Here is a 114,730-nt window from a genome sequence, read left to right as displayed (position 1 = left end):
TGTGTTTCCTTATTAATTTTCTGTCTAGAGGATCTGTCCATTGAAAGTTGGGTGTTAAATTCCCCCACTATTATTGTGTTACTGTTGACTTCTCCATTTACATCTGCTAGTACTTGCCTTACATATTGAGGTGCTCCTATGTTGGGTGCCTGGCATGCTACAGTCCTTGGGGTCACAAAGAGTTGGATATAACCTACCGACTGAACAACAACAAATGTTGGGTGCATATATATTTATAATTGTTATATCTTCTTCTTGGAGATCCCTTGATCATTATGTAGTGTCTTTCGTTGTCTCTTATAACAGTCTTTGTTTTAAAGTCTATTTTGTCTGATTTGAGTATTGCTACTCCAGTTTTCTTTTGATTTCCATTTACACTTTCAGTCTTTATGTTTTCCTGGGTCTGAGGTGGGTCTCTTGTAAACAGCATATATACAAGTCTTGTTTTCAATCCCCCCAGCCAGTCTACGTCTTTTGGTTGGCACATTTAATCCATTTACATTTAAGGTAATTATCGATATGCGTATTTCTATTGCCATTTTCTTAATCGTTTTGGGTTTGTCTTTTTCTTCCCCTCCTCTTTTGTTCCCTCTATTGTGGTTTGATTACCGTCTATAGTGTTGTGTTTGGGTTGCTTTTCCTTTTGTGTGTGTGTCTGTCTATTGTAGTTTTGGCGTTTCCTGTTCTCATGAGGTTGTGATATAACAGTACATATATGTACAAGATTTTTTTGTTTGTTTTTTGGTTTTTAAGTTGCTAGTCTTTTTCCCACCTAGAGTTCCTTTAGCATTTGTTGCAAAGCTAGTCTGGTAGTATTGAATTCTCTTAGCTTTTGCTTATCTAAAACTTTTGATTTCTCTGTCAAATCTGAACTGGAGCCTCACCAGGTAGAGTATTCTTTGTTGTAGAGTCTTCCCTTTCATCACTTTAAATATATCATGCCACTCCCTTCTGGCTTGCAGAGTTTCTGCTGAGGAATCAGCTAATGACCTTATGGGCTTTCCCTTGTATGTTATTTGTCATTTTTTTCCCTTGTTGCCTTTAATATTTTATCTTTGTCTTTAATTTTTGTCAGCTTAATTACAATGTGTCTTGGCATGTTCCTCCTTGGGTTTATCCTACCTGGGACTCTCTGCACTTCCTGGACTTGGTGGACTGTTTCCTTTCCCATGCTAGGAAAGTTTTCAGTTATTATCTCTTCACTTATTTTCTCATATCCTTTCTCTTCTCTCTTCTCCTTCTGAGACCCCTATAATGTGAATGTTGGTGCATTTAAAGTTGTCCAAGAGATCCCTTAGGCTGTCTTCATTCCCTTTTATTCTTTTTTCTTTATTCTGTTCTGCAGCAATAATTATCACCATTCTGTCTTTTAGGTCACTTATTCATTCTTCTGCCTCAATTATTCTGCTATTGATTCTTATAGTATATTTTTCATTTCTGTATTGTATTCTTCTCTGTTTGTTCTTTAATTCTTCTAGGTCTTTGCTAAACATATCTTGCATCTTCTCAGTCTTTGCCTCCATTCTTTTTCTAAGATCCTGGATCATCTTCACTATAATTACTTTGAATTCTTTTTCTGGAAGGTTGCCTATTTCTTCTTCATTTGGTTGTTTTTCTGGAATTTTATCTTGTTCCTTCATCTATGACATAATCCTCTGCATTTTCATTTTAACTTTCTGTGATTGAGGTTTTTGTTCTGGAGGCTGCAGTTGTAATTCTTCTTGCTTCCGCTCTAAATAATTCTTCTCCTTGCCAACAGCCTGGTGGAAAGAACATGGGGGTCTTGCAGAGGGTTCCTGGGCAGGACCCAGCAAACAGCAGCAGACAGCACACATGCTACCTGGGTAAGAGTTTTAAAGTACCTATGTTGTTCTCTTTTTCTCACTCCTTGAGCAAGTGGCTCTAACCTGGGTCCCTTTGCCTCGCAAGATGTCATCAGCCTTCTGCATCCCTGTTGCAGCCTAGGAACCCTGTGGGTGGGCCCCATGGAGACAAAAATGTCTTCCTCCCTTCCTCAGGAACCTTCTCACTCTCCCCTGGATGTGTTTTCCTCTAGAAATATTGAAATTGATGTAAGTGCCATGCAACAAATAAAGCAAAATACTCATATTATTTATTTGACTCCCAAACTTGACTTTGGAATTCCATAGAAATAATTGTGGAAAGTAGACACTATTGTGAGAGGGAAGAAATACCTAAATCTCAGATCACTTGTTGAGACACCACAGGCTGAAACTAACCACCTTACACATCAGGAACACACCAGTTCCCAAGGCCAAAGTTATTATTCACTGTCTTATTCACAGTCACTTATTATTCACAGTCTTATTCACTGATGAATCCCCAAATGCCTAGAATTGGGTCTGGCCCTAGTGAGTGCTTGAAATTTTCTGAGGGAAGCAGAGAAGGGGAGTATTTCATGGTGTAAACAGGGCAAGTGCTGAAACACAAGGGATTTCTCCTCCAGAGAGGAAGGTGAGGCAGAAATCATCCCTCCTCCAATGGTAGAGAATAGGGAAGGGCAGGGTAGGTCTGCTGGGAGGGTCTTCCTCATCAGCAGATGGGGAGAGGCAGCAGAGGCCAGAGAATGCAACTAAGAGTCCCCTCACTTCCCCTGAACCCCAGAGGGGGGCAAGGACATGCTGCAAAAACCAGCGACATGATCTGAGAAGAGCGTCAGTGACAAAGAGAAAAAGTTTAAAGCTTGAGTTGAACTTTTGCGTCCATTTCAGATGTTTTACCACACTTGGTGGTTCTTTTGCCCTTGCCATTTGCCAAGGTCCCCATGTGGCACACAGTCCTACTCTTGACCCTGTTAGGGGCGTAAAAGTCCCAGATTGGGTCTGTTCCAACACCCTTGTAAGACTTGCCCTGGAGTAGGTTCATAATCCTATTGTGAGAATCCTGGTGAGATATATAGACTACCCTCCTCAGAACATTGATTTTAATTCCATGTGATAAAGTACTAGGATTACAAAGGAGACTAATGATCCTGAAATTGGTGTTGAAATAATTTTTAAAACCTGTCAACAGTGACATATGTGCTTCCTCAAAATTAAGCAGCAAGATCTAGTGGAAAATATAAAACTATCATAATTTCAAAGTGGTGATAAACATAAATGATATTTTGAGAGCTCTCCAACAGCTTTATAGTTGTTAGAGGAAACACTGACTGAAACTGTCCGTGCTGGCTGGGCACCATAGTAACCATCTGTCTGAGTTATTTTACAACAGGAGGCCTGGTAAGGAACATAGAACTAATACGCCACCACCAACTGGAAGAATTCAAGAAAGGTCAGAAGGAGATGCCATGTGTCCTACCACCTCCCAGAATCATCCTCGCTGAAATGCATGCACCACCAGGAAGGACCCTATGTCAGAATGATAGGCCGAAGACAACCCAGAAACTAGTCCTGTCACCATAAAAACTGAGACTGTGAGCCACATGGCAGAGCAGCCTTCCTGGGTTCCCTGACACCCCTGCTCTCTGCCAAGGCTGCCCTTCCCAGTAAGGGACGCCTCGTCTGTCTTGTTTTGTCAGCACATGTGTCTCCTCAGACAGTTCATTTCTAAGTGATAGACAAAAGCCTACTCTTGGGCCCTGGAAGGTATGATGTGAAAATAGCTGTGACTCCATCCAGAAATAAGTCCACACACTTATGGTCAACAAAGGAGGCAAAAATATACAACAAAGGAGGCAAGAATGTACAATAAAGAAAAGACAGTCTTATCAATAAGTTGTTGACTAAAAAAGTATGCACGACCTAAAAGTTGAGAGTTCTGTTTTATTCAGCAGACATACTGGGGAGTTCAATCCCAGGAGCACCATTTCAAGGAACTGCTCCAAGGAGCAAAGGAGGGGAGCCAAAATATATAGAAGTTTTGCAACCAAGGGCAGGTAGTCTGAACATCAAATTATTATCATTAATTAAAGAAAACCAGATATCTCAAGTTAAGGAATTTAGTGCTTTTCTGTATACGAGAAGATACAAGAGTCTGGGCTCACTGAAATCATTCCTTTGCTGTGCTCCTAAGCTATCTGGGGCCAGGATCCTGTGTTTTCTTATTTTGAGTTTCCCCAGGGCTCACCATTGGGAATGGCTGCAGGCCGATGGCAGCTAGATGGCAGGAATTCTTTGTTTCTTTCCTGAGTTCCCACAGTACTCAATGGCTCACAATGGAGGGCTGCAATCACTTCTGACTGTGACATCGTTTGTTTATTGACATGACAAGAAACATTTTATTTCTCAAAGTGGTGCTGGGAAAACTGAACAGCTACATGTAAAAGAATGCAATTAGAATATACTCTCACACCACACATAAAAATAAACTCAAAATGGATTAAAGATCTAAATGTAAGATCAGAAACCGTGAAATTCCTAGCAGAAAACATAGGCAGAACACTCTGACATAAATCACAGCAATATTTTTTTAGATCTATCTCTTAAAGTGGAGGAAATAAAAGAAAAACTAAACTAATGGGACCTAATTAAACTTAAAACTTTTACACAACGATGGAAATCATCAACAAATGAAAAGACAATCTACAGAAATGGAAAAAGTATTTCCAAATGATATGACTGACAAGAGGTTAACATCCAAAATATACGAATAGCTCATGCAACTCAACAACAATAAAAAGACAAATAATTTTAAAATGGGCAGAAGACTTGAATAGACATTTTTCCGAAGAGGACATGGAAATGGTTAACAGGCACAGGAAAAGATGCTCATCCTCAGGGAAATGCAAATCAAAACAATCAGGAAATATCACCACACCTGTCAGAATGGGTATCATCAAAAAGAACACAAAGGATGGCAAGGATGTGGAGGAAAGGGAACCTTCATAAACTGTAGTAAGAATGTCAATTTGTGCAGCCTTTGTGGAAAACAGTATGGAGGTTTTTCCAAAAACTACCATATAATTCTTGGGTCTTATCTTAAATTTAAAAAACCCACTAATTCAAAAAGATACATGCACTCCAATGTCCATCACAGCATTATTTACAATTGCCAAGATGTAGAAGCATCCTAAGTGTCCATCAACAGATGAATGGATAAAGAAGATGCGGTCTATATACACAATGGAATCCTTCTCAATCATAAAAAAGAATAAAATCTTGCCATTTGTAGCAACACAGATGGACTTGGAGGGTATTATGCTAAGTGAAGGGCATCCCTGGTGGCTCAGACAGTAAAGAATCTGCCTGCAGTGTGGAAGAACTGGGTTTGATCCTTGGGTCAGAAAGATCCCCTGGAGAAGGGAATGGCTACCTATTCCAGTACTCTTGCCTGGAGAATTCCATAGACAGAGGTGACTGGTGGACTACAGTCCGTGGGATCGCAAAGAGTCAGATACAACTTTCATCTTTCTTTCATGCTAAGCGAATTAAGACAAACAGATATCATATATAAGTCAGATATATGATATCACTTACATGTGGAATCTGCAAAACATAACAAATGTGAATATAACAAAAGAAATAGACTCACAGATGTAGAGATCAAATTAGCGGTTACCTGTGAAGAGACGGATGGGGGGAGGGGCAACATAGGGGAAGAGGATTAAGCTGCACAAACTATTATGTATGAAATGAGCTACAAGGATATATTCCACAATATAGGAAATATCACCAATATTTTACAATAACCATAAGTGGAGCATAACCTTTACAATTGTGGATCACTGTACTGCACACCTATAACTCATATAATAGTGTACACCAACTATACTTCAATTTAAAAAGAAAAGAAAATATTTGTGACTCCTATTGGGGACAAAATCACACTTTTTTTTTTAGGGAAATGCTAAATTTTGGTTTAAGGCAAGGAAAATAAAAATACAATGTTTTCCCCCATTCCTGTTCTCAGACCCACAAAATTCCATTCATGACTCTTGGAGTGCCAGGGACCTCAGGTTAAGAACAGAGCACACTGAGGACTGTGATCACCTTTCAGAGGCACCCTGAAAGGTGGTTTCCAACCCAGCCAAATCTGCCCTTTTTGAAGCCAGGCAGCAGTGGGAAGAGCTGGCGAGCAAGTGAGCAGATGGTGCGAACAGGAACAGTTCATCAGAGTGGGCTCATGACTTCCTTATCAGGATTCAGATCCAGACTAATCTGAATGCCCATTGGTACCCTGGGAGTTTGTGTTTTAAGTATAAGTCCTGGTGATAACTTTCACATATATCCTATCATTTCCCCAGTGCCTGTCCCAACCAAGGACCCAAGATAGAGGGAAAGAGCCCTGGGAAGCTCCTCACACCTCCCCTGGCTGGAGTGAAAGTGGCATCCCTGCCAGGAAATGAGCCAGCAGCTTCTGGCCCTTTCAGGGCCCCTTCGTGTGTAAGTGATGCCTGACATGTGAGACCACAGCGCCTCTATGCAGAGAAACCTGAGCAGAGGACTGTGCAGCCGGATTGAAGGGCTGGGAACTCACCGCCTCCTGCTTCACCTCTCTCCCAAACTTCACCAGCCTCCACGTTCAATCTCAAACAAGCCAAGGAGCCTCGGCTACCAGGAAAGGAAGCCAACCACCATGAGAGCCCCAAAACACCCCAGGCCGAAGGTGTCCGTGGATGAGCGAGACTTGTGAGCCCGCCTGGGGGCTGACAGAGCCCTGCGGACCATGAGCCATCAGCTGAAGGGCCGAGGGGAGGAAGGTGAGCTTATCCTCATCTCTGCAGAGCCCCTTCCCAGGTTTCCTGGGCCGCAGGGGGCAGGGAAGCAGACGGGATGTTTTGCGGGACCCAGGTTTGAGTTGCAGGGCCTGCCACTTGCTTGCTGAGCAACTTCAGTCTGGTTATCCAAACTCTCCCTGCCTCATCCATGAGCAAAGGCAGCGATAGCCTCCTTGAAGGGCTGTTGGAGGGATTAAAAACAGCCTGTGCCTGCTTTAAGGTTGACTGACAGAGGCCATCTGTGCCCACCGGGCTCATTCAGCCTCACCTGCCTTGGTAACAGTCACCTTTCCTTAGCAATCCTCTCCACAGATTTCCCTTTCTCTCTGTGGTTGTGGAGATGTTCTGACCTTGCGAGTTTCCAGGGTGCCAGAGAAATGTCAGAACGAGGGCCCCTGGAGCTTGTGGAGCTAAACAATTGGAGCCCAGATCCCTCTGATAGGGATCAATCTGCTAAGGGTCCTTGTGGTGAGATGGGCAGTGTAGGGAAGGGCACTCTCCAGAGGTCAGCCATTCACACCTGTTCCATCTCTTACAGGAGGAGGTGGCATGAGGGGGCAGGCAAGGAGCGGCTCTCTGGGCACAGGTGAGAAGGGGTGAGGTATCCTGGGTAGCTGAAAGTCTAGCCATCCACTCAACCTTCTCTTCCACCCTCCTGCTTCCTGCCTTCCCGCCACTCACTGTAAGGAGCCCTCCCAAGGCAGGTATAATAGTTTAATTGGGGAGGAGGTCTAGGGCTGCTCAGAGAGGGCCTGCCCTCAGCCCCGAGAGTCAAGGGACAGGCCCAGAGTGAGTGACACTGAGTTGAGCCTCAAAGATCAGTGAACATTCACCAGCTTGTGGGGTCGGGATGCCATTCCAGGCAGCCGGTAGGGAGTGAAGCCAGAGCTCACACCCAGGCACCCTGACTCCAGAGGACAAGCTCTCACCCTCACAAAGTGCCAGCAGCAGTGGGTCACCTTCCCATCTGAAATGTGGACACAGCTCCTCTGGGAGACAGTGAGGGGTTTACCCAGAGGGGACAGCCTGCTCTAGGAGGAGCTGAAGTTACAGGTGGAAAGCCCTCCAATGCCATCAGGGGAGCTTGAGCCATACCCAGGGGTCAGGCATCCTGCACTTCAGGTCAGGAGACATGTGGTTATGGTACGTTTTCTCCTCCTTGCATCCCAGGCAGGGCCTTGCTTGTAGGTGAGGAAGCAGAGTCTCAGGAAGTAATGGACTGGGGGGAGGCTGTTGGGAGAGATCCCCCTCCTCATTCCCAGGAGAAGAACATGTCCTGACCCCATGCTGGCGCACAGAGCATAGGGGAGCTGGCCCCAGGATCTACCCCACTGCATCTGCCAACCCCTTCCCTCCTGCACCTACTACTCACCACTACTTGGGGCCTGAGCCCTTGGTGAGGCAGTCCAAAATGGGGTGGGGGGTACACCCAAGAGCAGGGTATATAGCAGAGCTATGACTCTGGGCAGAGAGAGGCTATGGAGGCACCACGCGTCTCAACACTCCTTCCTGCCCCCGGAGCTGCCACATGGCCACTGTCCCTCCTCCCCACCCCACCTCCTCCCTGTCTAGTCTTCCCATCCCTCCAGAGTGTCAGGAGCGAGTGTGAGAAAGAGCACAGTATCCCGGTGGGGCTGGATGAGGCCCTCTCCTCATGGAGGGTCCAAGCCTTGGTAACACTGTGTTGATGCCGGTCTGGTCCACATTCCATTTCCCTGCTCTCTTCTGATTTCTGTCCATCCTCCTCCCATCCCAACTCCCCCTCTGCCCCCTGAAGAGGTGGGCCTTATGGGGGCCACCTGTGGGCAAATGGTCCTGCAATGCAAAGTCATTTTGCCTAAAACAAACCTTTTTCTACTGAAATATGCCACATACACATCTCTCCCCGCCTTGCCATTTTCCCTTGTGCAGAGAAAAAAGGAATTGAGTCAAAATTTTCACTTCAGGGATGCCAGTGGTCAAGACATGCAGTGAAGTTAAATAATGGGAATTCATTCAATGAACTGGAACCCAATTACATAAAGATTTCCATTTTAAATCTCCTCTGGAGTGACCTCTGAGGGACCCAAATCCTACTCCTTCAGCTTCCATTCTACAAGAAGGAAAAAATATCTGAGAATACAAAGTGTGTTCCTCAAAATAATTACAATTTTTTATTCCATCCATCAAAAAAGAGGGTCAGAATTCTCCCTTCTCTTGTATCCTTTGTTGAACATACTTAACTGTGAGGAACTGGAGGGTGAGCCAGACCCACTAGGTCTCCCAGCTTCTCTATTTTCCTTTCAGCCTATTTTTCGTTCTGAATTTTTCACTTGAGGCAGGTGCATAAACGTGAGGAGGCCTGTTAAGTATAAGTGAGTGCATTCAGGGCTTGGAGGTCTTCCTAATGTGACAGCTGCTCTCCTAGCTCCTAAATTATGCATTATGTGAAGTCTATTGAAAACTGACTATGAAAGAAAAACTAAAGCAGTTTGCTTTCTGTGAAAAAAAGGTTAGAGAAGACTGAAAGGCAAATTCTGGCTTGCTTTCCACATGCATTTCATTCAGTTGGGAAATGAGATTACATTAGGAATTACAGTTTGGAAAAAATTTATGAACCCTCTAGTTATGTCTACAATGCTTGGAAGAATGCCTGGGACAGTTCATTACTGAAGAGAAAACCACTTCTTAGCTAGCTGAGGATACACAGTTCAGAAGAGAACACAAACATATATTGACTTTCTTACCCAGTCTTTTCAACCAAGACTGGAAGCAGTCTTGGATGAATCATTAATCCCTTGCCCCCCTGTCTCTGTTCCTCTGCCCTCTCTGAGAGCAGAGCTCAGGTCTAGAACTCTTCCCTGAGATCACAGCTGTGGTGACACACACTTTTTCACACTCCTTCCCACATCTTTGGAAAGAGTAGATTTGTTTCTGTCCAAAGCGTTGCCAAGCACAGCAAAGAGCATCTGTAGGACAAACCCATCTTTCACTGGCCAATGCTGACCAGCTTCCTAACTTGATGAGTTATTATTACACCTAAGCAATTTGTTGTCACATTGTCTAACCCAAAACCCTCTTCCCCTAAGAGGTGAGAAGGAGAAGAGGTTAGGGCAGGAGTGGGTGAAGAAAACCTTCCTGCCACGCATGTGATTGTCTATCTTTGAGTCTGTAACACGCACTCAGTACTTTTCAGTGTGTTTACATCAGGTGTCTCCACCCTCAGCAACTTCTTCAGTGCTGCTGTCATGATCCTTTGATGTGATCATATCTGGTAGATGCTCCAGAGTTATATTCTCTCCCTGTAGATTTCCCCCTGCTCCCACAGGTATGCATTGCTCTCTGGGCAACCTCCTCTCCCCATGCTCCCTGCCGCAGCATCAGTCATAACCAAGACTCAGCTCTGCCCTGGGCACCTACACCTCCAGACTGCTTGGCCTTTTCACTGGGGCCCTTTAAACCCCCATTTCCTCTGTCCGGAATCTGCCCACTTCACCACCAGCTCTCTATTTCCACCCCTTTCGTCTCTTGACAAACCCTTGTTCATCCTTCAAGATTCAGGGAAAACATCAGTTCTTTGTGAAACATTTTCAACCATCCTAGCCATAATGCATCACTCTTCCTCTATATTTCCAAGATCTTTTTTCCTTTATTTCATCTTTTATTCCTTCTTTTTAAAAGATATTTACCTAAATTTTTGTCAAGAACTGGCTCCCTAAATATCATCAACACAGTCTGTTGATAAGACAAAACTGATTTAATGCTTACAGCAAGCAAAGTCTTGACAATATCTCACAGAAGGAAAATAAGGTCAGAATTTATTAAGAAATTAAAGTTTGGTTTAGGATAGGACTTTCAAAATGAGGGCTTAATTAGGATTGGGTAAGAATCACAGTATAACAGTCCACAACAAACAGCAAGGCCAGGATTTTGAATCAAAGCATCAGAAGGATCTTAGGGGGCAAATTAGAGTCTGTGAGGCTTTCTGCTGAAGAGCTGATGGGTGTCTGAGAAAATTCTATAATGAGCAATCAAGTCATTTTCCAGGCAGTATATTCCTGGAAAAAGAGTCATGCTAATGAAGACAGAAGCATAGAACAACGTCATCTTCATACAGACACTAAGGTGTAGTTTGATTTCTCTGTGTCCAGGCTGAGTGTGAGGAAATGGTTTCAGTTCTTCAGCCTGAACTGAAGGACTAGCCACTAATAGCGGAGAGTATCAGCCCAGATCTTCACTACTGTTTAAGGCGTCATAATTGTGTGTCAAGTATTGCTGATGGTCCTTTCAATCTTGTGTCTGTCGGGTTTTCCAGTTCTTTCTGATGGAGGATGCTTTGCTGGATCATTTGACACACAGCAGCTGTGCAACAGCTTCAAAGCTCTGGATTAAGAGGATTGTGGCCAGAGTTTGTATAGCTCACTTGTCAGGCAGGAGCCAAGTGCTCAGACTGAACAAGAGAACAGATCTCATGCCCAACATGAGGAGGAGTCCACAGAACTATACATGGGGCCGTTAGGCGTGTTACCCAGCTTTATGATATTTTCATTTACTTTCTGGATCTTTTCAGTAATGTTCAAGATCTCTGAGTGGTCTGTAGGAATGCAGGTACAACATTCTTTCACATAACCTCTCATTCTGAACCTCTCCGGAGGTTCCAGTCTTGGTAGCACTCTGTGAGTCCTATAGCTTTTCCTCTCTGTGTTAGCATGTAAGGTTCATCGTACTATCTGGGCTTCTTGTAAAGTATGAAATGAAGAGTTCTGAAGAGAGAAGAGAGGAATTCAGAATTCCTATAGAGTAGTTAGGGTTTCAGTTCTGGAATCAGGGCCACTGTTTGTTCTTTTTCAGTGAAACTACCAACTGATCTCTTTTTCCTAGCAGACAAACCAAAGGGCCAAAATGGACCTTGGGTAATGTCAGAGGTGATCTTGAGAGTAGGGATTAGTGTACCAATGTAACAAGTTCCTGTCCAATTTGTGGGTAGCAGCTAGTAGACTTCTGTGCCAGATTCAATACCAGTCATTGGGAGTCGCCCAGTAATCTGGTTTTGGCCAAATATTCCTAAGAGATTATCAAATAATGCTGTAAAATTTTGACACCATTCATGAAGAGTAGTCTGGTGTCAGGCAGTGAATTTTGTAGTATCAAAGATCATTGGCTGGGGGCAGGGGGAGGTGTCAAAAGAAAAATGATATATCTTAACTTAATCTATGAATGTGAGATACTCCCCTGCCACTACCTGTTCCCTGATCCCCTTCCAAGTTCTATTTCAGTGAAAGTTCAGTTGCAAAGACTAGTTATCACAAAAAGACCCCAAGTATTGTTTCCACAGAGGCAGGATTTCTGGCCACTTTGCTTGCTGTGGAGTTTGCCAACTAAAAAGTGAGTCCAACTACCTAGGAAATAAACTGATTTTTTACAAGGAACTGGGTCCAAGCAAAGCTGGTTGGTTCCCAAGAGAAGCTGGCATTTTCACCAGTTCATGGGTAAATTGTAGCTGATATGAAAGTCATGGGCTTCCCAGGTAGCTCAGTGGTAAAGAAGCCGCCTGAAAAATACAGGAGACGCAGGTTTGATCCCTAGGTCGGGAATATCCCCGGAGGAGGAAACGGCAACCCAATCTCATGGGGACAGAGGAGCCTGGAGGAATATAGTTCATGGGGTCACAAAAGAGTTGGACATGACCAAGCGTCTAAACAACAGCAACATGGGAGTCATACTAAGGAAGGATAAGGATGCTAACAGCAATATTAGAAATAGGGATTATAAAGAACACAGTGAAATGTAGACTTAAGTCTACATAAGAGGAGTGGAACATAGGTAAAGGAACAGAAAGCCGAGGAGCACAGATTATAAAGTAACAGTCTGGGATCTTGTGCCATGGATCTTGGGCACAGCTGTCTACGTCCAAAGGCTGTCTGTTTTAGGATGTTTCCTGAGAACCCTCAGGCTGAGGTCACCAGTAAGGGCAGTCTTCCAATAATTTGAGGATGGTTTATGTCTCTTGAGTTGAAGGACATGAATCTAAGAATCAAACTGCTTAAGCATTTCATTACTGTGCTAGTTGTTAACAGTACCTGACAGAGTCCTTCCAGACAGGGTTCTGAGAAAGTAGAAACCTCTACAAAGTTTTCTTTGTAGAAAATAGAAATTCTGGCCCACAGCTGAGGTTTCAAGGAGGCTTTGGGGATACAAATAGTATCTGGAGATAACAGAGACGTAAAATGGCTAGGTTAACTTTTAACCATCAAAAGTGAAATAGTTCATAGCAATAATGAAATTGACAAGGGTTTGGTTGCTTCCATAGCACACAGAACAAACACAGTTAAGGCAATCTTTGAACAAAATATCTATAATGATTAAGTATGTTTTTATAGACAATGAACATTATGTCCGATTTATAGATGGTTGAACAGATAAAGATATGTCTTTATAGATAAAAATATCTTGAAGTATAATACACAATTTAAAACATATACACACATACCAAGACATACCAAGCATATAAGAAAAATATTTCAAGATTATATCAAGTAAAGAGATTTTGTAAATTTGAAGTAGGTCCTAAGCATCTGTATTTTAATGAAACTCCATAGGTAAGGCTGATGTTCATCTCCAGTTGAACACCGGAGGCAGATGAAACACTGACCTTAAAAAGTTAGATTCAAAATTTTAAATTGTTATCAAATAAACATCTTAGATGATAACTGAATTGTGACTGATAATTATAATACTGCCTAACAGGAGAAAATCATCACCAGGACTCTGATTAATAGGAACAAATCATGGCAGAAAAGTCACTGACAAATCTCTAGGAGCAGCCGGTAGAGCATACAATTGCTGAAATATTTATTAACATTTGACTTTACCAGTTTAACCTAGAAAAGTCTCAGCATCTGTTCTGATTGACGCCTCTTCCCATGAAACTCCAAATAACTCCAGTAACATATCAAATAACCTTAATCGTTTCTGGTACATCTCTTTTTTAGGAAATGGAAGAGCAAATCTTTGTGACGTCCCAGGGCCGTCTGGGACGTCACGAAGATAGTTTTAGATACAAAAGATATGTTGAAAGTGATTTTACTTCATTTTACACTTCCAAATCAGTCTTAGGAAGAAAAATGAAATAAAAAGTTTTCAGATTTGATGGGAAGTCCCTGGTGATCCAGTGGTTAGAACTCATCACTTTCACTGCCATGGGCCCAGGTTCAATCCTTGGTCAGGGAACTGAGATCCAGCAAGCCATGCAGTACAGCCACACACACACACACAAATAGGATTTGAATGCAAGATAGGATCACGGGTGCCTTGGAAACAGTATTTGGCTATTTAGTTGAAAGTGACAAAAAGACTTCAAAAATATATATATACTTAGAAGGTAACGTGATCACCTACAAGAACCTTAGCACTTTCAAAAATAACAAAGATTTTTTTCCCCTAAATAACCAAAGCCATAATGAAATCAAGACAAAACACAGATAATTATTGTGGGAAGACTCAGAATCTTTGCTATATAGGCAGATAAGTGATGGGAGGATCCTTTATATTGTAGACGAAGGCAACAAACAGTAAACAATAAAAATAAACAGAAACAAGCCCATCAAAATTGAGCAGATTTTGTTAGAATTTTAACACGCTTAATAGCTTCTCAGACTCATTATTTACTCATCTATAATCCAAGGCCAATAAAATTCACTTTCCATGAACCTTCTCTTATTTTCTGTATCCATTCAGGTTTTGCCCTTCACCATGCTCCTTTCTCTCTGCAACAACCTGTCATTTCATTTTAGGACAAACATATTCCTTTTCCCTTAACAAAAGTACATTTCTTTACTTTACATACAGAGTTGTACCTTTCTGTCAGAACGTATCATAGTAGAGTCTCACTGAGTTATAACCCTTAACTGAAGAAGCTTTTGTTTCACAAAACAAGCTGGGAAGATGGAGACTTGTCAGGTGTCACACATCAGCACTTTAGATGAGCAGAACTCATGAGCACACAAACACAACTTTCTACACACTTAAGCCACACATAATCTTCAAAGGGAAAGGAATGTACATGTTCATTTATAGACACGGAGCTATCTCTTCTGTGTAGCATATTTTTTAAAAAGAAGCAGAAGTATATATACTTAAAATGATGGTGATGTTTTTTTTTTTTTTTGCACCCCCGTGGACTGTAGCCTGCCAGGCTTCTCTGTTCATAGGATTCTCCAGGCAAGAATACTGGAGTGGGTTGCCATTTCCTTCTCCAGGGGATCTTTCCGACCCAGGGATTGAACCTGGGTCTTCTGCGCTGCAGGCAGATTCTTTACAGACTGAGCTATAAAGGAAGCCCATACTTAAAATAATGCTTAGCAATCATGGACAGAGGAGCCTGGTGGGCTATGGTCCATAGGGTCGTGAAGAGTTGAACACAACTGAAGCAATTTAGCATGTAGCACAATCAATGTTTTGGAATTCCATCTTATTTAGAATGAGCTAAGCATTCAATGAATATTCATTAATTCCCCTTAATATCAGTCCAAAGTTTCAAGAGACCTATAGATCTTGGAATTTTTAAATTAATTAATTAATTATATTTTTGGTGCTGGGTCTTTGTTGCTGCCTTCAGGCTCTCTCTAGTTGCAGGGAGCAGGGGCTACTCTCTACTTGCAGTGCACAGACTTCTCATTGTGGTGGCTTCTTCTCGTTGTGGAGCACTGGCTGTACAACACACAGGCCTCAGTAGTTATGGATCATGGGCTTAGTTGCCCTGCAATATGGGGAATCTTTCCAGACCAGGGGCCAAACCCATATCTCTGCATTGGCAACCCCTATACCACCAGGTAAGTCCTAGATCTTGGAAATTAATCTTGCAGCTGGGATACTATAAAATATAAATACTATTGAAATCAAATGTTCATAATAATGAATCAATTTAATTAAGCACAAATTTAGGTACTTCATAATTTTAAACATGATGCAGAAATAATGCTGAAAAAACGAGGTCCATTGGAGGAGTGAATGACAAACCACTCCAGTGGTTGTCTCAAGAACCCCACGAACAGCATAAAAAGGCAAAAAGATATGACACTGAAAGATGAGCTTCCCAGGTTGGAAGGTGCTCAATATGCTACTGGGGAAGAGTGGAGCGCAAATCAGTGAACTAAAATGGACAGGAATGGACAAATTTAATTCAGATGATCATTATGTCTACTACTGTGGGCAAGAATCCCATAGAGGAAGTGAAGTAACGCTTATAGTCAACAAAAGAGTCTGAAATACAATACTTGGGTGCAATCTCAACAATGACAGAATGATCTCAGTTCATTTCCATGCAAACCATTCAACATCACGGTAATCCAAGTCTATGCTCCAACTACTCTAATACCTAAGAAGCTGAAGCTGACTGGTTCTATGAAGACCTATCAAGACCTTCTAGAACTAATGCAAAAAAAAAAGATGTCCTTTTCATCATAGGGAATTGGAATGCAAAAGTAGGAAGTCAAGAGATACCTAGAGTAACAGGCAACTCTGGCCTTGGACTACAAAATGAAGCAGGACAAAGGCTAACAGAGTTTTGTCAAGAGAGCATGCTGGTTATAGCAAACACCCTTTTCCAACAACACAAGAGATGACTCTACATGTGGGCATCACTCAATACCAAAATCAGATTGATTATATTATTTGCAGCTGAAGATGGAGAAGTTCTAAACAGTCAGCAAAAACAAGACTTGGAGTTGACTATGGTTCAGATAATCAGCTCCATATAGCAAAATTCTGGCTTAAATTGAAGAAAGTAGGGAAAACCATAAGCTCACTTACATATGACCCAAATCAAATCTCATATGATTCAGTGAAGGTGACAGATAGATTCAAGGGATTAGATCTGATAGACAGGGTGCCTGAAGAACTATGAATGGAGGTTTGTAACACTGTACAGGAGGCAGTGGCCAAAATCATCCCAAAGAAAAAGAAATGCAAGAAGGCAAAGTAGTGGTCTGAGGAGGCTTTACAAGTAGCCGAGGAAAGAACAGAAGTGAAAAGCAAGGGAGAAAGGGAAGGATATACCCAACTGAATGCAGAGTTTAACATAAAAGCAAAAATAGATAAGAAGGCCTTCTTCAATGAACAATGCAAAGAAATAGAGGAAAACAATAGGATGGAGAAGACTAGAGATCTCTTCAAGAAAACTGGAGATATCAAACAAACATTTCATGCAAGGATGGGCATGATAAAGGACAGAAACAGTAAGGATCTAACAGAGGCAGAAGAGATTGAGAAGAGATGGCAAGAATACACAGAAGAATTATACAAAAAGGTCTTAATGACCTGAATAACCATGATGGTGTGGTTATTCACCTAGAGTCAGACATCCTGGAGTGTGAAGTCAAGTGGGCCTTAGGAAGCATTGCTGTGAACAAAGCTAGTGGAGGTGATGGAATTCCAGCTGAGCTATTTCAAATCCTAAAAGATGATGCTGTTAAGGTGTTGCACTCAATATGTCAGTAAATTCGGAAAACCCAGCAGTGGCCACTGAACAGGAAAAAGTTAGTTTTCATCCCAACCCTAAATAAGGGCAGTGCTAAAGAATGCTCTAATTACCAGACAGTTTTGCTCATTTCCCATGCTAATAAGGTTATGCTCAAAATCCTTCAAGCTAGGCTTTAGCAGTACTTGAATCAAGAACTTCCAGATGTACAAGCAGAGTTTAGAAAAGGCAGAGGAATACGAGATCAAATTGCCAAGATTTGTTGGATCATAGAGAAAGCAAGGGAATTCCAGAGAAACAGCTACTTCTGTCTCATTGATTATGGTAAAACCTTTCACTGTGTGGATCACAACAAACTGTGGAAAATTCTTTAAGAGATGGGAATACCAGAACATCTTACCTATCTCCTGAGAAACCTGTATGAGGATCAAGAAGCAACAGTAAGAAACTTACGTGGAATGGACTGGTTCAAAATCAGGAAAAGAGTACAACAAGTCTGTATATTGTCACTCTGTTTAACTTCTATGCAGAGTATATCATGTGAAATGCTGGGCTGGATGAATCACAAGCTGGAATCAGGACTGCTGGAAGAAATATGAACAACCTCAGATATGCAGATGATACCACTCTAATGGCAGAAAGTGAAGAGGCACTAAAGAGCCTCTTGATGAGGGTGAAAGAGGAGAGTGAAAAAGCTGGCTTGAAATTCACTATTCAAAAAACAAAGATCATGGCATCCAGTCCTATGGCTTCATGGCAGATAGAAGGGATAAAAGTAGAAGCTGTGACAGATTTTCTCTTCTTGGGCTCCAAAATCACTGAAGATGGTGACTGCAGCTATGAAATTAAAAGACACTTGCTTCTTAGAAGGAAAGCTATGACAAACCTGGACAGTGTATTAAAAAACAAAGATAGCACTTTGCCAACAAAGGTCCATATAATCAAAGCTACATTTTTTCCAGTAGTCATGTAGGAGTGAGAGTAGGACCATAAAGAAGGCTGAGTGCCAAAGAATTGATGCTTTCAAATTGTGGTGCTGGAGAAGACTTTTTAGAGTCCCGTGGATATCAAGATCAAACTAGTCAGTCTTAGAGGAAATCAACCCCTAATACTCATTGGAAGGACTGATGCTGAAGCTGAAGCTCCATTACTTCGGCCACCTGATGTGAAGAGCTGACTCAATGGAAAAGACCCTGATGCTGGGAAAGATTGAAGGCAAAAGGAGAAGAGGGCATCGAGATGTTGGATAGCATGGATAGCATCACCAACTCCATGGGCATGAACTTGGGCAAACTCCAGGAGATAGTGAGGGACAGGGAAGCCTAGCATGCTGCAGTCCATGGGATCGCAAAGAGTTGGACACAACTTAGTGATTGAACAACAACAGAAATAATGCTAGCATATTTAATCAATGAACCAATTTTAGTTTAGGAAGAACCTAAGTAGAATAAAGCTGCAATATTGTATTATATTTAATGCTGAAAAATCAAAGAAGACATATTTGTTCTTATTAAGCCAGAAGTATTAAACTAATTCCCCTGGAGTAGGAAATGGCAACCCACTCCAGTAATCTTGCCTGGAAAATTCTATGGATAGAAGAATCTGGCAGGCCACAGTCCATGGAATCACAACGAGTTGGACACAACTCAGTGGCTGAGCATGCACACACACGTGCATTAAATTAATTCATTTGCCAAATGCTTATTACTTCCTAGGATTTTTTGGAATATTTAATTTATATAAATACATTGATACCTTACGAACCAATCGAATGAGCTCCTTTATTTTACTATTACTCATTCGCTCATTTATGACTGCAATGCATCTTCAGTGCCGCTTGTGCACTTTCTAAGTGCACTTTCTGATGCCTGAACTCTAAGGCTTGCAGACTTCAGAAGTTGTGGCTTACAGGCTCTAGAGAGCAGGCTGAGTAGTGATGCATAGGCTTAGTTGCCCAGTGGCAAGTGGAATATTCCCAGACCAGGGATCAAACTCATATCACCTGCATTGGCAGGTGGATTCTTAACCACCGGACCACCAGGAAAGTCCCTCCTACAAATTTTAATAAGTTTTATTTTCATTTAAATTTAGTTCAAAGTATTTTAAAATTTCTCTTCAGACTTCTTTATCCCATATGTTACTTAAAACTGTTTTGTTCTATCTTCAATCATTTTGGTATTTTTTAAGTTATCTTTCTCTTAGGGATTTTTAATTTAGTTCCATTGTGATCTGACAGCATATTTTGAATAATTTCTATTCTTTTAAATTTGTTACCTTATGTTTATGGGCCAGAATGTTGTCTATCTTGGTAAGTTCTTCGAGAAGAGTGTATGTTCTGCTGTTGTTGGTTGAAATGTTTCATAAATGTCAACTCGCTTCACTTGATTGGTGGTGCTGTTCAGTTCAATTATGTCCTACTGATCTTCTGCCTGCTGTATCTTTCAGTTACTGGTAGATGTGTGTTGCAGTCTCCAGCTGTAATGGTGGACTTGTCCCTTTCTCCTTGCAGTGTTATCAGATTTTGCCTCACATATTTGGGTGCTCTGTTGTCAGGTGCATAGATATGAGAGATGGTTATGTCGTCTTGGAGAACCAACCTGTTTATTAGTTTTTTACACTTTTTATTTTGTATTGGGGTATAGTCAGTTAACGAACAGTGTTGTCACAGCTTCAGATGAACAGCAAAGGGACTCAGCCATACATATACATATATCCATTCTCCCCCAAATCCCCCTAATGCCCTACTTTATCCTTAGGAACTTTCCCTGCTCTGAAATCTGTTTTGTCTGAAATTAGCACAGTTATTCTAGCTTTCTTTTGGTTACTGTTAGCATGATATTTTTTCTCCATTCCTTTACTTTTAGTCTATATGTGTCTTTATAGTAAGTGGATTTCTTCTAGACACATATAGTTGTCTTTTTTAATTCACTCTGACAATCTGTGTCTTTAACTGCTATATTTAGACCATTAACAACATTTACCATATTTGTTGCTGTTTTCTATTCATTGCCCTTGTTTTTTATTCCTATTCTTGTCTTCCACTCTTTTTTCTGCATTTTGTGGTTTTGATTGAGCATTTTATATGACTCCAGTTTCTTTCCTCTGTAGCATATCAATTATACTCCTTTTTCACTTTTTTTTTTTTGGTGGTCATAGAGTTTGCAATATACAGTTAGGACAAAGTCAAGTCCACTTTCAAACAAAACTATACCTCTTCTTGGGTAGTGCAGGTACTTTATGACAGTGTTCCCAATTCCTTCTCTCATCTCTTTAACACTGTTTTCATTCATTTCGCTTACCTATTAGCTATGATCATCTAATATACTGTTGCTATTATTATTTTAAACAAACTCATCTGTTAGATTAAGAATAAGAAAAATAAAATATTTTACATGTCCTTTGTTCCTTCTTAAGTGCTCTTTCTTTATGACCTATATCATTTTCTTTCTCTCTGAAGAACTTAACATTTTTTGCAAAGTTGAGTTCTATCAGTACTCAACTTTTATTTGTCTGAGAAAGTCTATTTCTCCTTTATGTATGAAAAATAATTTTGTTTAATACAAGATTAGGCTATGGGACTTTTTATTCCTTTTATTGCTTTAAAATATTTCACCTCACTCTCTTCTTCCTTGTGTGGTTTCTGAAGAGAAATCTAATGTAATTCTTATTTTTCCTCCTCTATAGGTAAAATGAGTTTTTTTCTTCCTCTCTCTGGCTTCTTTCAAGATTTTCTCTTTGTCTTTGTTTCTCTGTAGTTTTAATACAATATGCTTTTATATTGAAGCATATTGGCACTTGTTCTTCCTGTTATTTTCTGAGCTTCCTGCATCTGTGGTTTGGTGGTTGTCATTGATTTTGGACATTTTTCAGCCATTATTGCTTCAAATAGTTCTATTTTTGTCTCTCTTTCTTCTCCTTCTGGTATTCCCATTACTCTATGTTACACATTTTGTAATTGTCTCACAATTCTTGTGATAGTCTGTTCTATCTTTTTTATCCTTTTTTCCTCTTTGCTTTTCAGTTTGGAAAGTTTCTATTGATGTATCTTTTACTCAACTGATTTTTTCCCTTGACTATGAAAATTCTACTACTGAACCCATCAAAGTTATCCTTCATCTCTGTTACGGTGTTTTTTGTTCTTATCATTTCCTTTTGATTCTTTTCAAAAGTTTGAATCACTCTGCTTACATTCAGTTCAGTTCAGTTCAGTTGCTCAGTCATCTCCGACTCTTTGCGACCCCATGAATCGCAGCACGCCAGGCCTCCCTGTCCATCACCAACTCCCGGAGTTCACTCAGACTCATGTCCATCGAGTCCGTGATGCCATTCAGCCATCTCATCCTCTGTCATCCCCTTCTTCTCCTGCCCCCAATTCCTCCCAGCATCAGAGTCTTTTCCAATGAGTCAACTCTTTGCATGAGGTAGCCAAAGTACTGGAGTTTCAGCTTTAGCATCCGTCCTTCCAAAGAACACCCAGGACTAATCTCTTTTAGAATGGACTGGTTGGATCTCCTTGCAGTCCGAGGGACTCTCAAGAGTCTTCTCCAACACCACAGTTCAAACGCATCAATTCTTCGGTGCTCAGCTTTCTTCACAGTCCAACTCTCACATCCATAACATGACTACTGGAAAAACCATAGCCTTGACTAGACGGGCCTTAGTCAGCAAAGAAATGTCTCTGCTTTTGAATATGCTATCTAGGTTGGTAATAACTTTCCTTCCAAGGAGTAAGCGTCTTTTAATTTCATGGCTGCAATCAGCATCTGCAGTGATTTTGGAGCCCAAAAAAATAAAGTCTGACACTGTTTCCACTGTTTCCCACCTATTTCCCATGAAGTGATGCGACCAGATGCCATGATCTTTGTTTTCTCAATGTTGAGCTTTAAGCCAACTTTTTCACTCTCCTCTTTCACTTTCATCAAGAGGCTTTTTAGTTCCACTTCACTTTCTGCCATAAGGGTGGTGTCATCTGCATATCTGAGGTTATTGATATTTCTCCCGACAATCTTGATTCCAGCTTCTGTTTCTTTCAGTCCAGCGTTTCTCATGATGTACTCTGCATATAAGTTAAATAAGCAGGGTGACAATATACAGCCTTGACGTACTCCTTTTCCTATTTGAAACCAGTCTGTTGTTCCATGTCCAGTTCTAACTCTTGCTTCCTGACCTGCATACAGATTTCTCAAGAGGCAGGTCAGGTGGTTGGTATGCCCATCTCTCTCAGAATTTTCCAGTTTATTGTGATCCACACAGTCAAAGGCTTTGGCATAGTCAATAAAGCAGAAATAGATGTTTTTCTGGAACTCTCTTGCTTTTTCCATGATCCAGCAGATGTTGGCAATTTGATCTCTGGTTCCTCTGCCTTTTCTAACACCAGCTTGAACATCTGGAAGTTCACAGTTCACATATTGCTGAAGCCTGGCTTGGAGAATTTTGAGCATTACTTTACTAGCATGTGAGATGAATGCAATTGTGTGGTAGTTTGAGCATTCTTTGGCATTGCCTTTCTTTGGGATTGGAATGAAAACTGACCTTTTCCAGTCCTGTGGCCACTGCTGACTTTTCCAAATTTGCTGGCATATTGAGTGCAGCACTTTCACAGCATCATCTTTCAGGATTTGAAATAGCTCAACTGGAATTTCATCACCTCCACTAGCTTTGTTCGTAGTGATGCTTTCTAAGGCCCACTTGACCTCACATTCCAGGATGTCTGGCTCTAGGTGAGTGATCACACCATCGTGATCATCCGGGTCTTGAAGATCTTTTTGTACAGTTCTTCTGTGTATTCTTGCCACCTCTTCTTAATATCTTCTGCTTCTGTTAGGTCCATACCATTTCTGTCCTTTATCAAGCCCATCTTTGCATGAAATGTTCCCTTGGTATCTCTAATTTTCTTGAAGAGATCTCTAGTCTTTCCCATTCTGTTCTTTTCCTCTATTTCTTTGCATTGATCGCTGAAGAAGGCTTTCTTATCTCTCCTTGCTATTCTCTGGAACTCTGCATTCAGATGCTTATATCTTTCCTTTTCTCCTTTGCTTTTCGCTTCTCTTCTTTTCACAGCTATTTGTAAGGCCTCCCCAGACAGCCATTTTGCTTTTTGCATTTCTTTTCCATGGGGATGGTCTTGATCCCTGTCTCCTGTACAATGTCACGAACCTCAGTCCATAGTTAATCAGGCACTCTATCTATCAGATCTAGGCCCTTAAATCTATTTCTCACTTCCACTGTATAATCATAAGAGATTTGATTTAGGTCATACCTGAATGGTCTAGCAGTTTTCCCTACTTTCTTCAATTTCAGTCTGAATTTGATAACAAGGAGTTCATGATCTGAGCCACAGTCAGCTCCTGGTCTTGTTTTTGCTGACTGTATAGAGCTTCTCCATCTTTGGCTGCAAAGAATATAATCAGTCTGGTTTCAGTGTTGACCATCTGGTGATGTCCATGTGTAGAGTCTTCTCTTGTGTTGTTGGCAGAGGGTGCTTGCTATGACCAGTGCATTTTCTTGGGAAAATTCTATTAATCTTTGCCCTGCTTCATTCCTCATTCCAAGGCCAAATTTGCATATTAATCATAGTTATTCTTAAATTCTTGGTCGATAATTCTAAAACCTCTGCCATATCTGAGTCTAATTCTGATATTTTCTCTGTCTCTATAATTTTTTTTTTTTTTTTTTTTTGCCTCTTAGTGTGCCTTGTAATGTTTGTTGAGAGTCAGCATGACGTACTGGTTAAAAGGAATTGAGGTAAATAGGCCTTTAGCATGAGGTTTTACTTTTGTCTGGCTAGGTGTTAGACCGTGTTCATTGTTCATTGTAGCTGTAGGTGTAAGAGAACTCAGTTTCCTTTAGTGTTCTTGTTCTTGTCTCTCCAGATGTTTTGAGTTTACTTGGGAACTCCTTTTTATTTTGGTCTGAGCCTTGCAGTTCTTTCCATTGTCATCTCCTCTCATTATATCAGAGTCCTGTTGATGTAGTGGTGAGATAAGGGGCAGGGGAAGTTCTATAATCTTGAGACTAGATTTCAGTCTTTCCTGAGCCTGTGCCTCTAGGCTGTGACCTTCACAAATGTTTCTTAGCCTTCTCGTGCTAGCCTTCAGTGAGACTAATTATCTAGAGGTCTGGAGTGGGGTACTTCCCTTCCTCCAGGTCAGTTAAACTGGTAAACTCTGGTCAGTTAGGCTCACTCTGGGAAAATAGCTTCCCTGGAGCCTAAGTGTAAAGGAAAAACTCAATTTTTTCTTTCCCATGTAGGGAAATACCCAATTCTTCCCTACTGTGAGTTTCTTCCCTGTCTGTCTCCTTGATCACTTACACAGAATATTTCACTTCCGACATTTCACCAAATGTGTGGATATTTTTCCTTATAACAAACAATTCTCTATGACATTAGCTGGGTGTCCCACAATATAAGTCAATTCTGACACTACCTACCCAAAGATAGCATCAGACCCCACACTCATTTCCTCAAGGCTACAACCCACTTCAGACACCAATCACAAGCCCAGGTGCTTCTGACCAACCAGCTATAGATCAAATGTTCCAAAGACCCCCTCCTTGTGTTCAGTTAATTTGCTAGTGTAGCTCACAGTTCAGTTCAGTTCAATTCCTCAGTCGTGTCCGACTCTTTGCGACCCCATGAATTGCAGCATGCCAGGCCTCCCTGTCCATCACCAACTCCCAGAGTTTACTCAGACTCATGTCCATCGAGTCCATGATGCCATCCAGCCATCTCATCCTCGGTCGTCCCCTTCTCCTCATGCCCCCAATCCCTCCCAGCATCAGAGTCTTTTCCAATGAGTCAACTCTTCACATGAGGTGGCCAAAGTACTGGAGCTTCAGCTTTAGCATCATTCCTTCCAAAGAACACCCAGGGTTGATTTCCTTCAGAATGGACTGGTTGGATCTCCTTGCTCACAGAACTCAGAGAAATATTTAGTTACGTTTACTAATTTACTAAGGGACGTAATAAAGAATGGGCTTCCCTGGTGGCTCAGATGGTAAATCTGACTGCCAATGCAGGAGATGTGGGTTTGGTCCCTGGGTCAGGAAGATCCCCTGGAGAAGGGAATAGCTACCCACTCCATTATTCTTGCTTGTAGAAGTCCATGGACAGAAGAGCTTAGTGAGCTACAGTCTATGAGGTTGCAAAGACTCAGACCCGACAGAGCAACTAACACAACTACAACATGGTAGAGAATGGGCTCTCCAGGGTACTAGTGGTAAAGAAAAAGTTAGTCACTCAGTCGTGTCGGACTCTTTGTGACCCCACGGACTGTAGCCCGCCAGGCTCCTCTACCCATGGAATTCTCCAGGCAAGAAGACTGGAATGGGTTGCCATTCCCTTCTCCAGAGATATTCCCAACCCTGTGATCGAACCCAGGTCTCCCACACTGAAAGTGAAGTCGCTCAGTCATGTGCGACTCTTTGTGACCCCATGGACTGTAGCCTACCAGGATCCTCCATCCATTGATTTTTCCAGGCAAGAGTACTGGAGTGGGTGGCCATTTCCTTCTCCAACACTACAGGCAGATTTTTTGCCATCTGAGCCACCAGGAAAGCCTGCTAAAGAATCTGCCTGCTAATTCAGGAGACATAAGAGACGCAGTTTTGATCCCTATGTCAAGAACATCCCCTGGAGGAGGGCATGGCAACCCACTCCAGTGTTCTTGCCTGGAGAATCCCATGGACAGAGGAGCCTGGCAGGCTACAGTCTATAAGGTCACAAAAAGTTGGGACACAACTGAAACAACTTAACATGCATGCACATGATAAAGAATACAGATGAAGAGACACAGACAGCAAGTCTGGGAGTTGGGGTATGTCACCCTCCTGGTCTGTGGATGTGTTTACTCATCTGGAAGCTCTCCAAATCCACTGTTACTGGAATTTTACGGAGACTTCCTCACATAGACATTAGCAATTTTTACCTTCCTTTCTAGCCCCTCTCCCAGCTCTTGAGGATGGGAGTGGGGTGGGGATGACAATTCCAAGCTTCTAATCATGGAGTGGATTCTCTGGTGATCAGCCCCCATGTAGCCATTCAGGAGCCCTCCAGAGTCACGTCTTTAGAACAATAGATGCTCCTAGTGCTTTTAGGGTTTTACAGAGATTTTAGGACCTCTGTGTGGGAAAGTGGGGACAGAGACCAATGCACATTTTGCATTATCTCACAATAGGCCTTTGTTAAAGACAACACTCTTTCTTAAAGAGAACACTTTGTTAAAGAGAGACACTCTGAGTTACTTTTCATATTTTAAAGTAATAACATTCTCCTCCCCCTGCTGGAAGCACCAGGGATTTTTCTCCAGTCTCCACAGTGAGAACCTGTTAGGGCTCCCAGGAGGTAAAACTCATTTAAGTGTGCCCCCTAGGGAAAGGAGAAAAGGAAAGATATACCCATTTGAATGCAGAGTTCCAAAGAATAGGAAGGAGAGATAAGAAAGTCTTCCTCAGTGATCAATGCAAAGCAATAGAGGAAAACAATAGAATGGGAAAGACTAGAGATCTCTTCAAGAAAATTAGAGATACCAAGGGAACATTTCATGCAAAGATGGGCTTGATAAAGGACAGAAATAGTATGGACCTAACAGAAGCAGAAGATATTAAGAAGAGGTGGCAAGAATACACAGAGGAACTATACAAAACAGATCTTCATGACCCAGGTAATCACGATGGTGTGATCACTCACCTAGAGCCAGACATCCTGGAGTGTGAGGTCAAGCAGGCCTTAGGAAGCATCACTATAAACAAAGCTAGTGGAGGTGATGGAATTCCAATTGAGCTATTTCAAATCCTAAAAGATGATGCTGTGAAAGTGCTGCACTCAATATGCTAGCAAATTTGGAAAACTCAGCAGTGGCCACAGGACTGGAAAAGGTCAGTTTTCATTCCAATCCCAAAGAAAGGCAATGCCAAAGAATGCTCAAACTACCACACAATTACAGTCATCTCACACGCTAGGAAAGTAAATGCTCAAAATTCTCCAAGCCAGGCTTCAACAGTACATGAACCATGAACTTCCAGATGCTCAAGCTGGATTTAGAAAAGGCAGAGGAACCAAAGATCAAATTGCCAACATCCGTTGGATCATAGAAAAAGCGAGAGAATTCCAGAAAAACATCTATTTCTGCTTTATTGACTACACCAAAGCCTTTGACTGTGTAGATCACAACAAACTGTGGAAAATTCTTAAAGAGATGGAAATACTAGACCACCTGACCTGCCTCCTGAGAAATCTGTATGCAGGTCAAGAAGCAACAATTAGAACTGGACATGGAACAACAGACTGGCTCCAAACAGGGAAAGGAGTACGTCAAGTATTGTCACCCTCCTTATTTAACTTATATGCAGAGTACATCATGAGAAATGCTGTACTGGATGAAGTACAAACTGGAATCAAGATTGCCAGGAGAAATATCAGTAACCTCAGATATGCAGATGACACCACCCTTATGGCAGAAAGCGAAAACGAACTAAAGAACCTCTTGATGAAAGTGAAAGAGGAGAGTGAAAAAGTTGGCTTAAAGCTCAACATTCAGAAAACGAAGATCATGGCGTCCGGTCCCATCACTTCATGGGAAATGGATGGGGAAACAGCGGAAAGAGTGACAGACTTTTTTGGGGGGCTCCAAGATCACTGCAGATGGTGATTGCAGCCATGAAATTAAAAGACTCTTACTCCTTAGAAGAAAAGTTATGACCAATCTAGACAGCATATTAGAAAGCAGAGACATTACTTTGCCAACAAAGATCTGTCTAGTCAAAGCTATGGTTTTTCCAGTGGTCATGTATGGATGTGAGAGTTGAACTATAAAGAAACCTAAGCGCCGGAGAATTGATGCTTTTGAACTATGGTGTTGGAGAAGACTCTTGAGAGTCCCTTGGACTGCAAGGAGATCCAGCCAGTCAATCCTAAAGAAAATCAGTCCTGAGTGTTCATTGGAAGGACTGATGTTGAAGCTGAAACTCCAATACTTTGGCCACCTGATGTGAAGAACTGACCTATTTGAAAAGACCGTGATGCTGGGAAAGACTGAAGGTAGGAAAAGGGGATGACAGAGGATGAGATGGTTGGATGTCATCACCAACTCAATGGGCATTAGTTTGAATAAGCTCCGGGAGCTGGTGATGGACAAGGAAGCCTGATGTGCTGCAGTCCATGGGGTCACAAAGAGTCAGACACAACTGAGCGACTGAACTGAACTGAACCTCCTCCAAAGACTGGACCCTGCAGTTTTTAACTCTCAAGTTAGTCCACACTGAACCTCCAGCATTTCATCCATTACAGTTTGTATTCCTACCAGTAATAGCCATGCTTTTTATCTTCTAAAGTCTGATCCTACAGCACCTTGAGGCTTTGCTGGCCCTGGAAAGACAGCCCTCCCAGTTTTAGCTAATTCTTACAGACAGCAGACAAGTCATCTACAAGCTTTCCTTTCATATGCAAACCCACCAACCCAGAGCTTATAAGCTCAACCACCTCCTTATTAAGTTCATATGCTGGACTTCTATCCATCCACCTTATTCAACCCAGGACCTGTTACCAGAAAACTAGGGAAAGTCCCTATGCTTCAGGGCCCACTGAAATTACTCAAAATAGCCAATCCTAACTCTGCATATGCTGGCTGATCCCTTCCTTTCCCTCGAAACCATAACATTTCTTCCCCACATCTTTCCTCTCTGCCTTGCCATTGACTGAAGCTGCTGCTGCCTCATATGGCCCTATGTGGCGTGGTGTCTCTTGGGATCTGTAAGTACATGGCGATCATTTCCATGTCTGAGTATCTTACCATACCTAATTAAAATAAGCCCTGAATGCTCTTCTGTTGGGCTTCCCTGGTGGCTCAGCAGTAAAGGATCCGCCTGCAGTGCAGGAGACAAGGGTTCGATACCCGGGTTGAAAAGATCCCCTGGTGAAGGAAATGGCAACCCACTCCAGTTTTCTTGCCTAAGAAATCGCAAGGACAGAGAAGCCTAGCAGGCTACAGTCCATGGGGTCACAAAAGAGCCGAATACAACTTAGCAGTGGAAAAACAACAACTCTTCCTTTAAGCACTACAAGTACTGGCTTCCATGGAGGGCTTCTGCTCAAGATAAGCTATGATTCTCTGCCTCTCTCTCCAGTTTCTGGACAGTACCTTGCCCTACAAACCCAATTCTCTGATGGATCTATTTATAATTGTTTTTTAGTTTGTTCAGATTTTTTTTCTTATTGTTAGGATGGAGCTCTTTACATATTGGAGTGAAACTCAGAAGCCCAATCATTTAATTTTCTTACCTATTTTCTCTATCTTCTTAGCCAAGGCAGAACAATTCTTTTTCCAGTATGCTTTGTGGTTATAGTTTCTCCAAGTATCTTTATCAATAAACTCCCTCCATTGGGGTTTGAATACTGAAGGGGACCTTTATAAAAGCATGAACTGACCATATCTTCTCTGATGAAAATATTTCTGGGTCTTTCCCACCCACTCACTACCTAATCTCCCCTATACCCACCCACTGCACACACACACACACACACACACACACCAACACACACACACTCTGTTTTCAGGTCCTAGTTTAGAAGTTTCTTCCTCCAGTTCTGGGTAAAACTCACCACAGTAGTTCTTGAATCCTGCAATATCCTACCTTGAGATCCAAGAAGAGAATTTTGGGTAGTTTTTATTTGAAACTCTGAGTAAATTCTGCTTGCTAAATCCAGCATGTTGCAGCTTATATCACACTTGTAGACATATTTTTTCAGTTGAATTTACCTACCACACTTTGAGATAGGTGTCTATAGATAGATCAGGTCCCCTGGAAGAGATGGGGATTCCTGATGCCTGTGATTTACTGAGGGCAGTTTTCAGGAGATAAGCAGTAAGGGAAGCAGGACAGATCAAGGGAAGAAGCTGAGCAAAGATGTGTGTTCAGCTGGAGTCTAGCCTCTGCCTGATTCCATGGGGAGCCCTGGAACATGAATGAACCACCAGCCTTACTCTGCCTGGAGGCCAGAGGACTGGACATTTGTATTCCATATCAGTTAGCAATTGTCTGTCAACTGACTTGAAGAGAGGGGACAAATGTAAACTCCCAGGCATTTACCAGCAAGACGGTTTCCATCAACCTTGGGCTCCCTTGGGAAGGGAGAAGCTATGAACTGTCAGGGCCAAGATGCAGAGCAGCTAAGGAACAATGCAGATAATGGAGGTCTGGTTAGACCACCAACAGCATACCCACGAGGAAACTGACTTAGGAGAATAGGCAACCTGCCCAGAGTTACCCAGGTAATAACCAGCAGAACAAGGCTTCAGACTCAGATATCCAGACTCAATCCCCCAGCTCAGTCTGCTCAAATCCACCAGTGACCAGTTTTTGTTGCTGTTTCACAGGGTGGCTTGCCTCTCATTCGTAAAGCTCAGGGATCAGGGAAGCAGTGAGGAAAACTCTCTGTGGCTGCTACATTACATGCACAACCTTGAGAAGCTGGAAAGGGAGTGGGACAGAGGCAAGAATTTGAGAACTTGGGATTCCTTGTCCTGGACTCTATCGCTGATGCGACTGCCACTGGGGATGCTGGGTGACAAAACTCCACTCTGTTCTGTTTTGCCCAAAGTTGGGGCTCTCACAACTCTGTTGGGAAAATCAGCCTGGTCATAATCAGGCAGAAAAGCCTGGGTGGGGAGCCACTGTGAACAGTGAGAAACTGTGCTCTGCAGCCAATCGGGTTCCAGCTGCCCACCTAGAGCACAAACGTGGCAAGGCAGGCTGAAGGGGCACTGAGGGAGAGGCCTTTGTTGTGTACTTCCCATGAATCAGATCCTTTATTCCTATTTAAATTAACCCAACCACGTAGGGAAATAGCAGCTACTAGAGCCATTTTACAGATGAGAAAACTGAGGTGCTGTAAAGCTAAGTAGTGTATCTGTGGTCACAGAGATAAGTAAAAGATAGAACTGATATGTTCATGCGGACTGGCCTAGCTCCAAACCTGTGTTCTTTTTACAAGTAAGATCTTATTTCTGGATAAGAGTATCAGAGTAATGATGTCTGTTCTCAGATGTCAGTCACTGCGTCATGTTCATTAACAAGCTGTTGGAGTGGTAACATCCCCATGTTAGAGATGAGCTGAGAACCAGAGAGGTTAAGTGACTGGCTCAAAGACATCCTGCTAGTAAGTGATGGAGAGGCTGCTTAATAATACTAGAACCGCATTACAATTTTTCCTGTGTTTAATGTTGTAAATGCCACATAGGATAGCTGTGCTTAAACAAGGGGTTGGGCAAACTATTGCACAAAGATCACACTGTAGAGCAGATTCTGTTTAGCCAGGCCTTTTGCCAGTGTTATAAAGTAGTGGTTTAAAATAGCAGCATCAAAAAATTAAATAACAGCATCAAGGTTGGGGCAGTGCTGAGGAACAGGATAGGCTCTGACAGGTGTCCTGTCTCTCATGTCAGGCAGGACACATGAGGGGACAGCCCCTGGAGAGTGGAGCCAGCGGGCCAGTGGTCCAGCCTTACCAAACAGAGGCCCACGCTTGGCCTTGGCCCTGGGCAGAAGGAGAGGACTCAGCTGTGACCCCACGGGACTGCACCCCAAGCAGAGGAAGGCCTGGGTCTCTAGCTGAGGTTTAGATGAGAGTGTGGGAGTGCCTGCTGCTCAGGGGAGAGAGACCTTAGTTCTCACCCCAGACCAGAGGCTCTATCTGAAACAGCCTTTGGAACCAGTAAGCTCCAGGAAGCATCTTTTTTAAAAAAACCTATTTATTCATTTATTTTGGCTGCACCAGGTCTTGGTCGTGGGCGTGAAAGATCTTTTAGTTGCCATGCTAGCTCTTAGTTGTGACGGGTGAGATCTAGTTCCCTGATCAAGGATGCAACCCGGCTCTCTGGTTGGGAGCAGGAGTCTTAGCCACTGGACCACCAGAGGAGTTCAAAGGGAGCCTCTTGAATGTCTGACTTCTCACAGCTGGGGGCACTTTCCTGGGGAGGAGGCCTGTGAGGCCAGAACTACTTATTCTCTGCCCTTGCAGGTGACAGGTCCAGGAGGAGCCCCTCGATGAAGCGGCCTCATCGAGCCGAGGAGGCGCCAGGCAGGCGCAGAGCCCAGCCAGGACAGAAGGAGCGGGCCGGGGGCAGCCCGGGGTCCGGGTCTCCTCCGAGGAAGCAGGCCGAGCGCAGGGGACGCCGGGAGCTGCTGGGGGACCGGGAGCGGGGGTCAGCAGAGAAGATCTGCCGAGGGAGGAGGAAGAAGGATGGGAGGGCTTCCCTCAGGGAGCAGAGAGCTCCTTCAAAGAGAGAAAAGGAGGTTCGGAGGAAGGAAGAGGTGTGGAAGCAGCTGAAGAAACACAGGTGTGTTGTGACCCGACTTCAGACGCGTTTCAAAGCGCCCTCTCCCTCCTGCCAGCCCTGCTCCCTCCCTTGATAAGGGTCAGGTGCCTTCATCCTCCCTACCCCTCCCACGAATGGAAGGCCCTTGCTCTCTCCAGCCTCCCTCTGCCTCTAGCTTCGTCCCTGCCCAGCTCACCGCTGGGGCCAACCGGGATGAGGATCACACTCATCCCAGGTGGCATGGCCCTGCCCACTGTTGTCCCAACCCCCTCCAGTAGGGCAGGTGCAAACAGAGGCTGTGAATAGGGAGGTGACAAGATCCCAGATCTCCTGAATTTCAGTCGTAGTGGTGACTCACTACGGCTCTTGAAGAGGAGCTGAGAGAACTTTAAAATTAATTATTAAAAATTAAAAATTCTAAATTTCTAGTTAAAACTGGAAATTAAAAATTAAAACTGAATTTAGGAGTCATAAGAGGGCTTAAGCATGCCATTTCCCAACCTGACCTGCATCCTCTTCTGTGAAATATGGTTTCGATCTAGAAGAACTTCAAGAGTCCCATAAGCTCTGAAATTCCAGGATTAGGGGGTTTATTTGCTATATTTCCTTTGTTACATCAGCATTGGCATACGGGGGGTTAATTGACAGAGTCAGTGTATGGAATCAACAAGTTGGGGTTTTAGTTTCATTTTTTTTGCTACCAATTTTGATGAGCCATCTCCCTCTCTTTGCCTCCCTCTTCCACTTTACTTTGCGGCACTTCTCAGGATGTTTTAAGAATCCCCATTGATAATGGGTGAAGAGGCTTTGGAAATAGAGATACTAGGATTATGGCAAAGAGTTGATACTCCTTCCACCCATTTCTAATAAACCTTATTTGCCCACACCCTCACTCAGATATTCCACTGTACATCTCCAACTTTACAGAGGGGAAATTAAGGCCCTCAAAAGGGGCCACTGATTTCTTCCATCACCCCTGCCAGCCATCCCTGGCTCCCTTAGGGCTTTTGTCTATTGTCTGGTTGTCCCTAGCCCTGGACTAATGGGATACAGGATGCATGGTGCCCCTAGCAACTTAGAACTTGAATACATCATTGCCAGAGTGTCCTGAATTTTAGAAGGAGGCTGTCCCATCCTGTCTGGAAGGCAGATGCAGAGTAAAGGATAAGGACTCAATTGTGCCATTTTCAGCTTCATGCCGTAGCAGGGCATAGAGATGAAAAATATCCAGCCTTCTTCCCCAGAGGCTGACAGTCTGACATGTGAAAAAAGACAGGGTTATCAGCTATCATTGGAGAAGGCAATGGCAACCCACTCCAGTACCCTTGCTGGGAAAATCCCATGGACGGAGAAGCCTGGTAGGCTGCAGTCCATGGGGTCGCAAAGAGTCAGACACGAATGAGCAACTTCACTTTCACTTATTAGCTATCATAGCACAAGTGTTAGTTGCTCAGTTGTGTCCAACTCTTTGAGACCCCAGGGACTGTAACCCACCAGGCTCCTCTGTCCATGAACTTCTCCAGGCAAGAATACTGGAGTGGGCAGTCATTCCCTTCTCCAGGAGATATTCCCAATCCAGCATTCAAACCTGGGTCTCCTGCATATTTCAGGCAGATTCTTTACCATCTGAGCCATCATCATAGCACAAAACAGAAAGCAATATGTATACCAGAAAGGATTTGATGAAGAGTGTACTGCTGGGAGGCTGGGGTTCCTCTATGGAGGAGTTAAACATTTCAGTAAGACTTTGAAGACCAGGTGGAATTTGAACAGTGACTGAATGTCACATCTCCACCACCACCCAAACTAAGGGAACCACTTATACAGAGACTCAAGGACAGATGTCCTGGGGTGTGCGTGAGGCATGGCAGAAAGCCCCTGTGCTCTAGGCTTCCCAGCATTCAAGAGCTAGGGTCTCTCCTCTCCACCTCATTCCTATGACCTCTCCTTGCTCTTCAGGAGTTGATCAGAAGCTAAATTCACAGAGTCTGCTGCAAACTGGTCTCTAAAGCCCATGGTAACCCAAGTCCACATCCTGATATTTCCAATTATGAAACTTGCTAAGCAGGCTGCCCAGGAGAACCCTTCTCCAGCCCTTCCCTCACCCCCTGTCAGTTGCTGCCAACTCAGCTAAGAGTCACAGTTTTTATGAGTGAAGGAGGCTGTGAGCCAACAGACAAGAACTTGGATTTTGTGGCAGCTGAGCGCACAGTCTGTGAGATGGTGAGGGTCATCACACCCTCCCCAGCTGGAAGGGTTCTGCAGCTGTGCTGTCCTATACAGTAGTCACTAGCCACATGTTGGGCATTTGAAATGTGCCTGCTGTGACTGAGGAACTGAACTTTTAATTCAATTTAACTTTAATCTGATGTTAATACTACTGAGTTAAAACAAGAATTAGCCTTGCCCAATGGCTCAGCAGGTAAAAAATCCTCCTGAAATGCAGGCGATGCAGGTTCAATTCTGGGTCAGGAAGATCCCCTGGAGGAGGAAATGGCAACCCACTCCTGTATTCTTGCCTGAAAAATCCCATGGATATAGGAGCCTGGTATAGTCCAAAGGGTTGCAAACAGTCAGACACACTGAGCGTGTACGCGCGTGCACACACACACACACACACACAACAGGAATTAGTAAATTTACTTGGACAGACAAAGGTAGTTTTGAGGTTGATTTAATTTTGAAACTAAAGCATTTCTTCTCCCCCAAAAAAAACAGTTTTGTCAGTACAGATGTGAACATCAAAGGAAAATGATATTCTATTACTTGATTCATTTATGAGAAAATTTTTAAGTATGCCTAAAACAATTTAGATATGTGAATCTACTCTTTCAACTAAATGTTATGAAATCCAAATACAGATTAAATATGTTCAATGAAAATTTCATGTCTGAATTGACAGTACAAGATGAACACTGGATTTTGAAGACAGTACAAAAAGGGTGTAAATTGTCTCATTAATAATTTTTTCACTGATTATATGTTGAAATTATAAAATTTTAATATATTGGGTTAAATGAAGTATTATTAAAATTATTAATAATATATTCATGTTATTTTATAATATAGCTACTAGAAAATTTTAAATTATGATATATTTCCATTGGGCAACCCTATGCAAGTGAGGATGTCTGGGTAGGATTCAGAGGCATGGAGTTTAGGGAGGCAGCCCTCAAGACACTCTGGGTTGCAGGAAGAATAGTGGCCTCCTCTACCAGGTGGGTGAAGTCACAGAGGGTTCTGAGCAGGGCAGGCCTGTGTAAGGTGGCAGCTGGGAGCATCTCCAGTGGGGCTCCTTGCATCCCACAGAATCCCCGAGGACCCTGCCCTCCTCCCCACTCTCCTCCACTCCACCCCACCTCTGCTCCAGGTCATCCTCCATGGCCTCCAGCACCTCCAGTGGGGAGTCTCTGTCTGAGGAGGAACTGGCCCGTATCTTGGAGCAGGTGGAAGATAAGAAGAAGCTGATCGCCAGCATGCGGAGCAAGCCCTGGCCCATGTCGAGGAAGCTGGCAGAGCTCAGGTGAGTGGTGGCAGTTGGCCAGGGCTCTCCCAGTTGAGAAGGCTCAGCTCCTCTAATGGTCTTGGGAATCCCTTCTCTTCTCCTCTTCACCCAAAAGAGCTCGACAAGAATAGGGGTTCACCCTTCCACCCTGCTTCGGTCCCCCTGTCCCCAGCACACGACTGGCTACCGGCCCTGCTGTTGGTTAGCACCAAGCCAGGCCTAGTAGGAGACAAGGAGGATCATGGCCCTTGGGCTATACATCCTGCCTCCGCTGCCTCATCACCCCTTTGTCTCACACCCTGCCCCATCTGGTGGCTTCTGCACTTCCCTCACAACCAAACAGACATGTCTTCTTTGTATGTGTGTGTGTGTTAATTGCTCAGTCGTGTCCAACTCTTTGAGACTTGATGGACTGTAGCCCGCCAGGCTCCTCTGTCCATGGAATTCTCTAGGCAAGAATACTGGAGTGGGTTGCCATTTCCTCCTCCAGGGGATCTTCCTGACCCAGGGATCGAACCTGGGTCTCCCTCATTGCAGGCAGATTCTTTACCATCTGAGCCACCAGGGAAGCCCATGCCTTCCTTGGTGGTGGTGGTGGGGTCGGGGGCAGTTATGATCCCCTACCTCAGCAAGTTCCTCCCTCTCTTGTGTTCTCTAAGCACCAGAATCTCTCCCCTTGTCACACACTCACCCTTGCAGTGTGGAGAGCAGGAGGATGGGCTGTCTTACCTACACTTGTGTCCCGGAGGCCTAACACGGGGCCAAGCTTGCAGTTCAGTTCAGTTCAGTTCAGTCGCTCAGTCATGTCCGACTCTTTGCGACCCCATGAATCACAGCATTCCAGGCCTCCCTGTCGATCACCAACTCCCGGAGTTCACTCAGACTCACGTCCATCAAGTCAGTGATGCCATCCAGCCATCTCATCCTGGGTCGTCCCCTTCTCCTCCTGCCCCCAATTCCTCCCAGCATCAGAGTCTTTTCCAATGAGTCAACTCTTCGCATGAGGTGGCCAAAGTACTGGAGTTTCAGCTTTAGCATCATTCCTTCCAAAGAAATCCCAGGGCTGATCTCTTTCAGAATGGACTGGTTGGATCTCCTTGCAGTCCGAGGGACTCTCAAGAGTCTTCTCCAACACCACAATTCAAAAGCATCAATTCTTCAGTGCTCAGCCTTTTTCACAGTCCAACTCTCACACCCATACATGACCACAGGAAAAACCATAGCCTTGACTATACGGACCTTAGTCGGCAAAGTAATGTCTCTGCTTTTGAATATGCTATCTAGGTTGGTCATAATTTTCCTTCCAAGGAGTAAAGCATCTTTTAATTTCATGGCTGCAGTCACCATCTGCAGTGATTTTGGAGCCCCAAAAAATAAAGTCTGACACTGTTTCCACTGTTTCCCATCTATTTCCCATGAAGTGATGGGACCGGATGCCATGATCTTCGTTTTCTGAATGTTGAACTTTAAGCCAACTTTTTCACTCTCCACTGTCACTTTCATCAAGAGGCTTTTTAGTTCCTCTTCACTTTCTTCCATAAGGGTGGTATTATCTACATATCTGAGGTTATTGAGATTTCTGCTGGCAATCTTGATTCCTGCTTGTGTTTCTTCCAGTCCAGCGTTTCTCATGGTATACTCTGCATATAAGTTAAATAAGCAGGGTGACAATATACAGCCTTGACGTACTCCTTTTCCTATTTGGAACCAGTCTGTTGTTCCATGTCCAGTTCTAACTGTTGCTTCCTGACAGGCATACAGGTTTCTCAAGAGGCAGGTCAGGTGGTCTGGTATTCCCATCTGTCTCAGAATTTTCCACAGTTGATTATGATCCACACAGTCAAAGGCTTTGTCATAGTCAATAAAGCAGAAATAGATGTTTTTCTGGAACTCTCTTGCTTTTTCCATGATCTAACGGATGTTAGCAATTTGATCTCTGGTTCCTCTGCCTTTTCTAAAACCAGCTTGAACATCTGGAAGTTCACGGTTCACGTATTGCTGAAGCCTGGCTTGGAGAAATTTGAGCATTACTTTGCTAGTGTGTGAGATGAGTGCAGTTGTGAAGTAGTTTGCAGTGACACTCCATAAATATTGCCTGGCCTTGTGCCCATGGCCCTGAATTCTATTTTAAGCTCAGCTGCTTCCCTGGTTTCCATGTGACCGGCCAGCTTATCACTCATGTTATGGCTCTTCAGTCTCTGCTGCAGTTTTGAAAGAAGAGCAGGATGTTTCTAATAGAAAACTATAATCTGATTTTACCATCTTCCCCCAAGTCCTGCCTCGATCTTTCTGCCATAAGATTGGGTGACTCCCTTCCTCGTTCCCTCTATATAAAGCTATTATTTCCCTCAGCTCTTCTCACACCTGAGTTTCCTCATTGCTCGAATGCCCCTCCCTTTATCACAGAACAATCTGGCAGCCACATTTTGACCTTCAGCCTCTCTGTGTGTGTCTCCAAGACACAGTGAAGGTGTTGGCTCTGCAAATGGGGTCCGGCCCTGACAAGCAATCTGGTAAATAGAGCTTACTCCACCATGTGGAGGGCTTCCCAGGTGATGCTGTGATAAAGAATCTGCCTGCCAGTGCAGGAGGTGTGGGTTCTATCCCTGGGTCAGGAGATCCCCTACAAGGGGATATGGCAACCCACTCCAGTATTCTTGCCTGGAAAATGCCCCGGACAGAGGAGCCTGGCCGTCCATGGGGCTGCAAAGAGTCGAACATGACTGAGTGAGCACACCCGCCACTGCCCTGAGAACATTACCTTCTCTCAAAGTCAGCTGCTGGGAGAAATGCCTCCCCACAGTGCCTCCAGGCCAGTGCTGACCAACAGAGCTTGCTGAGATAGTGGAAAAGTTCTAACACTATGCTAATAGAGTAGCCACCAGTCACACCTAACTAGTAAGCACTTAGAAAGTAGCACAACTGAAAAACTGAATTTCTGTTTTATTTTAACTTATCTAAACTTAGGCAGTCACACAGAGAAGGCAATGGCAACCCACTTTGGTACCCTTGCCTGGGAAATCCCATGGACAGAGGGGCCTGGTAGGCTGCAGTCCATGGGGCCGCTAAGAGTCAGACACAACTGAGTGACTTCACTTTCACTTTTCACTTTCATGCATTGGAGAAGGAAATGGCAACCCACTCCAGTATTCTGAATCCCAGGGACGGGGGAGGTCGCACAGAGTCGGACACGACTGAAGTGACTTGGCAGCAGCAGCAGGTAGTCACAGGTAGTGACAGTTTGAGTGGTAGGTACAGCTTCAGACAGTGGGCTGTCTGCCTTTCCAGCTCCCTTTTTCTGACTTTCTTCTTCCTGCTCCCCCAGGGCCAAGTTTTTCCTCCTTCCATCTGTCACTCTAACAGAACCTCATCCCCACTCAAGTGTCACTGGGACACATCTTTTATTAACAGTGGAAAAAGAGCAACCTTGCTGTTTATGGAAATAAGATATCCAGCTGACTGGAACTCTCAGGAACCATGAAAATCCCTGAGCTGCCCAGAGGAGAAGTCTGCATCTCCTCCAGGTTAGGGGCAGAGTTCCTGCTCATGGTCAGGGTGGGAAGTGGCTAAGGCCCGAGAAGCTGAAAGGACTCTCATCTCTCCCACTGGAGCAAGTCCTCCTGACAATAGTGATCTCTTCCCTCCAGCCTGCCTGCCTTCCTCTTCCCTCTTTCAAGGCTCCCTATCCCAGACTCAAGTCTCAGGCTCTCCAGCCTCTGGGTCTCAGCTCCAGTGATGCCTCTGCCTTGCCCACCTGGCTAGGTCCTACCTTTTGAGACTCAGGCCAAGTGTTGCCTCTGCAGGGAAGTCCCTACTGCCCTCCCTGCATTCAGGCTGAGTTAGTTACCACCTCTCTGAGCCTTAAGGCCCTATCCCTCACTGGACTGGCTACTCTAGTTTGCAAAGCTGTGTCTTATTCATCTTTTAATTTATTTCTTTTTTATATTTTGCCAACATTTGCTGCATGCTCCCTATGTGCCAGATATTGTTCTGAGCCTGGATGTGTAAAAATTCATTTAATCTTCCTAATCACCCTGTGATGTAGGTGCTATTGCTATTGTCCCCATTTTACTGATGGAAAACTGAGATACAGAGCAATCTAGTAATTTTTACAGGCCACACAGTGAGTTTAGAGGCCTGGCCAGAATTTGAACTAAGGAATTCTGGCTCCAGAACTTGCACTCTTGAATTATAATTGCCTCTCTAGAATTCCTAGACATTCTAGAATACACTCTTTGCCTCCTGTGTGATTTCCTCTTCTGACAATAAAGTCTTCAACTGCAGATCTGCAGACAGCATCCCCAGACTACATCTTTTTTTAGAAGCAATGGTGTGGGGACCCCAGTCTTTGGCCAACTCAGGCAGTTGGCTGACTTTGGCATACTTGTTGTAGACAATTGAACAAGGGTGGTAAGGGATAAAGGGAACAGCAGTGAACTGGGGCAAGCCTACATTCACACTGCTACCATATCTGGTTGATTTGACTAGCTATTCAATCCCCCTCAGTCTGGCTTCCTTCCCTTAACCTCTCTGAGCCTCACAGTCCTTTTTTGTAAATTAGGAATAATATTATCTACCTTCAGAGTTGTTTTGACAAATTCAAAATGTTTATTTAAGGGCCCAGCATGTAATGTACAATTAATAGATAGTAGTTATTGCTATTATTAATGGTTGAACATCTTGTGCCAGACACTGTGATAAACCCTGAGAAATGAGGATGGGGAACAAAGATGAATCAGAGGAGACTTCACTAGTGATGCACATTAATAACGGCACAAGGCAGGCTGTTGATGTTGGTAAAAGAGTTTCTAGTGCCCTTGAGTCAGGGATGTTTGCTTTAATCATAGAATTAATTAGGTGTGTCACTCAGCTTTGTCAGAAACCCAGTGTTCTAGAAAATTAGCCAAGTGCTTGCTCTCTTCAAAGAGATCTGAAGAATTCCACTTCCAAAAAGATGCAATAGACATACTTCTCCATAGTCTTCCCATGAAGCACAACTGAAACCCCAGATATTATGTGTAAAGCAAACATAAGAGACTCAGAAAGGTGGAGAAAAGACAGCAGACTGGCTAAGGACCTCAGGGCCAAATGATGACAGGGCATCAAGTTCTAGGTTTCCTTTTTGTCTATGTATCCAAACTGGATACCGGAGACACTGGAGAAGCTGGCGGCCCCAAAACATGGACAGATACTCACAAAAGCACCTCAAGAAAAGTCTGCCATTTCTAGCCAAAGGACCAGAAAAGACAGAATACTTGTGAATGAAAACAATCCTTCTCCAACCAAACACCATAAACCAAAAACATCTTTAGCCCCGCTCCTGACAGCAAAAGTCAAGTTGGGAAGCCTATATTTCCTCTGTTGCCAGGATTTAACATGGTATCCCAACACCCTCATCAATAAATTAGCAGAGAAAGCCAAATGAGGAGCAGGGGCATTCATACCCACTGTAGCAACAAGCCCTCCCTCTCCCTGTGGTGTCAGTGGAGACCACACAGGGAGCATGGACTTTCACCGCAACCAGGCAGTAACAAATTATACCTTCAAGCCAGGATGATATGAGTAGAAGGTTTATGGAAGCCCGAACTCCCACCCTGACTCACCAGTAACAAGGAGCTCCAGCCCAGTCCCAGGTGTCAAAGGAGGCCAAGTGAGCAATCTGGACTTCTATCTAGAAGTAACCGGGCAGCATCCCCCTTCACCTACTGAAGCAGTGTCAGAGGAGGGCTGCTAAAACACAAGATTTAAGTAAGATCCAGAGTCGCATAACATAAAATCCCAAATGTCTAGGCTTCAATTGAAAATTCACTCATCATACCAAGAACCAGAAAGATCTCAAACTGAATGATAAAAGATAATCATCAGATGCTAACATCAGGATTATATAGATGTTAGGGTTATCTGACAAAGATTTTAAAGAAATCATCATAAGAATGTTTCAGTGGCAATTATGAACACACAAAACAAATTAAAAACATAGTCTCAGAAAATGAATAGAAGATATAAAAGAGAGCAACTGGAAATTTTAGAAGTAAAAAATATAGTAACTAAAAATTTTTGAATGGGCTCAACAGCAGAATGGAGAAAACTGAGTAGATTATCAGTGAAGGTAGAACAAAACAGATCACTCAGTCTGAACAACAGCAAGAGAATAATCTAGGGGGAAAGTGAATAGAGCCTCCGGGACATGTAGCATTATTTTAAAAAATCTAACCTTGGTGTCCCCTCCAAATCCCTAAATATGAAAGAAAAACAGGAGGTGTCAAAAGAAGATAGAGTGGGGCTGGAAAAAAGTCTTCAAATATATAAGGCCTGAAAAATTTTCAAATTTGACAAAACTTAAGTATTCAAGAAGTTAAACAAAACCCCAGTAAGATAAATCCAAAGTAATCCACGCTAACACACATCATGGTCAAACTTCTGAATACTTTTAAGAGTCTGAGAGAAGCAATGCATTACTAAAGAAAAAAAAATAGAAAGACAGCATATTTCTCATCAGAAACCATGGAGAATAGAAGTACTAAGTGAAAAGAATTGTCAGTCCAGAATTCTATATCCAGCAGTAACATCCTTCAAGAATAAATGAAAAATCAAGACATTCTCAGAGGAAGGAAAACTAGAAGACTCTGTTACCAGGTCTACCCTAAAGTATAACTAAAGAAAGTTTTCTAAAAATAAAGGATATGATAAAAGAAGGCATCTTGGAACATCAGGAAGGAAGAACATGGTAAGAGAAAAAAATCTTGGGAAATACCATGCGTTTTCCTTCTCCTCTTGATTTTTAAAATTATATTTGACAGTTGAAGCAAAAATGAAAACACTACCTAATGTGATTCTCAAAAATGCAGAGGAAATGGTTAAAACCATTATAAATGAGTAGGATAAAGTGACATAAAGAGAAATAAGGCTCTACACTTCACTCTAGCTAGTAAAATGAATCCGTAGGTTTTGATAATACATATAGATAGGTAGATAACAGATAGATGGATGATAGATATAGGTCGACACATAGTAACGCCTAAAGCAACTATTGAAAAGGCTATACAAATTGATATACTGAAAAACACTGCAGGTTAAACAAAATTGAATTCTAAAAAAAATGTTCAGGAAGACAGGGAAGAAGGCAAGTAGAAATGAAAAATAAAAAAAAAAAAAACAAGAAATAAAATGATGTATTTAAACTGTAACATGTAAATAATATGTTAGTGATCTAAATATATCAATTAAAAGACAGAGATTGGCAGACTGGGTTTAAAAGATGATCCAAGTACATGCAGTCTATAAGAAATTCACTTTAAATATGATATACATAAGTTGCAAGTAAAGAATGGCAGAAAATACACCATGAAGAAATAACCAAAAGAAAGTAGGAGAAGCTATGTAAATGTCAAAGTCAATTTCAGCGCAAAGAAAATCACCAAAGTTATAGAGGGACACTGTATAATGAGATGGCAAGAGTGAACATCAACATTTTAGGAATCAGTGAACTAAAATGGACAGGAATGGGCAAATTTAATTCAGATGACCATATGTACAACTGTGGGCAAGAATCCCTTAGAAGAAATGGACTAGTCCTCCTAATCAACAAAAGAGTCCAAAATGCAGCACTCGGGTGCAATCTCAAAAATGACAGAATGGTTTCGATTCATTTCAAAGCAAACCATTCAATAACAGTAATCCGAGTCTATGCCCCAACCACTAATGCCAAAGAAGCTGAAGTTGAATGATTCTATGAAGACCTACAAGACCTTCTAGAACTAACACCAAAAAAAAAAAAAAAAGATGTCCTTTTCATCATAGGGGACTGGAATGCAAAAGTAAGAAGTCAAGAGATACCTAGAGCAACGGCAAGTTTGACCTTGGAGTACAAAATAAAGCAGGACAAAAACTAACGAGACTTTCACCAAGAGAATACACTGGTCATAGCAAACACCCTCTTCCAAAACACAAGAGACAACTCTACACAGGGATGTCACCAGATGGTCAATACCAAAATCAGATTGATTATATTCTTTGCAGCTGAAGATGGATAAGCTGTATACAGTCAACAAAAGCAAAACCAGGAGCTGACTGAACTCCTTGTTGCAAAATTCAGACTTAAATTGAAGAAAGTAGGGAAAACCACTAGGCCAGGAAAACCACATGAACCTAAATAAAATCCCTTATGATTATACAGTAGAAATGACAAATAAAATCAAGAAATTAAATCTGATAGATAGAGTGCCAGAAGAATTATGGACGGAGTGCTGGAGTCAGTGATCAAAACCATCCCCAAGAAAAAGAAATGCAACAAGGAAAAATGGTTGTCTGAGGAGGACTTACAAACAACTGAGAAAAGAAGTAAAAGGCAAAGGGGGAAAAGGAGAGATATACCCATCTAAATGCAGAGTTCTAAAGAATAGCAAGGAGAGATAAGAAAGTCATAAGTGAACAATGTAAAGAAATAGAGGAAAACAATAGAATGGGAAAGACTAGAGAGATCTCTTCAAGAAAATTAGAGATACCAAGGAAACATTTCATGCAAAGATGGGCACAATAAAGGACAGAAATGGTATGGACCTAACAGAAGCAGAAGATATTAAGAAGAGGGGGCAAGAAAACACAGAAGAACTGTACAAAGAAGACCTTGATGACCCAGATAACTGCGATGGTGTGATCACTCACCTAGAGCCAGACATCCTGGACTGTGAGGTCAAGTGGGCCTTAGGAAGCACCACTATAAACAAAGCTAGTGGAGGTGATGGAATTCCAGCTGAGCTACTTAAAATCCTAAAAGGTGATGCTGTAAAAGTGCTGCTTTCAATATGCCTTAGCACTGGCCACAGGACTGGAAAGTCAATTTTCATTCCAATCCCAAAGAAGGGAAATGACACAGAATGTTCAAAGTACCACACAACTGCACTCATTTCACATGCTAGCAAGGTAATGCTCAAAATCCTTCAAGCTAGGCTTCAATAGTATGTGAACTGAGAACTTCCACATATACAATCTGAGTTTAGAAAAGGCAGAAGAACAAGATATCACATTGCCAACATCTGTTGGATCATAGAAAAAGCAGGGGGAATTCCAGAAAAACATCTGCTTCTGCCTTATTGACTACACTAAAGCCTTTGACTTTGTGGATCACAAGAAACTATAAAAGATTCGTAAAGAGATAGGAATACCACCTTACCTGGGCTTCCCAGGTGGCTCAGACGGTAAAGTATCTGCCTGCAATGCAGGAGACCTTGGTTCGATCCCTGGGTTAGGAAGCTCCCAAGGAGAAGGGAACAGCAACCCACTCCAGTATTCTTGCCTGGAGAATCCCATGGACAGAGGAGCCTCATGGGCTATAGCCTATAGGATCACAAAGAGTTGGACACGACTGAGTGACTGACACTTACCGCCTCCTGAGAAACCTGTAGGCATCTCAAGAAGTAACAGTTAGAATCAGACATGGAACAACAGACTGGTTCCAAATTGGGAAAGAACATCTAGGCTGTATATTGTCATACTGCTTATTTAATTTATATACAGAGTACATCATGGGCAATGCCAGGCTGGATGAAGCACAAGCTGGAATCAAGACTGCTGGGAGAAATATCAATAACCTTAGATATGCAGATGACACCACCCTTATGAAAGTGAAGAGGAACTGAACAGCCTGTTGATGAAAGTGAAAAAGGAGAGTGAAAAAGGTGGCTTAAAACTCAACATTCAAAAAACATTCAAAATCATGGCTTTCAGTCCCATCACTTCATGGCAAATAGATGGGGAAACAATGGAAACAGTGACAGACTTTATTTTCTTGGGATCCAAAATCACTGCAGATGGTGACTGCAGCCGTGAAATTAAAAGACACTTGCTCCTTAGAAGAAAAGTTATGACCAACCTAGACAGTATATTAAAAAGCAGAGATATTATTTTGTCAACAAAGGTCTATATAGTCAAAGCTATGGTTTTTTCCAGTAATCGTGTAAAGATGTTAGAGTTGGACCATAAAGAAGGCTGAGCACCAAAGAACTGATGCTTTAGAACTGTGGTGTTGGAGAAGACTCTTGAGAGTCCCTGACAGATCAAACCAGTCTATCCTAAAGGAAATCAACCCTGAATATTCATTGGAAGGACTCTTGCTAAGCTGAAGCTCCAATACTTTGGCCACCTGATGTAAAGAGCCGACTCATTGGAAAAGACCCTGATGCTGAGAAAGATTAAAGGCAGGAGAAGGGGACAACAGAGGATGAGATAGTTGGATGGCATCACTGATTCAGTGAATATGAGTTTGAGCAAACTCCAGGAGATAGTGAAGGACAGGGAAACCTGGCATGCTGCAGTCCCTGGGGTTGCAAAGAGTTGGTCACAGCTGAGCAAGAAAAGAAACCCTTTTAATGATAAAAGGGTCAATATACCAAGCAAACAGAACAATCCTAAATGTATATGCACCAAAGAGATCACTGGTTTGAATTCTATAGGTTATTAATTGCCCAGTGCTATGTAATAAATTACCCTAAAACTTAATAATTGAAAACAGTAATAAACATGTGTTATCTTCTGTTAGTCAGAAATTCAGGATCAGCTTAGCTGGTAGCTCTAACTTGAAGTCTCTCTCATAAGGTTGCAGAGAAGGCAATGACACCCCACTGCAGTACTCTTGCCTGGAAAATCCCATGGATGGAGGAGCCTGGAAGGCTGCAGTCTATGGGGTTGCTGAGGGTCGGACACGACTGAGCGACTTCACTTTCACTTTTCACTTTCATGCATTGGAGAAGGAAATGGCAACCCACTCCAGTGTTCTTGCCTGGAGAATCCCAGGGAGGGGGGAGCCTGGTGGGCTGCCGTCTTATGGGGTTGCACGGAGTCGGACACGACTGAAGTGACTTGGCAGCAGGAGCAGCATAAGGTTGAGTCAAGATGTTGGTCAGGGCTTCAGCCTTCAGATGACTGGGGCTGGTGAAGCCACTTCCAAGGTTGCTCATATACATGGATGACAAGGTGGTTCTGATTATCAGTAGGGGCCCAGTTTCTCTCCATATGGGCCTCTCCATAGGCTGCTTAAGTATCCTCATAACATGACAGCTAGCTTCCTCCAAAAGAGGGCGATTTCAAGGGGGAAGTCACAACACCTAGTTTCAGAAGTCCTAGTCTCAGAAGTCATAAGTTGTCACTTTTACCACTTTCTATTCATTGGAGGCACATTGCTAAGTTTGGCTCACGTTCAAGGGGAGAAAAATTCATTTCTCCATTTTAAAGGGAGGAATGTCAAGAAATCTGTTGACGTAGTTGAAAACCAACACACATGGGAAGTCAGGTATATTTGGTTAGCCTCAGGTACCTTTAGATTGATTCAGTGATATCTCTAGGCCTGGCTTATCTGAGTTTCCACTCAGAGTGAGTTCAGCATCTGTTTGATCTTTGCCTCCACAACTGAAAAATAAAAACTGGTTGGAGGCAAAGGGAGACACCAAACCAGCATAGCCCAAGTTACTGTCAACATCTGGCCATCTCCAACCTCCGGCCACCTCTCTTTGGCCATCTGTGTCCCCTGCATTAATCTAGATGTCTTCTGGATTTCTGGCTGACTCATACACTTTCCCGGTGTCCTGCATGGGACAGCAAAGCTCTGTAAGGATGCTGTCAAACTCAGGCTGCCCTGTGTCTATTTGTACCTCTGCATTGCAAAATTAAGTGTGATTTTGAATCTGATCTGCTTCACCAGCAGTGGGTTTTTGGATGTATGTGGTCTCTCTAAGAGATACTTTGGGTCAACTTCAGAGTATCCCTGTTGTGGAAGGCTGCATTGCTGAGTCCCTTGTCCAGACCCCTGTGGAGAAGGCCCTTCACAGTAGCCCCCTGTGCTAGCAAAGACTCTTTATCAGCTGTCCACTTTAGGAGCTGCTATTTCCCCAGAAGGAGAAGAGTGACTGCTTGCTAAATGAAACCACTGTGCTCACGTGGTCTGCATCCACACATTTAAATCTCATAACATCATGCCCATTTCTAGATGAAAACTGCCACCCCAGGAGGCACAGAACCTTGCATGGCTCTCTCTGGCACTAAAGCCACACAATAAACCCTTTTCTCCCAGCAGTAATCACGGGCCACCCTGACTGTGTCTTTCACTGTTATTTGGGCCACTTTATCAACAAGGAGGGTCTTTCTAGGGCAATGTGAGGGGCTCCTGAAGTGCTGTCTGTGGGTGGCTACCCAGGAAAGCCATGCCTCAATGGCTTCCTCCTCTCCTGAGTGTTGGAGGGGCCTGAGGGGTTGATAACCGCCTGTCAAAAATGACCTTGAGATTCAGGCCCCTAGAAGTTTCCACAAAGCAAAGGATCCCCCCTCTTTTGCCTTTTCACTTCATTTATCACACACCATCTTGTTTGAGGAAGAAGAGAGATGAGCTTGCATGAAGTTCCCCATTTGAAAGGAGGGGAAAAGGAGGGGACAGGAGCACCCTACGGAGGGAAGATTTGCAGGGACTTCCCCCGGTGGTCCAGTGGTTAGACCTCCACAATTTCACTGCCAAAGTCATGGGTTCAATCCCTAGTTTTGGAACTAAGATCCTGCAAGCCACACAGTGTGAAAAAAGAAAAAGAGGATTTGCAACAGTTGGGAAGTGCAGGGCAAGAGCCAGTGTTTCCATGAACTAACTACTATTTCTAGTAAGGAAGCACATGGATCACAGATAACGGATGTAAAAGGATTTGCTATTAAAATGTTAGTTGTGATTATTTATACACTTTTACTGATCCAAAAAAGCTTGTTGCATCCATCAAAATTGTTAGACCGCTTGGTCTGTTTGCAGTGAACGATCCTTACAGTTTGTAACCAGTTCTGAGCGGGGCCCTCTGTTCTTCTGAGGGCTCTCTGGGTTTCCAGACACAGTCGGAATGTCAAGAAAAGAAGCATTTGTTGTCAGGTTCAATGGCTCAGGCATAAGATCTGACTCTTACTTTTGAGATATTTTTATCCAAAGTTACCAAATCTTAAACGTTGTCGCATTCAAACTCACAAACCCTGAATGCTTAGGAGTCCCTACCCACTCGGGAAATATAGGAAGAGGACAAAGATATGAGTTTGGTGAAAACAATCTTTGTTGTCCTGGAGTCATTGGTAGTCACAGATAACTCACTGCCAGAATGACTGCAGCCTGAGGGGAGCAGGGGCTGACCCCATAAAGGAGCCTTAATCTCATACAGCCCTGCTTTTGACCCTGGACCCAGAAGCTGCACAGATGGCCTCATTAACATTGGAACATCATTGAGACATCCTAATAAAACCAGTCTTGGAATTAACCTCAGGTTAGAATGTCACTTTGACAGGTAGCAACTACCTGCATTAGCACTTTGGAGCTGGGGTAGGTTATGATGCCAGCAGGAGAGCCTGAGCAACAGCACCCAGACACCCAATGTCTTCTTCCACCCATGCTGAGATGGATTTAATTCTTCATCCTCTTGTATGGTCTTATCCAGTGATTGCTGATAAGCTGATTCTTTGGGGGTTGGCGTGGGAGAGCCCTGATATGGAACACTTGCTGATTCCCATAGTCTAAATACTCCCCCCATGGCCAGTTTCAGCTTATCAATAGTTTAATAATTGGTGTACCAAGTTTCTGAATATCTAACAATCAGTTCTCAGAAGCCAGCCCTCACTAGCTCCAGCATTTGACCCAAAGTATTTAAGAGAGATCTACCCATGTGTTTCTCATGTGGTCTTCCTTAGATGTTCACTCACTCATCCAGTGCTCATGCCCTCTGCAAATATCTAATGAATGCTGTATTGTTTTTTTTTTTAATTGCTGCTCTAACAAAATACTACAAGATAAATAGCTTAAGACAGTTTATTAGCTCACAATCCTGTTGGTCACAAGTTCAGCATAGTGTGGCTGAATTCTCTGCTCAGGGTCTCACCAGGCTAAAATCAAGGTATCAGCAGGGCTGTGGTTCCCTCCTACCTGGGACTCAAGGTCCTCTTCCTGGTTCACTGACTTTTGATAGAAATTTATTTTCTTCTCTTGCTCTCCAATGTGGCATCCTCCAGAAGGGCCCCAGCAACAGAGAATAGATGATTCTCTTGATTCTAATTTCTCTGACTTCCTTTTTTGCCACATCTCTCTCTGACTCTTCTGCCTTCCTCTTCTTTTTCTAAGGGCTCATGTGATATATGGGCCCTTCCAGATATCCAGGGTAATCTCGCTAGGTTAAAGTCAGTAATCTTAATTATATCTGCAAAATTCCTTTTGCTATTCACAAGGGGGTAAAGGTCATGGAAGCCAAAATTCTGCCTACAGATGCCAACCATGTACCAATCACTGTCCTTGGCATTTGGGAAATCTCAGTGGACAAAACAGACAAAATGTCCTGCCTTCATGGAACTTACATTCTAAACTAGGGGTATAAAACACTCAAGGCCCTCGGCCATATATATACCTTCATAGTTCAGATTTCTTTTGCTTGAGTGTTAATTAAATTTCTGCCTTATTCCCTCCTCTAACCAGGGAGGCCCAAGAATTTCTGGAGAAGTATGAAGGAGCCTTGGGAAAGGGCAAAGGCAAGCGACTCTACGCCTATAGGATGCTGATGGCTAAGGTGTGTGGTTCGGAGGCTGCAAACCTATGCGAGGAGTTGCTCAGTTCCTGACCATCGCAGGCACCTGCCCGGCTTCACAGCTTGTGTCCACCTCCCCCAGAATCCTGAGTCTGAGGTCCAGTCAGTCATTCTAATTGATCCAGGAATGAAACCAACTGTTCATTTCTCTCTGATTAACTGTGAGGGCTTCAATATACTGGAGACTTGTTTCCCCTCCAGTGAAGAACTAAACTCACAGAATTAATGGTGTTGAATCTACTGGGATCTTATTTTCCAAGCCCCCAAATCAAGACTTTGGTTTGGTGGAGACCCAGAAGGGCCATGGTTTAATCAGAGTCATACAGAAGACAGTGATGTCAACAGGGCGTCAAGGACAGTTCTGGTGTGTTATGTCATAACCTGGGCTTCTGATTCAAGCTAAAGTAACGACCTCTAATTGGATATTTAACTATGAAACTATGGAAGTATCTTTCCTTTACCTACTGATCTGAAAAACTATCATTTTCATTCATTTAATTCTTATATAGGGCCTTTTTTGGAACTTTTATTTGAATTCATCATTTCAACTATTGATTCAGTCTAATGGCTCATAAGACTTCCTCTTTTTACCTTTCTTTCTCAAAAATGTCTTGGCCAGTCTTTCCAATGTTTCCATTTGCATTTTGTTATGTTTTATTAGCATTGTTTTTTTCCATATGCAATTTTAAAATCACTTTGCCAATTTCCAGAATAGTCCATTGAGATTTTGATTGGAAATTTTTTTTAATGTAGTCAATTTTATTCTCCTTAAACCACAAAATAGAGTGGAAATTTTTTTAATCTTTGATTTAATTTGGGAAAACTTATCTGTAGAATATCCAGTCTTCACATCTAAGAATATCATAATTTCTCAAGCTTTAGTTTTATATCCTTCAGCAAAGTTTGTCATTTTCTTCATATAGATCTTTTCTATGTTATATGTTATTTCTACAAAATTTATATTTTGGTTGCTTTTGTGAATGAGATCATTTTTCCTTTTATTTAATAACTAGATATTGCTGGTATGCAGGAAAACTGTATATTTGAATATTCATTTTTAATCTGCTTCCTCTATTGTACTTCCTTATTAGCTTTAATCATTTTCATCTAATTGTGTATGTAAAGATATTTTTCTTGAGTTCTAAGTCACTCCTGTCCTGAACTGCAGATTAGCAATAATAGAACAGTTTCAGTCGATGATGGTGATCATAAGTCTCTTTGCTTTTCCATTACTTTAATGAAAAGACTCCAATGTTTCACATTAGATTGATGAGAGTTGTTACCTTGACAACTTTGAAATAGATTCTTTCTCACAATAAGAAATTATCCTTTTATTTCTAGTTTAATAAGACTTCCATTTTATTGGAATTTCCAAATAGATGTTCAATTCAGTTTAGTTTAGTTGCTCAGTTGTGTCCAACTTTTTGCGACCCCATGGACTGCAAAACGCCAGGCTTCCCTGTCCATCACCAACTCCCGGAGCTTGCTCAAACTCGTGCCCATTCAGTCAGTGATGCCATCCAACCATCTCATTCTCTGTCATCCCCTTCTCCTCCTGCCTTCAATCTTTCCTAGCATCAGGGTCTTTTCCAGTGTCAGTTCTTTGCATCAGGTGGCCAGAGTATTGGAGCTTCAGCTTCAGCAACAGTCCTTACAATGAATATTCAGGACTGATTTCCTTTAGGACTCACTGGTTTGATTTCCTTGCAGTCCAAGGGACTCTCAAGCATCTTCTCAAACACCACAGTTCAAAAGCATCAGTTCTCCCATGCTCAGCTTTCTTTATGGTCTAACTCTTACATCCATACATACATCCATCCATACATAACCATAGCTATGGTTTTTCCAGTATAGTCAAAACCATAGCTTTGACTAAACATACCTCCTTTGTCAGTAAAGTAATGTCTCTGCTTTTTAATATGCTGTCTAGGTTTGTAATAGCTTTTCTTCCAAGGAGCAGACATCTTTTAATTTCATGGCTGCTGTCACTATCTGCAGTGATTTTGGATCCCAAGAAAATAAAGTCTGTCACTGTTTCCACTGTTTCCCCATCTATTTGCCATGAAGTGGTGGGACCAGAAGCCATGGTCTTAGTTTTTTGAACGTTGAGTTTTAAACCAGCTTTTTCACTCTACTCTTTCACTTTCATCAAGAGGTTCTTTAGTGTTTCTTCACTTTCTGCCATAAGGGTGGTGTCATCTGCATATCTGAGGTTATTGATATTTCTCCCAGCAATCTTGATTCCAGCTTGTGCTTCTTCCAGCCCAGCATTTCTCATGATGTACTCTGCATGTAAGTTAAATAAGCAAGGTGGCAATATACAGCCTTGATGTACTCCTTTCCCAATGTGGAACCAGTCCGTTGTTCCATGCCTGGTTCTAACTGTTGCTTCTTGACCTGCATACAGATTTCTCAAGAGGCTGGTCAGGTCATCTGGTATTCCCATCTCTTTAAGAATGTTCCACAGTTCATTGTGATCCACACAGTCAAAGGCTTTGGCAGGGTCAATAAAGCAATAGATGTTTTCCTGGAACTCTCTTTCTTTTTCAATGATCCAACAGATGTTGGCAATTTGATCTCTGGTTCCTCTGCCTTTTCTAAATCCAGCTTGAACATCTGGAAGTTCTCTGTTCACATACTATTGAAATCTGGCTTGGAGAATTTTGAGCATTGCTTTGCTAGCATGTGAGATGAGTGCAATTGTGTGGTAGTTTGAACATTCTTCAGCATTGCCTTTCTTTGGTATTGGAATGAAAACTGAGCTTTTCCAGTCCTGTGGCCACTGCTGAGTTTTGCAAATTTGCTGGCATATTGAATGAGGTACTTTAATAGCATCATCTTTTAGGATTTGAAATAGCTCAGCTGGAATTCCAACACCTCTTACTAGCTTTGTTCATAGTGATACTTCCTAAGATAAATAGATGTTAGATTTTGTTAAATACCTTTCCCATCTGTTCACAAACTTAGTTTTATCAGGCACATCTGATTTTCAAGTATTTTATTTATAATTTTTACATAAAATTTCACAAGATTGATTGAGTTTATGTGTGCACACACACACATGCATGCTATCTTGGCATATTTTAATATTAGGGTTGTACTTGCTTTGTAGCATTAAAGGAATAGCATTACCTCCCTTTTATGCTGTAAATAAGCTTGAGGAGCATGATTTTTTTTTTTTTTTTTTGAAAATTGAGAGATGGCCTCCTCAAAAGTATACAGGTCAGGGAGCATTTTATAGAGTATCTTGATAATTTTTTAATGTTTTTCCGATTGGGGTAGTCAAGTTTTAACTTCTTCTTGGGGTCATTTTGATATTTTTTATCTTCCCAGACTTGATCCTTTCATTAAGAGTTTCATATGTATTAACAGAAAATTGCATATAGATAGTCTCATAATTTTTGTAATTACATTTTATATATGTTGAGTTTAAATCTTTTTTATCCCTAATATTAATTTTTCTTCCTTTTCTGTTATAGTTGCCTGACAACTACCTATGGGTCACATTAATTTTTATCTAAAAACCATCTATCGCTTAACAACTGCACACTCAGAATTTTCTTCTCAACTGAGGAACGTGTTCTTCAAATATGTCTGATAAATGATCTAATTTGTGTCTGTTCAAACAGTTCCAGCTTTTTCACTGGGAGAAGGATGGCTGCCAATTCCTCACTCTTTGTATTTACTTTCCCTCATGATTTTTAATTCTCTGCTTACTCTCTCTTTGCATCTCAGAAATTTCTCAGGTTTATTTTCAATATCATTGGATCAATTTTCTTTTGTTTCAATTAAAGTATAATGTTTATTTTCATTCTATTACTGAACTTTTAGCAATCTTGCAATCAATTCTTCCATACTTCACCTGTATTCTTTTATTTTCCAGCCACAAGGCTTGTGGGATCTTAGTTCCCTGGACCAAGGATTGAACCCACTCCTTCAGCAGTGAAAATGCAGAGTCCTAAGCCACTGGGCTGCCAGGGAATTCTGCCCCGCGCCACACACACCCCATATTCTTTTTTAAAACTCTAATTGCCATCCTGTACTTTAGAAGCCATGTTTTTTGTATCCTGCTAAGAATATTGATGGTGTAGAAAATGGTAACCCACTCTAGTATTCTTGCCTGGGAAATCTCATGGACAGAGAAGCATGGAGGGCTATAGTCTATGGGGTCACAAAGAGTTGGACATGGCTGAGTGGCTAAGCACATATACAAGCAAGAATACTGAACCATCTCTCAAAATTTAATCATACATCCTGGAGGAGATACTTTCTAAAAACCTCAGAGAAAGGGATCTCTTTTTCCTTGTTTTGCACACTATTTCTCAGGCTTCACTGGTTGTTTTTGGTTATTCAGATTCGGACATCATCCACAGGCAGAATGTACCTGTGTCTCATTTGACTGCTGTTTGAAATCTTTTCTCCTATATACAGCCGAAGAGCAAGATGACACACACTAGCCAGGAACCCCGTCCGAGGGGGCAACTACCATCTCACACAGTTCTGAGTTTGTGGTCTTCTCCCGCCCACACCTAGGCTCAGTTTTCTGATGTTCTAAATCAATGAAGGATAAGAGTTTCAATGCTGAGCTTCTCCCAGGCCTCTCTCTGCCTATGCCCCCCACCTCCAGGCATCACTTTTAGGCTGAGATGCCCTCAGCCTTGAGGGGCTGCAAGTGGTTGCCAAGTGACCAGACTGGCAGACTGTGTCTCCAAGGGCCTCACTTGGCAACATTCATTACTCCATTGATCCTCAGCCTTGCAAAGCTATATTTTATACTGATTTTATCAGCACCCTGACAGAGGATCTGTCTCTCAGGGGAGGACTGACATTAATAAAGCTTATGAGACAAATATATAAAATCAAATACCAGCTTACTAATTTACAAGGAGGAATAACCAATGCAAGAACTGAAAAATTTGAAGTCCATATCAACAGTGTCCTTTATTTTTGATAGTACAGTTATGTGCTGTGCTTAGTTGCGCAGTCGTGTCTGACTCTTTGCAACCCCATGGACTGTAGCCCGCCAGGTTCCTCTGTCCATGAGATTCTCCAGGCAAGAATACTGGAGTGGATTACTATGCCCTCCTCCAGGGGATCTTCCCAACCCAGGTCTCCCACACTGCAGGCAGATTCTTTACCATCTGAGCCACCAGGGAATCCCAGTACAGTTTTATGGGAAGCTAAACAATAATCCCAGGCTTCCCAAGTGGCTCGGTGGTAAAGAATCCACTGGAGGAGACTCAGGTTCAACCCCTCGGTCTGGAAGATCCCCTGAAGTAGGAAATGGCAACCCACTCCAGTATTCTTGCTTGGGAAATTCCATGGACAGAGCCTGGTGGGCTGCCGTACATGGGGTTGTCAGACATGACTTAACATGCACACATGAATTATTATTCCAATTCTAATCTACTAATTTGCAGTGAAAAAAAATTACTGCCATAGAAATAAAAATATTCACAGCCCAGGTGATGGGCAAATGCTTGCCTTATAGACAGACCTGCATAAGAAGCCAAATAAACCAAAGATGGTTTTCAAGCACAGAATCAGAACTAGGAAAGGTAGAAGAAGCAATGGGATTGGGGTAGCCAGTGTCCCCACATCCCTGCTCATCTTAGGAAGATCTTTGCCATTATTATGAATCTGTCCTTTGCTGATGGTGGGTCCCTCTTCTCCTTGGCATCTGTGACCATCTCCCTTCTGACAGGTGGTTTCCTTCCTTATACAGTAATTATCCAATAACTATATAGCCAAAGCCTTTACATCTGGAAGTCCATCTGGTTCCTTCAGATAAATTTTCCCTTTTATGCTTTAGTGAATTTACAAAGGAAAATCTCATTTCCTTCATGAACAAGTTCTTCTGAGACCTTTGTAACAATAGAAACTGATCTTAGAATTTTCTCTGTACTTCATCTTTGCCTGCTATTTTCTAGAAGTTTTTTTAAAAATTCCAAATGGATTTATTTTCAGGGGGAGGACTGTTGAAGAGCATCCCCTGAAAGAGTTGACAGATTTTCATGCAGCCAGCAGACAGCTGCTCAGGTTTCTGACTGGTAAAAAGTGAGTGTTGGATCTGGAGTAGACCCTGGAAAGGGACATAATGCCTTCCTAACTAATGTTAGCAGGGATAAAAAAAATAAAAACAAAAAACAGGCTGCCATTTCAGTGGAAGAAGAGTGGGAAACCTGGGGCTGAGATCTCTTTACCACTGCCTTCAGTCTTATAGTTTAACAACAGTTCCTATCAGATTTAGGCATGCGACTGTCTGCCAGTTGTAGGTGTGAGATTTTTTTTTCCCTTGAATTTTTGGTTTTAGATGAAGGAAGTTATATAAGAGTTTGCTAAACCAATTTGATTCCCCAAATCAGAAATTAAAAATAGACTTTCTAAGTTTATATGTAAACTGTCCAAACCTGAAATTTTATCAGCATTATAGAAAATTGCAAGATATTGTGTTGCCCTGGCTTCTCTCTCACTCACACCTAACTTTGAAAGTGATGATGTGAGCATCCACCTCAGACAGCCTGGTCTCAATAGCTCCAACGTGACAGCCTCCCTCACCTGTTGACCTCGTGTTAACATGTCAGCATCCACATGCACCTCCAAGCCCCAAAGGAGCATGTTAATAAACTGAAGGTGTTGTCTGTTTAATTTCAGAAATGGGTCAAGTTTAAAAGAGACTTTGATAATTTCAAGACTCAATGTATCCCCTGGGAAATGAAGATCAAGGACATTGAAAGTGAGTATTTTGGTGTCACTGTTTTTAGTTGGTTTGCTGAAGGGTTTTCCAAGGGTTTGGACTGTGTTCTGGACCAACTGGTTAGTTTATCATAGGTTCTATTGTATTAGAAAAAGGAATGGGCTTTTGACAAGTTAGACCAGAATTTAAATTGTGCTTCTTCACTTTCTGATTGTAGGAACTCAGGCAGATCGGTCCTTTTTATTAAAAAAAAAAAAAAAAAGAGAGAGAGAGAGAGATGTGTGTTCCACAGACTGACATGAAGATTGTATCCATCACACACACACACACACACAGTGCTTGGCAGTGTTACCACCCTCCTCCTGCAGCACTTACACCCACTGTGGTCTTCTCTGCAGGTCACTTTGGCTCTTCGGTGGCATCATATTTCATCTTCCTCCGATGGATGTATGGAGTTAACCTTGTCCTTTTTGGCTTAATATTTGGTCTAGTCATAATCCCAGAGGTAAGAAAAGAACTGCCTATAACTCTGGATAGTGTTATGAGGCTTATCATGACTTCCATCTTCATTTATATGAAACAAATACTCTGTTTTACAAAGACTCCATCATTTGTTTTTAATTTGAGGCTCACATCAATTGCCCAGAGAACCCAGTACGAAGAATGCAACCAGAATACTTGCATGTCTGAATGAATGTGTGGACCCTACATTTTTCTACCTTTTATTTTACTTTGAGATTAGTCAAGAATTAATACTTCAGTGAGGTGTTTTCTTTTACCCTGAAAAAAAAAGAGACAGAGAATGCATTACATTATAATTTATTACCCCAAAGAAACCCTACCTTTGAACAGCACTTCTCACTGCTCTCCCAGATACAATCTTATTATGGATGTAGGTAGATCCTTACCTATAAATGAGTAATAGAGAGACAAAAAATGAGCAAATGACCTGTGCAAATCTACATGATAAACTTGTGGTGACTGAGATCCCAGGTTTCCAGAGTGCTGTCCTGGGACCCTTTCCAGGGGTGACTGTGGTCCACTAGCACTCAGCACAGTAATTGCTATTGTCCCGTCTGAACCTCCTGGCACTAGTGCTGGGTACACTAGTGGATTACCTCTACAGCTTAGAGGGTAATGATATTTATGAATTTAGCAGTTTTTCTTCCAGATTTATTAATCAGCTCTATGATAGGTTACTGATTCCTACTTTATTACAAATAATTCCATGAGAATATTAGAGTCAATTCTATCTGTAGTCACATCCTTGGGAAACTTTCCTGAATATCTATTTCTCATGAAATTAAAAGACTTCCGCAGAATGTTAATTAAATCAAATTAGTTAGAAAACATTGAGGATCTATTATAATAGTATTAATACTTGGTAGGAAAGGAGTGTTATATTACTTGCAAAACCATTGAATTCTTTTCTACATTACCTAGAGTGCACACCTGAAAATCAAGGATTATGAGTCAGTCCACTTTGTCCTATAGCCTTAAGCCAGTGTCACTCTCCCATACAAAGAAAAGGATTATAACCTTCTGGAAAGTGTATGCAAATGCTCTTGAAACAAATCTGGTTCTCTTCAAGTGGAAAATATTGTCAGAAGTTAAGTTTCACTTCTCCTCTCCATAACCTAGGAAGTTAGAGTTTTCTGCAGTAGTCAGTGAGGAATTTTATCTTCACAGACTCTTTGCTTTTTTCTTGGGAGTTTTTGATTCCAAACGGATTTACTTCCATGAGAAGAGAGTACATTTAAATGCTGTAAACCTATGAGACATCTCTAGAGTTTTGCTGTACAATGGTCCAAGAAGGCTGTGTGTTAGGGAAGTTGAATAATTTTTAAAATACTGAGGATTTTTTCTTCTCAAAGAAGACCTTACATCTTGTATAATTTATGTAAATTAATATAATTTATAAGTATTTCATATCCAGTGGACATTTGTTTGAAAACAATGAAAATTTAGTGATTGGTGCTTTCCAGTGAAGACGGCAAGACCTTAACTGTCCAGGCAAGAGTACCTTGATTTGATTGGCGGGTGTTTAGGAAGCTGTATTGGAATAGGATGGAAGAAAGAAGAGAGAGAGAGAGACAGGGAAAGAATAGAACAGAGGACTTGATGACAGGTTGGACAACCACAGATGAGAATGTAGAGTATCTCAAAATGCCCTCAATTAGGGTAGTGGGTCCGTCTAGTCAAGGCTATGTTTTTTCCAGTGGTCATGTATGGATGTGAGAGCTGGACTATAAAGAAAGCTGAGTGCCGAAGAATTGATGCTTTTGAACTGTGGTGTTGAAGATTCTTGAGAGTCCCTTGGACTGCAAGGAGATCCAACCAGTCCATCCTAAAAGAGATCAGTCTTAGGTGTTCATTGGAAAGTCTGATGTTGAAGCTGAAACTCCAATACTTTGGCCACCTGATATGAAGAGCTGACTCACTTGAGAAGACTCTGATGCTGGGAAAGATTGAGGGCAGGAGAAGAGGAAGACAGAGGATGAGATGGTTGGATGGCATCACCGACTCAATGGACATTGGTTTGGGTGGACTCTGGGAGTTGGTGATGGACAGGGAGGCCTGGCGTACTGCGGCTCATGGGGTCGCAAAGAGTTGGACACAACTGAGCAACTGAACTGAACTAAACTGAATGGTGTTTCTCAAAGAGCAGAAAGTTGTAATTTTGATGAAGTTCAAATTATCACTTGAAAAGATATCTATTTACTTATCCTGGCTGTGCTGGGCTTCATTGCTACACATGGGCTTTCTCTCACTGCGAGCTGGGGCTACTCTGGTTGCCATGCAAGGGCTTCTCATTGTGATGGCTTCTGTTGCTGCAGGGCTTAGGCTCTAGGCATGCGGGCTTTAGTAGCTGTGGTGCTTGGCTTCAGTAGTTGCCGCTTGTGGACCCCAGAGTGCATGCTCATTAGTTGTGGCACATGGGCTCAGTTGCCCTGAAGCATGTAGGATCTTCCCAGACCAGGGATCGAACCAGTGTCCTTGTATTTCAAGCTGAATTCTTAACCACTGAACCACCAGGGAAGCCACAGATTAATTACTTTTTTTTAATGATTCATGTTTTTTGTGTCCAGTCTAAGAAGTCTTCGTCTATCTTTGGTTGACAGAACCCTAAAATGACCCCCAGTGACCCACACTTGTGTAGAATTTCCTTCTCTTGAATATGGACTGGACCTGTGAATTTGGTGAAACTTTATGGTGATGAAATTTTACCCCTATGTTAAATGCTCCTATGGAAGGCAGGCATCTCAGATTGCCCCCAATGATCCCCCTTTCCTGATATCATGCCTTTGTATAATCCCCTCACTTGAGTAAAGGCTAGACTTTGTGGCTTGCTTTTAACAAATAGAATATAACCCAAATAACAAACTGTCACTTACAGGACTAGCTTATAAAAAACCATGACTTCCATCTGGCATTCTCTCTTGATTCCCTTCTTGGCTCACATGATTTGATGAAGCAATCTGCCAGACTGGAGAAGCCCACTGGCAAGGAACTGATGTGACCTTTGGACAAGAGCCAGTAAGGAACTGTGACCCTCAGTCCAACAACCCACGAGGAACTAAATCTTGCCAGTAACCATGTTAGGTAATCTGGAATCAGATCCTCCCCACCAGGCCTACAGATGAGACTAAAGGACCCAGATAAACCAAACCCAGGTTCCTGACCTGCAGAAACCAAGAGACAGTTGTATGGTAATTTGATGCACAGCAGCAGACGTCGGATCCAGTTCCCCAGGGGATCCTAGTGTGCAGCCAGGGTGTACATTGCTGGTGTACATTAATTAATTAAACTAAATAATTCTTTAAAATACCTTGTAAGTTCTGCTCTAGGATTCACATAGGCAGCACTCAAGGATTATGAGTTAGTCCACTTCGTCCTATATTCTCAAGCCATTGTCACTCTCCAGTACAGAGAAGCCTCATATTGATACTTCTTCTAAACATAACTATTAAAAATTTCAGATATTTAGAAAGGTATAAAGAATGAGCCCATTCACCTTCTATTAAGTTTAAGAATAAAAAGTTATATGCACATTAAAGTCCTCCATCTGCTTCTCCCCAATTGTATTACCCACAAAATTCTTACATGTAATCAGTCTCCTGAACTTTCCATTTCAATTTACATGTTAACATATATTGGCTTAAAGTTAAATAACATGGTTTCTTGTCTTTTTTAATCACTCATGTATCTGAAGTTATATTCCCTTTTACATGATAGTGTAATTTTTTTCCTCTTTCATTTACACTGAAGGTTTGTCTCTTTTAGTTATTTTATTAAATAAACAACTCGCTTTGTTGATTCTCTGGCATGTCTTTTTTTTAATTCATGTTGAGGAGGACATAATTTACATATTGTAAACTTCACTCTTTTAAAGTATACAGTTTGATAAGTTTTGACAAATATATAGAGTCAAGTAACTATCACCACAACTCTATCACCCAGAAAGTTCCGCATTGTCCCCTTTGCAAGAAATCTCTCCTTACCTCCAGCCCTTGACGAGCAGTGATCTAATTTTTGACCCTAAATTTTTGCCTTTTCCAGAATATCATATGAATAGAATCATGCACTCTGTAGCTTTTTTGTGCCTGGCCTCTTTCATTTAGCACAGTGTCAATGAGATTCATCCGTGTTGTTGCATGTATCAAATAGTTTGTCCCTTTATTGCTGAGTAATATCCTGTTGTTGGAGAAGGCAATGGCACCCCACTCCAGTACTCTTGCCTGGAAAATCCCATGGATGGAGGAGCCTGGTAGGGTGCAGTCCATGGGGTCGCTAAGAGTCAGACACGACTGAGCGACTTCACTTTCACTTTTCACTTTCATGTACTGGAGAAGGAAATGGCAACCCACTCCAGTGTTCTTGCCTGGAGAATCCCAGGGACGGGGGAGCCTGGTGGGCTGCCATCTATGGAGCTGCACAGAGTAGGACACGACTGACGCGACTTAGTAGTCATATCCTATTGTATGGATGTTCCATAGTTTGTTATCTGTTCACCAGTCCATGAATATTTGGGTTGTTTCCAGCTGAGGACTATGATGAGGACTACTGTAAACATTCACCTTTCAGGCCTGTGTCTTATGTATCTCTATTTTCTACATCCCTAATTTCTACTCATAAACTAATAGTTTCTTTCCTGCTCATGTCTTTCTTTGAGTTTGTATTAGTTATCTATTGCTGAGTAAGAAAGGTATCCCGAAATTTTTACCAAAAAAACAAACATTTATTTCACAATTTCTGTGGATTAGAAGGGGCTTATCCAAGGTGTTATGAAAACCAGGTGGTATTCTGTTTCTTAAACTAGGTAGTCTATATACACTAGTTAATTTTCTTTTCATTATGATCAGATATATATACATATACATATATATATACTATTTTATATACAATATATTTCCCAATAAGAATATAAATTTTAAAGCAAGCAAAAAGAACTAGGAGTGAATTACCTAAAAACTATGAACCTATAAATTAAAAAACAAATGTTACATTAAATACTAAACAATAAAGCCTGTGTTAGTAAAAATCATGAGCAATATGGAAAGCCCATCCCAGCACTTTTCAACTTTATTTTCAAACTTCTACCTAATGCAATAAGTAAAGAAAAATAAACTTATACATTTTATGCAAAAAATACAAAATTCTTTAAATTTGCAGATGATATTATCATATACCCCCAAAGTACCAATGAGTGCATCAAAAGTTTCTTGAATTAATAAAAAAATATATGCGGATGACTAGAGTCATTTTTTCTTTTTCATACTGTTCATGGGGTTCTCAAGGCAAGAATACTGAACTGGCTTGTCATTTCCTTCTCCAGTGGACCATGTCAGAGCTCTCCCCCATGACCAGTCCATCTTGAGTAGCCCTACATGGCATAGCTCATAGTTTCATTGAGTCAGACAAGGCTGTGGTTCACGTGATCAGTTTGATTCATTTTCTGTGATTGTGGTTTTCATTCTGTCTGTCCTCTGATGGATAAGGATAAGAGGCTTATGGAAGCTTCCTGATGGGAGAGACTGACTGTGGGGGAAACTGGGTCTTGTTCTGATGGGCAGGGCCATGCTCAGTAAAACTTTAATCCAACTTCCTGTTGATGGGAGGAGCTGTGTTCCCTCCCTGTTGTTTGACCTGAGGCCAAACTATGGTGATGGAGGTAATGAAGGTATGGAGGTAATGAAGATAATCGTGACCTCCTTCAAAAGATCCTGTGCAGGGGCTGCCGCATTCAGTGCCCCGACCCTGTAGCAGGCCACTGCCGACCCACACCTCTGCTGGAGGCTCCTAGACACTCACTGGCAAGTCTGGTTCATTCTCTTGCGGAGTCACTGCTCCTTTCTCCTGGGTCCTGGTGCATACAAGGTTTTGTTTGTGCCCTCCAAGAGTTTGTTTCCCCAGTCTTTTGTATGTTCTGGCACCTCTATGGTGGGGTTAATGGCAACCTCCTCCAAGAGGGCTTATGCCATACCCAAGTCTGCTGTACCCAGAGCCCCTGCTTCTGAGGCAGGCCACTTCTGACCTATACCTCCACAGGAGACACTCAAACACTCAAAGGAAGGTCTGGCTCAGTCTCTGTAGGGTCTCCTGGTGTACACATGGTTTTGTTTGAGCCCTCCAGGCATCTCTGATGGCTATGGGGTTTGATTCTAAACATGATTTCGCCCCTCCTACCATCTTGCTGGGGCTTCTCCTTTGCCCTTGGACGTGGGGTATCTTTTTTGGGTGGGATCCAATGCTGTCCAAGCCAGGCTTAAGCAATATGTGAACCATGAACTTCTAGATGTTCAAGCTGGTTTTACAAAAGGCAGAGGAATCAGAGATCAAATTTCCAACATCCTCTGGATCATCAAAAAAGCAAGAGAGTTCAAGAAAACATCTATTTCTGTTTTATTGACTATGCCAAAGACTTTGACTATGTGGATCACAATACACTGTGGAAAATTCTGAAAGAGATGGGAATACCAGACCACCTGACCTGCCTCTTGAGTAACCTGTATACAGGTCAGGAAGCAACAGTTAGAACTGGACATGGAACAACAGATTGGCTCCAAGTAGGAAAAGGAGTACGTCAAAGCTGTATATTGTCACCCTGCTTATGTAACTTATATGCTGAGTACATCTTGAGAAATGCTGGGCTGGAAGAAGCACAAGCTGGAATCAAGATTGTCAGGAGAAATATCAATAACTTCAGATATGCAAATGACACCAACCTTATGGCAGAAGGTGAAGAACTAAAGAGCCTCTTGATAAAAGTGAAAGAGGAGAGTGAAAAAGTTGGCTTAAAGCTCAACATTCAGAAAACTAAGATCATGGTATCCGGTCCTATCACTTCATGGCAAATATATTGGGAAACAGTGGAAACAGTGGCTGACTTTATTTTTCTGGGCTCCATAATCACTGCAGATGGTGACTGCAGCCATGAAATTAAAAGATGCTTGATCCTTGAAAGGAAAGTTATGACCAACCTAGACAACATATTAAAAAGCAGAGACATTACTTTGCCAACAAAGGTCCATCTAGTTAAGGCTATGGTTTTCCAGTGGTCATGCATGGATGTGAGAGTTGGACTATAAAGAAAGCTGAGTGCCAAAGAATTGATGCTTTTGAATTATGGTGTTGGAGAAGACTTTTGAGAGTCCCTTGGACTGCTAGGAGATCCAACCAGTCCATCCTAAAGGAGATCAGTCCTGGATGTTCACTGAAGGGCCTGATGTTGAAGCTGAAACTCCAATACTTTGGCCACCTGATGAGGAGAGCTTACTCATTTGAAAAGACCCTGATGCTGGGAAAGACTGAGGGCAGGAGGAGAAGGGGATGACAGAGGATGAGATGGTTGGATGGCATCACCAACACAATGGACATGGGTTTTGGTGGACTCCAGGAGTTGGTGATGGGCAGGGAGGCCTGACTTACTGCGGTTCATGGGGTCGCAAAGAGTCAGACACAACAGAGCGACTGAACTGAACTGAACATTCTCCTATCAACAGTTATTCAGCAGCGAGTTGTAATTTTGGAGTTCTCCCAGAAGATTTGGACTGTAAAGAAAGCTGAGCACCAAAGAATCGACACTTTTGAGCTGTGGGGTTGGAGAAGACTCTTGAGAGTCCCTTGGATGGCAAGGAGATCAAACCAGTCAATCTCAAAGGAAATCACTCCTGAATATTCATTGTAAGAACTGATGCTGAAGCTGAACCTACAATACTTTGGCCACCTGATGCGAAGAGCTGACTCACTGAAAAAGACCCTGATGCTGGGAAAGATTGAGAGCAGGAGGAGAAGGCGACAACAGAGGATGAGATGATTGGATGGCATCACCGTATGATGGGCATGGGTTTGAGCAAGCTTCAGGAGTTGGTGGTGGACAAGGAAGCCTGCATGCTGCAGTCCATGGGGTCACAAAGAGTTGGACATGACTGAGGGACTGAACTGAACTGAGAGTCATTTTAAATAAACATCAGTGATATTTTCTACATTCTCAGTATCAAGTTTGAAATTAAATTTAAAATGTTCATACTCAAAATAGTAATAAATCTATAAAATAACTAGCAATAAATTTAACAAAGTAGATTTCTATGAGGAATACTATAAAGCAAGGCAGGACAAAAATATCACCAAATAAACAGGAGGCACATTCGTGGAAGGTAAGGCTTAATATCATTAAAAAAAGATCAATTCTTTCTAAATCAATACATAAATTTAATATAATTCTGATTTTTTAATAAATAGCAATGTGAATCAAGGCATGTATATAGATAGATAGATAGATAACAGAATTATGTACACCCAGAGAGCAAATTAAAAAGCAGAGATATCATTTTGCTGACAAAATGATACCACCAGGTCCATATAGTGAAAGCTACGGTTTTTCCAGTAGTCACATACAGATGTGAGAGTTGGACCATAAGGAAAGCTGAGCGCTGAAGAATTGATGCTTTTGAATTGTGGTGCTGGAGAAGACTCTTGAGAGTCCCTCAGACTGCCACGAGATCAAACCAGTCAATCTCAAAGGAAATCACTCCTGAATACTCACTGGAAGGACTGTTGCTGAAGCTGAAACTCCAATACTTTGGCCCCCTGATGCAAAGAGCTGACTCATTGGAAAAGACCTTGATGCTGGGAAAGATTGAGGGCAGGAGGAGAAGAGGGTGACAGAGGATGAGATGGTTGGATAGCATCACTGACCCAGTGGACATGAGTTTGAGCAAACTCCAGGAGATAGTGAAGGACAGTTTCCTGGCATGTCCATAGGGTCTCAAAGAGTGGGACACGACTTAGTGACTAAACAACAACAACAAAGAACTTGAAATACTCAAAGAACTTGAAATACTCTAATTAATCCAACAATACGGGATTTTTAAAATAGGTTTAGGGTACATACATGTGATTAGGTATTTTGAAGTCATTTTATTTTGAAAAATACTATATGCCATAAGGAGTTGGTCATAAAATAATAGTAAGCTAAATAACCAAGCTAAAGCATGCATAAAACTCAGAAACTTTCAAAGAAAATATATGAATAGCTATCAATCATCTTTAAGATGTGAAAGTGATAGGTAATTTTTTAAACACTCTTCTATACTTTTTCACATTTTCTGCAATGAGTATATACTATTTTAACTCAGGAAAGTGATTAATTTTATTTTTTTAAAAATGAGTGTTCCTGCTCTGAGAAGGGATTTAACCCACTGTGTACACATTTCTGTGTGTGCGTATCTCCTGCACATGTAATTGTGTCATTCTGTCTCAACACAAGGTGCTAATGGGCATGCCCTATGGAAGTATTCCCAGAAAGACGGTGCCTCGGGCTGAGGAAGAGAAAGCCATGGATTTTTCTGTTCTTTGGGATTTTGAGGTACCATTGCCAATGTGCACAATGTTATGATTGTGGATAAGTGTGAAATGTTTAATTATTAGAAACCAGTGCTTCAACCAGTGGGATCCTGGCACTGTGCAGAATAAGCTAGCCAACCATGTCCGCCTAGGTCCCCTTCATGGGTCTTTCCGTCACACATTCTGATGGGCACAAGTTCCCCACGAGATCACTGCTCCCCCCATTCTGCCAGATCTATGTAAGGCAATCTTGCAGGATGGTTTTATCTCACTGTAACCCAGTAAGACCCTAGGGCTATGTTGCCAGTCCAACCTTGCCCCAAGCTTCACTTGACATCTTCAACTAAGTATCAAATTTGCTTCTCAAATTCAACAGCTATCCAACCAAACTCACATCATCTTTTCTCATCTCTTTTATGGGAACCACCAGTCATCCAGTCATTCAAGTCTGAAACCTGAAAGTCATCCCACATTTTTCTGTCATCACTACCACCCCTCACATCCAATGAATCACTAAATCTGAGCCTGTCTACTAAATATTTCTTAGTCTCCTTTTCTCTTTCCCTTGGACCTCTGCTCCGAATAACACTGTACCAAGATCACTGTCAGGATCTTCTGCCTGTGCTCCCAGCCTTTTCTTGGCTCCTCACATCTCCATTCCCTCTGCTGCCAGGGACCTTTCTAAAATACAAACGTGACCCTGTGACTCCCCATCGTTGATATTCATTGATTCCCATTCCCAGTTGGAATAAAACCAAGTGTTCTGAATTGGGCTTACAAAAGAATTGTTCATGACCCAGTTGCCCTCTACCTTGCCAGTCCCATGTCTAAGACCTCATATTTTGTGTCGCAATATTACCAACCTGGGGGGAAGTCCAGTGCCCCATGCCTTTGCTCAGGGTCCTGTGCCCATCCCTCCCTCAGAAAAGTGTGAAAGTGAGTTGGAGTATTTTTTTCAAGTTATTTGGAAAGGAGTGTTTCAAATAAGTACTATACCACTAACAATTGCATACTATTGCTACTATATGCGGATTTCCCTGGTGGCTCAGCAGTAAAGAATCCACCTGCAATGCAGGAGACCCAGGTTCGATCCCTGGGTCAGGAAGATCCTCTGGAGAAAGAAATAGCAACCCACTCCAGTATTCTTGCCTGGGAAATCCCATGAACAAAGGAGCCTGGCAGACTACAGTCCATGGGGTCACAAGAGTCAGACACAACTTTAGCAACTGAGCACACACACACGCCGTCACCACTACTATGTGCTGCTATGAGAATTTCCTTTACTCTTTTTTAAAAAATATTTATTTATTTATTCATTTATTTATTTTTAGCTACTCTGGGTCTTCCTTGTTGTATGCAGGCTTTCTCTAGTTGTAGCAAATGGGGACTACTTTCTAGTTCTGGTGCACAAGCTTCTTATTTGTGGTGGCTTCTCTTGTTAGCTCAGTTGGTAAAGAACCCCCCTGCAATGCAGGAGACCCCCGCTTGATTCCTGTGTTATAAAGATCCGCTGGAGAAGGGATAGGCTACCCATTCCAGGATTCTTGGGCTTTTCTGGTGGCTCAGCTGGTAAAGAATCTATCTGCAATGAGGGAGACCCGGGTTCAGTCCCTGGGTTGGGAAGATACCCTGGAGAAGAGAAAGTGTTCTGGCCTGGAGAATTCCATGGACTGTATTAGTCCATGGAGTTGCAAAGAGCTGGACATGACTGAGCAAATTTCACTCTCTTGTTGCAGAGCACAAGCTCCAAGCACAGAGGCTCAGTAGTTGGGGTGCACAGACTTAGTTGCCCCATAGCATGTGGAATCTTCCCAGACCAGAGATCTAACCCACACCCCCTGCATTGACAGGAGGATTCTTAAGAACTGGACCATCAGGAAAACGTTTCTTTATTCTTTATTTCACCCAAGAACCCTTATAGAAATGTCCTATCCACCCCAAACCAACAATTTATTCAGCAATAATCCTACATTGTTGTTGTTGTTGCCAGGGATAAATTTTTATTTTTCAAGTAAAAATAGAAATTTTGGAAAACTTATATCCATCACCATGACAATGGCAGTTTCTCAGTAGTTAAATACTTTTCTGATGAGATCAATGGAGATGTTACCAATGTGATTTTTGGGAGTCCAATGGTTACGACTCTGCTTCCACTGCAGGGGGCACAGGTTCAATCCCTGGTCAGGAAACTAAAGATCCCACATGCCATGAGGTGCAGCCAAAGCTAAAACAAAAGAGAAAACTGCTTGTATAAGAAATGTGTTGACATTTGGTGGATGTTTATAACTCAGTGAACTTTCCAGATAACCAATACAAAATGATGTGTGAGTGAAAGATCCCACATCTTGATAGTAAAAGATAGAGCGATTGATTTTTTAAACTTTATATTTTGAGATAACTTTAAACTTATAGAAGTGTTGCATAAATAGTACAGAGAGTTCCCATATACCGCTCACCCATTCACCTTATGATATCCATAGAACAATCATCAAAACTAAGAAATTAATCTTCATCCAGTATTATTAACTGAAATACTGTATTTATTTGGATTTCACCTGTTTTTCCACTAATGTTCTTTTTCTGTCCCAGGACCCAATTCAAAATCTCACATTGATTTGTCAAGTCTCTTTACTCTCCTCCAACCAGTGACTGTTCTCTTTCAGTGACCTTGACACATTTGAATAGCTGATTAGTTGTTTTTGGAAAATGCCCCTGAATTTGGGTTTGTCTGATGTTCTCTCATGATTGTATTAAGGTTATGCATCATTGGGAAGGATACCACAGAGGCAACATGACTTTCTCAGGGTGTCAAATCAGGGTTACATTATGTTGAGCTCTTGGTTAAAGTGGTGTCTGCCAGAGTTCTCTGCTGTAAAGTGAGTATTTTTCCCTTTCCAATTATTTAGTACTTGGGGGAGAGCAATGGATCTTAAGGTATAAAAAGTTCTTTATATGATTCATATTCCACATGATAGCTAACTTTTAAGAACTAGTTATGGGGTTGAGATAAAATAACAAAGAAGAAATAGTCACAAATATATGAAAAATACTATGAAAATTTGGCTCCTCTCTCCAGCTACACATCTGTGTGAAGCCAGAATAATCCCATATTCAGCAAAGATATAAAAGAAGTACTAAACTTCTAATATTATACCTAAACAACTACACACTTAAAAAGTGTGCTGCTGCTGCTGCTGCTGCTAAGTCACTTCAGTTGTGTCCGACTCTGTGCGACCCCAGAGACGGCAGCCCACCAGGCTCCCCCATCCCTGGGATTCTCCAGGCAAGAACACTGGAGTCGGTTGCCATTTCCTTCTCCAGTGCATGAAAGTGAAAGGTGAAAGTGAAGTCGCTCAGTCATGTCTGACTCTTAGCAACCCCATGGACTGCAGCCTACCAGGCTCCTCCGTCCATAGGATTTTCCAGGCAAGAGTACTGGAGTGGGGTGCCATCGCCTTCTCCAAAAGTGTGCTAATTACACTTAAAGTCAATTATGTGCTTGTGCTTTTGTGCTTAGTTGCTCAGTCATGCCCGACTCTTTGCGACCCCATGGACTATAGCCCACCAGGCTCCTTTGTCCATGGGGATTCTCCAGGCAAGAATACTGGAGTGGGTTGCTATGTTCTCCCCCAAGAAAGTAAATTATACCCAGAACCAAACTGAAATTAAAACTCAGGTTAGATTGTGAGCTTTATCACACAATTTTCTTTAAAAGTTTTGAGACACTGAGAAAGTTCATGGATTTCCATCTAGTTCCAGAGTGTTCAGTTAAGACCCTGGGCACAGAAGGCAGAGCGGAGGGGAACTTGGAGTGGTGTGTGCAGTTGCACACAGACACACACACACAAACATCCCTCATCCCTAATTTATCCCAAATGTTAACCATAATCTCCTCCCTCTTCTGTATCTCGGTGTCCTCTGTACTCAGTGTAATGGAGAAATAGAAGGGGAAAGGAAAGAGGGGAGAGTGGGGACCTGCACAGACTCAGGAGCAAACCAGGGGAGTGAAAGGAAGAACAAGAATGTCCAGAGCCCTTCCTCCTCCCCTCCAGCTCCCATCGTACCTCTGAAAAAGAAACCCCAGGTTGGACAGGAGGGTCTGATGACTGTCACTCTAAGCTCACTAACCCAGGACATTTGCTTTGCTGACGCCCAGGGCTACATGAAGTATTCTGCTCTCTTCTATGGCTACTACAACAACCAGAGGACCATCGGGTGGCTGAGGTACAGGTTGCCCATGGCTTACTTCATGGTGGGGGTCAGCGTGTTCGGCTACAGTCTGATGATCGTCATTAGATCGTAAGTATGATTATCCCATTTACAGGCATTTAACCTTCCCACAAACAGCCCACTCCTATGTCACACTGGGCCTACTTACCTTCTTCTCAGGGATTTGGAGAGAAAACAAGGAAACAAATAAAGCAAATGCAGGTTGTCATGTGAGGCATGAAAGATATATACAGGTTAATGTGGGAAGTTCTGGAAAATGGGATAGACACTCCTTTAGAAGAAGCTGGCACAGCACTTTAGACAAAGCAAGAGCATGTGCAACGGCCCTGAGGCAGTGAATATCCTACTGCGCCCCCAAAACGGTCAAAAAACCAATGCAGGGCTTCCCTAGTGCCTAAATGGTAAAAAATCCGCCTGCCAATGCAGGAAGCACAGATTCAATCTCTGATCCAGGAAGACCCTACAGGACATGGAGCAGCTAAGCCATGTGCCACAACTATTGAACCTGCGCTCTAGACCCTGGAAGCCAGAGCTACTGAAGCCCGCATGCCCTAGACCCCATGCTCCGCAACAAGAGAAACCACTGCAATCACAGCAAAGAGTAGTCCCTGCTGTCTACAACCAGAGAAAGCTCACATAGCGATGAAGACTCAGGGCAGCCATAAATAAATAAATAAAAATGATTCAAATCTTAAAAAGAAAACAAAACAGAACAGTATGGCTTGAAGAGGAGCATGGTACCTGGTAATGAAATGCTGGAGAAGTTTTTGAGGCCTGTTTCTGTTTTCCTCAGAGCCTGGCTTCCTCAGAAAAACCCTCTGCTGTAAGCTCATGTGAAAGCTGAGGCGGCACTTACAAAGATACAACAAGGCTAAACCAGCGTCTGTGGCAGTGACTAACCTTGGTGTCCTCTCTAATACCAACTCTGCTTTTCTCTGTGGTCAGAAATGGCGCTTTAATACGTTTGTGCCTCCTAATTCATATTCTCTGAAGAAAAAAACTTGGGTTACCTCCCAGATTGCCTTCTTCTAAGTCAGGGGATCCTAGTCAGCACAGGCTGTGCAGGATGGGGGCAGTCTGTGCACAGACATGACCACCACGCCCCCGCTTCAGCAGGGCCACCGGAGGTCACATATCCTGGAAGAGCAGAGCAGCTGTGTACGCAGCAGAAGCAGAGAGCCCTTGAAGCCCGACCAGAACCCCCGCAAAGCGATGGACAGGCCCAGCTGGGTTTTCTCTCTCATCCACTGAGAGGAAAATGCTGCTGTTCATGAAAGCCTGTCTGGCATGAGACAGTGACCACTATGTGACATGTGGCTACCCAGCTCTATCAAGCAAAAGGAAGAAAAACAAGGGGGCAGGCGAGATAGGGTTGGTTTTATTCTTAGCCCTGGCATTGTTACATTTTTCCCAGCAAAGTGTAAGGATATGGAATGTTTACCTGTTGAACCAAAAAGCTAAGGCAACCAGGCCCCTGAAACAGCAAATCCCAAAAGCTAATATGTCAGACAGAGTCAGAGAGAAGCAAACCCCCCTGTTGCATGTGATGGAACCCCTGTCTGGGATTCCGTGGTTCTCCCAGAGTGGATCTCCAGGAAGCACAAACAGAAGATAAGGACAGGGAGGTTGAAATAGGGGGCTATTGAAGCAGGTCCGAGGTACTTTCCTGCAAGCTTGCTTAAGAAAAGGATGTGTGTCTGATCTGGCTGCAATACCAACTGCCTCAGGGCTTGTTGAATTTTATATCAGAAAAATACAATTTTTATCCAAAAAAATAGATGAATTAGAAGGGGATGTTCTTGAATTTATGGTTGCTAGGGGGAAGGATGAGGGGAAGGGATAGTTAGGGAGATAGACATCTACACACTGCTATATTTAAAATGGATAACCAACAAGGAACAACTGTATAGCACAAAGAACTCTGCTCACTGTTATATGGCAGCCTGGATGGGAGGAGAGGTCAAGGGAGAAGGGATACATGTATATGTATATATATGGCTGAGTCCCTTTGCTGTTCACCTGAAACTATCACAATATTTTTAATTGGCTATACCCCAATGAAAGTGAAAGTGAAAGTTGCCCAGTTGTGTCCAGCTCTTTGTGATTCCATGTCACAAAGACTCTATACAGTCCATGGAATTCTCCAGGCCAGACTACTGGAGTGGGTCGCCTTTCCCTTCTCCAGGGGATCTTCCCAACCCAATAGAATACCCCAACAAAAAAGTTTAAAAATAAAAAAATACATGTGCAAAGAAGTAATGGCAATAAATTTTTTAAAAGGAGGGGATGTTCTCTGTGAGATGAGTTCTAAAATATTGGCACAAGAATTCAGACGTCAGGGTAGAACGCATGGTTATGTGTCCTGTACCCATGCCGGCTTCTTGTTATCCAACTGACACCATGTACGCTCACAGGGCACTCTGACTTTGAGGGGAAGGTGCTCTGGCTGGCAGTAGCCTGACTCAAATCCGTCTTAGCTCTTTTCCTTCACTGGATATCTGCCACCTGTGCCCAAGACTGGGCTGACACAGCAGACACAACAGCCCTAACGACAGCGGTCTGTGCCCTGCAGGATGGCCAGCAACAACCAGGGCAGCACGAGCGAGGGGGACAGTGATAACTTCACATTCAGCTTCAAGATGTTCACCAGCTGGGACTACCTAATTGGGAATTCAGAGACCGCTGACAACAAATATGCCTCCATCACCACCAGCTTCAAGGTAGTCACCTCGGGGCCGTTTCCACTTCCTGGGGAACTCTGAGTCCCTCCGGTCACTGGGAGAGTTCTCCCAGCTGGGGCATGGGAAATAAGATCCCCAATTAGCCTTCAAGATCCTCAAGCCTTCAAGAAAGAATGCCTATGGGTGGTACTCACCATCTGTTTCTTAATGTGGTTGAGAATCATGGATTCTGGGCCCTGCCTCTTTCCTCTCAGAACTGCTTTCTGCTGGAGGAAGTGAAAAGGACTCACTTGGGGCAGCTGTTCTCAACTTTTACACATATTTGCATGATCTGAGGTGCTTTAAAAAATCTTCTGGGCCCCACCCCCAGAGACTCTCATATAATTGGTCTAGGGTGGGGTCCTGGCATTGGTTTTTTTTAAAAAAACTTCCCCAGGCAATTAGAACACCCACAGAGAGTTCAGAACCCTGGTTTGGGGATATGGGAATAAATGAATCAGTTAAATGTATAATTCCACACTCAATTATCTTATTAATTTGCTCAAAAGAGAGATGTGAGGTGGCCTACAGAATAAAGGACAAAAACAAGCCTGAGGGTAAGCAGTCGGAATGAAGGGGGAAGCCCTGCACGTCTTAGTTTTTCCCTCCATGACTGTATATACCACTCAGGGGTCTTTACTTTTAATTGAAGTATATTTGATTTACAATGTTGTGTTAGTTTCTGTTATACAGCAAAGTGATTCAATTATACATATATATTCATTTTCATATGCTTTACCATTATAGGTTATTACAAGATATTGAATATGATTCCCTATGCTATACAGTAGGACCTATGTTTTATATATAATGGTAGTTTGCTTCTACTAGTCCCAAACTCCTAATTTATCGCCCTGCTATCTCCTTTAGTAAACATAAGTTTGTTTTCTAAGTCTGTGTGTCTGTTTCTGTTTTGAGAAAAAAAAAGTTTATTTTTATCATTTTTTAGACTCCACTTATATATAAACAATATCATGACATTTGTCTGTCTCTGACTTACTTCACTTTCTATGATAATCTCTGGATCCATCCATGTTGCTGCAAATGGCACTATTTCATTCTTTTTTATGGCTTTTAAAATTTTCATCCTTTTCAGTATATAATTTTCCATATGTACCACATCTTCTTTATTCATTCATCCATGAATGGACTCTTGGGTTGCTTCCTTATCTTTGCTATTGTAAATAGTGCTGCTTTGAACATCGGGATGCTTATATCATTTTGAATTAACGTTTTCATGTTTTCCAAATATATGCCCAAGAGCGGGATTGCTGGATCATGTGGTAGTTCTACTTTTAGTTTTACTGTTCTCCATAGTGACAGCTCCCAGGTAGCCAATGCAGGAGACATAAGAGATGTGGGTTTGATCCCCTGGTCAGGAAGAGCCCCTGGAGGAGGACATGGCAACCCACTCCAGTATTCTTGCCTGGAGAATCCCTTGGACAGAGGAGCCTGGAGGGCTACAGTCCATAAAGTCACAAAGAGTCGGGCATGACTGAAGTAACTTAGCATGCATGCATATAGTGGCTGCAACCACTTACATTCCCACCAACAGTGTAGGAGGATTCCCTTTTCTCCATACCCTCTCCAAAATTTGTTATTTTCTCCCATTCTGTAGGTTGCCTTTTTTTTTTTATGGTTTCCTTTGCTGTGCAAAAGCTTATAATTTGATTAGGACCCATTTATTTATTTTTGTTTTGTTATTTTTATTGCCTTAAGAGAAGGAAGGAGATTTTTTAATCAACTAACAGTTATTGTGTTCAGGTTCAGCTTCAACTAACTCATCAGGCAGTTAAAATACATTAATGCACACAGTTCTCACAACATGTGTCCTGTTATATAAGTAGATTATTTTGGTTTTTAACATATTCAGAGAAGCCTTCTCCTTCCTAGATGTTCAAAGTGCTTCATAGACATTGACCTGCTTTGCCTCTCTCTAGTAGTCCTGGAGGAAGGGTCAAAACCCCTGTTGACCCCTACCCTGCCCTTAGATGCTCCATCACAGGCTCCCCATTGCTGTGGACAGGAAAACTGAGCCAGCTCCCTGCTCCAACAACCGCCAAACCTAGAGGACTCTGGGGCTCATGACTCAAGCCCTGTCCCTGGTGGGTGTACCTGCCTTCTGCAAGCAACAACTGGTATCACTGGGCAGCAGTCCATTCTCCTCCCAGAAGAGCCAAGAGAGAGGAGAGGGAAGAAGACAAGGCAATCAAGTCTACACCACTGCTGCGCTGTAGATCTGACCCCTGTAAGGTCCTGGAGTAACAAAGTCTGACTGACCAGACAGGGGAAGCATTGGACTATCAAGAACTCTGAACGGTTTCAAAGAAGACATACAGATGGCCAGCAGGCACATGAAAAGATGTTCAACATTGCTAATTAACAGAGAAATGCAAATCAAAACTACAATGAGGTGTCACCTCACACCAGTTAGAGTGGCCATCATGAAAAAATCTACAAATAACAAATGCTGGTGAGGGTATGGAGAAAAGGGAACCCTCCTTCAATGTTGGTGAGGAGGTAAGTTGGTATAGCCACTATTGAAAACAGTATAGATGTTCCTCAGAAAACTAAAAGTAGAATTATGATATGATCCAGCATCCCACTCCTGGCCATATAGCCAGACAAAACTATAATTCAAAAAGATACATGCACTACTGTGTTCCTAGAAGCACTATTCACGTTAGCCAATATATGGAAACATCTAAATGTCCAACTATAGGTGAATGGATAAAGAAGATGTAATATAATGTGTATGTGTATATATATATATATATATATATATATACACACACATACTACTTGGTCATAAAAAAGAATGAAATATTGCCATTAGCAGCAACATGGATGCAACTAGTGATTATCATACTAAGTCAAGTCAGAAAGAGAAAGACAGATACCCTATGAGATCTCTTCTATGTGGAGTCCCAAGTATGGCACAAATGCACCTACCTCTGGAACAGAAACAGACTCACAGACGTGGAGAGCAGACTTGTGGTTCCAAGGGGGAGGGGGCTGAGGGAGGGGGTAGAGTAGGAGTTCAGGTTCAGCAGATGTAAGCTTTTATATATGGAATAGATAAACAACAAGGTCCTACTGTATAGCCTAGGGAACTAAATTCAATATCCTGTGATAAACAAGAATGGAAAGAATTTTTTTTAATGTATACATATATAACTGAATCACTTTGCTGTGCAGTAGCAATTAACACAACATTGTAGATTATATTCAACTTTAAAAAAGTAAAGATCTCCTTCCAGGACTTTTGTGTCCAGGGGACCTCATTTTCCACCCTTATTCTGCCACATACTAATTGTGCCACATTCTAATTTCACATACTATAAAAAGCGTACTAATGCAGGGCATGTTTAATAATAAAAAATCTATTGTATTTGTATACACTAGCAGCAAACAATTAGAAGGCAATTTCATTCCATTTATAATAAAATGACATAAAGTACAATAAAATGACACAAAGTATAAAAAATTCCAAGGAATGAATTTCACACACACATAAAACGTGCAAAGCTGCCTACACCAAAAAAGTATAAAACATTGCTGAGAGGAATTAATAAACTCTAAATAAATGGAGAAATATACCATGCCCATGGATTAGAACAGTGATCAACAAACTATAGCCCAGTGTCCAAATCCAGCCTGCTGTCTATTTTTATAAATATCATTTCATTGAAATAAAGTCATACCCATTTATTATATATTGTCTATAGTTGCTTTCATGCTATAGCAACACAGTTAAGTAGTTATGAAAGACACAATGTGGCCTGCAAAGCCAAAACTATTTACTTTCTGATTTTTTATAGAAAAAAGTTTGACCAGAACTTTTTCATAGAAAAAGCTAGCCCTTGGCTTAGAAGACTCGATATTTTTAAGATTCAATTTTAATCTATTTGATCTGTAGATTTAAAACAATCCCAATGGGTTAGAAAAATCTCTCTGGGCATTAGTATCTATAATGTGGGTAATAAAGGTAACTACTATTGGTTTGTTGTTGGGATTAAGAAGAATAATGCATGGAAAGCATTTAGCACTGCAGCTGACATATAGTAAGTTTCCAATAAATCTAAGCTTTTGTCATTACATGTACCGAAATGGCAGTAACAACAAAAAATGTAAGTTTTTAAGATTCCTTTTTTTTCCTTCCAGTTCTATTGAAATACAGTTGAAAGACAGCACTGTATAAGTTTAAGGTGTACAGCACTTATACACTGTATAAGTTTAAGGTGTATGCTTTAACTTACATCATGAAATGACTAGCACAATAAGTTTAGTGAACATCCATCATCTCGTATAGATACAAAATTAAAAGAAAAAAATTTTCCCTGTAATGAGAACTTAGGGTTTACTCTCTTAAAAACTTTCGTATATAATATACAGTAGTGTCAATTAGTTTCATCACGTTGTACTTTGGGACTTCTTTATCTTATAACTAGAAGTTGGTATCTTTTGACTCCTTCTTCCAGTTCTGCCTCTGCCTCCAACCCCTACCTCTGGTAACCACAAATCTGATCTCTTTTTCTATACGTTTGTTCGTTTGTTTAAATATCACTGACCTACAGTTCAGTGTTACTTCTTGTTGTACAGCATAGTGATTCTATATTTCTATACAATTCAAAATGGTCACCATGGCAAGTCTAGTTATAATATGCCGCCAAAGATATTTGCACACTTTGCACGTGTGTACATTTCGTACTCATGACTCACTTATTTTGCAAGTGGAAGGTTGTGCCTCTTAATCTCCCTCACCTACTGAAAATATATTTTCTCGAAGAAAAGTACTAACTCCCACAAGACCGCAATGCTACCACCCCAATTACTTAATTTCTGAAAATATAAAAAGTAGTCATCTCAGCAACCGAACGATTCCTTGTTATTATTCACATTTCATTTTCACACATCCAGGAGTCAATAGTGGATGAACAAGAGAGTAGCAAAGAAGAAAACGTCCATCTGACAAGATTTCTCCGTGTCCTGGCCAACTTCCTCATCATCTGCTGCTTGTGTGGAAGTGGGTACCTCATTTACTTTGTGGTGAAGCGATCCCAGGAATTTTCCAAAATGCAGAATGTCAGCTGGTATGAAAGAAATGAGGTAAGATGTTACACCTGCTGAAGTGAATATCCTGAAATTGCCCTGTTCCTATGCCATTCGGCTGAATTATTGAATTCTGGACTGTGGGACTTATTTTAAAAAGTGAAATTACATTGCTTTTAAGTCAAGTAACATGAACATCTTGAACAGTCACCTGTTATTAGGCTTTCATAGCTGGATAAAGCTGGATTCAATTAACATGTCAGTCAGCTAAGTAGCCAGTTGTAACATGAATTTTTAAAAAAGATGGTCCTTTCCCCAGGTCTCTACAGTGCCGTAAATCATAAGTCAGTTGTCTAGTACTGCATGGGTGTGATTCTGGGCTGCCCTTCTGTTCCACTGGTCTATTTGTTTATTCTTGCACTAATAACATATTGATGAACTGTGACTCTATAGTATGTCTTGATACCTGATAGAGTGAGTTCTCTCATCAAGATTCACAATAAAACATATTAAGGTTTTATTGTGATTGTGTTGAACCTATAAATCTCAGGAATTTGACATCTGTGGTAGTTGGCAAAAAATGGCTACAAGTTCTTCCCATTCTTATATGCAAATTTTTCTGAAATGTGATTTTATAGCCCCTCCCATGAAGAGGTGAAATCTGTTTCCCAATCCCTTGCCTTAGTCAGTGAAACAATAACAACCATGATAGAGTTCAGTTCAGTTCAGTTCAGCTGCTCAGTCATGACCGACTCTTTGCAACCCCATGGACTGCAGCATGCCAGGGCTCCCTGTCCATCACCAACTCCCGCAGTTTTCTCAAACTCATATCCATCGACTTGGTGATGCCATCCAACCATCTAATCCTCTGTCGTCCTCTTCTCCCCCACCTTCAATATTTCCCAGCATCAGGGTCTTTTCCAATGAGTCAGTTCTTCTCATCAAGTGGCCAAAGTATTGGAGTTTCAGCTTCAGCCTCACTCCTTCCAATGAATATTCAGGACTGATTTCCTTTAGGATGGACTGGTTGGATCTCCTTGCAGATGAGATGACTCTTAATGATTTACAACTTTCACCAAACACAAAGCACTGTCCCATGTGTTCATTCATTTCCTTCTCAAAGATTGCTATTTCTATCAATGTTACTGGTAACAATCATTGTGACAAGCAGTCCCAGAGCATATTGGTTCCTATGTCAGGGTCACACAGCACGTTGTGGAGACCCCAGGTGGGGCATTTCTAGAGGCAGAGGAGGGGGCAGGCAACTGGGAGATGGAGATGCATGACCCTGAGGGTACAGAGACGGTGGACAAGCAAGTGACATTGATGACAAACTAGCCCAGCTCTCCTGACTTCCCAGGTAGAAATTGTGATGTCTCTGCTTGGGATGTTCTGTCCCCCTCTGTTTGAAACTATTGCCACCCTGGAGAATTACCACCCACGCATTGGACTGAAGTGGCAGCTGGGGCGCATCTTTGCACTCTTCCTGGGAAACCTCTACACCTTTCTCTTGGCTCTGATGGATGACGTCCAGCTGAAGGTAGAGACCACAAACTTCTTCCCAATTCTTAGTGTCCACCATGTTGCTTGTTTAAATACAATAATTTCCTTGTGTATGATTTATATTAAGTAAATTTTAGAAAGGTCAGAAAAATAAAATGAAAAAATGTCACCAGATTCTTATGACCCAACTGTTAGCGTTTTGCTTCAGTTCTTTACTGTCTTTTTCTTAGGCTATCTTTTTTCACATCCTCCTCCAGTCATTTGATAACCTTAATATTTTGTCTGCAGCCTTTCCAGTACTGTTTCTTAGCTACCATATGTTTACTAGCTGACAAGTGTCCATTGAAATGAAAAGTGATGGTTGAGTTACCCTTTCATCCCTGCTCACCAGTTATGGCACACCCACCAAGTCAGGCCCTGGGGATACAGCAGAGAGCAAGACACAGTCCTGTTCCAGGGGAGACAGGCTCATTCATCACAGCACTCTGGGCCAGATGCTTCAGTCGGGGTGAGCCCAGAGAAGCAGGACAGTGTACAGGAGGCGCTGCAGACCCCACCATGAGGGGTCTTAGCAGACACTGGAAAAAATCAGAGGGAGAGCTTATGCAAATAGAGAACGTTGAGTTAGCTAAACAATGGCATGAAGGGCAGGAAGTGAAAGATGAAACTGGGCAAGGATCAGATGGTGATGCTCCTCTTTCCCATGCCTCCCTCCTCATGAATTTTCCTGAGATTAACAAGAAGCTGCTGGAAGATTCTAAGCATAGTAGTGACTGGATCTGGCCCTTGCCTGCCCTCCCTCTGCGTCTCTCACTTCCCTCCCACCCTAATAAACTGCTTCACCCCTCTGAGCTCACATTTCCTCCCCTCTTGCCTCACTCTCCACTCTCCTCCGCGTGTTTGACTAGTTGAGTTATCCTTCTGCAGTTTGGCTCAGACGTCCTCACCTCCAGGAAAGGGCCCCATGGTCTGAAGTGGATTTCCTCAGTCCCCAGAGGAAATTCCCCACAGCTTTTATCACTCTGTTCTGCACGTGTCTGTTCCTCTCTCTCACTTACTACTAGACTGAGGAAATGTAAGTGTCACTCACTAGGCTGGCAATTTTCTGAGCTAAACTCCGTTCACTCCTCCGTCACTCTTGTGTCTCCCTTGCCTTATATGCCCAGAATAAATTAATCTCAAAATAAGAATGAATACTTGGATGGATGAGTAATAACTTAAAGAAGAAAAATTCCTGGAAAAAAACCCAGGAACTTCAGCCAGTTGCCCCTCCCCCTTCTCTATAGATTGAAAGGCTGGGGAGGGCAGTTCTGGAGAGACCCTGTTAAGGGATAAGGCAGAGGCTAGATGGTAGGGTTGTGGCATATGCTTAAATTGTTCTTTCTGTAGAAACTGTTGAACCTTCCCTGGCTCTTTCCAACCCCACATCTCCATCTTCCCTTCTAGCTTTCTAATGAAGAGACGATAAAGAATATCACTCACTGGACTCTGTTTCACTACTACAACTCCTCAGGTTGGAATGAGAGTGTCCCCCGGCCCCCCTTGCACCCTGCAGATGTGCCCCGGGGTTCTTGCTGGGAGACGGCTGTGGGCATTGTGAGTAATTATGCTCTCCTGAAAAGGTGGTCCCTATTCTCAGCTCTTTGTTATCCCTTTCTTGATGTTTCCATGCCTCCAAAATGTCAAGCCAGCATTTCTTAGGAAAGTTCCACCTTTTCCCATTGCCCTTTTTTCAGCGTCCCACACATTTCTCTATGTCCTCCATCTGCCAATCTTTACCACTTGAATTTATTTAGAGTTTTACTGCAGATTTCACTGAAAGCCTGAGGTTCTCCACCTGGAAATCATAAATACATAATCGTAAAAACTGGGCACAGGATTTTGTGTGTATATGCATCTGTGCATTTTTCTGTAAAGAGAATTAAAGGTTTTCATTAGAAAGTCAAAAATTAACAACAACCATTTCCGCTTAGCCACTTTCACACTGTCCTTGTACTTTCACAGTGCAGATTTCTAAGGCTAGTGTTCTTTGCTTTCGCAGGCGGAAATCTGAAGTATTCACGGGTAACATAGGGATCAGCTGCCATCTCCTCCTCAGCTGCATCTCTTTGCATGGGGTTTCTATTCACCTGTCACTGATGAATAATCCACTCCCCTAGAGCATTAGACGGAGAAGGCAATGGCACCCCACTCCAGTACTCTTGCCTGGAAAATCCCATGGATGGAGGAGCCTGGTAGGCTGCAGTCCATGGGGTCGCTGAGAGCTGGACATGACTGAGCAACTTCACTTTCACTTTTCACTTTCATGCATTGGAGAAGGAAATGGCAACCCACTCCAGTGAGCTTGCCTGGAGAATCCCAGCGACGGGGGAGCCTGGTGGGCTGCCGTCTATGCGGTCGCACAGAGTCGGCCACGACTGAAGCGACTTAGCAGCAGCAGAGCATTAGAAAATAATGTTTTTAATTGAGGGTAATGAAGTCCAGTGGAAGAGGGGATTACATCACACACCCTGACAAACACTGCCTGCAGGTCCACCAGCAGATATTTTCCTGCTGCAGAGTCTCTTTCCCATGGGGTTCTGGAGGATTTTCTCTCTACTTGCTTCATGGAATGCTAAGACTCACTGCTTCTCATCTCCTCTGGTCCAGATTCCCCCATTGTCATTAAATCCTCTTCATTTTTAATGTGAAGAGCAACTCACATTTCTAAACCCATCACAGTTGTGTAACAGAGAAAGTCTTCACATGAGTAAAACCCACCCTCTTTGGAAGACAGAAGAGTTCATTACCTACGTGATTTCTTTGGAATATTCTGCTGTAGAATTTCTCTTTTCCTACCTCACATCCTTGGAGAGCATCTCTCTTGACTTCCTCCCTGAATGCCCATCACTGATTAAACCTTGCTTCTTTCTGAGCTTGCTGGTGATTATAGGTTTGAAGTGTTATGTCCTGCTTACCCATGTTCATCTCCACCCCAAACCCCAGAGCATCACCTTGCCCAGGTGTGGAGACCAAATACAAGTTGGTTTGTCTTTTACTTAAGAGCATTAGGATTGAGGAAAAACCATTAAAACTCCTCAGCTGTTCATCCAGCAAACATTTATTAATCATCTTGGAAGATACAAAAATGAATGAAGCAGGCCCTATGCCCCTGGGAACTCCAAGTCTATTGGATGTCTTGAAGGTTTTAATGATGTCTGGTAGATCTTTTCAACTTTTTAAAAAATTAATAAATTATATGTACTCTGCAAAGCAGAGAAAACTTTGTTTCTTTTCTTTGAGCTCTTATTCCATGTGCCTCTGTAAAAAACCTAGGTTATTTTCTCTACATACCAAAAAAAAAAAAAAAAAATTCAATCAGCAGGGGGTGAAGAATGTCAGCAGCTGTCCCCAAGGAGACTGGTCAGATTCAGTCTTAGTTGGTACAGATGGTACTTCAGAGCAGGTGAGGGAAGCAAGGAGTAAGCCTTCAGATCTTTCATTTGTGCAATAGTGCTGATAACTGCCAAATACTGGGTGTTGCCAACTGCCAGGAAATTTGTATGCATAATCACTAAGCTTCCCAATAAACCTGCAAGGTTAACGTCAACATCAAAATGTTCAGAGACTATTCAAAGCAATAAATTAGTAACTTGTAACTAACTTAACTGGAACCTGTAGTAAGCATTTTTCAAGCATGGAGTCCTATCTCCATCACCATTCTGCTACCATCAGTCAGAGAGTCACAGAAAAGGATATGTAGTTGGGGGGCATGGCATGGCTGCAGTCAGTTGGGAGAAGTGGGCATGGTCAAACCCTAACCACTCCCTTTCGCTTTGTTCCTTTTTGCAGGAGTTCATGAGGCTGACAGTGTCCGACATGCTGGTAACGTATATCACCATCCTGCTGGGCGACTTCCTGCGGGCTTGTTTTGTCCGGTTCATGAACTACTGCTGGTGCTGGGACCTGGAGGCTGGATTTGTAGGTCACCATTTCCTGAACATTCTGCAGAAAGGCATTCCAACCATCCTCTCTGATATAGTTAGATGCATTCTATTATTTTCTTTAGATGTTTAATGTCAATCTCCACTCTGTGAAGTAGTAAAGTATTTCATTTTTTTCTAGGCAAGATGCAAAATTCAATAGATATAGAAGTTTTTAAAAAATATTTTCAAATTTTAAATTCCCAAGATTTAACTTTCCTGTATTTGGATTTGGGCTTCCCTGGTGGCTCAGAGGTTAAAGCGTCTGCCTGGAATGTGGAAGACCTGGGTTTGATCCCTGGGTCAGGAAGATCCCCTGGAGAAGAAAATGGCAACCCACTCCAGTATTCTTGCCTGGAAAATCCCATGGAGGGATTTGGCATATTTCCTCCTTTGATCCACGCTCATGTGACTTTCCTTTTCTCTCTCCTCACTTTGTTTTCCTCTTCTCTCATTCCTGTCACTTTTAATCTCCATATCTGGAAGACAAATCAGGAAGCAGATTTAAGCTGGCCTCACAAAGACCCCAGCTCCCCACTGCAGCTCCCCAGTGCTCACATACTTTGTGTCCTTTCAAACAGTTGACTAATCTCCAAAACTCTGAAAATCAGAGTCAGGTTGAAAATATGGATCTGTCTGAGCTCACTCCTTTCCAAGAGGAAGATGAGAAGGAGAAAAGAGAATTGGAGGAGTGATTGATCTATTTTGTTTGCTTTTAAAGCTTTCTTTACATTTGACTCCTCGTTTAATTATTTGCATTTTGTTATTTATTTTATTTACACTTTAGATTTCTTGATTATAATTTCAAGATACATTTCTGATTAAAGCATTAATAAAACATTCTCTTAGGGGGTCTCCCAAGAACACACTGTCAACCTGCAGGCCCTAAAAGGTAAAATTCTCTCTCATTTTTTTTTAAGTTTGACTACACCTTGTGGCTTGTGGAATCTTAGTTCTCTTACCAGGGATTGAACCTGGACCCCCAGCAGTAAAGGGTGGAGCCCTAATCCCTGGACTGCCATGGAATTTCCAAAAAAAAAATTCTCATTTTTTAAATTGAAGAAGACATTGAAGAATGCTTCAAGTCTGAGAAATTTAAAACTCTTTTTAGTGGCTTCCCTGTTGGGTCAATGGTAAGGAATCTGCCTGCCAGTTCAGGACCACAGTTTCAGTGCCTAGTCCGGCCAGATCCCACGTGCCTCGGGACAACTAAGCCCGTGGTTCAACCACAAGTATTGAACCTGTGCTCTACTGAGCCCATGAGCCGCAACTACCAAAGCCCAGGCACGTTGCAAAGCCATGTGCTCTGCAACAAGAGAAACCACTGCAACGGGAAGCCCGCGCACTGCAGCTAGAAAGTAGCCCCTGCTTGCCGCAACCGAAGAGCAGCAACAAGCTCTCCGCGAGCAGCAATGAAGACCCAGCACAGTCAAAAATAAATAAGTAACAACTAAATCTTCAGGGGAAAAAAACCTCTTTTTAAAAAGCTGAAAACATGTTAAAGAAATAGAACCTGAATCTGAGGTTCCTCTCTGGTCGCCAGAGCAGGCTCTTTGGGGTGGAGTGGCTTGGTCAGTTGGCTGGTAGTGGGATCTGGCTGACACTGCCTAACAGACTTTCTCTCTCTCTCCTCTTTCTCTCTTTCCCTCCAGCCCTCATATGCTGAGTTTGATATTAGTGGAAATGTGCTTGGTTTGATCTTCAACCAAGGAATGATCTGGTGAGTTATCCATTTCCTCTGGGCATCACCTCATCTGGGAAATAAAAAAGCTGGAATCACAGGCTTAGCCTCTCAGTCAGCAGGAGAGAGGCTGGACAAGTCATCTGGCCTCTCTGAGCTCCTTTCCTTCACTTGAGCAGGACTAGATTTGAACCAGGATGGTGTCTGGACCACTCTGCTGCTACTATGTACATAGCAAGGGGAGAGAAGAGTGAAGGGGAGAGAAGGAAAAAAAAGAAGAGGGAGGAAAGAGAGAGGAGAGAAGCAAGAAAGAAAAAAGGAAAAAGTAGGATGGGTAGGAAGGAAGAGAAAGAAAGGGAGGCAGGAGGAAGCAGTGGGGAGGAAAGATAGGAAAGAGGGAGACACCTGAACCAAGGAAGCTGCCTGGCTTCAGCAAGAGGCTTTCAAGTGTGTTAGTCGCTCAGTCATGTCCGACTCTGTGACCCCATGAACTGTAGCCCACCAGACTCCTCTGTCCATGGGATTCTCCCGGCAAGAATACTAGAGTCGGTTGCCATTTCCTTCTCCAGGGGATCTTCCTGACCCAAGGATTGAACCTGGGTCTCCTGCATCTGAGCCACCAGGGAACCTGGCAAAGGCTTTCAAGGGCTCATTGCCAGCCAATATCCAATTCTTTTAATTTAGGGATTTCAGATACTTTTCTGAGCAGCAGTGTAGTTTAATGGAGACCACAGAGTAAGAAGAGGCCATGTAATTTGAGGCCTCCACCGTGGCTGGAGGTGGGGCAGTGGTAAAATCCTGGCCAGAACCCAAGCCAGTAATGCTTGGAGCATCCCTGTCCTGAGGAATGGATGGCTATGGCTTGGTGATAAAGGTCCTGGTTAAGAGGGAGATCCCTTCCCTTGGGACCTACAGGGAAAACAGCAAGGCCTCCTGCCCCTAGCCCACCAGCCCCATTTCCTTCTGCCATCTTTCCCTGGCCTCTCCTGCTGTCTAGTCAACCAGGTGTACCATCTCTGCCCTTCCAGGATGGGTTCCTTCTACGCCCCGGGACTGGTGGGCATTAATGTGCTGCGCCTGCTGACCTCCATGTACTTCCAGTGCTGGGCGGTGATGAGCAGCAACGTCCCCCACGAACGCGTGTTCAAGGCCTCCCGCTCCAACAACTTCTACATGGGCCTCCTGCTGCTGGTGCTCTTCCTCAGCCTCCTGCCCGTGGCCTACACCATCATGTCCCTTCCGCCCTCCTTCGACTGCGGGCCATTCAGGTGCACGGTCTCGGTTGGAGGGGAGCAGTCTGCTCAGAGGTCTCAGGCCCAGAATTCCAGTTCTGATATCACATCAGCCTGCAAAAGGCCATGGAGTGGAGCTTTGGGCAAGTTATTAACACTGTCAACAGAGCTTTCGGCAGGAGGGAGATGTTTTATGTTTGTGCTATCCAGTGTGGTAGCCACCAGCCACATCAGGCTGTGGAGCACTCGAAATGAGGACCAAGAAGTTCAAGTTCTAATTTTATTTCATTTTAATTAATTTTAATGTAAATAACCAGCAGTGGCTAATGGCTACCATATTTGTTATGGTATGGTTATAGTTCTCCAACTCATATTGGAAAGTGCAATTCTAACTTTTTAACATATGGATAATCTACTGCCCTGGATTGCCTTAGGATGAGTTAACAGGGAGTATTCTGAAAATGAAATGACCATCCGTTTACAAGTGCCACTCAAATGTGAAGCAGCTGCCAAGATTCTTGACTGGGTCCCCCTGCTCTACAGAGCACTATGGGCCAGACTAGGTTTAGAGACACTGTTTGAAGAGATAATTATGTAAAGAGGTGGATGGAGAGGTAATGTGTATCCACTGCTCTGCTTCCAAATGCAACACCCTCTGAAAACAAAGCCCTTTCTTTCCTGTGTAAAAAAAGACTCTGTGGTTCAAGAGTTTGGGATGCTGCCCCTCTTATCAGCCACCTCCTTACTTAGAAATACGCAGTGCACACTCCTTTATTCAAGGCTCTGTAGTAACGTGCAGGGAGATATGGTGTGCAAGCTGGTGCCTCTATCCCCGCTAACCACAGACCCTTGCTTCACAGAACACCATCCAGAGCCAGGAGGAGGGTGAGGCAAGTAAGGTGTCCACCCTGCACTTGTTCAACCCCAAGGGCAGTACCTCCTTAAGCTGTGCACCCCAAGGCCTCACCCACCTCACTCCAGTCCTGGCCCTGCCTGCTAATGTGGGTCCACACGCTTTGGGAAATGCTGAGCTGGAACTTAGTTTATAATGGACTGACCTTGAGAAAGCCTGTGGTTGTGCCCCACAGCAAGGGAGGAGTCCTTGGCAGGAGGGCTCATGGCAAAGTGTGATGGGGCTGAAAAGGGTTCCAGACAGAAGAAAAAGGGGGGCTGAATCCAGAATGGAGCACCAAACTGAGCCGTAGGAGGCCTGCATGCCAGGCTGAGGGACAACCACAGAAGCAGAAGTGGCAGAAGCCTCTTTTGGCTTCTTCCTGAGCTAGGTTTGGAAGGCTGGGCTCTGGAAGTGAACACTGGTGCCCCATTTTCCAGACCGCCCACCTGTCCCAGGCAGGAGGTCAGAGAGTGGGCCCCCACCACGTCTGGCCCTCAGCACCTGCCCCTCTCTTGCTTCATCTGCTTCCTGAGGCCCTGGACAGCCGACCCCCAGATAGCAGAGGAAGGGACCCAAAAATGGAGCCCAGGAGAGCATATGGCTGCCACCTCCTTCCTATCCCTCTTCTAATCAAGACCCACCAACAGCTAGAACATTCATCACAGCTGTTCTCTCACTTGCTTCAGTGAAAGTGAAAGTCTCAGTCCTGTCCGACTCTTTGTGACCCCGTGGACTATGCAGTCCATGGAATTCTCCAGCCCAGAACACTGGAGTGGATAGCCTTTCCTTTCTCCAGGGGATCTCCCCAACCCGGGGATTGAACCCAGGTCTCCCGCATTGTGGGCAGATCTTTACCAGCTGAGCCACAAGGGAAGCCCAAGAATACTGGAGTGGGTAGCCTATCCCTTCTCCAGGGGATCTTCCCGACCCAAAAATCGAACCAGGGTCTCCTGCATTGCAGGCAGATTCTTTACCAACTGAGCTACAAGGGAAGCCACTTGCTTCAGAGCTTTACTCAGTGGGCTCATTTTCAGTGAGGCCTTCCCTAGGGATGGTAACTAAAATCACACACACCACACACACATACATACACCTTATCATTACTTCTGATGATCACATCTCTTCATCAACATCTAGCATGCCACTCTTTTTCCTTTTTTAATCTTATTTGTTGCCCATCTCCCCCACCAGACCCCACCACACCATGAAGGTGTGATTTTCTTTTTCTTCCTTTCTCCCTGGTTTACACCCAGTATCTAGGAGAAAACACCTGGTTTATGGTCAGTTCTTGAACCAGCCCCTTCACCTTGCAGAAATTCATTTTTCCAGGAAGGAATTTAGGGTTTGGACCAAATCCAGGCAGGCAACATAAATGAGTGAGGTGGACAGCATTGTATAGCATGAAGTTAAAAGTAAGGGTTGGCAAACTACAGCCATGGACCAAATTCAGACCACCCCTTGTTTTTGTAAATAAAGTTTTATTGGGACACAGCTTCATGCATTTGCTTGCATATAATCTATGGCTGCTTTCTAATTACAACAGCAGAATTTAAATAGCTCCAACAGAGACCACCTGGTTCACAAAATCTAAAATCTTTTCAGAGAAAAATTGCCACCCCCATGATTTAGAGCCTGGTCTGTTGTTTGCCAGCTGGGTCATCTTGAACAAGTTACACTGCAAATTCATCATCTCTGAGATGGAAATAATGGTAGTGCCTTCTTCATAGGGTGGCTGTAAGGATTTAGTGGGCTATTATCTATTAAGTACTTGGAGAAGTATGCTAATCCATTGTAGGACATATATACAAGTTTGTTAGTTTCAGTCCTGCCCAAATCCGGGGTAGCTGGTAGTCATAACAATACTATGAGGTGGTAAGCATTATCTATACCAAGGATCAGCTAACTTTTTCTTTTAGAGCCTGAAAGTACATATTTTAGGCTTTGAGGATCAAGAGGCAAAAATCAAGACTATTATGTAGGTACTTATATAACAGGAGAGGAACAAACATCCACAAAGTTTATATTGACAAAATTGAAAATATGATAATGATAGAGTATAATTTTTTTGTAGTACAGGGCTATGAATGAGAAGAATGGAATTCTTCTGAGGGAAAGGAGGTGATATTTCACACAATAGAAGGTCAAAGTTGCTATTCTCTATCATCAAAAATTAGGGGATTCCTTGGGGGTCCAGTGGTTAAGACTGCACTTCCACTGCAGGGGGGCGGGGGTGTGGATTCAATCCCTGGTTGAGGAACTAAGATCCCACAGGCCATGCGCCCCCCCAAAAAAGTCAATTGTCCTGCCCAGACTGCTGCCTTTGCTGCCTGGATCCACTTTAGTAACATGGCAACACATCTACCACCATAGGGAAAAAAACTGACACAAGCTTCATTATTGCCAAGCCACTGAACTGCTATGCAACAAGCCAGGATATTCAGTTCCTATTCCTAATAAAAATGTACAGATATTAAAATGATTAAAAGTCATGAGAGAAAATGTTTACCATTGACATTGTTGATTCAGTTGTACATGATAGATTCAAATGTTTTCTGCAAATTACTTAGCGATGAATAAGAATAACCATAGTCTGCACGAACTGAGGATTTCACAAGCTATGTTAATTTGCTCAGTTGTGCCTTCTTCTTCACTGTATATAGTTTGACCATTGTCAGTTGTAGTACATCATAGCAGATTCTCCTTTATTTCACTTGTGCTGAATCCCAGTCAATTCAGTTGTACTAAATTAGTGTTTTCAATTTCTTTGAGAAACTTTCACCCATATATGTCCTGCACAGAATATTCATGGGAGTTAATTCTTGAGTCACCTCAGACTTGGCATTAACTCCTCAAATAAATAACCAAGCAGTATCAGTTACATCTGTTGACTCATCAAAAGCCAAGGAAAACCACTTGAGATCACTTGCCTTGTGTCTGAATAGGACATTGTTCTCAATGTTTTCAACTCCTCAAGCAGCTGCTCTTGGGGGAAAATCTAGAAGTTTTAAGTTTATTTTCTCTGAACGCATTTCTTTAGCTCCTACAATTTAATTACTTCATCACTGGTAAATGAGAAACATGATTTTGGAAACTAGAGGAAAGGGGATCCTTGTTGTATAGACAGAGAGCTTAGCTAAACTATGTCCTTCCATTACATGGAAAGATAAATTTGTAAATGATAAACTTGAATGTGTAGCTGAGGATGTTTTTTCAAGATCAATCTTAGTAAAAACTATTTTCCTCTGTTTTTTAATTGAAGTATAGTTGATTTACAATGTTGTGCCAATTTCTGTTGTACAGCAAAGTAGTTATATACATACATACATTCTTTTTTAAAATATTCTTTTCCATTATAGTTTATCCCAGGAGATTGGATATAACTTCCTGTTCTATAAGTAGGACCTTGTTTATCCATTCTAAATGTAATAGCTTGCATCTCATAACCACAAACTCCCAATCCATCCGTCCCCCAACCCCGACTCCTTGTCAACCGCAAGTCTGTTCTCTGTGTCTGTGAGTCTGTTTCTGATTCGTGGATAAATCCATTTCTGTTCTATTTTAGATTCCACATATAAGTGATACCACAGGATAGTTCTCTTTCTGACTCACTTCACTTAGTGTGATCATCTCCAATGGTGTCCGTGTTGCTGCACGTGGCGTTATTTCATTCTCTTTAATGGCCGAGTGGTTTTCCGTTCTATGTATGTGCTACATCTTCTGTATCCGTTTATCTGTCAGTGGATACTTAGATTGTTTCCACGTGTTGGCTAGTGTGAATAGTGCTGCTATGAACACAGGGCTGCAGGTATCTTTTTGAATTACAGTTTTGTCCAGGTATATGCCCAGGAGTGGAATTGCTGGGTTATATGGTCGTTCTATTTTTTAGTTATTTTAAGGAACCTCTATACTGTTCTCCATAGTAGCTGCACCAATTTACATCCCCACCAACAGTGTAGGAGAGTTTCCTTCTCTCCACACCCTCTCCAGCATTTGTGTAGACTTTTTCATGACGGGCATTCTGATCAGGGTGAGGTGGGACCACATTGTTTTCTTTAATTAATTTTTGTTTTATTTCTGTCTGTGCTGGGTCTTCATTGCTGTGTGCAGGCTTTCTCTAGTTGCTGAGAGCGGGAGCTGCTCTCTAGGTGCAGTGCTCAGGCTGCTCTTGCTGTAGAGCACAGGCTCCAGGGACACGAGCTTCAGAAGCTGCGGTGCATCGGCTTAGCTGCTCGCAGGCAAGTGGCATCTTCCTGGACCAGGGATTGAACCTGTGTCCTCTGTATTGACAGGTAGATTCCCACCCACTGAACCACCAAGGAAACCCCTTACTGTAATTTTTATTTGCATTTCTCTAATAATTAGTGATAGTGAGCATCTTTTCATGTGCCCACTGGTCATCTGTATGTCTTCGTTAGAGAAATGTCTATTAAGATCTTCTGTCCATTTTTCAACTGAGTGGTTTGTTTTTCTGCTGTTGAGTTTATAAGCTGTTTGTATATTTTGGAGATTATAGATGAGGAGATTTCTGAGCAGTGTTGAAGGTGCAGCCTTGTCACTTCTTGCCATTTATACTAAAATGTAACAAAGAGATAAATTGAGGAAAGAACTGATAAGCAAAAAGGAACCAGGACTTGATGATTTTAGAAATTCTCAGCCTAGTCAGATTGCAGAAGACACTAAGAGCAGATTCTCTGTCAGGAAAGCATGCTCTAAGGAGAAAGTCAAGGGGGAAGCTGGACAACCTTTTGCTAGCACTTCTAAAGGATCATAAGATCTGAATATTCATTCACACAGAGGATTCTTTTAAGACTCTTTAAAGAAGGTTGTTTAACTCAGATCCTCTCAACCATCTGAGCAGAAGCCAGAAACAGAATATCCAGGAATGATCTGTGTAGGACTCTCTTGTGTAGTGAACTGAATTCCCATGACACGGGTAGAAAATCCACCAGGTATTTGAGAATGTGTTATGAGCAGTAACACAACTTGGACTGAAAGAGGAAGAAAAAAGACAAAACGAAGGAAGCTGTTGGACTCCAAATATTCTACAAACAGTAAACAGGCTAATCAAATCTCCTTAGCTGAAACATGCGCTACTCTTCAAGAAAAAGGAAGGATAATTCCAAGGCCAGAGTTTTGGACCGGGAAGGCAGAGCTGCAGGCAGGTATGTCAAGCCAAGGAAAGATTATTTTCAGGTCTTTGAAATCTAATGGAATTTGGCTGATTAGATTTCGAAACTTCTAGGAATTTGTGATTCCTTTCTTCCATCCTATTTCTCCTTTTTGAATTGGAATGTCTATATCTGCTCTCCTATGTCTGGCCCACCATTGTGTTTTGGGAGTAAATAACATGACTGAAGTGACTGAGCATGCATATACAACTTGCTTTCTAGTTTCACAGCTCTCATTACAGACAGAAAGGAATTTTGCCCCTAAAATGTATCATACTCTTGAGGTTCATCTACATCTGACTTCAGTTCAGTTCAGTCTCTCAGTCGTGTCCGACTCTTTGCAACCGCACGAGTCGCAGCACGCCAGGCCTCCCTGTCCATCACCAACTCCCGGAGTTCACTCAAACCCGCATCCATCGAGTCAGTGATGCCATCCAGCCATCTCATCCTCGGTCATCCCCTTCTCCTCCTGTCCCCAATCCCTCCCAGCATCAAAGTCTTTTCCAATGAGTCAACTCTTCACATGAGGTGGCCAAAGTACTGGAGTTTCAGCTTTAGCATCATTCCTTCCAAAGAAATCCCAGGGTTGATCTCCTTTAGAATGGACTGGTTGGATCTCCTTGCAGTCCAAGGGACTCTCAAGTCTTCTCCAACACCACAGTTCAAAAGCATCAATTCTTCGGCACTCAGCCTTCTTCACAGTCCAACTCTCACATCCATACTTGACCACCGGAAAAACCATAGCCTTGACTAGATGGACCTTAGTCAGGAAAGTAATGTCTCTGCTTTTGAATATGCTATCTAGGTTGGTCATAACTTTTCTTCCAAGGAGTAAGCGTCTTTTTAATTTCATGGCTGCAGTCACCATCTGCAGTGATTTTGGAGCCCGGAAAAATAAAGTCTGACACTGTTTCCACTGTTTCCCCATCTATTTCCCATGAAGTGATGGGACCGGATGCCATGATCTTCGTTTTCTGAATGTTGAGCTTTAAGCCAACATTTTCACTCTCCTCTTTCACTTTCATTAAGAGGCTTTTTAGTTCCTCTTCACTTTCTGCCATAAGGGTGGTGTCATCTGCATATCTGAGGTTATTGATATTTCTCCTGACAATCTTGATTCCAGCTTGTGCTTCTTCCAGTCCAGCGTTTCTCATGATGTACTCTGCATAGAAGTTAAATAAGCAGGGTGACAATATACAGCCTTGACATACTCCTTTTCCTATTTGGAACCAGTCTGTTGTTCCATGTCCAGTTCTAACTGTTGCTTCCTGACCTGCATACAGATTTCTCAGGAGGCAGGTCAGGTGGTCTGGGATTCCCATCTCTTTCAGAATTTTCCACAGTTTATTTTGATCCACACAGTCAAAGGCTTTGGCATAGTCAATAAAGCAGAAATAGATGTTTTTCTGGAACTCTGTTGCTTTTTCCATGATCCAGCGGATGTTGGCAATTTGATCTCCGGTTCCTCTGCCTTTTCTAAAACCAGCTTGAACATCTGGAAGTTCACGGTTCACATATTGCTGAAGCCTGGCTTGGAGAATTTTGAGCATTGCTTTACTAGCGTGTGAGATGAGTGCAATTGTGTGGTAGTTTGAGCATTCTTTGGCATTGCCTTTCTTTGGGATTGGAATGAAAACTGACCTTTTCCAGTCCTGTGGCCACTGCTGAGTTTTCCACATTTGCTGGTATACTGAGTGCAGCACTTTCACAGCATCATCTTTCAGGATTTGAAATAGCTCTACTGGAATTCCATCACCTCCACTAGCTTTGTTCGTAGTGATGCTTTCTAAGGCCCACTTGACTTCACATTCCAGGATGTCTGGCTCTAGATGAGTGATCACACCATCGTGATTATCTGGGTCGTGAAGATCATTTTTGTACAGTTCTTCTTAATATCTTCTGCTTCTGTTAGGTCCGTACCATTTCTGTCCTTTATCAAGCCCATCTTTGCATGAAATGTTCCTTGGTATCTCTAATTTTCTTGAAGAGATCTCTAGTCTTTCCCATTCTGTTCTTTTCCTCTATTTCTTTGCATTGATCGCTGAAGAAGGCTTTCTTATCTCTTCTTGCTATTCTTTGGAGCTCTGCATTCAGATGCTTATATCTTTCCATTTCTCCTTTGCTTTTCGCTTCTGTTCTTTTCACAGCTATCTGTAAGGCCTCCTCAGACAGCCATTTTGCTTTTTTGCATTTCTTTTCCATGGGGATGGTCTTGATCCCTGTCTCCTGTACAATGTCACGAACCTCCATCCATAGTTCATCAGGCACTCTATCTATCAGATCTAGGCCCTTAAATCTATTTCTCACTTCCACTGTATAATCATAAGGGATTTGATTTAGGTCATACCTGAATGGTCTAGCAGTTTTCCCTACTTTCTTTAATTTAAGTCTGAATTTGGTAATAAGGAGTTCATGATCTGAGCCACAGTCAGCTCCTGGTTTTGTTTTTGATGACTGTATAGAGCTTCTCCATCTTTTGCTGCAGAGAATATCATCAATCTGATTTCAGTGTTGACCATCTGGTGATGTCCATGTGTAGAGTCTTCTCTTGCGTTGTTGGAAGAGGGTGTTTGCTATGACCAGTGCATTTTCTTGGCAAAAGTCTATTAGTCTTTGCTCTGCTTCATTCCGTATTCCAAGGCCAAATTTGCCTGTTACTCCAGGTGTTTCTTGACTTCCTACTTTTGCATTCCAGTCCCCTATAATGAAAAGGACATCTTTTTTGGGTGTTAGTTCTAAAAGGTCTTGTAGGTCTTCATAGAACCATTCAACTTCAGCTTCTTCAGAGTTACTGGTTGGGGCATAGACTTGGATTATTGTGATATTGAATGGTTTGCCTTGGAAATGAACAGAGATCATTCTGTCATTTTGAGATTTCATCCAAGTACTGCATTTCAGACTCTTCTGTTGACCATGATGGCTACTCCATTTCTTCTCAGGCATTCCTGCCCGCAGTAGTAGATATAATGGTCATCTGAGTTAAATTCACCCATTCCAGTCCATTTTAGTTCACTGATTCCTAGAATGTCAACGTTCATTCTTGCCATCTCCTGTTTGACCACTTCCAATTTGCCTTGATTCATGGACCTGACATTCCAGGTTCCTATGCAATATTGCTCTTTACAGCATTGGACCTTGCTTCTATCACCAGTCACATCCACAGCTGGGTATCGTTTTTGCTTTGGCTCCATCCCTTCATTCTTTCTGCAGTTATTTCTCCACTGAACTCCAGTAGCATATTGGGCACCTACTGACCTGGGGACTACCTCTTTCAGTATCCTATCATTTTGCCTTTTCATACTGTACATGGCGTTCTCAAGGCAAGAATACTGAAGTGGTTTGCCATTCCCTTCTCTAATGGACCACATTCTGTCAGACCTCTCCACTATAACCCACCCGTCTTGGGTTGCCCCACGGGCATGGCTTAGTTTCATTGAGTTAGACAAGGCTGTGATCCTAGTGCGATTAGATTGACTAGATTTCTGTATGCTTTCAGTGTGTCTGCCCTCTGACGCCCTCTTGCAACACCTACCATCTTACTTGGGTTTCTCTTACCTTGGGCATGGGGTATCTCTTCACGGCTGCTCCAGCAAAGCACAGCCACTGCTCCTTACCTTGGATGAGGGGTATGTCCTCCCGCCACCCTTCCTGAGCTTCAATGTGGGATGGCTCCTCTAGGCGTTCCTGCACTATCTGCCTTAGATGATGAGATTTGGGACTTTGAGTCCATGATATTTAGATAAGCTGAGACTTCAACCATGTAGGGATGGTGGTGAATGTATTTTGCAGGTAGAATGAGTATGAATCTTTGAACCCAGAGAGCAGACTGGTGGGTTATATAATGGTTCCCCAAAATATCTAGGTCCTAATTCCTGAATGTTACCTTATATATCATAATGGCCTTTGATTATCTGATTAAGGATGTTGAGATGGGGAGATTGTCTGAATTACCCTGATCGGCCCTAAAAGTGTCCTTATTAGAGGGAGGCAGAGGGAGATTTGACTATAAAAGATCAGTAAGTGGTGTGACTTTGAAAGCAGGAAGAGATTTGAAGCTTTTATCCTGCTAGCTTTGAAAACAGAAAGGGGCCATGAGCCTAGGAATGCAAGGAATGAATCTCTAAAAGCTGAAAAAGGAAAGGAAACAGTCTTCCTTAGAGCCTCCCTCTGAAAGGGGAGCAGCCCTGCCAACACCTTGGTTTCAGTCCAGTGAAACCATTTCAGACTTTTTGGGCTCCAGAACTGTAAGAGAATAGTTTGTCTTGTTTTAAGCCACCTATGTAGTAATTTGTTATACAGTAATTACTGAAAACTGATACATCATCTAATACATTATAATTCAATGAAAAAATAATTTACACTCTATTGTGACTTAAGCATACCATTTGAAGTCCACTTTTCTTGTTTTTACAAACAAAAATGGGTATGCACTGGTAATTTTAAAAATAATAAATTACATGTCATAATATGGTGATATGTATGGTGCTTGAAATGCTGTCATGTTACAACTGCATCACTGCATTTTATAGTATGCTGTGCAACAGTGCTCAACATTGAGACAGCCACGCCATCTCTAACACAACTACTCATCTCTGCTATTATAGTACAAAGCAGCCACAGACAATACACAAATAAATGAGCATGGCTGTGTTCCAAAAAAACTTATTTACAGACACTGAATTTTTATGAGTCTCAAAATATTACTCTTCTTTTGATCTTTTCCAATTATTTTAAAATGTAAAAATCATTCTTAGCCCCCAGGCCTTATAATATCAGGTAACAAGCAGAATTTGGTCCATGGCCCTTGGTTGGCCAGTCCTAATTGACACATGAGAGAAAGGCAAAGCTTCTAGATGCAACATTTTGCAGGGCACTTTTGCCCCATCCTCAATATTTCATATAAGTTCATGTCTATATTCTCTAAACAATCTTCTGAGGCAAATGCTGTTATTATATTTATAATACCACATTATACTATATCATTATTGCACTATATTTTATAGATGAGGAAACCAAGGCAGAGAAATTTTCAGTATCTTACCCAAAGATATCAAATCTCTGCAGCACTACCCAATAGAACTAGATGAGGGGAAAAAATCCACATCGGCTCCTCAAATATAGGAGCTATTAGTCACACGACTACTGAGCACTTGAAATGTGTGACTAATACATTGAATTTTTAATTTAATAGTCACATTGGACAGTACAGCTCTACCAGGGAGAGTGACTGTATGAATATAGGCAGAAGGTAAGAAAATTGTCTATGGTGTCCCACAGCTAATAAATGGAGAAATGAGGATTTAAATCAGGAATTTCAAAACACAAATTTCATTTCTTGGCACCAAACTACCAATCAAAAGCCAACAGCAGTCAGTAATCTCTGGGCGGGTATTTATGGAAGACAGTCTACGAAATGGTTGTTAGACATTCAAAGAATATAAAAGTTACTGTTGTAAACTGTCCAGGAGCCTACCCCAGGCAATCAATCTCCTGGAATTACAACCTGAAGACTAACTGTAGGTATCTTTGAGTCACCATGAAGGTGTCCATCACATCAGTCTCTGGAGAGCTGCCCCCAAGTCCAGGGGCCCAGAGGAAGCTCCATGTTGGTCTCTAAGCCACATCACAGACCATTTTCTCCTATGAGAGTACACAAGGGAAAAAACAAACATGTTCGTCTTGCCAAGGAAGGGGCCAGGCACAGGAGACCAAGGTAGTCTGATAGATCGTTAAGGCATCATGGGCTGGGGAGTCAGGATGCTGGGGCAGCCCTGAGCCCTCACCTACAGGACATCCCCTCATGGGGCTTTTTTCCTTTTTCCAATTTTTATCGGAGTACAATGTTGTTATTTTCTGCTGTACAGCAAAGTGAATCAGCCATTTGTATACATGTATTTCCTCTTTTTTGGATTTCCTTCCCATTTAGGTCACCACAGAGCACTGAGCAGAGTTCCCTGTGTCACACAGTAGGTTATCAATAGTTATCTGTTTCATACATAGTGATGTCTATGTGTCAATTCACTGCAGTCCCTGTGCAGAAGAGCTCTGTTCTTCCAGGAGAGCAGTGGTGAGTGGCAACCTGGACCCTCCAGGTATGGACAGTCATTCATGCCATATGAGTTAAGACATATGCTATAATGTATCCTCTCCTCTTTCCAGTGGGAAAAACAGAATGTATGACGTCATCCAAGAGACAGTTGAAAATGATTTCCCAACCTTCCTGGGCAAGATCTTTGCCTTCCTCGCCAATCCAGGCCTGATCATTCCAGCCATCCTGCTGATGTTGTAAGTTAGCCAGGAGCCATGGCCCTGCCTCATGGAGACCTCCCCTTGCAGTTAAGACTTCCTTGGCAGGTCCTTCTTTCTTGCCCTCTCAATCTAGATTTCCCAGAAGTAGATCCTCAGACAAGGATTTAAGTGCAAGTAGTTTCTTGGAGGGGGCAGTGTGTGTAGGGACATAAGACAGAGAAGGGACAGGAAGGTGCATTCTAACTCCTGCGGTGACTTTAATCCTGATGGAAGCTCTGGGACACAGTGTGCCTTTGAATTATCCTGCTCAAGGGTGAAAGATCGGGACATTTTAGATCAGTTCCCATCCATCATGTGTTGAGTGCTGCTGGGAGATGTGGCAGGGGAGAGGTGTTGGTTAACTCCCTGGCAGTTTGGGCCAGCTGCATCCATGGACAGAATGATTTCTGTGCAGGCTGGAGAGGAGGCATCAGGCACTGGCAATGTATGTCTTTCAGGGAACACAGTGAAGACAGGGCCCAAGGATAAGGGGAGTCTGGCAGCAGCTACAGCTCTCTCCAAAAGATCCACCAGAAATATCAAAGACCCACCCCTCAAGAAAGCTCCGGCTGACGCAGCCTGTCCCTGCTGGGCTCATGGGCTTTCTCTGCAGAGCCCCCCGTACACGAGAGCATTCAGTGCATCTGTCACCATCATCCTCACAGACTGAACATGTGAGTGGGCTTGGTGATCTGTGTCCCCAGTACCAGCTCCATGGAAGGAATGTTCAAGGAAGGAAGAGGGCAGTATGAAATTGTCCCAACATACAGACATATGCAGACAATCATGTACAAGATCACAAGATTCAACAAATGTTAACATTTAGCAATATTTACTTCCAATTGGTCTCTTTTTAAAAGACATAAACATTACAGTTCAAGCCCACCTAATTTTTCTCTCTCCCTCCCTCTCCAAAGGTAACCACTATTTGGATTAATTTTAATCATTTTCAATCTGAACCATTTAATCACATGTATGTACTATTGCTTCTGAGTTATAAAATTTTTCATGACTGGTTCAGACTACACAGCTTTCCTCACTCACATTATGTTTGGGGGACTTTCTCATGTGGATACATGAACACACACATTTTAATGACTCTTCTGTGTCTCTAATCAATAAACAATCTATAATAGGAAGAGAAAAGGATTTTATTTGAGCCAAACTGAAGACTATATCCCAGAAGATAGCCTCTTAGATAACTCTGAGAAGCTGCTCCAGAGAATCCTGGTTTTCAGCACAGTTTTATATCTTATCAGAACAAAGAACATTAAACAAATCAGGGATACATTCCTTCGAGGTTTCAAAAAAAAAAAAGAAATAGATCAGCACATACACAATGAGTCAGTATGGCCTTGGCACCTGGGAAGGGAGTCTTATCATTGAAGGAGGACTGGAATTGGAATCCTAGGAAAGGAGACATTTAATCTTTATTTTTCACATGGACATTCTTTACTTCTAGTCAATGCACCCTTTTATTTCATAATTGAAGCTGATATAGGAATCCCCTGGTGGCCTAGTAGTTAACATTCTGGACTTTCATTGCCCTGGCTCAATCTCTGGTCAGGAACTGAGATCCTATAAGCCAAGAGGAAAAAAGAAACAAAGAAAGCAGATGTAATGTATGCTTCATAGGCCACAAACAGGCTATTTCAGTTAGCATAAAATTCAAGTTAACTCATCTTTAAGCCAGAATGACTTCCCCAAACCTTAATATGTGAAAATTGCTTTTATCAGTTGTATGAATAAACCATAATTTACCCATCTCTCTGCATAGAGTAGGTTGTCTCCACTCTTGTGCTATTGCAAATGTTCTCCTTATATACGTCTCCTTGTACACAGTTTTCTCTAAAACAGACTTCCAAAAGTGGAATGGCTGGGTCATAGGTATGTGTTTCTTCAATCTTTGTAGACAGTGCTGAACTGCTCTCCAAAATAGGTATATTTCCTTACATCCTTGGTTTCTGTGTCTAGTCTGAATGTGAGGGAATGTGTAATGACCACCACCTGAGGAAATGCTGCAACCCAAATGCCAAACCAGACCTTGCAGGCTGCACAGAAAACAGCCTCAAAAGAAACAGCCAGTTCCTCCCTAAAATATGGGCTGTGAATGAGGAGAGCAGGCAAAGCCTGCTGGGTGCCTTCCCAACAGATGGTGGTCCCTTCACCTGTCCTCCCTCTGGCCTCTCATCACCCATAGTCCTCTGAGTCTGCTTGAGGAGGCTCACAGGACACCTCTGACCTATACTCTGCCAAAGGCAATGTAGTTCCTCCCTTCTGCCTGCAGAGAGCTCTTGGACCCTGCTCAAGTGGCTCAGGGTAGCCCCAGGGCAAGGATCAGAAGACTCAACTGGGCAGCTGAGGCTTGAAAGGCAGGAAGGAAAGAGATAAGGACAAGCTGTCAGAGCACCTAGTCCAGGAGGCATCCCAGGCTTTTGTGGCCCCTCACTCTCAAGTGGTACATCCAGGTCATAACCCCAAATCCCAGGTCCCATGAAAGGGAAACCAGACTACAGCTTTAAGGACACCCAGTCAGCCAGCGGGGGCCGGCCTCTGAAAACCACAAGTCCAGGACAGACATTCCTGTCCGTGTACCCTGGGGGAGGGCCTTCAGGGTCTATGCAGTTTCTAAGCAAACTTGGAGCAGGTCACCTAGCACCTCTCTCTTCTCCCTCTGCATTTGAAGACTGTGGAAAGGGCTTTGGCATCAAATGTGGCCTCTGACAAGTGCTAACAGATAAGGTGGCCTTGGGCAAATGACTTAACTCTCTGCATTCCAGGATGCTGACCCTTAAAGATGGAGGTCATCATTTCTTCTTTATAGAGTTTCATCAAAACCATGGAGATGTGGAGTGGGATCCACATGGCACAGAGCCTGGTACCCAGGCTGTTCCTGCAGACAAGAAACACTGCCTCTCCCCTGCCTCTTCAGATTTCCAAGAAGGGGACTGATTCCTCTAGCTAGCCTTCATTAAACACTCAGAGAACTAAAATTGTGTTCAATAAAATAGAGAGAACAGGGATATCCAAGACCTTCTTGATATTAGGTGGGGAGCTTACAATGGTTAGACTTCCCACCACCCTGCCCAGAGGCAAAGTAGGTCATCTACTCCCAGAGGCCAGCTATGATTCCTAGGTAAGGTGTCCAGCTCTCATCATTTTCCAAGATCACAGTACCTCTGGAGCATTCTTTTCTCTTGCAGCCTGGCCATCTACTACTTGAACTCAGTTTCCAAAAGCCTTTCTCGAGCAAATGCCCAGCTGAGAAAGAAAATCCAAGCGGTAAGTCTGTCGGGAGTTTTCATTAAACAAAATGTTATGTTTTTGGCTTTTGCTAATTCACCTTTTAAGCCAAGTTGTGTTCTTTAAAGGACTTCTTCTAAACCAAACCCTAAGTTATCTGTATGGTAGGAAGCAGCCTTGAGAGATTCAGTGACACCCATTTATAGTCTGAGGGTAATTGGGAATACATAACAGTAATGATTCCCTGGTGGCTCAGATGGTAAAGAGTCTGGCTGCAATGCGGGAGACCGGGGTTCGATCACAGGGTTGGGACGATACCCTGGAGAAGGAAATGGCAACCCACTCCAGTATTCTTGCCTGAAAAATCCCATGGATGGAGGAGCCTGGCACGCAATAGTCCACAGGGTCGCAAAGAGTCAGACATGACTGAACCACTTCACTTTCTTTCAATGACTTAAATTTTGAGCAGTTGCTAAAGAACAGGAAAAAGTCAATGGGTTAAACCAGTGTTCAAACATAATAAAACTAGTACCCACAATAACTCCTACTGATTAAAACGAGTACTAGAAATACTAAAGAAAACAACATTGTCAGAACGACATAGTGCTTGGGCCCCATGGCCTAAGGAGCCTCCGTGACTCCCCTCCACACTAGCGCAGCCTCTCTCAACATCTGATGACACCCTGACTCTTCTGCTCTCACAACACCCACCCCCACCCCTTTAATGTGGAAAAAGCTGGACCCCAACCCTCCCTAAGCCCTGTCATCCTTGCTTTCTCACCCTCTCTTCTGGAACTAATCTCAAGTCAGCCTCACTGCCAGTCCCCACCCACACTTCCTCCTGCCCCTCTCACTGTCCTCCTGCCCAGGTGTAGAAGAGCACTGAAATACAGGATTGGCTGAGGGTCTGTCTTCCCCTGGCCAGATGTCCCTTCAAATGCTATGCAAACCTGAGTCCTGGGTGCCCTCTCCGACCAGCAGTGAGAACAAGAACCAGTGATTTAAGGTGGCTGCCCTCTGGATCTCACCATCCCGGGGTCCAAAACTCAAAATACCCATTTCCCTGGCCAGGACCAACCATTCATTTTTTTCCCTGCAGCTCCGTGAAGTTGAGAAGAGCCATAAATCTGTCAAAAGCAGAGCCACAGCCAGAGATTCAGAGGACACGGATAAAAGCAACTCCAAAAATGACACCCAGCTCACCAAAGAAGGTATATTCTATTGCACGATGATTACTTTTTACAAGGCGACATGGAAAGTGAAAAGAGCAAATGCTACGAAATCAGATGCATGTGGGACTGAAGTCAGAATTGGGACAAATTCTAACTAGCTGTATGAAGTTGGGCAAATAGAAGCAAGAAGCAAGAGCAAATCATAGGTAGCCTCCCAGGGTGGTGCAAATGAGGTGGGATTATGCATGTGAAGTGCTTACAGACTTCCTGAAACCAGTGGGAGGAGGACTGTCTGTAAAATGGGGAAGTACCAGGGTTGTTTCCCTCATTTCTGAGTCTCCTGCCACATTGTCTATGGTGATGGTTCTTCATTATTTCATTTCTGAAGTGACTCTGCCTTCATCTCACTCCACATCTATCATTTCCCATGTCATATCCTCTTAGTATCTGGCTACTTAAACCACTGTAGGAGCATGCCTGGTGTCCCACCCAGATCCCTTTAAGATGCCCTGAGGTTGGCTTATATGGAATGCAGCTGCCAGGGATGGAGGAGCTATTTGTTTTCTGCGCTGTTTTGAGCATTTTTTAAGAGAAGAAATAGGGACATTTGCATCTAGCCGCTGCTACTCCCACCAGAACCAACTCATATTCTCTTAAAAGACAAGAAGCACTAGAACAACTAGAGTAACATGGTGAGGAAGGGCCACACACATTCCAAAGTGTGACAGAACTTCAAAGGGGAGAATCACAGACCACCTCTACTTCGGCAGTGAGGAAAGCAAACTGAAAGAGACCGTCTCTGAGCTGTTCTTGTTTTCCAAGGATTGTCCCTGTATCAAAATTTAAGTTTCAGTATGCAGTAATTTTGACCTTTCATGTGGAAATTGAATGAGATGCACAAGAAATTGCTGAGAGTTTAGGAGTTAGTTAGAATTTATAGTACGGAAATTACTTACCATTTATTTGCTGCCTTTATAACATATAGGCTAGACTTCAGGAAACAGAACCAAGAAGAATCTAGCCCCATAGCAGTTATTTCCCCGAAGGTGAAAACCCTCAGTTCCCCAAATGCAATAGTGCAGAGTGACTGTGGAAGCAAGTCAGGAGGAAAAACGGCACCTACTTGGATATTCCTAGCAAACACTCATTGATATTGGAGTAGCAACAGGTATTAAAATAAGCCATGAACAAGTGGGGGTTGCAAGAAGAGGACAAGAAGTCTGTGTGAACATAGAACCTATTCCTGGTGAGTCTCAAAAATGTAAGGAAGGCATTTCAAAGCTACAGCCCTCTTAGCAAGATCAGCTGCAGTCTGTCCACAGCTGGTTCAGAGATGAAATGCAGCAGAGCGAGTGGTTGGTATTTATCATGGACCTGAAGAAAGTGTTTGAATTCACCCGATTTTTTTCACAAGGGGTAGGAAATGGAGTAAATGCGACATTATGTTGCCGTATCACCAACAAAAAAAAAAAGACAAAAAATGGATGGATGTATTTGAACATCAATGGAAAAGAAAAAATAGGTTTATAAAACATTTTCCATGAGAAAGCAAGAAACTAACATTGGGTTGACAGTGGTCCATTCATGGCCCCAGAGTCCCAGGGTTCCTGTACCCCTTATCCACTCCCTTCCCCTACGTTCTTTACTGGCTGCTGATCTAAAGTTTGCTCCTCTCCAAATTTGAATTTTTTATTACAGATCTGAAGCTCTTTCGATTTTATGCTGATTAAATCAATATTGCACTGTTTGATTTTTTTTTTTTAATGAAAGGGCTATCAGAACACATCAGTGGGACTAGGATGTAGGGGGAAACTGAAGAGTGTTAAACATTCACCTGGAAAACTCCCAACAGCATCTATCACTGCCTTCATTTAACTTCTCTTGTCATTTCCTTCTCCAGAGAATCTTCCCAATCCAGGGATTGAACCTGGGTCTCTCGCACTACAGATTCTTTACCATCTGAGCCACAGGGAAGCCCTCTCTTTCTTGAAGTATTCACTGACACTGCTCTAACAAGCAGGCCTAAAACAGCTAATGGCTCAAACACAATAAAAATTTCTCACTCTATAAAGCCCAAATTGGGTATTTCCACTTGATGGCCACTCTCCTCCCAAGTAGTGATGTGGGGAACCCTGGCTCTGTTCATCCTGTCCTGCATCAGGCTGGGAGTGGGAGGAGCCTAGAGGTCACTCATGGATACAGTGCCCATCAAAGCCTGGACTTCAGCCACAGGCCATACTATCCACAATGGAAATTTAGTCTATTTCTATGTCCTAGAACTGGGTTTGGTGAAGAACAAGCCAGTAATTGTCCCTAACTCGGAGTTAAGGAAAGGAGGGAAACAAGTAGGTGAAAGAGCTGGAAATGGATCTGACTAGCAGGGCACTGTCCTGGGGTTGATCCAGTTTCTACAACCCTTTCTATCATCATATTTGACCCTGGTAGCCATCTGTGAGCTCTTATTATAGCTCTGATTTTATTCTCAACAAAACCAGGCTCAGAGAGTCTAGCCTAAGACCAGCATTCAAAATCTAGCTCTCTATCCAGCAGATCAGACTCCTCCAACACAGCTGTTATACCAAGAATGGGCCAAAGTGCCCCCAGGTGCCCAAGGTGATCCAGCCATTCTTACATCACCATATAGGACTGGAATCTACCTAGAGCACAGGGCAGCTTCCAAGAACTCCAATTCCACACCAGGACACTGTAGGGAAATCTCCTATATCCTCATTCTTGTCTTGTTCATTTCCAGGGACTGCCCATCACTCTGCTAGCCAAAGCCAGACCCTGGACCAGAAGGCACAGGGCTCTGGGGCCTCCAGTTCTGCCGGCAAGACTGTGCTGCCTGCCTCCCAGCACCTCCATGTATCTCGGGCCCCTGGTGTCAGACCAGACTCTGGCCAAGCCCAGCCTCAAGCTCATCCTTGGAGGTCAACATCTGGAAAGCGGGCCTGGAGACCACCCCACTGACAGCTGGGACTAATGGAGCATGGTCCTGGGGCTGATCCTCAGACCCCACCCCCCAAATCATTCCCCCCTCCTCTCTTCTCTCATACACGTGCATGTTCTCTCTACTCTCACCAATTGTGGGGACTTTGATGACTCAGTCTCAGGCTCTTGTTAGCTGCCCAGAGGACAATGGCTTCATCCACCTCTTAGGAGAGCTGAGCCTTCCCCCAACTAACTACCCATCCCAGAGTCCTGGCTCAGGCAGCTCTGGACCCTGCACTCACAGCAGATTCCCTCAGCTCCAGACTCGGGGAGAGGGGGCAGGGCCATGATCACCATCATAGACTTTTTGCACGGAGCCCACGTGGGGACAGGTTTCTACCAGCTCCACCAGCTGGGAAGAGGTTGCAGAGGGACACACATTCCTGACCACCAACCACTTCCTTCCAAAGGGGGTGATGCAGTGTAAACAAAAGGTTCAAGAAGCCAATGAAAATAAAAGTAAAATGAAGTCCAGCCTTGGTGAGTGGGAAATGGTGATTCTCCAGAAACTAGCTGGAGGAGAGCTGATGCCATCAAGCATCAAAAGGGCACTGGAGCCTCTGGCAGCAAGGCAAAGAGAGAGCAGCATGGTTCCTCTGGCCTAACTGAGAGTGTTAGTCATTCAGTCGTGTCTGACTCAAGACCCCATGGACTGTGGCCTACCAGTCTCCTCTGTCCATGGAATTCTCCAGACAAGAATACTGGAGTGGTTTGCCATTTCCTTCTCCAGAGGATCTTCCTGACCCAGGGATCAAACCTGGGCCTCTTGCATTGTAGATGGATTCTTTACATTCCCGGCCATCAGGGAAGACCTGGTGAAGGAAACAAAATATTGCTCAGGGCAGAAAAATCTTTCTATGCACGAAATTCTAAAATGAGTGATTGTTTACTGTAAAGGGTTTGGGGGAGGGGGAGGAGCTCTGCAGAGTACAGTGCAGAGCCTCGTCTCTGGTGATCACATCCTGCATGTCACTTCTGTGCAGAAGTCTCGTGGGGGCATCAGCCAGGGAGGCCAGACCACTGAGGAGGCCTTGCCAGCATGGGACAAGTATCAGCAGGGTGCCAGTCTCAGCCCAGGACTCCCAGAGGTTACCCTCAGGCTTCCAAGGCTGACCAATATCCCTACTCACCCACCACAAACACAAACTATCCTGTTCTGATGACACATAACTTTATGTGAAGGAATGTATGTTATCTATTGTTACATAATAAATTATTCCCCAAATTTAACAGCTTAAAACAGTAAACGTTTGTTATCTCACACAGTTTCTGTGGATCAAGAATTTGGGATTGGCTTCACCAGGAAATTCTGGTTCTGCATGCTGCAGTCACAATCTGAGGCAGGGCTACAGTCATCAGAACATTTGTTGGGAGCGGGAAGATACACTCACAAGTGGCTCACTCATGGCTGCTAGCAGGAGGTGTTGGTTCCTTGCTGGCCATCCACAGACTTGCTTACTCCCTACACTGACCTCTCCATAGGGCTGCTTCGGTATCCTCACAACACAGCAGCTCACTTCCCCCCAGTGATCTGACAGCAAGGAGGAAGCCACAACACCTCTTATAACCTGTTCTCAAAAGTTACACTATCAATTCCACCAGTTTCTGTTCATTAGAACAGAGTCACTAAGTCTAGCTTACACTCAGAGATGGAAATTAGGCTCCAGCTCTTGAATGGAAAGTGGTCAAAGAATTTTTGGACACATTTTAACAGGTTTCTTAATTTAAATAGTTACCAGATCTCTGTCATGAAAACACTAAAGCTTTTCTGAAAGACATCCATCAGTGGATTTGTTAATGGTGGATCCTAGAACCATCATGCAAAAGGAAACTTCAAATGAGCTAGGGAGATGGGTAGAGGAAGAAGGCATGGGTAAGAGAGAAGGGATGTTCATCTGGTATGACTTTATAGCTGGGACATTTCATTAGAAAACAGTGTGAGGGGAGTTTCATCTCTGCCTTCTCAGGGCTGATCTTCCAGCTCATTCCATCGTAAAGCTTCACTACTCAGCCTAGGGATCATCAACCATGAAGAGCACCCTTCCTTCCGTCCCTCTTTCCTTTCTCTTTCTTTCCTCAATTCACCTAAGAATGATTTGAATTTTGTTGCTGTTCAGTCACTAAGTGGTGCCCCATTCTCTGCGACTCCACGGACTTCAGCACACCAGGCTTCCCTGTCCTTTACTATCTCCCAGAGTTTGCTCAAACTCATGTTCCTTAAGTCGGTGATGCCATCCAACCATCTCATCCTCTGTCACCCCCTTCTCCTCCTGCCCACAATCTTTCCCAGCGTCAGACTCTTTTCCAACGTGCTGGCTCTTGCATCAGGTAGCCAAAGTATTGAAGCTTCAGCTTCAGCATCAGTCCTTCCAATGATTATTCAGAGCTGTTTTCCTTAGCACTGACTGGTTTGATTCTTTGCTGTCCAAGGGGCTCTCAAGAGTCTTCTCGAGCACCATAGTTTGAAAGCAACAATTCTTAGGTGTGCAGCTTTCTTTATGGTCCAACTCTCACATCCGTACATGACTACTGGAAAAACCATAGCTTTCACTATACAGACCTTTGTTGGCAAAGTGCTATCTCTGCTTTTCACTGGAGTGGATAGCCATTTCCTTCTCCAGGGGATCTTCCTGACACAGGACTCAAACGCAGGCCTCCTGCCTTGCAGGCAAATTCTTTACCATCTAGCCACCAGGAAAGCCTGATTGAACTAGCAAGTCTATTTAATAGTTTATCCAGAGAACTATAACTGTTATCTTACTAATATTACCTTACTTTGTCTGCACATTCCTTACTGGAGGGAAATGAAACAGACACTAAAATTTTCTGTCAGACACTATTTTTGAAGGCTGATTCTTTCATTTCTAAGAATCTACATGGTTAGTGTCCATAAACAGGCCCATTATACAAAGAAGCATATAAGTAAAAACACACTCCTGCTGAAGATCAAGGGGGACAGCTGATTGCCCCGTGACTCAGATACTCACAGAAACTAGAAGTGATGCACCAGCCAGTAGGAACCTAGGCAGGGTACCAACAGCACCCACTACACTGGTGACCCTCAATTCAGATATGCTTTGTAGAGCCCACCCAAAGCTGGGACAACAAAGTTCCATATGCTATAAAAGGGACAATAAGGAATAAACCTGCCATGCAGAAAGGGACATTGGTCTATTCTGACCTCAGCAGAAAGTGGAAGACAAAGATCTCCTTCGAGAAATTATATCTCAAGACACCCCTCACACAGAGAATCAAAAATCCCCATACCAGCTGTGTGTCAGAAAAACTCAAGAGGACTTCCCTGGTGGTCCAGTGGCTAAGATTCCATGCTCCCAATGCAGGGGGCCTGGGTTTGACCCCTGATTGGGGAACTAGATCCAACATGCTTCAAATAAAGATCCTGTATGCTGAAACAAAGATTGAAGATCCCATGTGCCTCAACCAAGACTCAGCCCAGCTAAATAAACAACAACAACAAAAAAATATTTAAAAAGTTCAAATGGAAAATTTAATTTAAAGTGACCTTAGGTTATTTACAATCACATCAAAATGAATAAAATGCCTAGGCATAAGCCTACCTAAAGAGGCAAAAACCTGTACTCCAAAAAACTATAAGATGCTGATGAAAGAAATTAAAGATGACACAAACAGATGGAAAGATCTACAGTGTTCTTGGATTGGAAGGATCAATATTGTTAAAATGACCATACTACCCAAGACAAACTACAGATTCAGTGCAGTTTCTATCAAATTACCAGAGGCATTTTTCACAGAGCTGGAACAAAAACAAATTTTAACTTGTATGGAAAAAAACAAAAAGACCCTGAATAGACACAACAATCTTGAAGACAAACAGGGGTGGAAGAATCATGCTCCCTGAATTCAGAATATACTCCAAAGCTACAATAATCAAAACAGTACGGTATTGGCACAAAAACGGACATACACGTCAGTGGAACAGGATAGACAGTCCAGAAGCAACCCCCTGCTCTTATGGCCAATTAATCTGCGACAAAGATGGCAAGAATACACAGCAGAGAAAAGACTGCCTCTTCAATAAATGGTACTGGGAAAACTGGACCACTGTATGTAAAAGAATGAAACTATAACATTCTCTAACACCACATACAAAAATAAACTCAAAATAGATTAAAGACCTAAATGTAAGACCAGATACTATAAAACCCCTAAAGAAAAACATAGGCAAAACACTCTTTAACATAAACCACAGCAATAGTTTTTTGGGTTCATCTCCTAGATTAATGCAAACAGAAGCAGAAATACACAAATGGGACCTAAGTAAGCTTAAAAGCTTTTGCATAACAGGGGAAACCATAAACAAAACAAAAAGATAACCTACAGAATGGGAGAAAATGTTTGCAAACAATGCAGTCAGCAACAGATTAATTTCCAAAATACCAAAACAGTTCATACAGCTCAATATCAAGAAAAAAAGAAAAAAACTATTTAACCAAAAAATGGGCAGAAGACCTAAATAAACATTTCTCCCAAAGTGACATACAGATGACCAATAGGCACATGAAAAGATGTGCCATCACTAATTATTACAGAAATGCAAATCAAAATTACAATGAGGTATCACCTCACACTTGTCAGAATGACCATCATCAAAAAATCTACAAATAATAAGTGATGGAGAGAGTATAGAGAAAAAGGAACCCTCCTGAAATATTTTTGGGACTATAAACTGGTGCAACCACTATGGAGAGGTTCCTTTAAAAACTAAAGAGTTACCATATGACCAAGCAATCCCACTCTTGGGCATGTATTCAGAAAAGACAAAAACTCTAATTCCAAAAGGTACATGAACCTCACTGTTCATAGCAGCACTGTTTTCAACAGCCAAGATACAGGAGCAACCTAAAGGTCTATCAACAGATAAATGGACATAAAGATATGGTAGGGACTTACCTGGTAGTCCAATAGCTAAGACTCCATGCTCTCAATACAAGGAGCCAGTACACACACACACACCTACCTATCTATCTATCTATCTATATATATATATAGATATAGATATAATGGAATATTACTCAGCCATAAAAAATGAAATAATGCCATTTGCAGTAACATGGATAGACCTAGAGATTATCACCCTAAGACAGAGAAAGACAAGTATCATATTATTATATAATTTATATGTGAAATCTAAAAAATTATTATGCAAATAAACTTCCTCTTTATGAAACAAGACTCACAGACGTAGAAAACAAATTTATAATTACCAAAGGAGAAGGGGGGATAAATTAGAAGTTTGCAATTAACAGATAAGTTGTTGCTGTTAAGTTGCTAAGTTGTGCCTGGTTCTTTGCAACCCCATGGACTGCAGCACCTCAGGCTTCCCTTGTCCTTCACTATCTCCAGGAGTTTGCGCAGATTCATGTCCACTGAATCAGTGATGCCATCCAACCATCTCATTCTCTGTCATCCCCTTCTCCTCCTGCCCTCAATCTTTCCCAGCATCAGGGTCTTTTCCAATGAGTCGGCTCTTCACATCAGGTGACCAGAGTATTGGAGCCTCAGATACACAGTGCTATAAACAAGAATCTACTGTATAGCACAGGAGACTATATTCAACATCTTCTAATAAACTCTAATGGAAAAGAATCTGAAATATATGTATATAACTGAATCACTTTGCTATATACCTGAAACCTTACGTCAAGGTTGTATATTGTCACCCTGCTTATTTAACTTCTATGCAGAGTACATCATGAGAAATGCTGGACTGGAAGAAGCACAAGCTGGAATCAAGATTGCCGGGAGAAATATCAATAACCTCAGATATGCAGATGACACCACCCTTATGGCAGAAAGTGAAGAGGAACTAAAAGCCTCTTGATGAAAGTAAAAGAGGAGAGTGAAAAAGTTGGCTTAAAGCTCAACATTCAGAAAACGAAGATCATGGCATCCAGTCCCATCACTCCATGGGAAATAGATGGAGAAACAGTGGAAACAATGTCAGACTTTATTTCTTGGGGCTCCAAAATCACTGCAGATGGTGACTGCAGCCATGAAATTAAAAGACGCTTACTCCTTGGAAGGAAAGTTATGACCAACCTAGATAGCATATTCAAAAGCAGAGACATTACTCTGCCGACTAAGGTCCGTCTAGTCAAGGCTATGGTTTTTCCAGTAGTCATGTATGGATGTGAGAGTTGGACTGTGAAGAAGGCTGAGCACCAAAGAATAGATGCTTTTGAATTGTGGTGTTGGAGAAGACTCTTGAGAGTCCCTTGGACTGCAAGGAGATCCAACCAGACCATTCTGAAGGAGACCAGTCCTGGGATTTCTTTGGAGGAATGATGCTAAAGCTGAAACTCCAGTACTTTGGCCACCTCATGTGAAGAGTTGACTCACTGGAAAAGACTTTGATGCTGGGAGGGATTGGGGGCAGGAGGAGAAGGGGATGACCGAGGATGAGATGGCTGGATGGCATCACTGACTCAATGGACTCAAGTCTGAGTGCACTCCGGGAGTTGGTGATGGACAGGGAGGCCTGGTGTGCTGCGATTCATGGGGTCGCAAAGAGTCGGACACGACTGAGCGACTGAACTGAACTGAACTGAACACAACACTGTAAATCAACTATACCTCAATAAAAAAGAAAAAATACGTTACTAAAAAATTAAAAATAAAGTGATCTTAGGTTACTAGTGCCTCTAAGAAAAAGGAGGACAAAGAAACAAAAAACAGCACAAATACAAAGCATATATGATACTAGAAATAAATCAAAATATATCAGGAATTAACCTAAGGACCGGAGAAGGCAATGGCAACCCACTCCAGTACTCTTGCCTGGAAAATCCTATGGATGGAGGAGCCTGGTGGGCTGCCATCTATGGGGTCGCAGAGTCAGACACGATTGAAGCAACGCAGCAGCAGCAACCTAAGGACAGGTGCACAGGGACCTCCAGATTCTGCTGTGAAGATTCAACAAGCTGACACATATAAGACTAAGTGCCAAGCGTTAGACTAAGTTCTCAATAAGTAACAGATATCATCATAGGCCTGGTAAGATCAAATATCCTCAGGCTCAGGTAATGAACACAAACAGCATTGACTGATTAAAACTTTTACCCAGTATTCCTAAACGATCTTTCTAGAAGGCTTCCCATTCTTATGTGTCTCTGTAAAGAAATGCTGCAAATATGTATAAATCGTTACCAAAGAATGTTGCAGGGTTTATTTGGCCTGGGAATTGCCAGACACCTTTGAAATTTGATGTGAAAAATTCAGGAAATGAGTGTTAAGTGCTGCCATCCTGTGGTTGTTTCATGTAATTTCCTTTCCTGAAGCTCTGCCTAGTCCTTTGAACTTAAATAGCACATTCATTTCCGTAAGTCCCCATTAACACTGCTCAGAGTAAAACCTCCGGCTTAATTACACCAAAATGACACAGTGAGCCATACACCAGGCTAAATAAAAAGAGGAAGAGATGCTGCAGTGTATTATCCTTCCCAGTGGGTGAACACAGAGACAAGAAAGGCCCA

At 42.7% G+C, this 114,730-nt stretch overlaps 1 protein-coding gene across 1 annotated transcript; it reads left to right on the top strand.

The window, feature by feature from the left end:
- Positions 1-6,627: 6,627 nt before the first annotated feature.
- TMC2 (transmembrane channel like 2) lies at positions 6,628-111,658 on the top strand. Its single transcript, XM_015099466.4, has 19 exons — positions 6,628-6,661; positions 32,152-32,470; positions 35,820-35,972; positions 50,428-50,518; positions 57,191-57,272; positions 57,632-57,738; positions 67,003-67,101; positions 71,236-71,378; positions 73,882-74,029; positions 78,950-79,138; positions 80,442-80,621; positions 82,031-82,180; positions 84,416-84,544; positions 86,199-86,266; positions 87,256-87,495; positions 99,682-99,807; positions 103,014-103,092; positions 104,153-104,264; positions 106,978-111,658. The coding sequence occupies exons 1-19, from the start codon at positions 6,628-6,630 to the stop codon at positions 107,193-107,195; spliced, it is 2,667 nt and encodes an 888-aa protein (XP_014954952.3). The 3' UTR covers positions 107,196-111,658.
- Positions 111,659-114,730: the final 3,072 nt, after the last annotated feature.

The sequence above is a fragment of the Ovis aries genome, chromosome 13 (assembly GCF_016772045.2).
Source record: "Ovis aries strain OAR_USU_Benz2616 breed Rambouillet chromosome 13, ARS-UI_Ramb_v3.0, whole genome shotgun sequence".
NCBI lineage: Eukaryota > Metazoa > Chordata > Mammalia > Artiodactyla > Bovidae > Ovis > Ovis aries.
This window is presented reverse-complemented; position numbering and strand designations above follow the sequence as displayed.

Coding starts and splice junctions, on each gene's coding strand:
- TMC2 (XM_015099466.4), top strand. CDS start 6,628: ATGAGCCATCAGCTGAAGGGCCGAGGGGAGGAAG. Junction 50,519..57,190: donor ATAGGATGCTGATGGCTAAG/GTGTGTGGTTCG, acceptor GTTTAATTTCAG/AAATGGGTCAAGTTTAAAAG. Junction 87,496..99,681: donor TTCGACTGCGGGCCATTCAG/GTGCACGGTCTC, acceptor TCCTCTTTCCAG/TGGGAAAAACAGAATGTATG.